This window comes from Fusarium falciforme, chromosome 5 (assembly GCF_026873545.1).
Source record: "Fusarium falciforme chromosome 5, complete sequence".
Taxonomy (NCBI): domain Eukaryota; kingdom Fungi; phylum Ascomycota; class Sordariomycetes; order Hypocreales; family Nectriaceae; genus Fusarium; species Fusarium falciforme.
The window spans coordinates 1770336-1876891 of NC_070548.1; the positions used below are offsets into that span (position 1 = coordinate 1770336).

Below are 106556 nucleotides of genomic sequence, written 5' to 3' on the forward strand. Positions count from 1 at the left end.
TGGTCAGCCACTGAAGCAACCTTCAGCAAACGCCACCGTGTCAATGATGCCGCAACCCGCCCAAGGCATGAATCTGAGAATAGAACACAGAAGGGCTGGAGAACTGAAACCCCATTGCATCCTTCTTTCTGCTCTGTTTGTGTTGGCTGTTCCACCGCATTGAGAAGCACAACGGTCCTGCCCCGTCCTCTGGGCACACGGCAGGATGACGGGAGGGGCCTCCATTTCAGCGACTACCCGACGGGCCAGGCTGAGTTGGGTTTCAAGATGGACAGTTCCTCCGTGGACCTCCTCGTGTGTGGTTACCTGTGAGGATAGTGAATTCGCCATGCAAAAGAGCGCTTCCGTATCACACATACAGGCTTGTTCGATCAACGACTATGGCAACCCTCATGCACGAAAGTCGAGCCGAAATGGTCTCACGTGGGGTTTCACTGGGAGAAGCTCGAGTCCTTTTGTACTGGGCAAATCATCTTTCGCCGTGGGCAAGATTCCAATGTTTGTTTTCCGCCTGTTGAAGCAGGAAGCCGTCTCGGATGTTACCATTGTAATGGGAATCTTGGGCCTATCGACCCGTCGATATCGTCCCTTTGCACATGGGACAGAATCGGAAGACTCTTGCCAAACAACGTGGGCAACATGCTAAGCGATAGACATCTTCATGCCGCCGTTGGCACAGATAACGCTGCCCGTAGTCCACCCACTCTCTGCAGAGCACAGCATATCGATGGTGCCTGCAATCTCACTTGTGAATCCTGGCCGTCGGCCACCCATCGATTCGCGTACGATATGGTCGAAGCGCTCGGCGTCCGGCCCTGCCATGGCAAGGACATCAGCCTCACCGTCATATTGCGCCAGAGGCGCTGCGTCGACATAGGGCTGGTTGATATCCCAAAACGTCTTTCCGGCGGCCGCATACATGTCTCCCCATGCAGGCCCAGGGTTGACAGCATTGACTGTGGCGCGAGAGCCCAGCTCACGGCTCCAGGTCCGTGTCATGGCTTCGAGGGCCGCTTTGCTCCCCGCGTAGACGGACTGTCCCTGATAGCCGATGGACGACGATACGCTCGAAACATTCACGATGCGGCCAGCTCGGTTTGCGGGGAGATGCGGGGCGACGGCTTGTGTGAGGAGAAGCGGAGCCAGGACATTGACAGAGTATACACGTTGAAACTCGGTTTCTTGAATAGGACCCTGCTTAGGGTCATTCATGTGCTGGTTCGAAGCAACGCCGGCATTGTTGATGAGTATATCAATTTGGAACGGCTTGTTCGGGCTGTATGAGCCAAAGAAAGATCGTGCTGCCTCAACAATCTTTGCTGCAGCCTCAGCCGGGCTGCTCAAGTCGGCCTGCACAGCAGAGCATTGAACCTTGTGGGAAGACGACAGCTCACTGCAGAACTTCTTGGTAGGTTCAGTCGATGAATCGGACGTGTATACGAGGAGTAGATTGCACCCTTTGGCGGCCAATCTGGCAGCAACAGCAGCACCAATTCCTTTGTGACGAGTCAACTCAAAAAGGACGCGAGACGGTGACAAGATGGGGTGCTTGACAGACCTCGTGAGCCTCCAGTCACGATCCCTAGCTTCGAGTCGTATGGTCGAGCAGTCCCTGGAGAGGACGCAATCTCTGCCTTGGCCTCTGACATGTTGGATGGTGATGGATTGCTTTCGCGGGCGGCTGTGACGACCCCTGCTCGTGTGGTCTGTCTCTTAACCTGGTAACAAACCTTGACCGTGATTAAGACGGTGATTGACAAGCGTAAGACTATCAACGGCGTCACAAATTATGGCATGATTCATGCAAGAGATTTTGCACGTGGGGAGTTAGCCGCCGGATCCCGTGGCAAGAAAATATCTGCGTCCCGCGTCTGCTCCTTGCGTCTGGGGATGGGAAGGAGTGTCGGTGTCCAATATCCGGGACCTCGATGGTTCCTACCCTAGCATTAGCATTTACAGAAGGTGAGGACGGCACGGGAGGAAGGAGGAACCCCCACTATCTACAAGTACCATGTACTTCCCAAGGTCCCAAGGTGCCTCGAGCTATGGTGGGGTAACCCCACCAGTGACGTCGGGTTCTTTTTGGTCTTGGATCCATGAGATGATGGAACTGATTGCTTGCCTCTTCCTTGTCGATATGCTCACTTCTCACTCGCGCGGGGCAAGGCTCAAAAACCCAGCTGACGGAATGGAAGGCGTTTCCAAGCGCCATTGCATTGCAGAGCGTTGCAGCGGCCCTTATAGCCAGCGACGGTCAGGGATCTAGGTCCCCTATGAACCCAACACAGCAAGCAAGGGACGCCTCTCTCGACGCACGATTACACCTCCAAGGTGAGGCCCTCAAGGTCCAGGGGGGCAGTTCCGGAAGCAGGGGTGCCGACCAATCGGCGACCCTCAGATCAGGGCTCCAAACGTCGGTCTCCAGCCGACCGGCGTCGTACATGCTCTAGCAGATGTTCACCTCTGTCGACCGCTCATCCGCCGCGTTTCCCCGGTGCTTTCTGGCGCACCACTCGACGTCCGACACATGCCAGTTCGCGCCAGGTATCAGCCAAACCGCTGTACTCCGGAAGCCTAGAAGCGGGGCGCCCCCTCGCCAAGATGCGGTGATGTCTAGGGCCGTTGCGTCAGGCTCTGCTCCCGGGACTTCCTATCTGGGACGCCGCATCACCCATTGTTGGATCGTAGTGCCATGCGTGGACCGTTGCTTCAGGGATTTGTAAACGACTAGTCCGATGCCATTGTCCGAAATACGGGGGAGAAGTCGGGAGAATGGCAAGGAGATACGGGGGCGGATCCGATCCAACGAGTGTTGAATTAATGAGGGTCCGTTTCTTGGTGTAGGAGCTCATGATCTGAGCTAGGAGCACTCCGGTCTGCCGTTATTCATAACCTCCGCGTCCTCCTCCTCCTTCTCTCCCCTCTATCCATCCTTCTTCCACAACACCCTTGACAACTCCACACAACTATCACCATGTCTGATCTTCACCCACTCAACGGAGGCAACTTTGTCCACAACGACAAGCGTTGGATCGATGGCGGCTCCATCATGAAGCGCTTCTCCCTCGAGGGAAAGACTGCCATCATCACCGGTGCTGCCGCCGGTATCGGCTGGGCCGTTGCTCAGGCCTACGCCGAGATGGGTGCCAACATTGCTCTCTGGTACTTTAGCAACACCAAGGGACCTGAGCGTGCCGAGGAGCTCGCTAAGCAGTACAACATTCAGTGTAAGCTCACATTGGTTGACGGCCATGAGGTTATCTCCAAAGCTATGACCTTCCGCTGACCCGATGACAGGCAAAGCCTACCAGGTTGATGTTAGGGATGCCGAGGCAGTTGAGAAGGCTGTCGACCAGTCTGTCCAGGACCTCAATGGCCGTCTGGACATCTTTGTCGCCAACGCCGGTATCCCCTGGACCAAGGGCGCCATGGTTGACGGCCCTGTCGACCACTACCGTGATGTCGTCCAGACTGATCTTGACGGCACTTACTACTCGGCCAGAGCCGCTGCTAAGCACTGGCGTCGCCAGAAGAACGAGGGTACCACCCTTACTGGTGAGCCCTTGACTAACTACACCTCGGGCAGCTTCGTTGCCACTGCTTCCATGAGCGGCGGCATCGTCAACATCCCCCAGCTTCAGGCTGCCTACAACGCTGCCAAGGCTGGTGTCATTCACCTTGTCAAGAGTTTGGCTGTTGAATGGGCTCAGTATGCTCGCGCCAACGCCATTTCTCCCGGCTACATCATGACCGAGATCTCCAACTTTGTGCCCCAGGAGACCAAACAGATGTGGCACGACAAGATTCCCCAGGGGTAAGTTTATCTTGATGACATGGAGATACTCAGATGCTAACTAGAAACAGACGCGAGGGTGAGCCTCATGAGCTTCAGGGCGCGTATCTTTACCTTGCGTCTGACGCTTCCACCTACGCCACCGGTGCCAACTTTGTCATCGATGGCGGTTACAGCGCCCCTTGAAGAGAGTTATGAATCACGACATTAAAAGGACACGCTTCGTTATTACAAGCGGATTTGGAACGGTATGGAAAGGCAGCATCACGTGTTTGGGCTTATTAGAATACCGTAGACGACATGGGTTATGACATTGGAAAGGACTGAGATCCTATGAGACATGTTTGGTACGACATAAAGAAAGAAAGAAAGAAAGATATACATGCAAAATTTGCAAAGACTCCAGCTCCGTTAAACATTGAATGACAGAAAACGCCCCTGAACTCATTTACCGTATTCTGAACCTCGTCCTCGGGACACGGCTTCATCGTCGCCGAGATCTTCCTCGAGACAAACATCATCATCCCACCTCTCTGGGGTCAAGGGAGAATGAAGGCCGGTACGACGCAAAACACTGGCCTTCAGGTTTGGATCATTTCTCAATCCACTCTGAAGCTTGGCCCGTCTCCTAACGACAAACTCCATGTTCTTCCTCCAAGACACCTTGTCAGCCTGCAGACCTCGACGCATCTCGGGATTGCCATGCGAGATGTTGAGTCTATCCAGCCATTCGACCAAGCTGCCCGCGAGATCAATGAGTTGGCCAAATGTGGCCCGGTCAGCGTCTTCCCTGGTGAGTAGCTTCTGCCCGTACTTGAACTCCCGTGCCCCCTTGTTGATCTCGTTCATGTCCTTGGCGACCATGACCCTCTTGAGCCCATTGAGGACGTACATGGATGCTCGGACCTGGTTGTTGACACTGGGGTTCATTTTGGAGAGATCCTCTCTACACTGCTCGGCCCATTTGTTTGCGTCGTGGATGAGCATGTTTGCCAGCCTGTTGCACCCTTCGCGGAGGGCGAGCTCGACGTAGTTGCGTGTCCGCAGGAAGACGGACAGGTTGAGGTAATTGATCCGGTCCATGAGCGACATCTCGCCTCCTCCCAGGGTAGGAGTTTGGTCGTCGTCGGGCCTGCCGGCCGTTCTAACTGCCCTGGCGGCGGCCCTAATGAGCGCGTCGGCGGACAGCCAGTTGGACTCCCCTTGCTGGCGGAGCTCTTCCACTTCCTGTTCCTTGGCGTCATGGCTTTTTTGTAGGTTGTCAATATTCCTCTGGAGTCGCTGCTTTTGCTCCTTGCAGTCGACCTGCATCTGCTTCTTCTCCTGCCAAAGACACTTTGCCTCCTCAAGTTTCTTTTCAAGACTCTGCTTGAGATCGTCCCTCTCCTTGGTCAGACCTCTGTTATCGGCTCTGGCCTTCTCCAAATTGCCTTGATCGGTTGCATGCTGCGATTCCAGCTGTGCCACTTCCTTTCGAAGGTCGTCAAGCTTCTTGGCGTCGACTTGGAGGTTCCCCGTCTTCTTCTGTTCTGCTTCTATACACTCATTGAGTCTCTGGGGGTCGTCTTGTCGGAGCTTCTCCAGCTTATCCTTTTCGTTTTGGAGCCTCTTAAGCTCAGTTTGGTTAGTCGCCCGTTCCGACTCGAGTTGCTTCTTCTCCTTCTCCAGCTCCTCCTTCTCGCCCCCGACCTTCTTGATGTCGGCTCTGAGGTCATCCCGCTCCCTCCTTAACCCAGTATTTTCTTCTATAAGGTGTATTCTCTCAGTCTGGAGCTTCTTGATCTCGTTCTGGTTCTCCTTGTGTTGTTTTTCCAGTTCCTCCTTTCTCCTCTCAAGCTCCTTCACCTGGCCCGTCAGCGCCTCATTTGCATTCTGGAGGAGAATATTTTCATCATGGCTCTCCACCAGCCAGTCCTTGTGGTTGTTTAGGTCTTCCCTTAGTTTCTTCAAATCTTCTGGCGGGGATGACGCAGGGCGGCCCGCGTTTGCCTTGGCCCTAAGGCTTTGAAGTTGCTCTTCTGCCTCCTCAAGTTTTTTGATCGACTTGTTGAGTTCTTGGGTTTTCTCCTCTTTTTCTTTTATCAGCCGATTAACATCCTCGAGCCTCTCCATCAATTCAGTTTCCTGTCGTGCTAGTTTTCGAATATCTTGTTGGTTCTCTTCATACTCTGAAATCTATATTAGCGGCACGTTGGAAAAGTCTTGTTTCTGGTTGTCAACTTACTCTCTTTCAGTCCTTTGCTGGATCTTTCCAGGGCATCTTTGGTGACGCTGTCTTGTTGTATCTGACCACTGTTGAATGCTTCGTAAGCCGGTGGCCAGCCTTTCTGAAACTCGAGAACCATCCCATCCAAATCGCGGGCCACCTCGTGAAGAAGTCGCACTGCGTCACTCGACATTGCCCCATATTGATTCGATTCGTCGTCAGCGGTGGTAGCCTTGGCTTCCCAGGACTTCACTTTCTCCTTCATGACCTCGTAGAACTCTTGGTGAAAGTGGTTGCCGGCTTGACGATCCCGGTCTGCTGTTTTAGCACGGTCTTCGGCCGCAATCAGGTCGGCCGTGTGCTCGTCAGACACCCTGAATTCATCTAAAGCAAAGATCACCCAAGTCAGCAAAGCAACCAAACAGTTTCGGGCTCTTCTTACCTCCAGCAACGCTCTCCACCTCCTTACGGGTTTTGCCAGCCTCGTACATGACAATCTTGGATTGGAGCATAGCCTTTTCCTTGAGGAGACGGGCTACCTTGTCCTCTGACTGAGAATGTCCGTTGGCCTGCTTTGTAGAATCCATGCCGCCTTGCTGTTGAATCTTGTCCAATTCACTCTGTTTGGACTCCAGCTTGTCTTTGGCTTCGGCGAGCTTAGTCTCTGACTCACTGAACTTCTCTTCAAGCATCTCCACCTGCTCTCCTTTGGACTTTTTGTAATTGTCAAAGTTGTCGCTCAGATCCTGGAGCTGTCTGCTTGATTTGGCCATCTCCTCAGCGAAGAGGGCTTTTAGGCGGTCCACCATCTTGAGCAGCTCGTTGGCGTGGGCGTTGGGGACATCATCTCCGTTCCTGCAGTACTCCTGCAGAGCAGCAATGAGGCCGCTGTCCCGAGTGAGTTTCTCGTAAATCTCATCTCTCAGTGCCGCAGTGACCTCGCAGCCTTGCTCAACTAGGCCCTCCACCTGCTTCTTGGCCCGCTCCATGGGAGGGGTAGTCGGCCTCATGGAGACGCCAAGGGTGTTGAATTCCTCTGTGCCTTGGTTCGTAGCGACTTTGTTGTATGCTGTAACGGCATCATCAACCTCTTCATCAGAGATGGGAACGTTCCGTGCATAGATAAACTCTCGATCGGGATCTCCAATATCTGGGTACGGGTGCCTTGTCCCCCACCAGTCGGGGTTGTGCCTCTGGCGATTCTCCTGGTTTGCGCGGTACTCCGCAATGTCCTGATCAAGTTGATCCCCGTCAGTGTCAGTGGCCTGTTGAAACGAGTCCTCATTGTCGTCGTCAGACTGTTGCCAGTTGTTGCCGTTCATTGCGAATTCGCAATGTTTCGTGTTTTGAGGTGAAAATGCGTTGCCAAAGTGATGTTCTGAGTTTGTTCAAGGAGAACAACAACGAGGGAGCTCGAGGTTATAAATTTGTCTGGGTGAATGGGACCTGGGGAAGGCTCAAAGGTCATGAACAACAAAGAGCACTTGCTTCTCAAAGATATCGGGCTGAATGACACTCAGATCTCATAGGCGAAGGCGTTTTATGGCACAACCCTTGCCTCGTTTCTTGTGGTTGCACACAGAAGACGCTGCTAGAACTACAATGGACGCTCATACTGGGGGGTTTACTTCTTGGATACTTTCAGCTACCATGATGCCTGCATAATGCCTAGGAATATCTTCACTCATGGCAGAAACATGAGCCACCTTCTAGATCAATTGTGATTGTAACCTTTCTCGGGTCTGCTCCAACTGAAGGGTGTTGGTCTGTGAGTTGATCACGACTGGACTTGACCTGTCACGTCCTTTGTTCATGTCTCCCTGGGCCAACCAAATGACAACACCCAAAAACAAAACTGATCTGTGTGCCACACCCCGTTTAGCTTCTTATCAAATGAGTTGACAATAGCTTACTGTATGGCCCCAATCCCAGCTTTCCAAATCCAGTGTGCCACGACTTGCATTCTTTGTTCTGCTAGATAAAGACATGGGTCGGTTAGGCGTTGCCAACGTGGTGTCTACAAGACCACGCTGCCTGGTCAGCCGTCCAATGAATGGCATAGCCTCTCGGTGATGCCGACAGCTTAACCATAGTTAACTCATCTAGACTCGGCCTTTCTTTATCCTGGGCACCGCCATGGCTCATCTTGGAAAGGGGCTCTGTAAGACAGCCTTTTGGACGCACAAATCTCAATACGGAGCTCAGAATTAAACAAGGTTGAGAAAGATGGTCTTTATCTATGGTCATGGTGAGGAACTGTAACATTCCTGGGTATCGTGGCGCCGAATATCGAGATGAATCGCCAACATCGACGCATACAGAGAGTAAAAAGAAACGCCATAAACCAAACCCCCAAAACTCGCTCGCCATAAGCAAAAATGTCTAATGCTGTTTCAAACCGCATTCCATGCCCTTGTTCTCATCTCAACCCGATCCCTTGGATAACCCCTATCTTCAACTTTCACCAACACATCTGTCGTCAACCTAATGCCCTTGTTGGGCTCTCTAAGCCCCACCATGCCCGTCGTCGAGCCAGCATCAGATGCCGCTCCTCTCGTTCCTCGGCTGTAATTCCCCAAGTGAGGATTGCCGAAGCTGGCGTCGTTATGCCAGTCGCCATCAAGAGTGCTGGAGCCGCTGCCACGGGAGAACTTGAGAAACCCGCTCTCGAAGCGGCTTCGGAGCTTGAGCTTGGTAGACATGAGGCGAAGAAGAGGCTGTAGCGCAGGGAAGCAGCCACACCAGAGACCAATGTGAATCTCCAGTGCCGTCCATGGGCACACCCTGGCCATGTTGTAGGTTCTACAAGTTCAGTGTTAGCACGGCCTCTATGAGCAAACCAAAGGTATACCAACGGATCCGAGGCAAAGTCTGTCGTGATAAGCATGCCAGTCTTAATAAATGCCGTGACGGCGGTGAAGAAGCCAACGGAAAAGATGAGGGTCAGTTTGATGATTTTGGGACGAGTCATCATGTTGCTAAAGACCACCCAGAGGGGAAGCGCAAGGAGCACAACGTCGAGGCATGAGCCGACGATGGAGTGTGCCCACAAAACATGGGCCTCCTTTTCTCTGCTGACACATTTCCTATCGGGTTTTCCGGTGTTGAAAAGATCTCTGTCACTCACTGTTAGAGCGGGAAATGACAATCGGCACATACTATACTCACATGATAGGGTTGCACTCGAAAAGGAAGAAGAAGAAGCCGACCAGAGAAATGGCGATGTTGATGAAGGCGGTTATCCAGACGCATACCATGAAATGTGCTGAGATTCAGTCAGTTATCAACTCCCAGAAGGAATATCAAGACACGCTTACGCTCTCTATTCAGACGAGGGAAGAAGGCCAGGATGGATAGTCGAACAAATCCGATTGCCCAGAAGAATATCAGTTGATTAATTGGCAGTAACTATCAAGATATCCGTGTCAGTAATGGTGAACCTTCAGCCCAGACTTGCTCAGACATACCGAGAAGAAGGCATTCAACTGTTCTGGAGTGAGCGAACTTATGTGAGATCCAGCTCCATATCCAACAGCGACGATTTCTCGAGAAGAGTAGGTGACCGCGAGGACCTATATTCACTTCATTAGCAGCCAGCTCGAGCAACAGAAGCAACTAAACACCAACCCACCCAGGCGATAAAGGCCAACAGATCGTCCCACCAAAGAGCTTGTATCATGACACCCCTCACATACAACCTCAAGCTCATAATGACCGACGTGATGACGATGAGGGCAATATTCAGATTCAGCATGACGTATCCATGCGAGTCTTCCGCCTGCGGCTCGACTCTTGGTCCGACCGCCATCTCTTCTCGTTGGTGACGGTGATTGTCGTCGTGATGGAGATGGCCCGCGGGTTCTCCCAGGTGCTCGCCGGGCTCAGGAGTCGTCGGTCTCGGCCGAGTTTTCGAAACAGAATGTCTGATAACCGCGAGAACAAGTGGCAAGACATTGAGTAATGAATCCAAAGTTCAAGGGCGAGCTCGCTCGTTGCTGGAAAAGTCGAGCCCAAGGGGGCGAACTCAAGCCTATTATGGGGGATATATCCCGACTACGCCATACTTGGACGAGGATCTCAAGCCACGGTTCAAGCTTACAGACGACCTAGGCCAAGCGTCGTGCGGAGGATGCAGGGGTATGTAGACATATAGTTCAGCCAAGGTAAGATAGCAGCGCCACCGAGACCCAGAAACAGAGACTCGAGGGGAGGATCCGAACGGATGGAGATTTTGGGCTGGGGCGCGCCTCAATGGGCTCTTGATCGCCGGAGTGGGCAAGGTGTGATTTGTAACCGAGGGCGTCTTCAGTGAAAGGCTGTGGTCGGGGACAGCTGATGAAGGTAAGGAGGCCATATCTGAGACAAGCCCGAGACCTCATGAAAGGAGAAGTGCCAGGCTGAAGCCATAATTGACTTGGGATGTCACTTCGAGGCTTACAGGCTGGATGACATACAATCTGCTGGCATAATTACAGGTCGTGGCGACACATAAGTAAGCCCATCGCAATGATCGAAGAGTCTCGCCAAGGAGACCCCTACGCCGCACAAATCCGAGCTACAGGAGCTTGATCTAGAAAGTTGGGCTCCAAGCATCTACACATCGCAGGACTAAATCACAGAAGTTCCCATTTCAAGACTCTGTTTGTGCTGAGAAACATCATCAACGGGCCGCTTCCCCAGTCATCAATAGGCCGAGGAGGCTTTCCCCCTGTTTCACAGCCAGAGTTTGTTTCGTCTCTTCAACAAAAGACAGCCTGTCGAAGCTCAACTTCCCCCAGATGGCAGTTTGACCAAGGCACAGCTTGCCGCCATGACAATGTCTCGGTGTCAAAAGACGATGGCGTTCGTTGGCGTCCAAGCTAGGCCGATAGCTCTCATCGGCGGGCGGCGGGACACCCGATTCGGTTGCCCTGCGGTTCGGCGCGCCGGGACTTCAGTCCCGTTCCTGGCTAGAAAGAGGCTCGAGCGTGACGGGCGCAATGGACGAGACCCTGTCTCTCTCCTGACAAGTTGGCTCGTTGATTTTTTTTGAGTTGTTGCAGAGCCCACGACGGTTGAGATTTGGGGGACGAGGCCATGTGTCTTTTGCCTTTCGCCAAGCGTCTAGAAGAGTCTGTAAGCGCCTTGCTTCCATGACTGGAATGCTCAACTCGGCTTTTGTGGAATAGTCAACAGGTGTCCGCGATGAGCTAGAACAGACTCTAATGGAGAAACAATCGCTGGCCCAACAAGCTTGACCATCATTATGCCCGAGGCCGTTGTTAGTGCAAGCCAAATGGAGCTGCAAGGGGAAGCAGAGAACATCCAACAGTGAGTACGCTTCAAGGGTTTCTACTGTTTAAACTACAGGCTAGCCTCTAGTCCTGTTTGCTCTGCCGGGTCAAGAACCATCGCAAGTAAATACTTAACCGCCAGCAACCCTCGACTCCGACAGATATTGCACGATAAACCTCTACCTCTATGGTCTGATCAATGCCTCGAGTTGATCACATGGTGCTTCGATAATCAATTCACCGCCGGAGCCGAGGAGATGACTCAAGGCGAGAGCGGTTTTTTTCTCATGTGCCAACCAACGAGCCAGTCATTCTCCCAGACTGAGAGGTTGTTGGTGCGCCTTGTTTCATCTTGATCACAGTGTGGCAATCTCGGATGTAACCTCTTGTTGTGGAGCTGTGTTGGGGGAGAGGGGGAGCTGCAAGTGATTAATCACAGCTCTTTTGGTTAGGATGAGACATCCATGATGGTAACCTCTCCCTTTGTCAAATCACATATCGCTGCGCCTCACAAACATACGAGGTTTTATTGGATCCTAGTACTTCTTGATATGAAACTCGGGCATTACCATCTTCAGGAAAGGAAGCGCTTGTTTCTATCTCATCAATCGCCAACACCAGGCGGGTGATCATGAACAATGCCTCCCTCAGCTCCTTCAAAAACTCTCATAAATATTGACAAAACTAAAATGGTAATGTTAGAGAGGAGAAAGTCTTTCAAAGTAAATAGAGTTCCTAAAGTCCCTTTAAACTCGCTATCTTGTGGGTAAAATATGCGCCAAATATCTACCCCTGAGATCAATCGCTCGCTGAATCAATGCCTCCAACACACATTTCAATCCTATCTATGAGGACCACACTACTCCAAGCACTACCTGGTATCCACAGTCAAGCCTTGAAATTGTACGGTATCCAGTACCCTCCAAGCCCCAATACACAGTACTCCATCCGACCAACAGTGAAGCATCCCAGTCAATGTGATTCCACTGTATGCGAAACGTGAGCCAGCCAGCCAGCGGCAGTTCGCAAGCCCGTCCAAAGCATCACGGGTGCTCCTAAGCCGTATCCTCGTCCATCTGATCCTTTGCCGCCCCGGATCATTACCACAGCTCCTCACTGTGCACCATGTCCTTCGCCACCCGGCCTCCAGAATCTTGTCGGTAGCTTTGTCGCGAAGCAGCAACGTTGGCAAGGTTCAACGGTTCAGGCGGCCCCTTGCGTGATGTCACATCATTCTTCGGGCTCGATGGGTGTAAAGTAGCCTTGGGATGCGAAGGGAGGCCGAGGGAGCCTGGTGGCAACTCGGGAGAGCCCACAGAATCTCTTGCGAGTTTCGAAGAAGTGGGAGAGAGCTGCTTTCGAATATCGGGTTCGTATAGATGGTGGACGGGATGACCGCTTGGAGTCGGAGACTGGATCGGATCTGGTCGTCTGTGACGCTTAGTTCCTCGGGGTGATGTCGAGTCCCAGGCACCAAGGAACGCAGTTCCGGGATGGAACGAGGTCAGGAGGCCGCCAGCAAAGAATGGCAATACTCCTCCAAGCACCATAAAAGCAGACTCATTCTGGAAGAGGCTCCCCGACACTTCATCCGCAAACTCAACGAGGCGATAGATCGAGTAGACGATAAGGAGAGTCGACGCTATTTCCATTGCTAAGCCCTAGAGTTAGCGAGGGCCACAGTCGTTACAGAGTAGGACCAATTACCCATGAGGAACTTCTTGAAATGGGAGGACGAGTAGATCTGGACATGTCTAGCATCAAGGCTTCCTCGTTTGGTGCTGAGGCCCAGGGTAAACCAGAAATGCAGTCCAGTGCATGCCACCAATGCGGCGGCTTGGATGGCCAAGCCAGCGGCTGTGACAATTGCGCCTTGCTTTCGCTACTCCAATGTCAGCTTATCACAGCCTTGTTATCACCATGCTCAGGAGTACATACAGTAACTCCGCTAGACTCGTATGCTGTAAAGATGATGCCGATTAGCTGCAATAGCATACTGCCAGCGCTGAGTCCCCAAAAGCCGAGACCAGCCAGGAGTGGCTTGAACGGGCAGATGGGCTCCCCATAGATGCCTAGGATATGAGGGAGGATGATAAAGATGGCGAGGCTGAGAAACGACGGGCCGAGAACTGTCCCAAACAAGAAGAGGAAGAAGTGGCCTTGGTGGTCTCGGTTTGAGTGTAACAGGAGCCGGCCGATGAATCCCAACACTTCGAAAAAGAGACCAGTTGTGAGCACCGCAGAGAATAGATATGTTCGCGATCGAAAGCCGAGATAGGGGGCCGCCAGAGCGAGAAGGAGAAAGGCGACCAGTAGGACAGCATTGCCGCCTACGCTTGGGTTGTACGCGTAGAAGCCACCAAAGGCTGGACAGGTTGAACCACAGTCTCCTGCCATCGTCGATTGTCGACCAGCGATGGCTGGCAAGTTATCATGACAGGCTTGGCAACCGAGGCAAAAACAGAAAGGAACCAAGAGCAAGACACAAGAGGCTTGGCCCACTACATATACACATACTGCCTACGGGGTGCCAGGCCAGGCCATCACAGTTACGTGCCGGTCTGAGCAGAGACATGCATGTGAGGCTCTGCAGCTACGGGGCGCTGTAGAAGAATGGTCACAATTGGAGGGGCCATGGCTGCAGTGCAACAATCCGGACCGTGACCCATGGAGGCAGTTGGACGCCTTCCAGAGATGTCCTTCTCAGTGGCCAATGAAGTGTAGGGCTGAGAGCGGGAACTTGCGAGACGTAAAGCCCGATGGGCGGAGAGAGCCAACCAGCTTTGGGCACGATCGACATGGAAGAGCACAAGGGTGCACGTATCGTGCAAAGTGCAAGTACCTCGCCATGGCAACCAGTCATCGGCTGAGGAGGCAATGCGCGGGAATTCGAGGTGAGCCACGAAAGACGAGCTGACGATTTGACCCGATACCCTTGTATGCCACCGGGGTGAAGAGTGCTTGCGAGAACAAGAGCGTTACGCAGGCAGCGTGTATGTGACGACTTGACATGGCCATGCCAACTGCAGAACCTTTTGCGACTGAAATCATGGCAATGGGAGAGTATATCCCGGGCCAAGCCAGGATCGATTTTACCAGGGCGGAAGGTCAATCTCTTGCCTGCAGGACACAATCTCTGGTCAAGGTGTTGGCGGAGTTGGGGGCCAAGCCTGCCAATCACAGCCAGATCAAGCGGGGAACAGCGGCAGCCTGCACCGCGCGGAGAGCGATGCAGGGCCACGAAGTCGGTGAGATATCACTCTGGTTGGTGGACGAGCGCCAGAGGAGGCATCCATCTTTGGCGGCAAGCGGGCCGCATCGTTCCATTCCGCGAGCTGGGGGCGCTGAAGACGACTGCGACTGGTCGTCGGGAGTTTTGTTTGCAAGCATGTTCCGGCTGTGACAGATGGATCATGGCATGATTTAAGATTCGTGTTGGTGCGGAAGCGCGCAGTAGGCCTGGGACTGGGCTCGTACTATGCATGAGAGTGCTTCGGGAACAGGGCTATTGCTTGAAAGGAAGTTTAGTCGACCTCGGAGCATTTCGATCGACTCAAAGTGGACAATTTGGGGGCTGGTCCTGGGGTCCTGGGGGACCCTTGATATGCAGTTGGTTCGACGTGCAGTGCCAAGTGGGCGACGAAACGGCTCGGAGGCGGGCCCGGGAGCTGTCGATCTCGGCCCTGGTGCCCTGACAGACACTTACTGCCGATATGGTGTGGTCGTGTTTGTTGGCTCAGGCCTGTGGCCTGTATCCACTCTGCCGGCATGATGAAGCCATCCAGTCCATGGAATGTGATGGCATTTCCACTCAATGCTGTTGGTTGATCTCCCATCGGCCGGCAAGTGGAGGCGAAGACCTGTTTGACTGCTGGATCGAGCAGGTGCCTATCATGAACTGGCTGTCACCAACATCTCGAGTCTGCATCTGCAACGTTCGCGGTGGCAACGCGGCACGCGGCACCTCGAGACCCGCTGATGAAGGCCGCCTGTCTGAGACCTCTTCCGGGGAGTCCTAGAGACTTCTCCACAGGAACTTTGGGCTTGGTTGGGAGTCATCGCGGCACAGTCGGGAGGGGATATTTTATCAAGAGTTGGTCGCGTGAATTCCGGTGATGGAACAAGTCCCGCTGAGGAGAACTATCCCTGCCCGGAGGGACTTTTGCGATGTTGAAAGATTGAGGATGAATGGAGCGGTTGCTTTTAAAAGGACCTCCCATGGACCTGGCAGTTTGGCGCGGCAGTGTCTTGTCGGTCACAAGTGACTCCGGCCGCCGTGAAAACCAGATGAAAGGCACCAGCCACGAGGAACTTAGCCACATGACATAATGCCTGAGCCACTCCCAGCTAAGGTGCTGACCGCCCGCCACATGGGGGCTTGGCTGGGAGGCTGAGCATTGGTGACGAAGCTCCATCCGAAGCTTCCCCAGACCAACGCTTTATGAACCGCTTCTCATGCAAACATCGGTATCCATGAGAAATTGCCAACTCCTGGCGCCTTTCAGAAGGATAATCCAGGTCTGAATTGCTGCATACTACACATACGGCCACCCTTTTTGGTCATCAAAGGGCACATCACTCTCCGCTCACCCCATTTGCTATCACACCTCATTGGGCCATTAGGCCCAAATCGTCTCATTCCTCCATCACCTCACGTCGCACATCAGCCTCTGTTTCGTGTCCAGCTCGGAGCTTCTATTCGCCCATCATGTCCATCCGCATAGCTTTGGACCAGCAGCCTGAGTTCTACACCAATCTTGACTTCATCCGCGGCCGCATCATCTTGGGTCTCAACCGCCCAGAACAAATTGGCAGTATCGTTGTCAAGCTTGAAGGCGAGTCGGGTACGGCTCTACAAGCTCCCAACGCCTTTGACGCAGATTACGCTCCTAGGCCACCAGGAGCTCCCCAGCGTCCCCCTGGTAGCCTTGCAACTGAGAACCACAAGATCCTCTACAAGCTCCAGCAGGTCTTTCCAGATGACTACTACGCCAGCTCTTCAAGTCCATATGGCTCTTATCCGCTCCAGGCAGGCGAGCATGAGTTCCCATTCAATTTCAAGCTTCCCATCAACAATGCCTGCAGCGACCCTGAGGCCATGTCAAAGATTGGTGGCGTGGCAAATGTAGGCGGCTTTGGGGGTGGTGGCCTTTTTGGTATTGGAGGTGTGAGAGTCATGGACGGAAGCAAGCAACTCTACCTTCGCCATGTCACCCGCACACTGCCACCCTCACTGACTGGATATCCTATGGAGGCCGAGATCCGTTACTACATCAAGGTCACAATCCAGCGTCCAGGGCTGCTCAAAGAGAACTGGCGCTATCAGATTGGTCTCAAGTTCCTACCAATCGAGCCACCACGGCCCAAGCACACGGCCCAGGAGGCCTTTGCTCGTAGGCCGTTTACGTTCCGGCCAAGGTCCCCGGCGCCGGACAAGAAGCGCAGTACACTCTTCAGCTTCAAGGGTAGTGAAGACTCCAAGGCCGCCTCCACCCCGGAGCCGTCCCCCGACACCGCTCCGGCTCCGGCTATCGAGATTTCGGCCCGTCTGCCCCACCCCAGTATACTGACTTGCAATAAGCCCATTCCGCTAAGGCTTATTGCAAAGAAGTTGAACAACAACCCGGAACAGGTCTTCCTGGTTTCGTTTCAGATGGATCTGATTGGCCGTACAGATGTTCGGGCTCAAGAGCTTCACAACCAGAAACTTAACCGATGGGTTGTCGCCGCCAACTCCAACCTCAACATCCCCTTGACTTCCTCACCGGAGGATGAGGTTGGAAAGGAGCTAGTGATCCCCGACGATGTGTGGAAGAATATGCCTCTTCCCAACACCGTCGCACCATCATTTGTCACCTGCAACCTCTCCCGAAGGTATGAGCTTGAGGTCAAGCTTGGGTTGTCTTGGGGCAAACCCAAAAAGGGCATTGCATCCAGAGACCCATCCAAGAACCCCCAGGTCATCCATCTACCATTGCACTTTGCTCAGTTGGAGGTATTCTCTGGTATCACTCCACCACCCGAGCTGGTCGAGGCGGCGAGGTCTAGTCGGCCGGGACGAGCGACCTTTACTGGGAATCCACCCGCCAACGGCTTACCTCCTCGTCTGCCGCCCCGAACAAACACGGCGAGTGCCTCGATGGCACCACCTCAACAGCAGCAACATCGACCACCTCAGGCTGCTCACCAAGTACCTCCTCAACCAGCTCATGATCCGCTATACCCGCCGCAGCTGGCACCAGGTCAGGATGTACCACCATATGACGATGCGCCGCCTAGCTACGATGAGGCTATGGCAGAGAACCTATCAGGCCCCTTTGATGGAATGCAGTCACGACCGGCTTACAGTGGCGTCACCAACGAAAACGCACCAAGCCAGCTGCCCCCTGAAAAGAACTAAAGTGTTGCAAAGCACGGGTTGAATGTTTAAATTCTAATGCACTTAACTGTAATGACGACAGCGGGCGTTGTGGATGGATGGGTAGGATGGGATGGAATGGGGGGCTTGGGGAGTTGGGAGAGCAATGCAGTTAGATGCCCGTTGGATCATACCCAGTAGCATGCGCTTTGCCCATGATCGGTCAGGAGTTTCGGAGACGAGCTTTATTGAGAGGGATTAATAACATACTCGCATGAGGGATCCATGCATCAAGCCTTGTTGCCAAATCTGAGCATCTATGATTCAGCTTGACCGTTTGCCCACCTGACTCTTACATAAACCGAAAGCATTAGGTGCCTGAGTTGCTTGCTTGCCTCCATCATTTGAGCTTCCTCTCACCCCACCCTGTACCCAAGATGAGATATAAAAGGATGCAGAAAGGGATCATCCAAACGTGTCATTCATTGATAATCTGAGGCTCAACTCCGCACTTCCAACATGGTGTGCTACACTGAGACTTGATGACGTTCAAGGAGTGCGAGCCTAGATATAAGATGCTATGTCGACGAAGGAGGCGCTGAGTTTTTCCATATACGATACAGTTTTGCTACCGATCCTAACCCGCTCGATTCTCCCGGTAAAAACATTCCAGTCTCATCGTAAACCCGCCTTAGTACTCCAAACAACAGGTCCATAGCGATGCCTTTCCAAGCATGGCCTTATCCATCCACCCAGCCATCTCGTAGCAGACAAACAAAAGCGGGACAAGGATGCCATGCTTGACCTGTCTCTGCATGAACTAGCATCTCGCTCTGGCATCCATTGAGCTGAGTGTTTAACCCCGGCGGTTTAATTTAAATGCAGCGCGGCGCCAACACAATAGAACCACACAACAGACAACATGTGTTTCTCAAATAAATTAGACACAGACCATAGTAAGAGGAAATTGATGGCCTGATACGTTCAAATCGTCCCCAAACTGCTCAAAGTTAGTCGGTCGAATGGCTTGTTTGTTCTGAGTCTACAATCCGTGTAGGGTGAGGACGAGCCGAACATCTAATATGTCAGTGAGAACACAGGACCACTGATCATTATAAATGTTGTTATACGCCTTTCTTGACTGGTTAGTTATAAATTCTTGGAGTCTTTGGTCCAAGTGTTACTGAGACAACAGTTTGTAGTTCGTACTTCCAAGCCAATGATCGAGTCCCTTCAGTTGAGACCAAACTCCAAAGCTTCTCGACCAGTAAAATCACCAGCGCAAAAATTCCATCCGTGACGTCACCTCCACCTGCCCCCAACGCCGAGCCGTCCGAGGCACTTTGCAGACGATTACATCCCCAAGCTCATGCGACTCCAGATCCATGAGCAGATCAGCACTCTTGCGCAGGGCGCTCATTTTGGCATCGCCAAGACCATCACCAAGCATACAATGGCTTCCAATTATTAGCCGAGGCTTCTCGTCCGGCCGGTATCTGTGGCGTTCTGAGGACCCTCGGATAAAGGCTTTGGGAAGGGAGATATCAGATGACTATGCCACGATCCGAGAAAAGTACAGTATGTTGATACTCCTCTGGAAGAGCTAAGAGGGTGAGTAGAGACGTCAAGACTTCTGCTAACATTTTGGTAGAGACTCCAAAATACCCCATCGTCCTTGCTCATGGCCTCTTCGGCTTTGCTGAGCTTCGCCTCGCATCCTACCTCCCAGCCGTCGAGTACTGGCATGGCATCCGAGATGCCCTCACCGCACAGGGGGCGACAGTCCTGACACCTACCGTGCCTCCGTCCTCCTCCATCGCCGATCGCGCCGCCGCCCTTCGCTCTGCCCTCGAAGCCCATGCGCCTGCCCCCGAGGCCGTCACCATCATCGCACATAGCATGGGTGGCCTCGACGCTCGATACATGCTCGCCCACCTCAAGCCCCTCCCCGTCCGAGTCGCTGCCCTCGTAACCGTCGCCACGCCGCATCGCGGAAGTGCCTTTGCCGACTACCTCCTCGACGAGCAGATCTCGCCGTTACACCTCCCCCGGCTATACTGGATGCTCGAACGGGCGGGCCTCGGCACTGCGGCCTTTGCGCAACTGACAAGGCGATACATGGCTGAGGAGTTCAACCCGAGCACCCCCGACTGCCCCGATGTACACTACTTCTCATACGGAGCAGCCGTCGAGCGACCGGCGCTGCTGAGCCCGTTCCGGCACCCACATGCCGTGATGACCAAGGCCGAGGGACCCAACGATGGGCTCGTCAGCGTCGAGAGTAGCCACTGGGGCACATACAAGGGGACTCTCCTCGGGGTGAGCCACTTGGATCTGATCAACTGGTCGAACCGGGTGGGATGGACGGTGCGCGAGTGGATGGGCATAAGACGAACCTTTAACGCGATTGCGTTTTATCTGGACATTGCCGACATGTTGGCAAAGGAAGGATACTGAGTTCTCTCTCACCTCTGCGATTGAAAGCAGGGCTGTGTACTTGTATGCATGAGTGGTTAGACTTAGACTTTTTGTAAGATACAGGCGGGTTTGCAGCGCGGTGTCGTTTTTCGCAGCCGGAACATGCACCCCAGATCAATGGTCTGCAGTCTGTGGGGGCCTCATAGAGGCGATGAAGCTTAAAGGGGAGTATGCAGACTGATGCGAGAGCATTGGTGAGTGTTGAAGGAATGAAGGGCGTCTTTGTAGAATTCTGAGATCAGCAAGGCTGTTATCATGGTTGCGTCTTTTGTTGATCTGTCAAGCGGGTGAGAAGAAGCGTTGCCTAGAGTCATGTCCATATGTGCAAACGATTGTGTCGTGATCAATTCGCTATTAACTTGGCTCGGGCCGAAAACTCACGATACTGTCAACTCATTCATCATCACCCATGCTTAAACATGGTCATCATCGGTAAGGAGAAACAATCAATTGCATTGCTTCAAACAGGTAGGTATCAGTAGCATTAGAATATAGAATACAGCCACCTTGCCGCGAACACTCGACAAGAACCCGTCCTCCAGCACATTTGTCCCACTCGATCCGGTGGTATGAGGGTATGTACAGAGTGTCGCACACCGCTCTCGTCGGCCGATAGCGTAGCGTAGCGACCGGGCCGACCAGGGCGGCGGGCGAGGAATTGATGGGGGACGTAACCGATATTTGACTGGGATACGGGGTCACAGTCGGTCACCCGGTGTGTCGCAGAAAGGCACCTTGTCGTAACACCACTTGAGGGCCCCCGAGGCATATAATCCAAAAGACGCTCATGACTACGCCTCGGGCCACCCTCCTCTCCCCTCGACCCCTGGCATCTTAACGTCGTCTAGACCACAACGGCCTTGTTGGCCTTGCGAGCGGCCAGCTTCTTGTGGATGAAGAGGCCGAGGAGACCGATGGCGACTGTGCTATTTAGAATTTGCGCTCTTGCTAGAATGAGAAAGTGAAGCAACTTACCGACACCGACAATGCAGAAGACGACCATGACACCAGGCTCCCGGGCAGCCCAGTTCTTCTCGCGCTTGACGAGCTGGTTGACGACCTCGTCGCGGGTGATGAGAGACTTGATGGCGGCCATTGTGTCGAGAGTGGAGATTGCTACTCAATGTTAGTTATCATGTTTTGATCCAGACTGAGTGACAGGATTAAAAAAATGATAATGCTGAGGTTTCCAGATGCCCTGAGCCGAGATCATTGACCGTCCAATCTACACCAATTTCAAAATCATGACCAAGCCGTCCATCAATTGAGCCACGAGCGAGCGAGTTGAGGGCGAGCAAAACCGTATCGGCGCATTTGCTTGGCAAGCGTCATTGGCAGCCATCATCCCAGGCGCAGAGGCCGGCAGAGGAGCCGGGATCTTGAGAGCACAGAGGCGGCGTCGGCGTCGGGCGACATGGAGGGCAGATGATGGTTGGTCATGGACTTGGTCTTGACTTGGAATTGGTGATGATCGGGTCGAACAATGGGCTTGAGTCGGGGGTAGGAAAACGCGCAGCAACGGCAGCAAAAGGACAAGATGTGTGGCATACCTTTTGAAGCTTGGAGGGTGATGAAGAAGCAGCAAGTGAATCTGGTCGCGAAGGCGGGCTTTGCTGTGGTTTTGTTGATCAGCTCTCGGCACCAAGAGACACCAAAGGTCGCAAAAAGTGGAGACGACAGCGTCACGCCCCGAAAAAAAGCTTGGGCCAGACAAAGTGGATTCGACTGGACGAGAAAGTACAGGACAGGACAGGCCAAGGGCGAGCCAAGTCAAGCAGAACAAAAAGCTTGCAAGGCGACGCCGAGCAGAGCCAGAGCCAGGGTCCCGTCCGTCTCTCTTCTCGCTGTTAGTGTTAGTGGTAAGGGGGGGAGGGGCGTGGGCGTCTAGGGTGGTAGGCAGAGGGTGGCGGGATAAACAGGCATTTGGGGATTGTGGTGCGCTCTTTTCACGGCACGCACTGTGCGGCGAACCTGACGCGGAAAAAGGGCCCTGGGATGAGTGGATTTCTGGGTGATGATGATGTTCCAGCTGCGTAGCGGATCTCCATATGGCACGGATGAGACGGGGGGAGTGACGGTAGAAGCTAGCAAGTGGGACTTACAAGATGGCGCTGGGTCTGCGAACCTGCAAAACAAAAACACGCTGGTTGTCACTTGGGATGGTCAATTGGAATCTGCTTGGCGTGTCTGAGTCTCCAAGGGAGGTTTTTAAGCAAGAGTCAGGACTCAATGGGACGGTTAGGACGGGTTCGAAGAGAGTGCAAGGCGAGTCGAGAGAAAAGGAAAAGGCTGGAGGAAAGCTCCGCCAAAAGGTAACAGGATCAGCAATTTGGCGAGGCATATTCCACTCAGCCCGGGCCAGACCAAACAACAACAATGGATTGACCGAGGATGATGGACGACAATTCCCAACAACCAAACCATCCGTCCATCCATCCATTCATGAGGCGACGCCGAGAGGCACCCGAGATTCGCGAGAATTATGCCTGCCTACCTCTAACGAACGAATTGGAGGCCCTGGAAAGAAGAGAGGTCGAGTCCCGACTCGCCAGTGTCCTGTAATCATCGCTCACTCCCCCGTCGTTAGGGACTCCCGTCTCTTGATGATGGCGAAACCCATCCCATCAGCATACCTCGACGAGAGGTAGCTCCCATGTCACCAGCTACCTCGACTCTGCAGGCCCATACCGCTTCCAGCCTCCAGACCAGGCCAGCGTTTCGCCAATTGCTCCCTCCACGAACGGGCCGCTTGTACAGCAGCGCGAGCCCCGGTCCCTGGTACTAGCTTCGATACGCTCAGGTCCCGTACTGGCGCTAGACCCTGGGTAGCAAGGCAAGCAGAGCGGCCTACCCAGCCATCAATATCCGACGTGAGAGAGAAAAAAAAAAAAGGACAGGACTCAGAGGGTCATCTCTGGTGCAACTCGGAACACGGCAGTCAAGGGCGGTGCGGTGAGATGACCCATGTGGGGAAGCCTTGCCGATTTCAAGCTCCATCCCACTCGTGGTCCCACGGCCCACGAGGGCCATGAAATGCATGCGTGCAGTGCAGTCCATGCAGCGAAGCAAGCAGATTGCAGCGTGCAGAAGCTCTGCATCAAGTACAGTGCTAGTACAGTGCAATCTCAGCGAGCGCCTCTACTCTGCCTGCCCTGCGACAAGGTGAGCTGCGCGAATTTCTGGTCATCAACATCCATTCAACGATAGAGGGCGGTCCTGTCCTGTCCTGTCGGTCATGATAACCCGTCGCTAGAACGATGCGAGAGAGATTGCGAAAGGGGTCCAAGATGAGGGCGACTCCATTCTCGTGCCGTTTCGCCAGAACCGGATCGAGGGTTCTAGCCTCACCTATCCCACGTCTCTCTGCTCCAGCTCCATTGCGGTCATTGTTGTTGTTGTTTTTGTTGTTTGATTACATTCGTGATGGGAGATGAGACTGGACCTCGACTGGCATTGTCCGTTGATGAGCCAATTGACGGCCTACCCCGTCCCTCGGCACATTGCTCTGCTCTACCAGGCTCAATGGATTGTCAATGGACTCGTACTCCCGAAAAGCCCTGCTCCTTCAGCTGTTTCATCACTGGAAAGCATCGCATCAAAGCCATCTGAGCTGTATCAGAGAGCGACGGCCTCTCCAAGTTCCTCGGGCGAGCCCCATCTCAAAAGCCACGTCCCCACCGGCTTCTCCACAGTCACACACGACACTGTGCAGGCTAGAAGGACCTGACACCAGTATCAACAGACACACCAACGCCAGAGGCCGGCACCAAAGCAAGCCCCAGTGCCGGGAAGAAGCGCGCATCCTCTGTTTCCGGAGGTTGCATCTGCGCTGCGGGACCAATTTCTGTCTATCAATGGCCAATTGCCCGCTCCGGCCTGCCCGAGGCAACCGAGCAGAAAGAGACTCACTCCTGTTTGATACGGTAGCTCTTCCGGACGAGGGAGGGCTTTTGCGATTTCGCGAGTCAAACAAGCGAGGGCCGAGAGCGACTGTGTCGTCATGATCCGGACAAAGGCCTCATCTTGACACTTGCGTTGTGCATGGCATGGGGGCTCCCATGGTACGACATGGATCTTGTCTGTCACTCACTATCTCGCTGCTGGCCCTGGGACTGGAACTGGGTGCATGATGCGCGCAGAAGGCTTCACAAGTGGAGAGGACGATATTCGTGGCTGACCACTGAAAGCACCTGCATTGGCTCATCCACAAGTCTCCTCTCCTCCACTCGAACACTATCAAGTAGTGTACGGAGTACAGTGCCTAGCATAAATATCAAGACGACATCAGTGCAGGTCCCCGAATAAGATCACCCACTCAGAGTTTGTCCGACGGACTCGCTCGCTGTTCGGCGGCTGTTACTTACAGGCCATGCCCGCCCCCGGTGTCATCGCGGTCCAAAGTCTGGACCGGGGGCCAGCAGCTGGAACAAGCCAGGAGCCCTGCCCGGGCCATCCATCCTTCGTGCAAATCCCGCCTGGAAGTCCCGGGAGACGAGGGATAAACGACGACGCCTGCAAGGGTTTTCTCACCCCAGATGCCGACTTGTCCCCGGGAGGCGCCCGCCTCGCTACCGTCGCCCACGCCTCTCTGCCACCGGCGCTGGGCCCCGGCTACCAGCCTCCTCCGCGACAACCGCCGCCGATGACCTCATAGCCTTGCCCCGAGGAGATTTGAGAGACATCCAGAGTCTCATCTTTTACGAAATAGCATTCTGGGTTAGGTGTTGTGTCTAGACCACTGCCGGGAACATGCGCCGGCTATTGCCACGGGAGAGACCCTAGGTGTCACTTTTCCTCACTTGCTCATGATGTGCGCGATAAGAACTGTACTGTACGGGTGCAGATGTCAAGTCGAAACACCGTAACACGTCAAACTGCACTCTCCAGCGGCCGGCGCCGCGGCTGGATGCTTGCTTGCTTTGTGGCTGACCCAAGGAAAGACACGCGCTTCGACAAGGACCTCGGATTATCCTAGGCGTCAACCGCTCTACAATCTGTACCTAGGGATCCCATCCCGCCGCCATTGGCTTCCAGAACCGATCCCAGCCAGTGTCACCAAAGCCCGGGATAGGGCCAAGACAGGAACGAAGCCGCGAAAGTATGGGGTACGTGGTTAGTGGTATCGGCCGTCGCCAATGAGGTCAAGGTCTCTGTAAGACCTCAAGCCTAGAAGCGGCCCAAGGATACCTCCACGTTGCTGCTGGATGTGTGCATGCGCAGCATAGTTACCGTCTCCCCTCCAGACGGATCTCGAGCGGTTTCCCCATTGACGCGGGTTCCAATAACTCTGAATGGAAGCATGAATGTCACGAGTCCAATGACCTGCCTAAGTCACTCCAGCCGGGCGCCCCACGTATCCATGGATCTCCAGGTCCTGCATGGCATCTCCGCTGCCTGGATGCTGTTTGCCAGCAAGCCGCAGCTGATCAAAGATCCAGTTGTTTCTTGGGGTTCGGCTTGGCCCTTGGCGACAAGCCTGAATCGGCGAACGTGCCTCTTGGTTTTCTAGGCGGCACTTGGCTTGGGACAGTGGCAACTGCAGTCACCGTCTTTCAACCTTGTGCCAAGAGGCATTTTCGCCTGTCAGCCAGCAGCCTGGATGAGGCTGGCGGATGACCTTGAACCCTGGGCGGATATATGCTCGACTTATACACGTGAATGCACAGGACAGATGAGACATGGGCACGAAGCGAATCAAGGACCGATCCCGTGGCCCTGGTTGGGATGGGCATATAGCACCGTGCATTGAGGCTTTTTCTTGCATCTCGAATTCCGCTCCATGATACAGTAGCCGCGGCGAACTTCTTGCTTCTGTAGGCATCGTCACCGACGTTCCCAGCGGATGCACCTGCTTGAGTCGCGTCATTTGTCATACAGGCCTTCTCGTTGGAGTTCCCACCCAACGTAACGCCTCTTCTCTCCTCCAAGGCCGCCAACCTTACCCTTTCTGTCTGCGCCCAAAACCGCGCACTTCTGCCGAGGTTCCGGAACTCGATGCCCTTGCTGATACTGTTCTTGTCTCTGAGTTGAGCGCCAACAGCATACGCAACACCGGGCGGATCGACAGGGATAGCACCGACGCCGCTGTCAACAGCTGCGACGTCGCCGTTGGTGGCTGCAGCGGTTATACAGGTTGTGAGAGTCTAGCTTGTCCCGTGCTGGGCCGGCCTCTCACATACTTGACGTCTTCAATAATCAACACATCCTAGCAAGCCGCTCGCAGCCTTTGCCCCCTTCCAAGCCATGGCGCCCTCATGGCTCAGTGACTTGCGCCGCCTGAACCGCAACAACCTCGCAACTGTTCGCGCGGCGCCATGGGCCGAGATCTCGGGGTCTCTTGGCGATCTGGGCACTCTGCTGCCGCTCATGATCGCCCTCGCCGCCCAAGGGTCCATCCATCTCGGTACCACCCTCGTGTTTACGGGGTTGTTTAACATCCTCACCGGTGTCTTTTATGGCATCCCACTCCCAGTTCAGCCGATGAAGGTCAGTAGTATTTGTAGCCTACGAGCATCTCTCCCGGATCACCCGGACTCTTGAGGTTAAGCAGGCTGACTTATATTGATCCCTTTCTAGGCTATTGCCTCGGCAGCCATCTCGAATGGCTCTGCCATGAGTACAGTAACCGCTGCTGGACGGTGGGTTGGCGCAGCCGTCTTCATCATGAGCGTCACCGGCCTCTTGCGATGGGTCGTGCGTGTCGTTCCTATCCCTGTGGTCAAGGGCATCCAGCTGGGAGCTGGTCTCTCGTTGATTCTCGGTGCTGGTTCGTCGCTGCTTCAACCTCTTCACTGGGTTCATCCGGCTCTTGACAACCGCATCTGGGCCTTGGTTGCTTTTCTTGCTCTCGTCGGTACCCAGAAGCTATCTCGCTTCCCCTATGCGTTGCTGTTCTTCGTTATCGCCCTGCTGTTGGCCTTTGTCCAGGTTTTCATGTCTCAACAGAGTCTGCCGTGGTTCCATGTATGGCATCCTGAGTTTGTCATGCCTGGGAAGGATGATTCACCTGCATTGTGGATGGCCATCGGTCAGCTACCCCTGACGACGCTTAACTCTATCATCGCTGTCAGCGCACTATCCCAGGATCTTCTACCCGATATCCCTACGCCTTCGGTGGGCTCTATCGGAATCAGCGTGGCCTTGATGAATCTCACAAGCACATGGTTCGGAGGCATGCCCGTCTGTCATGGTGCCGGGGGCTTGGCCGCGCAGTACCGATTTGGGGCTCGAAGCGGAGCCAGTATCATCATCCTCGGCCTTTTCAAGCTGATCATGGGCCTTGTTTTTGGTGAAACTCTGGTCGATCTCTTGCGGTACTATCCCAAGAGCCTCCTCGGCGTCATGGTTATAGCGGCCGGCCTCGAACTGGCCAAGGTTGGCCAGAGCCTCAATCAAGGGGCTTCCGATTTGTGGCAGACTGCTGCGCAACAAGATGTTCGCCGACACCGTGACCTTTCAGACGAGGAGCGCACCGAGAGATGGAACGTCATGCTCATGACGACTGCTGGAATCCTGGCCTTCCGGAACGATGGTGTCGGGTTCCTGGCGGGCATGCTCTGTCATGGGGCGTACCGGCTCTCTGAACGATTGGCAAAGTGGCACTCACGTCGAGGAATCTTTCCAACTGAGCGCGACCCCCTTCTTCATTGATCTTGACATGGGTTGTTTGTCAAGGCACAAGGCACAAGGCACAAGGCATTGGCTGATGACTGTTCGCATTCTTACGGCGTTTGACTTTTTGGTTGTTTCTTTCCCTCGTAGACATTTGGCATTGGTATTGACATTAACACGTGTTATGGTCAACAGGTTCTTTGCGCGACACTCATTATCGTTGACTCAGAATAAGAGCACGAGGCTTGGAGCTTATCTTACCACGTTGGCGTTGGGCTCTAGGTTGCATTTCGTTGAGCATGAGAAGGCGTGAATACATCATGAGATAGAACCTTCAGATATACGAAATTTCTCTGCGGCTAGTAGGTAGGAGTACCAAGTTGATGTTCAAGCCTAAGGCTTCATCGAAGTTGAACATGCTCTAGCAAGGATCCCATCGTCATCCATCAAATCGTGAATAAAGGGGTTTATGTACCAAGTCTACCGCATCAAGCCACGATGCAGACTGAAATACAGGGTTTGGGTACCTGGAGGAATGTTTATTTGTTTGGTTGAGGGTGTCTCTGGAGACGGCCTCATCTGAGCTACTGACGCACGGGTATCCCTGGCTATCAGGAAGATGTCATGAGTGAAGTGACGAACGGTCACATTCAACAGCATTTACAAAACGAACAGAAATATGAGGGTAGATCGAATGAAAGTGAGTCTGTGCTTGCATTACCATTGATCTTTATCATCTGATACAATAATGAGAGCACGTTTGGGTAGTTCTTGCCATTGTGAATCATCGAAGCTGGAACTGGCAGGGGAGGCAAGTAGCACCCGTTTCCTTAGGCCCCCGGATTGTTTTCTTTCCTTAATAACAAGGAATGAACGGCCAATGGCGCGCCGTGAAACCAAGACGCAAGCCAAATCACCACCTGCACTCCAAGAGACAATTGTGTCGCCCATCATCGACGTCTTGTCAGCAAAGCTCTCCAACATTCTCTCTGATTGAAGTGTAAAATAGGCTCCCATCTACGCTCCAATATCTCATTCCAACGAATCCATAGGGAAGGAGGCTTTCAACGGTCCAGTGCCCATCGTCACGGTCGTCCCTTCCTTGTCCCCCTATGGGTACTAGCGGCAGGAGCCATCACCAGTCAGGCTAGCAAGTGAGAGGAGACTCGGAGCCCGTGAGGGAAGGAGCCCCCCATCAGACCAATCACGGCGCGCAGCCTTCCCCCCTCTGACCCTCCCAGACATCGCGGCTCAAAGGACCCAGGCGAAAGCCTCGTTCCCTTGTCTCGAACCTTTTATTTTCCCCGTCCCTTGTCCCCAAAACGGTCATTCTCGACAAAATCACGGCCCCGGCGCCCAAGTCGAGTCCCGTCGTCGTCAGTCACAACCCCCGTGAGGGCGAAGCGACGAAGGAGCTGCTCCTGCGAACAGCGATGACTTCGTCCATGACCGGCCGCAATGGCCTGCCCGACGCCCTGGGGAACCGCCCGGAACCCCAGGTCGCGGTCGCGACGACTCCGGCACCGATATCGACAGCGACGGCGACACTGGCCGCCACCGCCCATGCCAGCGACGCCGACAGTCGCGACTCCAAGGGGGCCACTTCGGCGCCCCCTTCTGCTTCACTTTCGGCAAATGCACCTTCCTCAACGGCCGCAGGGCCTGTCGCCGAGTCCTCATCAGCAACATCCGCCGCGCCTCCACCTCCTCCGCCAACTGCCGCTGCTCCATCGGCACCCACACCCACTCCAGCTCCAGCTCCAGCAGTCCCGTCAACAACATCGCCAACAGCACCCTCGACCGCTCCTGTACCGAGACCCTCGACTCCGAATCGAGAAACTTCAACTTCTGCTTCGGCGACAGCGCCGGCGTCGCAGCCTCCACCTTCGACGCCGCCGCCTCGATCCGCTCTAAACACTCTCGCAACCTCTGCTCTCAACGCCGACGCCGCGCTCGGAACACGACCACAAGCGGCGGCTTCTAGTGCACAGGCTTCGGCTCCTGTCGATGCAAACTCCAACGACCACCCGATGCCCGATGCTCCTGCCCCCGTTGACGCGAGTGCGCCATCAAACAGTGCTGTCGAGCTCCAACAAACTACTCCGATGCAGCTGGATCTCCCCGCAAACAACATGAATGAGACATTCGCGCCTTCAACGCCGTATAACTCGGTGTCCTTACCCACGCTTAACCAGCATGCGTACATGATGATGGCACTGGCTTCAATGGCGGCACCGCCGACTACAATCACCCCCTCACAGGTCACATTACCTAACCCCATGGACGAAGCTTTTAATGGTCTTGCTCCAGCAAACTCGATCCGCCAGGCGAACGCTGATAAGACCCTCGAATCGTTTGCCCGCATCGAGTTTGCCGACAGTGTCTTCCAGATGACTACGTACGCCGTCATTATTGGGCGAGATCAGCGCGCACTGGAGCAGGCACGTCGCGACGAGAAGCGTGACGAAGCTTACCGTCGCCGTGTTGAACAGCATGCAGAGAATGGCCTTCCACCCCCATCTCCTCCAAGGGGACCTGACCGCAGCAAATTTAGTAAATCCTACGTGAGCGAGGAGGGAGGAATGTTGGGTCCCGAATCGGACAACGGAGAGAATGGCCGGCCAGCAAAGCGACGAAAGACTAGCACTCAAGGTTCATCGCAGCACGACAACGATGAGGCGGCGGCGCAGGCGCAAGAAAACATGATCTCTAATCGACAATATGTTTCTCATACCCCTGGCGCTGCGGCAGTAGACTTGACATCATTACGACCATCACCCTGGCACGTCCCCTTTATCGGTATCCACTCACCAGGTCCCAACATCGCGTCCAAGACCAAGGCCATCTCGCGAGAGCATCTCAAGATTGCGTATAATGAGAAGGAGGGCGTCTTTGAGGCCATCCCGCTTCATAAGAATGGCTTCTTTTGCGAAGATGTTCACTACAAGAGTGAAAAGGTGGTACTGAAATGTGGTGATCGTCTCCAGATCAAGGACATCGACTTTCGATTCCTAATCAACGGAGTTGAGCGAGGCCGGACAGGTGCTGAAGAGGACGTGGAAGAGGAAACTGCGGTTCAGAAACGACATGCCCATGGCGGCAAGGAGATGAGTTTCGACTTTGAATCCTCACACGTCAATGGGCAAGTCCAGGACACGAGCGATGAGCTCTCCGAGGTGGCAAGCCCGCCTGAGTTGTCAGACTTTGGAGAAGAAGATGAGGCTGAAGCTGAAGCTGAAGCCGAAGAAGCTGAAGAAGCTGAACCGATGGAGACAGTGGAGGCTGAACCAGAGCCAGAGCCAAAGCAAGAGCCAGAACCGGAGAGGCCGGCTCCGGTACAGGAGCCCTTTGTCAAACCTGAATCGGTGCCCGAGCCTGAACTACAACCGCACGCTCTGATGCCTCAGATCCCCAAGAAGCGAGGCCCGGGCAGACCACCAAAGAACGGCATCATGTCGAAACGGGAACAGCGATTGCTAAAGAAGCAGCAGCAAGAGATGGCCAAGAAGACTTTGCCACAAGCTCCCCCGGTTGAACCACCCATCAAACGCAAGGTGGGAAGGCCTAGGAAACATCCTCTGCCTGATGATGCTAGTGAGCGACCTGAGAAGCGCAAATACAAGCCTCGCAAGCCCAAGGAAGATGGCGCTGAAGGTTCCGACGCTGAGAGGCGTGCCCGAGAAAAGAAGGAGAAGAAGGCCCGCCCCAAGTCACCACCTCTTAACCTCAATGTCAATGACTACACTAAAGAAGAGCTTCAGAAGCCCAACAAGAACTATGGCGTGCTCATCGACGAGACGCTCACGGCAGCAGGACCGGACGGCCTCACTCTTAAGCAGATCTACAAGCGAATCTGCGAACGATACCCATACTTCTTCTTCCGCACTGAGACCAAGGGGTGGGAGAGCAGTGTGCGGCACAATCTCATTGGGAACGAGGCTTTCAGAAAGGATGAGACTACCAATCTCTGGTCTCGTGTCCCTGGCGTTGAACTTGACGCAGGGAAGAAGAGAAAGGCATCTTCTCCCGACCGCAATAACCTGGCAGCCAGTCAAGCCTACAACCAGCAGTACTCGTATCAATACAATGCTGCACAGCACGTGGCACCCGGGGCTCCTGGATACCCCCCTGGTCAAGCACCTCCGGCATATCAAATGCCGGCCTACAACGCACAGCAGGGTCAAGCAGCGCGGCCAGTGCAGCCTTACGCAGCGTCGGCTTCTCCTCCTGCCCCCGGCCAGCCAGCTTCCGGCCAGCCAGCCGCGGGCCAGCCGGCCCAGACAGCGCCGACACAACCGCCGGCGCCCGCACAGCTGCCGGCAGGCTATGGACCTCCGCCAGCTCCAGCTCGGCCTCAGCTCGGCGGTCCTCAACCAGGCGCCTACAGCTCACCGTATGCGCCGAGGCCGCCGCCGCCAGCAAACCCTCCGGTCAAGAGCGAAGATGGGCATGCAGCACCCGCAGCACCCGCAGCAGCAGCGTCTGCTCAACCACCTCCGCCACTGGCAGCAGCCAAGACGGTCCCTGGACCTGCGCCAGCTTCCCAGCCTGTTGCTGCTGCTACTGCTGCTACTCCGGCAACTCGTCCACCTGCTACGGCACCTGCAGCTGCTACCCCAGCCCGCCCAGTTATCGATCCCCGTCTTCTTGCGGCTGTCGTCAACCTCAAGAACGGCCTGGTGTTGAACCTGAACAGGGCTCGTAACCCGAGATCAGAAGGCATAGTAATGTCGGCTCTCAATCGATGCCTTGGTCTCAAAAAGCAGGCAACAGAGAATGACAAGATGGAAAGCATCTGTATGAAGGGCATCCGTCAGGTTATGGAAGGCTTCACCAAGAATAGCCCTACCCCTGGGCCAGCAGCTTCCGCTTCTCCGCCTGCCAGTGACCTACCACCCGTTCTCGAACCCAGGGTTCTTGCATCTCTCACGGGCTTCAAGGACGTCTCGGTCAAGGCGCTGAGGGCGAAGCTGGGTGAGGCCAAGGCGGAGGCGGTCACGCTGTCTGCCATTGACCGCGTCCTGGGCTTCGCAGACGCCAGCATCGTGCCCCCGCCTGGGGAGGGTGAAACAGTCGGCAACTTTGAGGGCGTCGAGCAGCATTTAATGAAATCTATCAGACAGTTGTTGGAAGGCATGAACCAAACAGTGCAAGGTTCATGACCCTAGAATACTGGCTCTGGATTAGGACGTGTGTTTTCTCTTGTTGTACCACTACGGCGGACGGCGCAAGAGAGGGCAGGGAAAGGAAGGGGTGAAATCGGGTATACGTGCATTCGAGGCGTTTTGGACGGTCTAATGACGAATACGAAGGAAGAAAGGGCGTGCTGGATATGTTATGTCGACGTTGTTACGTACGAGAGCAAGAGGGCCAGGCAAGGTGTTGTGTTGGTTGGCTGGCCTCTGCCATTCCGACGGACGACAGGACAACCTCGGGCTTGAAGCTTTGCTCGACACAAGGACGTGGAGTTTTTCATGGGGGGGTTCCCATTTGCTGATATCCCCCGATATACCTCTAGAGCAAGCGACTGACTAACTGACTATGCTATTAAATTAAATCAAGATGCAATATGAAATGAATCAAGCCTTGAACTCGTCTCGTGTGATATCACTTGTGCTTGCTAACTATCTGTCTGTCTGCCTTCGCAACACTTCCACTCCCCCCTGAGATTCTGGTCAACAGAGATCTCTCAAACCCGCACATATAATAGCAAAGCTCCATCTCGTCACCAAGAAAATGGTTCTTCTCAGATTACAAACAAAGAGGAAGAAAAAGAGGTTAAAGTCGCTAATATGTACCCATCCACAGAACCCCTTCCCAAATCCGGCAAATCATCCATCCCATCCATCGCTCCATATCTTTTTTTGAAAGGACTGACAAGAAGCCGTCTTCGTCATTGTCATCTCTTACGTGTCATTCTGCTCGTTCGTGTTTCTGCGTCCGTAGCACCCGCGTGTGCGTAGATTAACATGTAAACAGCTCCCTCCTCCTCCCTCCCTCCCTCCATCTGCTTCTGGCTCACCCATTCTTGATAGACTTTTGGTGTCCTCTCCTGACTGAGCCCAAGGTATCAACAAAGACAAACTTCTATATGAGAAGAGGAGATAAGTTGCGAAAGAAAGGGGAATATTCTCAAGGAAAGAACCGAAACGCCTCACACCATTCCAAAGCAAAGACTCCCTCCGTTGACGCCGGTGGCCCGGCACGTCGCCTCAAATATTCATCGTCCTATGCGTGTCTGCACCTACACGACAGAGGAAATCTCGTGGACCTCAAGAGGCATGTGGCGCGTCCTTCTCTTCTGCCTCGACACTGGTCTTGGCATCCTCAGCCTTTTGCCCAGCCAATTTATCCACGCCAGAAACGCCACTGTCAGCTTCATCGTATGAGATGCCCAGGCCATTGGCATCCTTCTTATCCGCCGCCGCCGCTGCCGCAGCAGCAGCAGCGGCAGCACTCTCCTCAGTGCCCTCATCGAGATTCATCAACGCCGGCGGGCGGTGCCGCATCTGCCTGGCCTTGGCAAGGGAAATCGTCTTCTGTTGATAGCTCGTTGTGATGGGCTTGGTGTCGTCACGGTCGATCGTTGCCTTCATCAGGGCTGCCATCCACAATCGCCCCTGCTTCAAGTTGGGGAGAGCAAAGTAGTGAACGGTTGGCTTGGTGAAGTTCACTGCTCTCGAAAGGCCCGCGCGAGGAGGGACAAGCTTGAAGATGAAAATGGAATCGTCACCCTTCTCCAGTTGCGCGTCAGCAGGGTCCGCAGGAATTGCCTGACCTCCGACAACGCTTGTAAGAGTGGCGTGGAGGCCTGTTAGCTTTTCGTTATCGGCAGGGAGAACTCGATGGAACGAAATGTCGATAAGGCCCTTCTCTTGTTCATCATCCTCCGAGTAGTAGTATGCCAGCCGACGCCCCTTGAGAACAAACAAACGCGGCTTCCAGGTTGTCATGAGGTTTGAGCTCTTCTTCCTCATCCAGCCACTATAATCGGCATCCTTCATCGCCTCCTTGGGCGAAATCTTGAGCAAGCCGCGCGTGTAGGCGCTCGTTTCCTTTTTGCCCTTCTTTCCGCCCTTCTTGTTCGATTGCGTTGTTGTCGTGCTGGGGCTCTTTGCGGTATCAGGAGACTCAAGATCAAAGCTGGCTCCGCCCGAGGGTGTCGTCGACCCGGTTCGTGACGGTGATTCCACCATAATTTCCTTAGTTGTTGAGTCTGTGGGTGTTGCAGCCTTGGATCGGTCAAGGCCAAGGTTGTCGGATATCGCGCGCATACCCTTGCCTCCAGCCAAAGCAATAGGCTTGTTGACCACCGAAGCGAGCCAATCCGAGTTGAATCCTTGATGCTTAGCCGTGCTGGGCGACGCCGTTGAACGAGCTGATCCAACTGAAGTGTCCAGTTTGGTGACAGTAGGCGATGGAGCTTCACCAGCTGGAGGCAAATTCCTAATCGAGTCCGAAGTTGTTGACGCAGTTCGCCGGTGAGGGCCTGACTGGATACCGTAATACTTCTGAGCCGCTGAAGACATGCCGCCCTCTGCCATGGATCCTACACTTCCGAACCTTGACTGCCTTGAGATGGCCGTGGCGCTTCGAACTCTTTGCTCTTCTGCATAACTTGACTTTCTCGACTCTGCCCCACTGTCGCGTTTTCGTAGTAGGTTCCGGCGTCTGCTACCTTCAACGTCTGTGCCAGAGAAATAACCCCGATCCATCTCTACCGAAGAAGTGTCGTGCGCGTCCGGTCCAGGGGGACTCAGAAGATCCTGGAGGCCGGTTGACGATAGTGGTCGTGGCGAGGTCTGAGAATAAGCGCTCCCCAAAGTCCAGTTCCGATCGAACGATGGCTGTTTCTTGTGCGTGACATCCACTCCTGGATAGGTGCCAGTGTTGGTAATCTTAGGAGTAGGAGTCAGTCCGGGGGCGACAGGTGTTCCAGCATTGCGGAAGTCGGTCGATGAAGAATGGCGACGTGAGTGATGCAATTCCCTAACTGATGCCGCGGATGGTCTCTTGATGTGGCTGGCGCGATTTGTGCTGTCTTGCGCGTGATGTGTGGCAAGCGTCGGTGAGGCCTTGGGGGTTTGCGAAAGAGAAAGCCGTCTCGTCTGAATAGATGTTGGCCGGTTGGTGATAGTGTTTGTTCGACTCCTTGTGCGTCTCACTTCCTCGACGCCGTCGTTTCCATACGTCTGTGTCGACCGCCGCGTCTCTAGGCCGTGAGTATTCACCTCATCTTGCAGTGCCTTAATCTTGTGCCAAGTTTTCAACCGCCGGCCAACCGAGCCGAGATCAAACGCCTTGATAAATAGCGAGCTTTGGTCCATGCCTAGAAGCACCTCACCCGAAATCTCCTGGTCTCTGAAGACCTCGCAGTGGTGCTTCTCAACACCTGAAGTGAAGAGATATTCAGCCACATCATCGGGAGACCAAGCTTCAACTTCGGCGCGCGAGTGAAGGTCCTCCTCTTCCTCGTCAGTCTCCTCGCCATGGATATAAGACGCTCGGTGGTCGAGAGGTGTGCTGCTATACTCGCTTCCGGAATCGGTCGCTGTTGCTCGGAGTCCACCGTTGCTCGCCGGCGATCGCAAATCCGTGATATGCTCGTTGATAACGTTGAGGGTTTCGTGCAGAACAGGGCTATCCTGGCTTGGTGAGGTGAGATGGTTCAAGGTCGGCAGAAGGGGGGGTTCGCTCGAAGCCAGGACGGGTTCGGATTTCATATTGTTCAAAGGGAGAGTCACCGGCTGTTGGGGAATCGCCACGGATTGCCGGTTTGGAATCGGCTCCTCCCTTGAGATAGCATCCGCACTGCCTACAACCCTCGAGTCTTGCGCTGCATCATGGTGAGAAGTTGGGGCTTTTGCGGCGCTAAAGGCGCTCGTAGGAACGATCTTGGGGGCTGGTCTAGTGTAGACTATGGATGGTCAATTATTTCTCGCGCAGGAGTGGTGATAGCGTCGGGATGCAGACCTTCGGGGAAAAGTCCATTGTTGTTGTTTACCATGTGGCGGCCGAGAAACCAGCCGTCGCCGAACTCGTCATCTCGTTCTATGAGTTCGACTCGGTCGCCTTTCGCAAGACTCAATTCATCGGAGCTTCGAGCTTGGAAATCGTCTGCATGTCGAAGATATTCGTCAGCATCACCAGTTTGGCGAAGAAAGAACGAGGGGCTAGGAGGCAAGCTTACGTATCACGATCAGGGTGTCGCCAACCTCAGGCCGTAGAGGGCCTTCGTTAGGGCCCCTCGAGGCCATGATGTGACGGAGCGATGCGCTGGTGATGGTTGAGTCAAGATTGTTGATGGTGAACTGGTCGAGGCCGGAGAGACCGAGAAACGGAGTGGTGGTTCAAGGGCGGCTTAAACTCTGCCCGAACGGTGGCGCGGTTCCGAGGGGGAGGCCTAAGGAGTCTATCCTTGGGTGGAGGGAGAAACAAGTTGGTAAAGACGCTCAACAGACGCCATCCGTCGAGCCTGTATTGCCAGGACGGGTTGTCTGCCTGGTTGACGCTCTACGGCGGGATGGCTGGAGATGATAGAGTTGCGCTGTCGGGTTCTGGAGGTGCTCTGAGCTTCGCTGTGGCTGTGGTGGTGCGCTGTGGTGGTGCTCTCGAATGGTACGCTAAGGTATGCTTTGCTGTAGGTAGTGGAGCGGCGGTTGAGGAGGCGGGAGAGGACCGTGGTCCCTGGACAGGGTGAGAGAGGGCCTAGCGTGGAGGGCTGCGATTGGTGCGACCCGAGTTGTTCATGACTTTTTACCAAGGTGGGCTGGACGTGGTCAAGCAAGCAGATGGGATATTGAAAAGGGCGTGAAGGGTGAAGACGAGGGAGGAGACAACTGTGATAGTTAGGATCCTGTCTGGATTCGAAAATGTTTGTCAGAAGCGTGAAATTATTGAAAGGCCAGAATTCCTCGGCAATTGCAAGGTTCTGGAAGAGGTTTTGTTGCTTCAGAGGTGCATTGGGCTCCTCCACTCCAGGGGGGTATCCGGGATTGGGTGATGCGGCCAACCTTTGCAAATTCTATTTTGGGGTGTAATGCCAACACAGTGGGCTTGTGGTGAAATCAGGACAGAGTAAAGCGTTGTCGATGAGCCGAGCCGTGGTTCTCTGTGATTTGGCAGAGCTGAGATGGACGCGCACGGGACGAGATAGGTTGATTCGAGAACGAGAGACACGAATGGCGACGAGGGGTTGTTGAACGGGAGATTGGGAAAGGAGACGTGGTACAGTTAGCGAATGAGGGTGACGCAACGAGCCGCTGATGATGGCAAAGGCCACCGCGCAGTGTTGTACAGAAGACGGGCCGGGACTGAAGCTGAAAAGCTCGTATTGTGAATGTGCACTTCTAGAGGAGGAGGAGGATGTCTAGGTAGGTAGAAGTAGGCGGCAAGAAGGTAGATAGAGAGGAAGTGAAGAGTTTTCAGGTTTAGTATCGATCGTGGGGATTCAATAAAGAATTTTTACGGGACAGCAAATCTTGAATGGAAAGAGGGACATGCCCGGTGTGTTCGGACCTTCGTAGTGGATGGATGGATGGATGGACGAGCGACCGACTGCAACATCGTGGTGCCTGCCTATCACTTTGCCCGTTCCTGCCGCATCTAGGTACAGTACCTACTCGGAACAGACAGCCTACAGGCAGGCACAAGGGGGCTTGATGGACGAGAAGGTGCCCGCTGTGCATTTGCACTTTGCACCCTCAGTGAGGCCCCCAACAACTCAACTCAACTTACCTGACTCTGGTGCTCGCAACTTCAGGTAGCGTCTGGGCACCCGCAGGTGGTCTTGTTTCGCCGGGGTCATGGAAGCGAAGCGTCCGGCATAACTCTATTATGCCTGGAGTTGGGTTGTTTGATCGACTTCAAACACTGTCAGATCATGGCAGGGGCAATTGCGTCTTTTCGCTCGGTCTTTTCAGGTGCGAGGTCTTTTTGCGTTTCAGTGGATGGGCGAGTCAGACGCCATTGACAGCAGCGTTCCTGATAACGCCAGATATCGACAGGCACAAGACAAGTTGGAGCAGTTGTTGGGAAAACCTAGATCTTCATCGAAACACGGAAATAGACGAATCATGGACTTTACATCCGTGTCCACACTACCCGATCCAAGTGGATACCATCACCAGTCCTGCATCTACAACTCGACGCATGCCAGAATCAAGCAAGACATAGCAGCCAAGCACGCTCAAGTGGGTTCGAGTGCGTCGACGCAATTATCCGAAGGCCTCCTATTTGAGAGGGGTTCTTCAAATTTTCTTCTCGTCATCTGGAGTATCATATTAATTATGTAATTCTGTGTGTGATGAACTTGAAATTTGATGCATTCATATTCATGTGTGTAAGTGGATTTGTCTACATTCAATATGTACACATTGCCCAGGTAGACCCGGACCAGTTAGGGGACAGATGGCTTTTGAGACAAAGAAGTCGTTGGCTCAACACTATATATATACCGTCAAAGATGGGAGGAAGATGAGACGCCATGTGTACCACCATTCAAGTAAGTATTTCAAGACGAAAGAAATCAGTCTGCCTTACTTGCAGCACCTACCCACCTTGCAAGTGTCGTGAGGCACTGGTGATCTTGGCCGACCCCATCTCCCCGCTACATCCCCCTCCCAAAGAAAATATCTCCACCCACAGTGTGCGTGTCAGCCCAATCGCAGGACGGCCTCGGCGAGCATACAGACGGGCTGCTGCTCCGACACTGCAGCACCAAGACCAAGCCAGGCGAATAGGGTCCCAACGGGCAACAGCCGTCTTCCGGCTGACGGCTTATGGGTTGGCTGATGGCTTAAGAGAACATCACGTTTGCCCAAGCCCATCTTCTTCTTTGTTTGCTCCATCACCCTTGCCTGACTGTAGGTTCCCCGTCCCCGTCCGTTTGGTTCCTTCCAGCTTTCTCCCCTTGCCCGGGGTCTGCGACTGCACTGCGCTGCAACTGCGTTGCACTGCACCCTTTGACTGGACTTGCCGTGTTCGTCTCCCACGGTTTCTCCGCCTGCCGTCTGCCGCTTGCAGCTTCAACCACCTTCCTTCGCAACGCACCGCACTGGTTTTCTTCCTCTTCCAATCCTCGCTCGCAGACGACTTGATCCTCGATACGTTTGCCTCGATTTGCTCGCCTCGGCTTCGCGATCGCCAGCACGTCGCCGCTGACACTCTCGCCCTCCGCGCAACCATCCGGCGAATCATGATTAACCTGTCGGCTCTGGACTTTAGAAAGCGGCGACGTTGAGCATGATCCCCAGATAACATCCAGATGGTATTCACGATCTCGTCTCTACTACGACCTTCTCCAGGGCTAATACGCGATCGCCTCTCCAGAACCTCCCCAGATATCACCAACCTGTGAAATGCCACAAACATCCAGGTCAATCCAGCCAAGGGCCGTCCCTCCCTCCGAATCCCATCAGATCGCGACGTCAAATGAAACCCTCAACTTGCTCCTCGGCGGTCGCAATCATTCTTGGATGACCACCGGCTCATCTACAGACTTCGCTCCCAGGCAGGAACCCAGACCCTCCCAGATCAAACCTCGAAAGCGAGGACGCCCAACAGCAGAGCCCGCTACCGAACCGGTCACCACCGCTCCCCTGCCTACCCCGAATGAGACTGCTCCACAGCATGAGAACATTTCCATCGGTCACGTTGTTGATCAGCCGACAGCTTCTGTTGAAACAATTAGGTACAGGAAGAGTCCTCTCTCCTATCTATCGCAGTTTCATCCAGGCCTTGTGTCACGCTTGGTCTGGGGAAAATAACCTAGTGTCGCTTGGCAGCCTTAACTTGTCTAGCTCACAATACATGGCACAAGCGCTCTTGGACTTGTCGTTCCTGCTAACTCACTCTCTAGAGCTTCAACCGTCCTCCCTTCCCCAGCACTGACTGACGCACCGAGCCCGAATGTTGCAAACCAGCACGACTGTGCCAACACTTTGCCAACCGCCCACCCCGAGGGCACAGCATCGAGGCACCCTCTCCCTAACGGCGTGGACCGAGACGGCGCAGTACCCTTTTCAAATATTGCTCCGGCTCTCCAGGAGCAAACCTCGAATTCTACGCCTCCTCATCCACCCCCAACCGAACCGCCGAGCCGTAACATGACCGTTGACTCTACCCCGTCCGTCTCAGTCAATCAAGCAGGGGCATTGCCGATACCCTTCCCAGTTAGCGCGCAGGTTCCAGCTGCCTTGGTCAACCAAGCAGCGGTGCTACCAGCATCCCTCCCAGCAAACGCGCAGATCGACGTTGTTGCGCCTTCAGAACTCAGGGCAAGGACCAATAGACCGAACTCTGATGTACATCTACATCGGGCGAAGCGCGCCCGTGTTCAAGGCCCGGCCACACCCAACGAGTTGAGAAACCAGGCCCTGTCTATGCAATGGAAAGAAACCATTACTAGCCGCGTGAAAGGATGCGATAGCGCGGGACTTCTGAATGACAATGTCGAGAAACCTCGTTACAGGATCTTGATTGAAGCATGTGCAAATACCGATCACTTCTACATCGCACTTCATCAAATCCTTTGTGCCTGGTCCTTGGATAAAGCACCAGTCCACAAGATATTCCAGGGTCTAGTCGACCCTAGCCAAGTTGATGGTTCCTTTGAAACATTACAGACCGTCCTCAGAAATAACCAAGCCATGTCGGTTTCTCATCTGGAATGGTTTGCCAACTTTCCTGTTCCTCTGGCGGAAGTCTTGAGAGTATTTCATCCATCCTCCCTGGCTAAGGACATTGGCACATTTCTGATCCAGCTCTCATTGAATTGGTATAATCTCATTCAATCCGTTGGGAGCCGGATGCATCCGCTCCTTGCCTGCGAGCTGATCGAGGTACTCCGATGCCCTTCTCAGGGGCTGCAGGCCATGTTCTTTACCATGAGTCGCAGATGGCTCGGCATTAAAGACGGCCCTGTAGCAAATGCGATAAACGACATCTTTGAGAAGGATCGAACTAATGAGGCTGCTGCGGCCGATCGCGGCGACACTCCTGAGAAGATCAGCAAAGCTCGGTCTCAGATCATAGCCCAGTACTCAAGTCTTGTAGTGCAAGAACATCAACGTCACCAGATTCAAATGCAGCATCAACAATTACGACAGCAGCAACAACTCCCAGCTAGTACGTTGCCTATATCCCCTTTTACAGTTGCGTTGGATACTAACCTCTCCTCCAACGCATAGATGCAATGCTCTCTCCTACAATCACTCACACTGCCCCGATCGCTGAACGACGTGGACAACGTTCAGTGCCTCAATCGCCTGTAGTCCCATCTCACACGGTGGTATCATCACCAGCGTTGGCACAATCTCCCTCAGTGCCTCAGTTCGACGCATTGGCCCCGCGTCCCTCGATTAGCGATCGCAGAGTGTCAAGTCCAGCAATCACCAACCAACATCCCCCACCGGGCAGTCCGGCCCTCCAGGAGCATCGAAGGTCTGGTCCTAACTATGTGCCAGCCGATCCTCGGATAGCTCCGCCTCCATCTACTACCAACTATTACTCCCCACGGATTCAGCCACCATCCTTACCCGGGGCGGCCAGTGCTGGGCCCTCACCATCACATTCAAGGAATGGATCTCAGAGTACACCGCAAACCCCTATCTTGCCCTCCCAGGGCCAACTCCAGGCTCCTGTTCTCTTATCAAATGGACCATCGGTCCATCCGCAAAGGAGAGCAGCCTCTATTGCATACCCGTCGCAGTCAGTTCCCAATGCCCAGGGGGGTTACCTGCAACATCCTCCGACGATCCAGCCTCACTATATTGAACAAGCTCCGCAATCTGGGCCTCGTCAAGTCATGAATCCGGCCCCAATGGCACATCCTCACACCCAGATGATGCATCCCCATCAAGCAGTTCAACCTCTTCCCCACATGCAGCACGCCGTGTTGACACCCACTTCGCCAAACTACCCTCACCCAGTACAAGCATTGATCCCGCAGCATCAAGCATACCAAACACCTGGTGTCCACCGACCAGTTCCGCCGAGACGGGCTTTCGCACCAATCCCTGAGACAGAGTACCCAATGAGCCCGTACGGCCGAGTGTCGCTCCAGGTTGGTCTGCACAAGGTTGGCCTGCGCAGCCCTCGACGCGTCCCTGCACAACCGGCGAACACTCGTTATTACCAATACATCAAACAGTTTGCGCTTCAGCCCATGTTGATTGCGCCACAAACAGGTCTACGAATATTCAACTTCAACGTGCCCAAAGATCATATGCGGAGGCTTGCCAGGAAGACTCAAGGAGAAGGTCTCCCATACTGCTATTACTCTGAAGGTTCTTGTCGATACAGACTTCGTACCTGCGCGCGGTCTGCCAAGGAGACAGCGATTCAAGAGGCAGATTGGGTGCTCGCAGCAGCACAGTGGCCTCCTTACGTCTTTTTCGATCTCAACCGTACCTGCATGGAGTTGCGTCGAAAGCAGCACTTCCATAAGGATCAGCCAATGGAGCTGACCGACTTCTTGGTTGAGGGCGAGAACAGTTTAAGATTGAGTTTTCCTCAAAATCCACAAAATCAAAGACTGAGCGTCAAGTATTTCTTGGCAGTTGAGATTGTGGAGACCATTAGCCACGATTCTGCCATGAAGATGATCGAGACAGGACGAAGAATTCCAATCGAGGATACGAAGCGGAAGATACAAGGACGATTACGCGGCTCGGACTCTGACGATGTCATCATCGAGGATGAGACTCTGTCGGTCTCGTTGGCAGACCCTTTCAGTGCAACCAGATTCAACATTCCTGTTCGAGGGGCTCATTGCCAACACCTTGAGTGCTTCGACTTGGAGACGTGGCTTCAGACGCGGCCCCAGAAACCGGCACAACAAGGGGGCGGGGCGTCGCAAGTAGGGGACGAGCCCTCGCTGGTAGATGTATGGAAATGCCCAATTTGCGGGCAGGATGCCCGCCCCAGCAGTCTCTGGGTTGACGACTACCTTGTCAGTGTTAGACAGGCTTTGGTGGCCAATGGTGACACGCGGACAAAGGCCATCACGATAGATGCCACGGGAGCGTGGTATGCTGTCGAGGAGCCAGATGACTCTGATGATGACGAGTCACCTGGGCCGAGACCCCTAACAGTGGCCCAAAGGGATACGCGGCAGTCTGAATCCACCATGCCGGCACGAGCGACCGTGATTGAAATCCTAGACGACGATTAACAAGGTGCAAAAAGCGGACATGTGCGAGTAGAGAAGAAGCAAGAGCAGCCCAATGGAGATTTGGGCCATGGGTGCGGCGTTTGGAGATATAGGGCATCTGTGTCAGGTCAGGAAGAATATGTTTTGCAAACAGATACCACTACAGTTTGATTCAGGGTTGGCGTTGGCGTTTTCAAGGCGGGAGGAAAGGAAGGGAAGGGAGTCGAGGCCTGGACCAATCTCGGGGCATTGTTCCTCGTTACATATCATGGCTCACAGGACATGTTTGATATTGTGTTTTCTTTTTCTCGTGGTTGAGAGTTCCGCGCTCATTAGTTATGTGGGCAGTGAGATATAGAGGTTCTAGCCTCGTATATACTTGAGGCTAGGAAAGTCGAATAAAAGCACGAAGCGAGAGCGAGACAACAAGCGAGATGCAAGCGGCCGGACTGGAAAACGTTGATATTGGTGTTGGGGTGGTAGGATATTGGGCAGTTAGTGCGCGATAGAAGATACCTGAATACTCAGTCTCGATGTGGAACGCAGAGTATGTTTTATCCCTGAGGGTCACGCCGGGTTAAGCTTGGTCCGAATCTAGGCTGGATAGTCTAACTACCACACTTGCTGACTGACCTCATCACCATCCAGGAACAATCCTCGAAAACCCTCGCCGACCATGGCGGAAAGACCCTCTAGTCCGCCACGCCGGCTCAGATCCTGCGTCTCTTGTGTAAAGGCGAAGGCGAAATGTCGTTTTCAGCAAGAGAATGTTGCGCGCCATTTGTGTGATAGGTGAGTATTCACCCTTATGCTTCTTTCTTGTTGAGAACAGATGGGTGACGTAGTAAAGGTGCCAAGGCTTGGATATCGAATGCACGCCTCAGTCTACGAGAAGCTTGAGAAAGCCCAGGAGGATAAAGATCAGTGACAGGTATGGTTAAATTACGATAGATTTATGAGATTAGGTATCTGATGTTGCTTCAAGCTCGACTACCCTAGAGCAAACCACCATCCCAGGGGGTCATGAGAACAACGGTATGTAAGGCCATTTTTCTACCCAAAAAAGCAGGGTCCCGTAATTAATAGCTTCAACTGATTGATTGCAGATATTGGAGGTCATGAAAGAGGTGCTGGAGGTCTGGTCAAGAATAATCAGCAGGCCGATTCTCCGTTGGACTCCCAGACTCTGCAACCTCCGTTTGGGCTCTCATGGCTCCAAGCAACTCTTGCTTTGACTACTTTCCGCCAGAATCACACATCACACTTTCCCTTTATAATCGTGAAGGAAGACTTAACAGCCGAAGTCTTATACAAGGAGAAGCCCTTCTTGTTCCGAGCCATCATGCTCGTTGCTTCGCCATTGCCTAGATCAAGAGTTGTAAAGATGAAACGCAACACGCTTGCGTACCTAGGCTACAGAATGCTGGTAGAGGAAGAAAAGACTCTGGATCTACTCCAGGGTCTGCTAGTTGTCGCCGCCTGGTAAGATGCTCATTCATTTTGCAGTACGTTGCTTATATCTAACACAGCTAAACAGGGCGCATACTTGCTACATCGATGAAGGCCAAGTTACGAACCTGGCTTTCCTTGGCCTTGGATATGCACACAAGCTAGGAACTACTCAAATATCCTCATCATTGCCTGAGCAGGTCAATAGTAATAGTCGGTCAGGGACCTCGGGTCTGACAGAAAAGATGCGACAAGAAGTAAAAACACATTCTCTGGATGAGCAACGTTGTCTTCTTGGACTCTACTGCGTTCTTTCTGTGTAAGTGTAAAATATGAGTATCTTGTAGCAAACCACTGACGTATTCAAGTATCTCGACCAAACAGTCTCGAAGCAACCCCCTTGACTCAACACATATTGATATCTGCTGCAACAACATATCAGCCTCCCAAAACACGACATCCAGCCCCGCCCTAGAACATCTCGTACGATTTATCGAGATGAGCGAAAGATTGTCAAAAGGCTTCGGTGAACCACATGAGCGGACCCTCTCTAGGCCCTATGCTTTTCTCCTCGAAGGTAATGGGCGTCGTTTTCGAGCCGATTTGGAACGCCTTGCCGAAGTAGCTACTCGAAATGATGCTGCAAATCATCATCGGATTTTCCAGCTTTATCATCAGTACACTCTAGTACGTCTTTACGAGCCTGCCGTTATGGTGGCAGATCATCCAGACGAAGGCGTTGCACCGTTCGTTTATCTCTTGATCTGCCTCCGTAACTGTCTTGATGCCATACGGTCCTTCTTTGACCTTCTACTATCCTCTCCACCAGAGGAAATACTAAAACGTTCAATTATAACCACTGATCAAGCTGCGTTTGTCATGGTTCTAGCGGCACGTCTACTGCTCGTCGACGCCCCTGGTTGGGACCCCATGGCCGCCCGGCAGACACTCGACCTGAGCGTCGTGCTGGGGGAGATACAGGCACACATTGAGAAGGCAGAGGCACAGCACATGAAGGCGATGCAAGAATTTGCTGCCGTGGCAGGAGATACGCTCTCTGAAGAGGAAAAGGCCGAGGATAGCACATTGGGGGAGCTAGCCATGAAGACGCGGTTGCTGAAGGAGTGGTATGAGACAAGACTCAAAGGTGAACATGCTGACAAGATGCCCTCTATGCATTGCTTCTCGATGGAGGCAAGAGATGGCGAGACTGAAGAGGGCATGACGCGGCTTGGAGGGCTTTTGAATGACATGGCATGGAACTTTCGGCCATTTGGATGGTAATTTGATGTGTGACCTGTCGGATCGCATGGCATATGTGAAAATGCAAATCAATAACTCTATGGGTATCATAACGGAAGAAATCTATAGTAAAACAATGCCAACTCAGCCAAAACTCCAGCCATTGCGGCGTAAATCGTACAATCGTCATCTCAAGCATCGTTTCACATCCACCATCATTCCTCTTCATCATCCGACCCGCTCTTGTCATCATATTCGTCCTCACTGTCATAAATCTCGTACTCCTCTGCAGAGTGGTGAGACTCGTCGTCAGTAGACCACTGGAACTCATCCTCTTCAGAGAGATCATCCTCGTCGTCAACGTAGATGGCATTCACCAACTCTTCCCAACAGGCAGCATCACTCATGTCAAGACCCTCGATGCGAGCCTTCCACTTGCCCTTCAGCTGCCTCTCTTCATCATAGGGCATCTGCCTCATCCAGGATGCCCACAGGCTCACAGCCCTAGATGCGTCAAGCGAGCTGGCGCTGAACCACTCGTTGTGACGGATGCCACACTCCGGGCAGCCCGTCGCCTCGACCTTGCGCTGGTTGATCAGCTGTGCGTGGACGAGCCTCTCAATCTTGGCGTAGTGGTCGGCGCTCTGCTGGACGAGGACCTTGGGACGGTACCCGCACTGGGCCTCCCAGCAAGCCATCCGCGCCTGTACGTCTCTTGCGAAGCCTATCTTGAGGTAGGGCGCCGCGTCGTGGTAGCTTTCGGGAAAGGTGTAGGTGTAGATGTATCCATCAACATAAGTCTCGGTTTTCAGAAGTGGGCGGAGCAAGAGCTTTCTGATCTTCTTATTGATGAATGTTGTTGATCGAACAATGCTGTAGCGTTCAAACTTGTGAACGTTCTTGGCTTGTTTGGTGGTCTTGGGGGAGTTTGCTGTGGATGGAGGTGTTTGGGAGGCCAAGTCTGGGGTGTCCTCTTGTGTGGAAGTCTCCTCGTCAGTCTCGGCATCTGAATGCCAGGCTGATGAGGGAGGTGTTGGCGAGTAATCCTCAGCTTCATCCTCTGATGAGGTATCCTCTTGTTCCTCGTCCTCGACTGAAGGAATCGGAATTGACTCAAGCTTGACTCTCCAGTCTGAGATCTGGATGGGACCAAACTTGTCCCCATGGCCCACCCTCTTGTTCTTGCACATGATTAGATATGCGAGCTCAGAGAGGATTGATTGAGCAGCCTTGAAACTGCCAAGCTCGACAATCTGGTCGAGCAGCTCGGCCGCTTTATTACAGTCGTTCTTGTTGATATTGTTGGTGCACCGCGGATTGTCCTTCTTCTGGGTCTTGCCATGGCATTTCATGCTGTGGCAGGCATCCATGTCGAGCAGCTCCCGCAGAGCGGAGGCCGTGGCAGGCCATGTTGTAACAGAAGGAGAAGCGGCCATTGTGCAAGGAACGCCCACGGTATAAGAGGATTGGATAAGAGGAGGTTGGTGATGGTTTCTATGCCAACATTCCCGCAGATACTCGACGATATATAGCACCTACCCCGAGATGGGGGTTAAGCGCCCATCGAGGCGAAGCCGGCTTGGAGGGCCTCCAAACTGTCGCGACTTGGGTCATGATGCTGGCCAGAAGGGGGAGGTGGGATCAGCTGGGTGGAGCCCCTCGTGATGGCTGCATGAAGACTCGTAACAGAGAGGGAGCTGCCAACAGGTGTTGGTTGGTAGCTCAGGCATCCATCGCTTCTCGTGGGAGACGGATAGCTTTTGTCGACGATGAGGCTTCATTTCGTCCCGAGTATGAGCATCGTATATTCTCTTGAAAACGGCATTAAAACATCAACAGTACTCTGAATATTCAGTACAGTCTGTATCCATTCTCGTGTGTTAGTTGTGAGTGTGTAGGAAATGAGTCTTGGCTAGTGATTCAGCCCCAGAGTGACACCCCGGTCTCAGGCCTTGCACCCGCATCGAGGCGAGGCACATTTCTGCACATTCGCCCTGACTGCGCCTTGCGTTACGACATTGTTAGCCCATCCGCTGAAACTCGACCCGGATCTAGATCCCATCTCCTTGTAGCTGATGACGTTTATGAAGGCATCGCAGGCATCGTCAGCGCGGGGGAGCGGGCCGTTACGGGAAGGGCGGAAAGTGGAGAAGATGGCGCAAGAATAGAAGCCATGAGTTCTTCCACTTTCATCTTGTTATCTTATCCAACAATAGATCTGTGCTAGGCAGCATACCTCCTGTGTAAGATGCATGCCGATGGGGATGGAATTCCCTCAGTCCAGAGTGGCCTGTAGATGACTCAACCACCACTAGAGACAATGTCGTGATCAGAAACCAACCAACTACATCAACCAGCCTCAATAGTGTGCCGACCTCGGGTTTGGCGACTCACCATCAGTCATGACCAACATTGATTACTGTAGCCGCGTTCAAGTACGCTTCGAACTACAAATATAGAGTTTGTCGCTGCAAGACCATCAACCCCTCAATCCGATCAACCAAGCGCATACACTCCAGAACCATACTCGAGAAACACGATGACTTCCTTTGAGAGCCAGGTTGATTCGGCTCAGCGCATGTATACCCCGCGGGCAACCGACTATGAGAACTCCTGGCACCCGGAATACAGCCAACGCTTCGCAGATGTAGTGCCCATCAAGCCCGGCGATCGCATCCTTGACCTGGCGTGCGGAACTGGCCTGGACGCCATAATTGCAGCTGAGCGAGTTGGCGATCAGGGCTTTGTCGTTGGCGTCGATGCCACAGCTGCCATGCTCGACAAGGCGCGGGAGAAGCTCAAAGACAACCCAACTCTGGCTCGTCGCTTAACGCTGGTTCAGCACGATGTTACCAGCTTGACCGGATGTCCACACGTGCAAAAGGGTAGCTTCGATCTCGTTCTCTGCTCAAACGCCTTTGTCTTGTTCGAGCACCCAGAGCAGGTCGTTGCCCATTGGCGCGACTATCTCAAGGCGGGTGGCAGAGTCGTAATTGACATCACCCACGAGCGAAACCTTCCCTCTGGCCTCTTGGTAGAAAAGGTTGCTAGAAGCTTGGGTCTCCCTTTCCCTTCGAATCGAACCTGGATCAAGTCCAAAGACACCTTCAGCGAGATACTAGAGCGACAAGGCTTTGTGGTTGAAAAGGTAGAGATTGTGGAAAAGGCTTTGGGTCTCGGCAACACGTACCTCGACCTCGACCAAGCCGATGCGCAGTTTGATCAGATCTTGAACGGTCCTCTTGCTGGTACGGGTACCGCGGACACGCTGAGAGCCAGTGGCCGAGACAAGTTCAAGCAGGAGTGGGAGAATGCTGCAGTCGACGGCAAGATTGAAGTGTCTGACATTCTCTATGTTTATGTTGCCCGAAAAGTTTGAGATACGACGCATCTCGCTCAGTTTCTAATTTCTAATTCCAAACCCATTATGATATCGCCTTACATCTTCGCCTTCACCTGATGGTATTTGGGCTCAACGGGTATCTTTGGATGGTCGCCAGCGAGCTTCAGGCCAGTCACTCGCTCGAGCTCATCCACAGCCTCAAACGCCCTCCCCAATTTCACCTTGATTGTTCGAAATCCTTGTTTCCGCGCCTCCTTCAGATTTTCACCAATATCGTCCAGAAACACCACATCTCCCGCCTCAATGCCCTCATCCCAGCCAAGCCCCTGACCCCGAGGCAACCATTTGAAGGTCTCTGCGTGTTCGCGAATTTGCGTGAGAGCGAATTGATACATTTTGGGATCCGGCTTGCGGATTCCAACGTGAGCCGAAGAAACAAACACGTCGAACAGTGCTCGGACCGGTTCGTCAAAGAAGTTGTCGATATGGAGCTTGTGACCTGGGGGGAAAATGACCGTGTTGCTTAGGGCAGCTAGGATATACTGGCCACTCTCCTTGAGATTCTTCAGCGCTGGATACATCCAAGGATCAGGACTGCTTGAGACTGTCATCATTTCGTTAAATAGCCATCTCGCATCGACATCGGGAACAGGAGGTGTCTCTTTCGAAAGCTTGGGATTTTTGCCCTGTTCTCTCTTGTAGAACGCCTCCCATCTGGTTTGATCATGAAGGTCCTGGGTAAATCCACTGAAGAATGAGTCGTCCATGGGTATTTCTCCCCTCTCTAGCCGATGCCAATATCCATTGGGCGCGGTGCTGGAGATGGAGTAGTTGACCCATCCAGGGGGGATGCCCAGGCTCAACTCATAGTCCAAAATAGCTTGGAATGGCGACACGACCTGGAGAATGTTAGCATTGAAGGAACTGCTATGCGAATTCGCGGTTTCGTATGGGGAAGGAAAGCTCTGAACAGCCGGAAGAGACGGAAAGGGGTGATGGTCAAGAGTGTTGATGTTACTTACACATACACCCCCAATGTCAAAGAGGAGAACCTTGGGCTTTTCTTCTGGCATCTTTGCTGGACGGAACTTGAGATTATACACTGAAAATGATGATGATAGTTCAGAAAATCAGCGGTCAAGTCTTGGAGTCAAGTCTGTGCTACTCTTCGACGATGACACCCAAGTGTAAGCCGGAGCTTGGGACATTCAACTCCGAGGAACCCCACCCATGAGCCTCGGCATGGGTTCCCCAGCATTCCGCGGGGAAAATTGTTAAGATAAGACCTTCTTATCGGTCATCGGCCCCAAGTCCTGGATCACGTGCCTCGTCCCCAACCCAGGTCCACAGGCACGAGCTAAGCGATTTTGGCGATTCATTAGGGCACAGAAAAGTATTATCCCCCACCAGCCCGATTTTGAATCCCTCCATCAACTTTCCAACCTCAGCATCACACGTCGTCGTTGGCAAATACCGTCAAGATGGTAAGTTGAGGCCTATCTCGGGGGAGTCGCTCAGCAGAGGACTCCTCTAGATGTTTTTATTCTCGGCAGAAATGCCAATTGCTCGACGAGAGTCACCGCAAGTTGCTTCGGAAGGAGGATGAGCAAATCTGAAGCGCAAATTGCTGACTCGGGGATGTGCGATAGGTTTTCCACAAGTTGGTCAAGAACAGCGCGTACTACAGGTGAGTTGTTCTGCTTCACCCTACTTTGGAGACGAAATCATACTGACCAAATCACAGCCGCTACCAAACCAAGTACAAGCGCCGCCAGCAGGGCAAGACCGACTACTACGCCCGCAAGCGCCTCATCACCCAGGCCAAGAACAAGTACAATGCGCCCAAGTACCGCCTCGTCGTCCGCTTCACCAACAAGGACATCATCTGCCAGATCGTCACCTCTGAGATCTCTGGCGACAAGGTCTTCGTCTCTGCCTACTCGCACGAGCTCAAGGCCTACGGTATCGAGCACGGTCTGACCAACTGGGCCGCTGCCTACGCCACCGGTCTCCTCATCGCCCGCCGCGCCCTCAAGAAGCTCGGCCTCGACGAGGACTTCACCGGTGTCGAGGAGGCCGATGGTGAGTTCACCCTCACCGAGGCCGCCGAGACCGACGATGGCGAGCGCCGCCCCTTCAAGGTCTTCCTCGACGTTGGCCTGAAGCGCACCTCCACCGGTGCCCGTGTCTTTGGTGCCATGAAGGGTGCCTCTGACGGTGGTATCCTCGTCCCCCACTCCGAGAAGCGATTCCCCGGTTACGACATCGAGACCAAGGAGCTCGACGCTGACGTTCTCCGCAACTACATCTACGGTGGCCACGTCGCCGAGTACATGGAGACGCTTGCCGACGACGATGAGGAGCGCTACCGCAGCCAGTTCCAGAAGTACATCGACGACGATGTCGAGGCTGAGGGTCTTGAGGACCTTTACACTGAGGCCCACGCCGCCATCCGTGAGGACCCCTTCAAGAAGGTCGAGGGCGAGGGTGAGAAGAAGACCAAGGAGGAGTGGAAGGCCATCTCCAAGAAGTACCGAACCCCCAAGCAGACCAAGGAGCAGAAGGAGAAGCGGGTGCAGGAGCGCATCGCCGAGCTCCTGGAGGAGGAATAAAAAGTTTTCAACCGTGTGGGCATTTGACGATTGTTAACCTTGGCATTGGGTTTGGAGTTTCGAGGAAAGGAAAGGTCCGTACACTGGGTCACATGAATGAATTATCAAAAAGATACCTTCCCGCCAAATTCCATAGCTGTGGTGAACGGGTGTCTGATTGTACTCGATCCAAGTTTTGTGCTTGTCGTGTCGTGTGAGTGTGTGTACTGTACTGCATGTGTGTGCGTGTGCCCTTGCCCGTTGTGGGCCTAGTCTGAGAGGTGCATGCAACTCAAACGAGCGCTGGCAGGGCTGACGTTGAACTTTCTCAAGTCATTGAGTTTAGGGCACGGCACCATCGCCAAGTCTCGGAACTGCTGCTGACATGAGGCTTAAGGGTGGTGGGCTCATTGGTAAGACAACGGCTGAGAGAGTTTCCAACCAAGTCTTGCATCTCGTGGACGTTCGCGACCTGGAAGAAACGGCCCGGAGCTAATCTCTCTTAAAGTTATACCAGACCGATGGAGCATGAGCATGAGGATGCATGAGTAATCTGGCACCGTCGCTGGGGTTAGGGTTCCCTCCGGGTATGTCGGACTCGGACAGTGACGGGGGTTGCTTAGAGGCGGCTGACGGAAGCGATTGACAAATATCCCTCTTCTGCAGTCCAGTCCCGAGCGGCGGCATTGTATTGGAGGTTGCATGTATCCATCACGGGAGAATAGAAGTGAGTGACGAAGGCGGGGGACCCATCAATTCAAGGGGGGGAATAATGGCTCTCGCTCTCCACGGAACGGAACCTGACGCCGGGAGTGGATACTGACGGAGCAGGACCCTTGGATAATGATGAAATCAAGGTCGTCTCGAGCAGGAAAACATGATGGGATCGCGGGCCGAGGTCGGCACTCTGTTGACGATGAACAAGCGACCGCCACGGGAAGCAAGCTCGGCAGGGGGAGCTAGAGACTTGTTTGCTGGGGCTCGGGCGTTATTTCGTTATTTTTTCAGCGGAAAACGTCGTGGCGATTCCCGATTCTGTCTTTCTCTCTCGGAGCGGGCGCATGTTCCGGCCCCGACGTGATGCGGGCGGGCACCCGCGCGGGTATCCCCATCCATCCATCCCATCGCATCAGACAATCTGTGGGTTTGGTGACGATTTCTGTTTGGGGTGGCGCGTGCAAGGGAGGGGCAGCCGAAAGTAACGCCAAAACATCCCATCATCAGCCATGTCCAGAGGTTGGGATCGGAGACCAGATGGAAAAGTCAGGCAGTTTGGTCGTGATAGAAAAGGAATCGTTCAGTATCTGTCAAAAAAGTCGAAGGATGCGCGCTATGCGTGTAAAGGGATTCTTCCATGTCTCGGCACGTAGTGGACGAAGCTCGGCATCTCTGGGCACCTTTTTTGCTTTTTTTTTATGCCTTCCTCACCCCTTTGATGTCATGTTCCTTACCTTCAATACCAGTCTGATTGGCTCCCCGGACTTGCCTCCTAAACAAGACACAAGGTGAAGGCTGAAGGTGAGAGAGAAATGGATCCCATAGATGTTGTGTGACGGGGAACAACAGCAGCGAACCCTGATGACATCCATCGCTTTTCGCCAAGATTTCCCTACAAGACACGTGCGCCTCGAGGGTTCTGCAACCTGTCAGTTACCAGGTATCACGAGTGATGGATTGTGTGACGATTTTTTCCTCCTCTGTCGATTTCTGCTCTGTGCCCATCATGGGCTGAGGGGAGATGCATCAGCAGACGTTGCAGCACAGGAAACCCACGAGGGGGGGACATTGTTTTGATTCTCCCCAGCTCACAATGGCGGTTTACCCCTTTTCCCCCATGTTTGCATCTCGATGGCTGAAAACCACGACAAGTTGGATTGGGTTTTTCAAGGCTGGCTGGACGGAATAGAATTACAAAGCAAAATCTCTCTCCCGTGCCCAGTCTCCGAGGATTGGATATCCGGGATCCAGGATCTCACCGACCCATGATGGGTGGTGGTCGCTAGAATCGGCCGCGGCGCTCGCACTGACGCCGATAAAGCCGGGGTACCTACCGACACTCTTTGCCCGCCCGAAGCCTCCTCTACCCGTTTGCCGTTTGATCATGGGGATTTGCTTGTGTTGGTTGGAGCTGGGAACAAGGCCTTTTTGAAATTGTCATGGTCTTACACTCGCTCAGTCAGTCTCCTTTTTGCGAGCTTGTTCGTCAATGGTATCAATCAGATCCCCCCCCTCTCATCCCGCGTACAGAAAAGTGACCATGCATCTTTATCCGTCAGTCAAGGACTCCACAAACCCCGTCATGCTTGATGATCCAGCCCTAGCTAGTAGGGTACAAGTACAGAGTTTAGTTTGCTTTTATGCCTTGGTCAGCACAAGCAAAGCAAGCACCCGAGCTGGAGATGGCGATGAATGGATGGCCATGATACATGGATGTAATCCACTCGTTTCCCTCGCCTCAAGTCGACAGTACTTGTACGCCCGCACATTTGCCCCCCGCCTGCGCATAACTTTGTCAGTCAATGAATAAGAACAACAAGAAGAAGAGACTGAAGCCTCATTGTTTATCTCCCCCCGTCATCATTGTCCCGCTCCAGGCCGAGACCGCGAGCCATGCCAGCGTCCGACTCGCGCTAGGCGACTAATGCCGGTAGAAAGTAAATGTACCTGTACTCGACGGATAGAGCACAAGCGCAAGCGCACCACCGTTCCCGGTACTCCAACCTAGTTACTGGGTACCTGCTACTACTGGACCTTGAGCAGGGCAATCCAATCTAGCTTCCCTCCACTCAACCAAACCATTCTTAACCAAATCCAGCCCACCCTCAACCATCTCCAGCATTCGCCCGCCGTCCACCACCACCACCTCGACACACCTTCTCTCCTCTTTCCTTTACAAATCCCTCCCTTGATCCGATATCTGAGATATTCCTTCACCCCAATATATCCACAGCATCCCATCTATTACTTTCCTATCCACATTCCTCAGCCTCGTCGCTGCCGCCATCCCAGCATGGAGCAGGTCCACGGCGTTGATGTGAGCTGGATGACCCATGGCGCTCCCAAAGGCATGTTTCCAAGTCGCCACCCGTCCTCGTCTCATCGCATCGCCTCCCGCGATAAACACGACGACGACTCCGAGCTAACCCCAAGATTAGAAAAAGCGTCAAGGAACTCACCTCCTTCCAAGGGTCCCTCGCCAGCCCTGCCGCGACAGATTCCTGGCGCAACTTCGAGACCAAAATCGCCGGCTTCGGCCCCGACAGACAGCCCGTCGCCCGATACCAACGGTACAAATAATGGCCAAGCCGTACCTTCCAACGGCTCCGCTACTCAAAGAAGACCCTCGCGCTCGAATTCTGTAGATAAACCAACTCCCGTTGGAACTCCGCCGCACCGTCGCAATTCATGGTTCTCCAATATTTCCGCAAAGTTCTCCTCCAGCTCGCCGCCCGCCAACCCGCCCACACCGGCTTCAATACCAGAGACACCCAGTCCAGCCTCCGATCCCGCTCCTCCCAAGCTCTCGCATACAAAGAATGCTGTCCTGCAACATGCCTCCAAACCCGAAGGTGACGGTCCTTATATACCAGCCCCGCCAAAGAGTGGTCAAGCCGGTTTCCTGGGTGTGTTTAGACGTCTATCCTCGTCCTCCAGCGGTGCACTCTCGCCTGGTGGTAGGTTAGGACACGGCTTGGTCGACAGGGTGGTTTTGAATGTGGACCAGAACCGAGAGCGATGTCCTATATCCGAACTCCATTGCGCCAAATTGCGAAGGGTGGCTTTCTGCGTCGACGTCGAAATTGCGCCAATGCCTCGGTACGCCGAAGGTGAAGCTGCGCAGCCTAACAATGTCGACAAGGTGCAAAAGAAAAAGATCACGGAAAAGGGTGAGGGGGAGGCCCTCAAAAACCCAAAGGCTGTAGAGGAACAGAAGGAGACCAATGGGGCAGTGAAGAGCACTGGGGAACCTCTGCCCAAAGAGCCCGAGAAGGAGGGAACTGAAGCTCCTCCTCCTCCTCCTCCTCCTCCTGCTGCTGCTGCTGCTCCGGCCGCCAAGAACGAGTCCACCAACGACAACACGACCCCGGCATCTGAGAAGAAGGAAGAGAACACTAAGAAAAAGGAGAAGAAAAAGAAGAGCGAGGAGGAGCGCAAGGCCAGGAAGGAAAAGAAGCGCAAGCTCGCAGAGGCCAATGGATCAATCCCCATGGAAATTCGTTATGACAGTAGCGACTCTTCCACCAACACCAAGACGCCCCCGGTTGTCAAGGCTCCTAAGACGACGTCTTACCCAACTACTAACCCTGTTCGCATCTACCGAAGATGCTGTCAGTTACGCGAGACGCCGATCCTTAAGAAGATCACTGAGCAGCTCAACGACTCGTCCAATTACTCGTCCTCGACTGGCATGGTGAACAAGCTCGATCTAACCAACTACTGGCTCCAACTACCAGATCTTATCACCCTTGGAGATTATCTGGCTGTCGTACCTGTTCGGGAAGTGTTGTTGGAGAACAGTGGGCTGAGCGACGAGGGTCTACGAGTCATCTTGGCCGGCCTCCTTGCAGCAAAGCGCACTGTCCCGAAACGAGGGAAACCCAAGCACGACCTCGAGGAGCAAGGTGGTGTTGTGGAACGACTCGTATTGAGAAACAACAAGATCGGTCCTGACGGTTGGAAACATCTGTCTCTCTTCACTTACCTCTGTCGATCCCTCAAATTCCTTGACCTCTCCCAGATTCAATTCCCTCGCCAACCTCAGATGCCGCAGAATGGTTCACTGCCCAATGGCGTTCAAATCCCCCGAGGTATATCAGACATTTTTGCCAAGGCTCTTGGGGAACGTCTTGGCGGCTCAGTTCTCGAATTGGTCAACCTGAGCGAGACTGGCCTGAGCATGGAGCAACTGGGCACAATTATTGACGGGCTAGTAAAGTGTGGTGTTCGCCGGCTGGGTGTATCACACAATCAGATCGATGAGGAAGGCGTGCGGCATATCATCAAGTTCCTCGCTGCCGGTAACTGTGAGGGCCTAGATCTTGGCGGAAACGATCTCAGCGAGCACACCGAGGCCCTAGCGGCGGCCATCAACAACGATCAATCGACATTGTGGGCGATGAGTCTGGCTGGCTGCAACCTGTCGCCATCATCTCTCTGCAAGATTCTTCCCACCATGGCCAAGTTGACTGAGCTTCGCTTCATCGATCTGTCGCAGAATCCGGCGTTGTTCCAGTCAACCCCCAGCGCCGTCGGTCTGCTCAGAAGGTGAGTTTTCATAATTGTTTACCATATGCATATATCGGTTGACTAACTTGATCCAGATATCTGCCCAAGATGAAAGCCCTGAAGCGCATTCATCTCGAGGATGTTCAGATGACACCAGAGCAGGCGATTGCACTGGTTGAAGTCCTGCCCGAGGTCAAGGCCCTCGCACACATTAATATTACCAACAACACCGAGATAATGAAGCTGGCCGACGCGAGGACTGAGGAGGCCCAAGAGGAGGCCTGCGCTCTATATGCCTCCCTACTCGCAGCTGCTCGTGTGTCCAAGAGCCTCATCTGTGTGGACATTGAGGTTCCCAGCGAACGGTCTGGAGAAATCGTCAAAGCAATGGCCAAGCAGGTCGTTGCCTACTGCCTGCGGAACATGGAACGAATCCCTGATGCCGATGTCAATGCGGCTCTTGCTTCAACTTTGGCTGAGAATGGTCTCGAGGGGCATGATCACAAGCACCATACTTATCCCGATGTCCTTGCGCATCTTGTCGGACACGACGTGCTGGATCAGGACGAGGATATCGACCTCGATGGTTCGGCACCCGACGAGGACTATGTTATTGGAGGCACCGGCGTGGTCAAGGCGCTAACCTGTTGCTTGAAGAACCGGGGCGATGAGTCCCGGCGACAGTCGGGCGAGTTCATCCGTGAGGTCGAGAACGGTGAATCGAGGCCCGCGCCAACATTATCAACGGGAGGAAAGGCCAAGGATATGTCGAAGCATTTGTTGATGGGAGCTCGCAAGATCCGGCTTCGTCTCCAGCCAGCACTGACCAAAGCCAGGGCCAACCCTGGTGATCAGGACAATCTGCGTAGGTTGACTTTCTTGGACGATACCTTGCAGGGTATCATCAAGCGTTTCGAGGACGAGTATCCGGATACACGCGAGGAGCCTGCCAAGCCAACCCGACCACGGGCCGAAACCAAGGGAGCAGTGGAGCCTCCAATCGTACTCCCACCAGAGGATCCCTCTTTGGCTCTTTCGGATAACGAGGATGATTCTGAGCTCAATGCGGCCGGAGCATTGTCGAGGTCGAACTCGATGGCCAAGACATTGGCAGAGGAAGAGGGCCGGATCCTCCGGGCCGGCCATCGGTTCCGCGTTGGCTTCTTCAAGCAGGAGCAGATGGACCTATTCAGCACCATCGACGATATCAGCTCAGACCCGAAGCACGTACGCATGCTCTCGGAACTTGCGGAGGATATTGGCGGAGAGCTTCTTGAAATTGTGAAGGAGAAGGGCCCTGCGAGGGCATTCAAGGAGCATCGTGATATTGCGCTCAAGAGCATGGAGGAGAGTGATCCGGAGCACTGGGAGCACTTTGCCGAGGCACAGCACAAGGCTCGTGCTAATATCACTGTTCCCAAGAATACGGAAGCTCTCAACAAAGCTGACGAGAGCGCAATCGATGAGAGCGCGATCGCCGACTGAAATAGGCACCGAGTGTCCGGAAGACTCGGGATAAGAGAAGAGAGTGGGGAAGTTATCGAGCGGGTTTGCCCAACAAGAGCACTGTAAAGGAATGATCACGACATTGTTGTCGTCATGAGTAGACGCGAGGACTTGTTGGTCTAATCAAGGAACGGGAGGGGCGGTTGAGGGGGAGGATACGTTTTGTGCTGAAAAGTGCATCAAGATTCGCATAGCCACGGCGCTCGTTTACGATTTTCTGGTTCTATTTTGCTTTTAAGCGGGGAGTTGCTGTTGCTGTTGCGTGCTCTTTGAAGAGGATAGTGGGCTTTGTAAGATGGGATGGGCTGGGGGCTCGTTGACTATCCTCTATTGGAGACTCGAGGGAACAATGTTATCACGAATAGATGTTGTTTCAATCTGCGAAAGCTAGGTTTTGGGAGGAAGAAACAAGGGATAGGCGTTTGTGAAGGAGGGTGATGCTATTTTTGTGCTTCAGCTGCTCCCCTGGAAGGTTTCCTTTCCCGGCTGGTCTGGGGATGACGTCCAGGGCTGATATATCGATGGTCCGTAATATGAACTGCGCATACTTATCGAGAATGATGTGCCTATTTGCCAGGGTTGATATATTCCTGATGCGCGTGAGCGGGAGTGCCGGGGGCTGGACGGGAGGACAAGAGTGTGCATAAGAAGTGGATATAATTAGACATGGTGATTTGAGATAATCAAGGTGATGGTGATCCACTACACAGCTGAGTGAGTGAAAGAGTAAGACGGTTTTATCACGGCCAAGCAAAATGAAGCGTTCGTCTCTTTAGACGTTTGCAGTGGCATGCTGTTGGCCCGTGATGCCACGTCCCTTAATTAAACTTGAAGACCCAGACCCAGAACGTCCTGCAACGTGCGCTATTCTGTTCTAGGCAAGATGAAACACGGGCCATTCCTTGTCTGGGTTAAGGCTGTGCCGGGGTGTGAGACGACAAGGAATCCACAGGGTCTTTCTTTCCCTCTCGTGCCTGCCTGCCTTCTCGAACGTCAAGAGCCTTCACCAGTTGGACTCATCTCCCACCTTTCATCCATCTTTATTTCCGTCCGTGTGTTTCTTTTTTGACATTTCTTTTCTTGTGTGTTTCAACCCAGGATCTAGGGCGCTATGGGACGGCCCTCTTTTTTCTAGCGCGTGTATCCCCTGCCCTGCACCGCCCCCCCAGACCTTCCTTCGTCGATGCTACTCTGGACAGCAGAGAATCTGACGAGAGAGGGTCGATGATGCGCCCAGGCGACCGAGTTTTAAGCCCAGCCTCGACGTGTTGAGTCACTGGCTGTCGGGCGGCGAAAAAAGAAGGGCAGAGCTGGCAGTCTTAACGTGGGAGTTATATGTGGCATGCTGCTGAGCTGGCAAGGCTGGATGGCTGGCCGACTTTTTTCACCGCCCGAGATGCAGCTTCGACAGCGAATCGCGACCTTTGTGATGCAAGATGGGGTTGCTTGCTTGGTACCCAACTACCGGCGTCAAACGAGATGGCTTCGTTGCCTGTTGAGCTCGCGTCTATTCTTCGTCTTCCTCTGTGGTTTGGCCCGTGCTGGATCCATGACCTGAAGTTCGCACAAGCACAGAGGGGATTGGACCAAAACTCGATCCATTCTTGCTCCTGATTTAAAAAGAACTGTCCACCTCGACTCCGACCTTGGCTATGCCCCCAAAGCCTTGTGCTGATCCCGAAACAGGAGCACGCCCCCCTGGCGGGATATCCGTTGGCGTCGAGCCGCGTTGATTGGCCGGCGGGGCCCTCGAATTCATGCAAATGCTTACAAGGACCCCTTGAGGGGCATCCTTGCGAGAGCTAGGATCCCTCGCCTTGGAGTTGAATGACGAGCATGCACTCTCCAGTCGTGTTCCTCTCGCGTCTGGTCTTGGTTCCCGGGTTTCCCTCGTCTCGTCCCGTCTCTTCTCCTCCTTCAACACGTCCTGTCCTGTTGCTTGACTTGACTGTTGATGCCTTCCTTTCTATTCACTCATTTTTTCTTCTCTTCCGCTCTTTTCGCTTCTATCTCGTCCTCTTTTCGTCTTGGTATCTGTCTTTGAGGCTAGCCGTGCTCCTCATCGTAGCCTTTCATCTCCCCCCTCCCACATTGTCTGTTCTTGATTTGTGCCTCGTTCGTAGTGACCGAGTCTATTTTGTCCCCTTTGGAGAAGCAGTGCTACCACCATTTGATCTTGTTCTCTGGCTCACAATCTGGCATTACATCCTTCATCTTGATCTGAACTTGTTTGCATATTCTTCCCCAACATATCCATCTTCTCATAGACCATCACTTCAATGGAGGGCCCCCCTTCTGCCCGGGGATTTCGACCATGGGTTTGGGAGAAGCCGGGTTCGGTTATGAACTTTGAGAGGTAAAGAATGATATTTGCTACTCATCAGAAACGGATGTCGACTTACACGGCAACAGCATCTCGGAGGAACCTGGATCATCTTCTACAACACGTCCCCCAACGAGCCGGACTCGAGGCTTCACCTCTTCTTCAGGCCGGCAAACTGTCCGATGGCCCTTTCACAGCTTCACCAACTCACGATCTTCCATCCCCACCTATGGACGACGACAATCCAACTCACGATCTATCCCGCATAGCTCGGGTTCTTTCCCTCGCCGTGCTGCCGGCAGCATCAGCCGTTCCGTCTCGACTGTGCTGGGCAGCGACATCATCCCCGACTATGTCGTCCACTTTATCCGCGGAGAGACACCCGAGTCTCTAGCCCGGAAGCACCGCATCCCAGAGAGCCCAGAGCCGGGTCAGTTCCCTCGCGCTCGTGACTCACGAACTGATGGAGACTTTATCGCTTCGGCTTCGGCTTCACCAAACAACTCGAGACCAAGTACGCCCACGGCTGAGCGGGAAAAGATGCTCCAGGAGGAACGACCACAGGCTCCGCGATCACTGATGGCTGGATGGAGGGGAGGTGTCGCTGCAAATGTTCTTCTGGCCCTTCTCATTCTCGTTGCTTCCATTATCTGTCTCGCCCTTGCAGCTGCCAAGGGACATATCTCGATCAACGTTTCGTCTCTGATGGAGGGAAAGTCGAACCAGGTGGAGGGTATCAGTCGAGGGGTTCTCGCAGTTGTGAACATCTTTGGCATTATCCTCATCGCCGGGGCCAACTACGTCTTCCAGATTCTCAGCAGCCCAACTCGCGCCGAGGTGGACAACGCTCACGAACAGCGCAAGTGGCTCGATATCGGCATCCCATCTGTGCGAAACCTGTCTCTGATCTCACCCACACGAGCTACACTCTCCGCAGTCATTCTCGTGCTCGCCGTTATCTCTCAAGTAATGTAGGTCACTAACTTGTTTTTGTTTTACTCACCAGCAGCAGAGATACTGACAGTTTCACAGCTATAATGGCCTAATCATCACATCTCATACGGCACCCGTTACCGATCTTCGCCTCGTTTCGAAATCGTTTATCGCCAACCAGGACGCCAAGACTCTTTCGCTTCTCACTCGAGTTGAGACGGATGAGTGCATTTCGGTGTTCGACAACGCGTTCCAGACTGACTACCGCTCTGGCCTTGTCGTGACAAAGTCCGACTCTTCCAAAATTAACACCGCTAAGGGAGACCTACTTTCGGACTTGCTCGACGAAAACAACAGCTCCAAGGATTCGATCGATTACTGCCTCGCTGAACCTTACCAGGGAGAATCCGAAGCTTCGCTCAATGTCAACGGACCCCTCCTCGGAGCCATCACCCTCGTCAACCTTGTTATCGTCCTCGCTCTGGTTATCTCTCTCGCCTTGGCTCTCACTCAACGATCGTTCAACCCTCTTGTCACACTTGGCGACGCCCTTGCTTCGTTCCTCGCCGACCCGGATCCCACCACGCAGGATTCATGCCTCATCACCAAGGCTGAGATCAAGAAGGGCATTTGGGGTGAGCGTGAGGCCAAGTACTGGTTCACGGAGTCGAGCCGGTGGTATCATGTGCCCTCGTTCTCGCGATGGGCGGTCTGGGCCTCGGCCTGGTTCGTTCCCTTTGCTCTGGCTGTGGCGGCACTGGTGCTGGGTGCTCTTGCAGGGCCCAAGAACCCCTTCTCGTCATTCGGCAATGCCACGGTGGTATACAAGTTGCCTGAGGGATCATCACGAGCTGGCCTGGCAATTATTGCTGCGCTGCCTCAGCTTCTCCTGGGTGTCCTGTACGTCTCGACCAACGCGCTGGTGACGCTCCTGTTCCTCTCGCACGAGTTCTCTCAGTACTCGCTCGGCTCTCTCCTCCCGTTCCGTGTGTCTTCGGGTCAGCCCATCGGAGCACAGACGACCTCACTATACCTTACCCTACCCCGACCCGTGTCATGGCTACTCTTCTTCATGGTGACAGCTATGGCGTTTCTCCTGAGCCAAGGTGTGTTCCTCGTGTCACTCGACCACAGCGAGGGTTCTATGTCGGGCATTGGCTTCAGCCCATTGCCTCTACTTATGCTTGTTGCCCTTATGTTGGTGCTCGGCCTCGGAGTCGCGGGGCTGTCGCTCCGAAAAGTGGATCCCCGGGGTGCTGTTGAAGGCGGCCAGCCGGCAGGAAACCCGCTCACTCTCCGGGGCGGAACCTGTTCGGCGGTGCTCAGCGCGCGGTGCCATCGTGTACCGCGAGAGAGCGGCGTGGAGGCGCTCGAGGTGCGATGGGGGGTGGTGCGAGAAGGCGTGGGGATGAATGCCGGACACGCGACATTCTCGGGACGGCCTGTGGGGGATATCATGGTGGGGAGAGCGTACGCCTAAGCTGGAGGTGCATGAGATGAGGTGGAGGTGGAGTACATTAACACGATGTTGACTGCAGGCCCATGCCATGGATGTTTCTGGTGATGTGGTGATTTTGGTGAATGTCTGGCATTATGCATTATATGGGAGCTTGTATTGGTATTGGTATTTGTGCACTGGTTCGGGACGTCATGGTGTTTCTTGGATTTTGGTCAAGAGTTTGAATGTCTCTTTTTTTTGATGTGGTAGTTAGTTAGATATACCCGGTGAGAGAAGAGGCTATTGAGGGAGAAAAGTTCAGTTGGGCATATAATGAATAAAGATTTTCTTTGTCATTGGCGTGATTGGATCCGTGAGATGAAGATGAGGACCTTGATGCCTCTGAGATGTTTCAAGCCGTGTCATGGATGATTGACGCCATCCAGGTTCTTGGGAGTTGAACACCTTGAGGGGTACAATCTCAAATGCCGAGATGGAGATGGTGGCTGGGTTCAGGGTAAGTAGACGTCATGACTGACAAGGACAGCAATGGGTCTTTGATGAAGAGATGGACTCTAGTCTCTTTGACAAAGTGTAGCTAGAATAATCTGGAAGGTGGTTAGATGTTGAAGGGACTTGAAGAATTAGGCTAGCGCCGGCGTCAACTGCCACGATGGTGTTGTCCTGATGCACCACTTCAGCCCAGAAGTCGACAGGGCTGAGCTGATCGAGTTGCGGGGCCAGCCGGGATATTTTGGGAAGATGGTGGTGTCACGTGTGGTCACTGTCTCAGCCACAAGAGTCTGAACTGTCGATTCCCCAGCGAAAAGGCAGGCGATCCCGCAGATGCAACCTACGATGAGAGATAATCAAAGATGGGTCCTCTCACGATTGAAGGGGAAATCGTGCATAGGAAGCCTCAGACCCCCACGTTGGGAACGGCTCGAGGGAGTGGTTCCATCTGAGGGTGAGACGCTGCTTGCAGTTTTGAGCTTTGGAGAGCTGAGCATACATAGATTGGCTTAGTCTGTGCTCCCTGCAGATGATGTTGCTGATGGGCTTAGTTCTCTCGACCACTTACTTTGCAAGTACACGCCAGCTGGAACATTGCTGACTTGAGTCGAGACTTTCAGGGGAGTTTTTACGGTTGCCTTTCACAGCCACAGATAAAAGGTCATGCGATTTCGCACCGCCACACGGCTGATTATTACAATGTCATCAACATGATTGGTCAAAAAACACACTGGGAGGAGCTCCTCCGGGTTCTCCTGCCCCCAGTTGGAAGGTTGAAAGGGTCTCGGTTCGCGGATGGGCCGTGACATTCGACTCGGGCCAAAAGACAGCCCAGAACAAGACTTTGAAGCGGGTACCTACAACGCCCAAGTGGCAGTCCCCGTCGGTACCTGGAGTGGAACCTCTCTCTCTCTCTGCCTGCAGTTAGAGTCAGACTGCAGACCAGGGGGGGCTTGATTGATCCCACGCGTCTGTTCTGGCGTCCCCCATCTTTTGACGGCGGGTGTGTGTGTGTGTGTGTCAGTCAGTGGAACTCTTTGAGCCTCGTGGAATCTAATAAATAAGGACCAGCTTTCCCTTCTTGATCTTTTCCTCTTACCATCCCACACATTGATTCATTCATCCAGCTTAGTCACTCGACTGCATACTCATCCACCTCACTTACACACACACTACAACCACTCAAGTGTTCAACAACACATCAACAACCACCATCATGACCTACACAATGACCGCCCACCTCTGCAAGCAAATCTACGCCTCCTGGCGTCAGACCCGACAGCCCTCGCCAGAGCCCAACTGCTCTCAGCCCTCGCCGTCCTTCATCCGCCCCTTCTCGCGCTCTCCTTCTCCTCCCGCCCAGATCCGCTCCGAGCGACGTCCCTCCAACGCGTCGGAATCAGAATGGAACCGCAACGGTCGTCACTAGACTTGTCACCATTCTGTTTCAACTCGCTAGACGAGTTTTCCTCTTTTTTTCATGGGATTAGCAACTGGCGCACTGCTTTCATCTCCTTTTTTTTTTTTTCGGCATTCTCCTCTACATACTGGGGGCCCAACATGCATCCCCTGGCACACGACCACAACTCCCAACAACAAATATCCACCATGAAAACAGCCCAGAAAACCTGTGGGGGAAAAAGGCCAGCTCCGAGAGAGCATCACGGCATCCCGCGTCGGAGTGACATAACGACACTTGTTACTCCAAACGTGGAGACCCGCCGAGAGAAAAAGGGCGTTAACATGACACGCAAGCGTCGATGGCATCATTTTCTTTCCTCCGATCAACAGGTACATGAATGGCGCTAGGGACGGGGACAAAGTGGGAAATAAAACACCTACCTAATCAACAACAACAACAACAACAACTTGCGACGGCCTCTTTGTTTATTATTCGAGTTCTTTTGTTAAGCACCAGCAAGCACCCTGTTTAGCTGCTGATAGATACCCAAAACCAATACATATTGAATCTTCAAACACTTCAAACAAGACTTGTCCGTCTACCTGTGAAATCTGTCAAAGATCCCTCCCAAATCTCATCTCACATCCATCTGAAGACTAATGGACCCTCGGATAGCGGTGCCTCGCTCCTGCCCGCCGCAGTGGCCTGACCATCTGCTCATTCCCATTCCTGGAAGATCGGGGCCCGCCGATCCCTGGTCCTGATCCTGCTGGTCGGTGCTCCCTTTATCCCCTTTGGGAAGGCCAATCCCCACATCACGTGCTCATTTTCATGGTATTGTGAATAGCCTCGTCCGGCTTATCTCGACGGCAGTTGAACAACAATAACGGGGGAATCTGTGCCATACTCAATCTAGATCAATAATGAATTTAGCCAGAATAAAAAACAAGGCAGATACAAGTTTCCCCATGTCTTTCAACACAAACCCCACGTCCACCAACAATGCGTTCATGCCCACCTCACATGGACATCCACCATGTTTGCTTCGCTCGGTTCGGGAACTCGACCCGATCTGACACCGCAGCCTCTCCCTCCCCTTTCCGAACCGAGCCCTCTGACTCCTTCTAGAAACCGATGGGGCTGGAATCTTACGTTCACAGTACTCTGCGTGGCCCAACAATCGACAATCAATACTACAGTACAATTCACTTCATGCCCCTGTACCCAAACCTTGCATGTACGTATATCGATACTACCTGCTTCACCCAATGACACGTATTTACAAAGACATGGCTGCTTTGCTTGTTCTTTTTTTTTTTTTTCGTTTCCTTTCGTTTCCGCTTTCGCTTTCTTTCCAGCTCTGCTCCGCTGCTGGTGCTTGCTTGCTCCTCGTTCTCGTTCTCGTCATTTCTCATCACAATGAATATATCCCAACCTCGCCCAACCGAATGGCCGTCCTGTTGATGCCCCAAACGGCCCATAATAGCCTTCTACATGCCCTAGCCAATGTTGAATGTATCTTTCGTCTTTTCCGTCTCCACCGCCGGCTCCTCCGCTTACATCGTTCCCTTCTGCCTTGTCGTCGCCGCCTCTACATCGCCGACGCGGCCATGGTGTTGATGGTGGGCGCCGTCGTCGGTCGGTGAGGCGGCTTATCATCCCCGCTGCCCTCGGGCGAGTCTTGCAACGCCACGTTGCCCTGGATTCGTCGCTTGGCATCTCTCTTCTCTGCTTCTGTGATGTTCTCCTCATCCTTGCGCATGTCAGGAGTCCACTGCGGCTCTGCTGGCGAGTGTCCAATCGACATGCCCACGCGAACCTGTTTAACCACGTTAGCTACCTATCTTTCTTTTTCCCTTTGTCCGAAATCAACTTACCAGAGTTTCGAGCGCTCCGCTAGAATTGTCTGCAAGGTCATCATCGAACAGCATCCGGCCAGGCTCAAACAGCAGAAGCACTGTGCTGCCACCAAACTTGAAGTAGCCAAGCTCCTCTGCTCGATGGACTTGGTCGCCCTCATTGCGAGTGATGACAGTGCTGCCCACCATCATGGCACCGACACAGATCACCATGACTCTTCCGTGCCTCTCGCTGTCGATGGGCACCAGAACTCTCACGTTCTCGCCGTACACGTCGAGTGCTGATCGGATAGCCATAGGGTTGACCGTGTAGTACTCTCCCTCGATCGTCTTGGGCTTGCCCATGACACCGTCCACAGGAATGTGGAAGCGGTGATAGTCCTGCGGCGCCAGTCGGAAGATACCCAACGCACCACCCTCGTACCGGGCTGCGTCCTCGGGATAGGCATCGCCCAAGAGCCTCTTGAGGTTAAACTCGCGGCCCTTGACCCAGATCTTGGTCGCCTGCGTGATGCTGTTGAAGACAACGCTACGGCAGTCTGCGGGCGACACAATAATGTTCGGGTTATCGGGCGCCGAGCAAGGGCGAGCTCCGGGTTTGAGCGCACGATAGAAGAATTCGTTGAAGTTCTTGAACTCATCCAGGGGCAGAAGAACCTCAGACATGTCAAGGCCGTGGAACTCGATGAACTTTTCAATTTCCTCCTTGGAAGCTGGATCGTCAAACTTCTTGCCCTGCTTGATGCTCAGGCTCTTGAGTAGTTTCCGGACTATTCTCATGTTAGCACATTCCTCGTAGTTATCAAACTGTAGACTTACTTCGCTTATTCTCCATATCCCGAGACTTGAGACCCTTGTACAGCAGACGAATGCCGAGCCTCACGTAGACGCTCATCTTCTCCTCGTTGATCTGACCCGTGATTCGATCCTGCACCAGAATGTTGGCCGAGTTGGCGCCCAGCTTGTATCCACCGTACGAGATCTTGGTGATGACCTTGGAGTACCACTTGCGCTGCGCCTGGCTCGCCGTCACGAAGCCGCCAACCAGGACGCTGTTGACTTGTCTCCAATCCTGGCTCGCGCAAGTCGCAATGTGAGTGATGATGTCGGCATCCTTGCGCTTGTTGAGTCGCGGCTGGTGGCAGATGGGACATTCTCGGATTTCAACAACATGCTCTTCACTACGATCGTCACTGTCCGACTTGTCTAGAGGATCACCATCCTCATCCGCAGGGGTCCTGAGCGCAGGAACGTTGGTGACCGACGAGGGCGTCTGCGTGCCCGAGGGCGGCTCCAATTCCAAGACGCTGGAGCTCTCAGAGCCGCCGCTGTTGCCGTGGCCTGGTACGTGGAGGAGGTTCTTCATCTCAGGAACCAGACCCTTGAGCTTGTCGCCCACGGTGCCCGATGATCTCCTCTTGGGCTCCAGCTGATCTTCCAGGCAGATGACCACCTCGTCCATGGTGAGTTCCCAGTTTTCGTCATTGTCGGCGTCTCTGTGAGGGAAGCGCTGGTAGAAGCTGTCGATGGTAGCCTCACTCAGCGTGGAGCCCAGAGACTCGAGCATCGTCGTCAGCTCGATTCTGCTAATCTGACCACTCTCGTCTGCGTCGTATTGCCGGAGCATGGCTCTCCAGAACTGCTGTCGGAGCGCATCATATGGCATGTACTTGGCGCGTAGGTAGAGCACGGGGTTGTGCTTGCTCTCCCACTTGTCCAGGTTCTTCATCTTGAGGGGCACGGTGTAGTCGTTGAAGTCGGGATCACCGTTCTCTTGGCTCGAGTCGCTGTCAACTCCCGTGTTGGCAATGGCATCGCCTGGTGCCAGTAAGTTGCGGCTGGTGGCCGAGGGTGTTGAAGCCGGGTCAATCGATGTAGTACTAGTGCTCGATGTGTTCTTGCTGATTGGGGGTCGGATCATCTTGCTCAGACTCTGCGATGACGACGACCGTGACACGGCAAGCTTCTTGAAGCGTGATCGCGAAGCGGGCGCCACAGCCTGGTCGGGTACTCGGAGATCGTAGAGGCCGGTCTCTGGGTTTGCTTTGGGAGCCTTCTCAATCAGCTCCTGGACGGGCAGATTACACGAGGCGATAAAGTCGTTGCCCGAGTACTTGTCATGGTCAATGACGGTAAAGGCGAACGAGTACTGCTGCTCGTGGCCCTGGATGTGGAAGAGCATCTTCTCGTTAAATACAGGGTTGAGGTTGTGGCGGACTCGTCGAGTGCGGTACGTCTTCTTTCCCAGAGACGTCACAACGAAAGGATCCATGTCGAAGCTAGTGCGGGTCAGGTTGGACTCCGGGGGCAGATCTGTGATCTTGACAACCTCGAGGTAGATGATTCCCACAACGTCGGAGCCATTGCTGGTGAACGCGTAGGGATTGTTGCGCCGCTTCTTCTTGAGTCCTCGGATACGGAGTCTCCGCTTGCGCTTGGTGGGATCTTGGTCGTCGCCCTCCTCATCCTCGTCCTCCTCATCTTCGTCCTCATCTTCATCGTCGTCGTCGCTGGGGCTGTCCTGTGCGGCAGGCGTAGATCGGGGAATGGTCGTCGGGGCGAGTTTGGGGGTCATGGAGGGAGTGATGTTGCGAGAGCCGGCACCCACAAGGGCGTTGAACTTTTCGAGAATCTGCTGCGGTGTCGCGGCGGGATTGGTCGCGTCGAAGAGGGAGAACTGCAGCTGGACCTCACCAGAGACGACGCTAGTCTTCTTGCCGGGTCGTTTGCTCTTGAGAGGGTACCAGCGAGGCTCCGTTTCCACGTTTTCATTGTTGAAGATCTCTTCGAGGGCGAGGGCAAACTCGCCCATGTAATCCTTGCCGAAGCGGTCCTTGTCCCAGCAGATGAAGTCCAGGACGAGGTTCTGGCTCGAGGTGAGGGGAATCTCTTCGGTAACGTTCCATTCTGGGTTGAGCGTCTTGGGCACGTCGTGGGTTACGATGCGAGCTTCGCCTAGGGAGACGACAATGTACTGAGGAGGGGGAAATTCATGTTAGAATCGAGAAAATATCCATGTTGGGATGGAGGGGGAGGGGTAGCTCACGGGATCTGAGGTGCCATTGCGATCCTTGGCCGCGAGATCTTTAGCCTAATGAATCTATGTTAGCACTCTTGTTAGTGTTATCTCGGGGGCAATATATTCAGTCGCGCCGCCGTTAGGAGCGGCGAAATACAGCCAACTCGATGAAGAGGCGGTGATGCGTCGTCAGGGCTGGGGGGCCCCCTGGGTTGAATTCTGGCCAGTGTGTGCGTCGGGGTTTGGGGCACCGCTTACCTTGATGATGGAGACCTTGAGAGCCAGACCGTTTCCTGCATCCCTGGAAGGGCTGGTGTTGTCCATCTTTGATCGCATAGGGGGGCTGTTTGCTCTGCTGCTGCTGTTGTTGTTGCTGACAGAGATGGTTGTGGAGGAGGAGGAAGAGGATCGAGACGAAGGCTTGAGTCGAGTTGGGATGATGCGCACCATGACGACGAACTGGGCCAGCCAAGCTGCTGGGCAAGCTCTACCTACTGTACGGGCAGTGATCGATCGACGGCGGGGACCGCCTGAGTGACGGGTGCCAACGGGCCCCCGTGGCAGTCCAGTGGACCGAGGGGCTCTCTCAGCTCCAGGCGATGACGCCCTCGACAAAGCCCTGGAAGATCACTGTAGGGCCAAGGTTTTCCAGCGCTTCAGGTCCGGGGCTGGAAGAGGGGGGGACGCGCCAGGAGGGCGGGAGGGGATCTCGGCGCTGGGATTGGATCGCGGGAGGGCGGGGAAGAGCGGCCGGGCGAGACGGCACCGTATGGGATGGGGTGACGTAGCGGCAGAAAAAGGTACCTTTTTTTTCTTAGCTCTGGTGGGTGTGAGCTGGAGAGCTCAATAACAAAACGTCACTAAGAAGCTCCAGAACCAGCCAAGAAGCAGAAAAAAAGGTTCAAGATGTGGTCAACTTCCTAGGGATGGATGTTGCCGTTGCCGTTGTCGTCGTCGTCGTCTTCTCTTCCTTCCTCTTGGTACAGTACTGGTCTCGTGCGTGTCTCGTCTCGTACTGTAGTTTTTCCAGCTCCCAGTTGGATTGGGCCGTGAATGGATGTTTCGTCGTGTAGCTGTGACTTGTCGATACCCGCCTCCTGAATCCTTTTCTTTTTCAGCCCCAGCTTCAGCTTCAGCTTCAGCTCTTTCTTGTGTTGCCCCCCTTTTTTATTTTCGTTGCAATTCAGTTCCTCGCTCTTTCAAACACACCCGAGCCTCTGGCTCTTATTCGCAGTACATACCCCCGGTATTTGTACTGCTTCGTCGTCGTGTATTCTTTTTCGTATAACCAAAAGCCCCCCCTTTTCTTCTCTTGTCAGCAGTTGGACTTTGGCTTCGTAGCTGCGTGACGCAACAAGGCGACAAGAGGCCAAGCCACGGCCAAGCCTCCGTGTCAGCGCCGTGGTGGGACGGGGTGCAGTCGACGGTCAGGCCTTTTGAGTGGATCAAAAGGCGAGGGCGTTTGTAGACGTTGATATTCAAGGTAGGGATGGATGGTAAGAGCGATTCAAGAGGGAGCTTGAGAAGTGACTGAGGGGCAGGCAGGAGGTTATGAGGACAACAAGAGAGGGAATGGAGGTGAAGAAGAAGAACAAGAAGCTAAACAAATCGAAACGAGCAAGAATGTAAGCTCCGTTTACTTACGGTACGGGTACGCGGAGGCTGAATTAAGGATACAGGGCTCAAGGGACTCAGGAGTGCCGTGATCTAAATCGAGTAACAGCGAACAGCGATTTCCCCTGGTCTTTAATCTCGTCTTTTTCCAAATTCTCGCAAAAAGAAAGGGAAACCCTGGCTTTTATTACTCGAAGCCTAGAAATAAGAAAGAAAAAAAGGGCACCAACCGTTCAATTTTAGTCCCACGTCCGTCCCCCCAGTCCTTCGTCCTGCCTTTATGTCTTAGGAGTGCCAATGACGCCGCCTCCGCCCACACACCAGGGGCGTCGTTGTTGTTGTTGGGGCGGCGCGCTTTTCCCGTGCCGATTTGGCCGGGGGAGGAGAGCCCAGACGACGGGGACACGTAGGCGGTCACCTCACTTTCACTTGGACTACATACGAAAATGAACTTGTCCGGTCTCTCTCGTAGCGTGGAAAAAAAATGCGCGAGAAAAAAAAAGGGGACTACGGCGCATTGCAACAGTGACAGTTGCGGCGGGAGAGGGAACCTGACCCCCTGAGGTTGTTACTCTGAGTAGCCTCTGCTAGCGAGTCGTAGGGTTGCTACATTTCCTCGCCTGCATTCCCTGGGCTTCTGCACTAGCTATTTTGTCGTCTGCTTGCCTGCTTAGCATGGCCCAGATCCTTCCATTCTGTAGGTCGCTTCCCTCAGCCCAGCCGCACAGAATAATCCCTCCGATCCAAAGTGCCTAATGTGGGTGCCCAAAAGAATGGGACACTTTTACTATGCAACCGCAAATACCTAGTCACCCCTGACCTTATGTACCCCATAAATGATGTATTGTTTTTGTCAGGGTCTCTTCCATGCTTGCATCTTTTTGACATACGACATATCCCTCCCCCGAATAGGCAACTGGTGCTACCCCCCATCATCCCCCTCTGATCTTCCCGGCCCCTCGGGAAAAGGCCCTTTTAGATTCTTGGCCTTGCGGTGCCGATTCTCCGGTAGACCTGCCAGATCAGAGCTCTTGGCCCTCATCATGGTCCGACTTGAGTGCATATTGCAATTGTCCCGGGAGGCATCCAACGAAGACAAGACTCGAAATGCGGGTGAGTGAGTGAGACAGAGACAGAGAGGGAAGAAAAAAAGACAAATTCCCATCCGCTTGGGTGCAGACAAGCTAGTCCTACAAGGGAATCATCCATGAATTCGCATCCGCTACAATCCATCCACCATCATTTCCAACTCGGACAGGACGCTCTGACATTCCGGCCCCTTCTCTTCTCGTCACCGCTTCTTTATTTCGACTAGGTTATTTTACTTCATTTCTCTTCTAGCCCGTTCTTTATTACGCTCTCTCGCATGTGATTGAGCACGTCGTATTAGTCCTTTCTGCCGAGCCTCAAATCATCAAGGTGCCTTGTTGCCGTCCCGTTTCGTATAAACGATACCATGTGCATACACGCTGCACCGCCAAACCACCATCTCTTCCCCTTCAGCTCGCAAGATAACGACAAAAACTCTACAAAAACATCAGCCAAATCTCACTCGACGTTTCACCGCTGACACCTTCTCCCAAGTCATGCCGACGTCACTGGAATCCCGACCAGAGATCCTTTCCATTCTACCTCGAGAGGCTGAGACAGCGCTCCAAGCCACCAGATCCAGCCCCTCATCAAAGCTCCCCTCCCATCAGCACAGCACAATCACAGAGGAACGTCCCCTTTCCCATCTACAACCACGTTACTTCTTAATATGACGTTGTTCTTCTTACTTGTAACCACTAATCGCAGCCCAGTCTGAAATTACACTCTGTCAGCTACATACCTTAATCTCACCCTTCGGCATCCTTCCGAGGCTTCCGATTACTTCCAACACCAACAAAATGTGGTGCATCCTGCGGTATCAGTGTCCAACGCCTACCCGCCCAATGGCATTTACATCATGTCTCAACTCGACAATCAAGAGGGGCTCAACCACTTTACCGCCAAGTCAAACATCCACTCAGACATGTGAACTCGCCAAGTGATAAAATTGAGTGCCTGTTGCAACTCTGCTCTGCTCTGCCCTGCTCTATGCCGAGGTATACTGAATCCCCAAGTTGGGGGTCAAAGCCCATCCATAAACACCCTTCTCTATCGTTATGTGTGCAACCCAATGTCCCTTCTCTTTTGACCGCCAAACGCCAATCTCTGTGCACCGTCTTCATGAAAGCCTCATGATAGCATGTGAACCCAAACGAAAAAGGAAAAGAAACAAGAAAATGCAATCCTATCTTTACAACGCCAGGCCTCTCACAGACGCCCTCTAAACTACCCCACCGACTTCCCCTCCAACTGCTTCAAAACCCCTACGGCATCTTCAAACATGATGTTCCTTCCTCCGAGACAGTCGGCCGCCAACGCCTCCCGCGCAAGCTTGACGGCTCCTCGAGCCTCGTAGCGTTGGACCTGGCTTTGTACATCAGCTGGCTCCATATCCGAAGCCGCCAATATCCACTGTGCCGCTGTCTCTCGTGATACCGGTGTGTTGGATCTGTCCCTATCACCCGTGCAGCTGAAGGCCCAGCAGATCAGAGCGCAAACGTACACACCCCAGTAGTCCGAGATGTCTGTCCATGGTACAGTCTTTCGGCGTGTCTCTTCTGCCTTGTTTTCCTCTGCCTGATTCGACCGAGCTCCCAGGCTGAGGAAAGCTTTCAGTGCCCGAGCAGCAAAGACTACTGCGACGGCTGATATATCGGATCTGCGCCATTGTTCAACCACCTTCTGATGCTCCGCATAGGCGCTCACTTCAGGCACCTTCTTGTTAAATACCCAGCTCTCCCCAGCCACCGACAAAAGGCAGTAAAGGGGCGTGTATTGTAGGGCCAGGTAGGTGTTGGCAACGGCAGAACCGGGGAAGAGCTTTGAGATGGGAGCCGTTTCGGTTTGGATGCCCTTCAGATTGTCCATGGGGCTGGCTTGTGTCGGAGACTGAAGAGGGGAGAGGAATAGCGAATACGCCGCAAGCAAGATCGATGCGTCAAAGGGTGGTGCCGTGACAATGTTGGAAGCGGCGAGTGTCCCCAGGTTCGTGTTGCAAAGAGTTTTTGGACTCTTTTTCGTTCGTGTCTTGGCCCAACTTTGGGCGTCCTTTGCCTCCCAGAGCTGCGTTGTGTCGCCTGTGAGAGGTATGGGGAGGGTGCTTGGGGAAGAATAATCCAGGCCGGCTGCAGAAACGTGTTGGCCTTCGTGATAACGCGAGCTGTGCACATCCAGCAAGAAACAAGCAGCCACCAGCCTCCGGTGGGCTTCTGTTTCGATCCACGTCTTCCATGCGCGCTGGGTATCACGGGTAGACAAAAAGGGAGCAGATTTATTCTGGCCACCGACAACCTATCGTGGAGTTGAGCATGGCATCCGGAGAGAAGTTAAGTTGTTCATCGAAAGAGAGAAATGAATAGAAAATGTCAGGAAATTAAAGAAGAAGAATATCGACAAGATCATCTTGTCGTTGGGGAGTAAGGTGGTGATGGAAATGAAAAAAGATCAAGCTGAACTAACCCTGTGATAGAGTGAAGTGAACCGGGGAGAGGGTTTGTAAGACTGGCTCTTTCTACCGCGGAAGCGTGCATAATATTCACAAAGCAGAACGGTTTGCTTGACGGGCAACGGCCATTCGTCTGCCTGAGTAAACTATCATCCATCAGTTAGCTAACTGTCATGACGGTGGGCTGGCCGTTTTGTCACTTACCAGCTTGGACTTTTGCCAAGCATAAGCATGCAGCTGAGCCCCTTTCATGCGGTCGTCCTTATCAGCAAGATATTGTGTTGCCACCGCCGCCATGGCATACCGAAGCACTTCAATATGCTCCGCAGCGGCCACAGTTGCTTTCCCGAATGTATGTTTGTGGATTATAGGATAGTTGGGGTGCACCTTGTCCCAGTAGACCTTGAGATATTCCGGAACCGCCTCGCTGGCCGCTGCGTTCAACGACACTGGCAGTTCTGTATTTAATAGGCTGCCCCCATCTGGAGGCTGAGAGCCGCACCCGGAAAGGCCGAAAATCCGACCTGATGGTATCGATGGGATGGCGACTAAAGTCTCAGATTGAGCCACAGCCAGTGAAGGGGACATGCTACGAACTGTAGAGGTTGGGATCTGGTCCGCGCTGCTGAACGTATCCCCTTCGGCGTAGCCGGGGAGAGGAAGGCCCATGTCACCAAATACGGGCTGGTAGATTTGTGGGGGTGAGCTGGTATATGTAAAAGGAACAGAGAATGCTCCATTCTCTATGCTCGTGCTTCGCAAGTCGTTTGAGGTGGTTTGGAAAGATGGAACAGAGTTGATCCAGTCCTCGCTCGAGGTACGGATGGGGAACTGTGGGTGCCGTGTGTTGTCCGAGGGGGTCGAGTAGGTGCTCTCTGAAGCTGAAGAAGCCATCCCTGAGTCTCGCCAACGCACCTCTGATGTTCCGTTATCAGGTATGGCCAACATTGTAAGTTCCGGCATAGCTCTGGGCGCTGAATCATATTGACCAAATGTATCGTTTGTCGTCGGCAAAGTTGTCGGCCCAATAACATATTCTGTTCCTCCCATAGGATAGTTGTCTGTGGTATTCGTCATGTTGGACGGCGTCGTGTAGCTCTGGCTTACACTTGGAGCAGCGGGCATAGATGTCCACGATCCGGAGACCATTGTAGAGTTGTTGGTTGAGCCAGCCATGGCACCCATCCGGGGGCCATTGAGGTTGTCAGGCATTTTCAAGCCCGTCTCCTGAGTCATGTTTGAGCATGTTTGTGTAGATGTCTTTGAGTTGCGTCGAGAAGCGGGCGGTTTCGGGTCCTTGGCACCTTTCTCTTGCTCGCTACAACAGGTTAGCCTTCGGATAGCCTAGTCCTGCGTGGCCTTGTCCACGTACTGTCTCTGGATATGTCGGTCAAGGAGATCTTTTCTGTAGAATGTCTTGTTGCAACCTGGAACCTGGCAGCACAAATCAGGAGGTGAGTGACTAAGTTGATGCCGTCTATAGCAGAATGGTTAGGATATGGTTCAAGCCATGAAGAGAAGAACAAACCTCAAGTGCTCGGCTCTAGAGAAGGTCTGAGCTGGTTAGTTGGAACTGCCCGGAGTTAAGATAAGGACATAGGTATCGCACCTTGGGACATCGATCACAGGTATGAACTGGAACACCCTTCTTTGCCTTGCTAATCTTTCGAGTGATGGGGGTCAGTTTGACATGGGGCTCATTGCCCACTCCCGCTGTGAAGGGCCTCATGGGAGCGTTTGACGATGGGCCTGGCTGGTTGGACAGTTCGAGAGAGTCAAGACTCGTGTTGCTACGACGGCGGCTGGTCATGTTGCGGTTGGTGCTAGAAGATGACAGGTGATCGATGACAGAAGATGTCGTCGAAGAAGTAGGTGGATCGGGCCTGCTGTTATGGGAAGACGATGAGGTTGAGCCGGAGGCCGATGGATTGGGGCGCAGGGACGGCCTTGAAGCCAAATCTATGGGCCGGCTTCCGGATCGCGGATCGACGTGTTCGTCGTCGGTGTTCATGATATTCTTGAGACTAGCCATGGCCAGTTGTGACAACCGGGCCACGGGTTAAAGAGGCAGTGGGTTCGGAGAGTTCGAGAAGGCCACGGACAAAGTTAGTAAGACACAGCCCCCGAGGAGGCTGAAGATCAAGTCCAGGCGGGTGAAACGATTTTGGGTCATGTAACGGAGGAGGGTATAGAGCAGGAGGCGGGAGGAATAGTGGGGGGAGTTGGCGTAGAATCAAGATCCCAGATTAACGTCGACGTCGATGATGGGATGGGTGCGAGACGAAACAGAGACAGACGGTAAAGGCTGGAACTTGGGGGGGACAAAGCGTGGGCGAAGCTAGCCTCAGACCAAGCCAAGTGCAAGTGTGAGCAGGGATGTAGGGGTGAGAGTGAGAGTGAGAAGCTGTCCGAGTGCGATATCGACCTGATTTGCAAAGATTACAAAGATGCAAACCGAGAGAGGCATTGCTGTCAGGAACTCGGAGGAAGCGTCATCAAAAGAAAGGATCGGAGAGGATCTGGGCAACAAAGTGCGAGTGAAGTGAGCAACAGGCGTCGACCCAAGGTTGAAGACAACCCTGCGAGCTGAGCATGGGGCGCAGGGCCCTTGAGCCAGGGTTGGAGGGTACAAGATTAGATGGATGGATGCTGCACCCCCGAGCACCATGGATGGCAGCATGGATGCCAACTACATACACTAGCAGTGATGGATGGATGGAGGGCACCTGATGCAAGGCACTGGACTCGCCTGTTGGTTGCCCGTTCCGTGATCGACTCCATCATGCCAACAGTGAGTGGTGAGGACGCCATTGTGCTGAAAAAGTGCCTCTTTTCTCACATCACCCCCTGCCGGTTGCTCAAGCTTCCGCCCATCCCCTGTTTGTCCATCCATGACCAGCCAGGAGGAGTGGCGGGACGGGGCCGCAAGCGCCATCTAAGCCTTGGAAGAACGGTACCTGATCAAGCGGCTAGCGTCTGCGCGCGCACGCAAGATTCATGGAAGGCTACTGTACCAGCAACAATGGTCCAACTCTATCCCGAAAGATCCGAACTCCTACGGATGATAAAGTAGAAAGCCGCTCTTAGATGGCGTCGTCGACCATCCAATGCGGCGAGGCGAGAGACAGGCCAGCGGGCAAAGAACGACGACGGCTCAGCACGCCAACCCATAATTAGCAGGACCGTTGGTGATGCAGAAAAACTCGGCTGCCACAGACGCAGGAGATGGTTGGAGCTCCAGCAGGCGGGGAAGCTAAGCAACCAGGGTGGCGGCCGCTGTGAGAGGAGCAGTCCAGACCGGGCAGCCCAGTGAGAGCTCCAGCAGAGCGGACAGGACGGGACGGAGGAACTGGGAGCTAGGGCCAGCAGCAGGAGGGCGCCAGCGGGTATGGCGTCAAGGCGTCTGTTGGTGGCTGCTCTAGAGTCGATCTGGGATCGATGTCGCCAACGTGACAAAGGAGCATCATGGGGCGAATGGCTGACAGGATCGGCAACAGTGGAAAGAGTGAAATATGCAAAGTGGCTGTGCGAGCATGGGTTTCTGGTGTTGTGGCGAGTTCCATATTTGCAGTGTTAAGGATTAGAAGGCATGAATGGAAGAAACGGAACGCTGGAGATATTGGTAAGCACCTGGCCTCACCTCAAGCAACTGCAACTGAAGGCAAGTTGGCTTACGGATGGCCATCAGCGCCTTCCTTCTACAAGCAATGTCTTTGCTGATGAATAACTGGGAAGAAACCCCGACACTGCCGAAGGGATCTACGTTGCTGATATCATCCAACAAACATACATTCATTTCACTTGCATTCTGACATTGATTAACTTGGTTTGTTAATATCAAGAACCCCCGCAAATGCAGCCTCATAGGGCGAGCGCGCCGTTGCACCGTGCTCCAGGCATGGTCCGTGTCCGTGTCCGTGTCTCTCTGTCTGTCTCGCTCTCTGAACAATGCAACTGAGTCGATCAATCTCCCAATGGATCCAACCTCTTTCACCGACAATGGCAAAACAAGAGAAGGCTCCTCAAAAACGCCTCCTCATGATCAAATCACCAGACGTTGGATGCTGAACCCTGTATCCCTCCCTCAGCGCGCGCAACAGCCGCTCGGCAGCGTCAATTCTCGCCCCCCCTGTACCCGTTGTGAGGGTGGCATTGGATGCCCCCTCCCCCTGCTAGACGCTAGGGCGGCCGGGCACCCAGCCCAAGTTGATGGTGGAGGATTCGGGCTCAGCCACTGACCGGCCCATTGGCTGTGTCTCACCTCTTGATGTGCTATTTTTACACCCTGCGTGTGTTGGGTCCTTTCACTCACTGCTCTTCGCTTGCCTGCTTGTCGGCCAAGCGCCGGCCAACTCGGTGTCGCGACTCAAGTCGACGGGAGACCGGCCCAGCATCAGGACGGGCCCGATCCATGCCTGTGCTGCAATGTGACGAGAAGCTTATCCATGGCAAGGCATTCACCGTGTCACCGGATTTAGGAGCTTAAATTCTCCACGATTATGCCTTGCCAGTTCGAGCTTGGATATCTACAGCGTCAAAAACTCTTGTTGGCCCCGTCCCGACAAGAAGGATGCGGGGCGCTCCGGACCGTTCCATGTTCCACGCTCTGCAGAACCTGTCCCCGCCTCTTGGCCAGAAATGGAAACCCGCCCGTTGAGATTGGATGCCACCCACTCACTCACCTCCCAGCTCTCAGCTCGTTCACCGGCCTGTGATGTGATGTACAAGAGAGAGAGCCAAGAGCCATCTTCTATTTGATTGAGCTGGCCTCACAGAGATGCACAACCAGAAGGACGAGGCTGCACAAATTCCGTAGCATTCGGCCCGTCATGCGGCGCACACTGTCAACGTCCACTGCCTGTCCGGAACTGCAACCCATGGCAAGCCTCCGGCGCTTAACAGCTGGCCTATTTTTGGTGCCGGTATCCTATTCTGTCTTCCGACAACCATATGCGTCCTTTTCTGTCTTGATTTGTCAATGACTCTTCGGGAAAGCAGTTGTTGGTTCTGTTATCTCTTAGCCAAGCTCTCGCTAACACGCTCTGACCCCTTGACGCTCATCTACCCAGTCACATCCCGTGAACTCGTTCACTGCAGGCTTGCCGCGCCATTGATTTCGTTGCTAGACGTGGGCAATGTGTCATCCCAACTTCAGTCTTGATGCACTCCTGGCCTGATACCACCTCGCGTGAGTGGATGGGAAAGGCAGAAATCTTCGCCAAGGGCACGCAGGAACCCAATCAAGCAGTTGTGAGGCATGATTCCATCACTCACAACTGAGCGGCAACCGATAAACCCCCACACACTTGCCCGGAGGCTTTTCTCTGAATAGAGAAACTCACCGTCTTTCTCTCACACGGCATCTGCGTGAGACCGAGTCCCGCCTCGGTAGTCTGTTGTGCCACCACAACGACCTCTCGTATCCCTGCTCCAATGACCCCGACAGTCTGGTCCCTCCCAGCCGGGGCGTCGGCGGCAGAGACGGCTACTTGCAGATCCAAAACGGTTTCCCGCAAGGCGTTGGTTTGATCAGAGTTTACCTAACAAGCTTTTTATAGCCACCAACGATTTGTGTCGGCTGTGAGAATCAAAAATGCCGATCGACTTTGTTGCAGTCGCTTACATGGTTCCCTGATCGACATACCACTGACAGCTACCACCACAACCTTCAAGTTCAGACTCTGCAACTTGTCTTCAGCTCCATGCAACATTACATTCTCGTAGCACGACATTCCAGCGATGTTGTCTAGCCGCCTAGCCGCCTAGACGCGCCAGCCCCCAACGTGTGGCTCTCCATGCGCCAGCCCTGCTGCGCCATCCCCTCCCCATGCACTTGAGAAATGGATTACCCTGGAGCTGTGCAGAGATCGGAACTGAAGATATCCGACAACTCAGCCTCGCGGGAGGATCTCTCAGGTACTTCAGCTGTGCCTTGGGTGTCGCTGTAAATATGACCGAGATCGGGGAATGCAGTGCGAGTTTTCAGCTCCTTGATCAGCTGAAGGAAGGGTATGCTCAGTAATCATTAACCAAAGTTCCTATCAACACCGACGGATTAGGAGTGCACGAAAATGCGTGACAAAACATCAAGTACGCAACAATGCAACACATGCCAACTCATATATTGCCCAAACGCGAAACATGAAAACTCATCGAGCCAATTCGTAATCCTCACACGTGGCCAAGAATACTCCTGCCGCCCAGGGCTGAGCATCTCTCCAGACCTCTTCCACCAACCAACCCACCACCGTGAACAATGCAAGCAAAATCATACATAGACAAGCCGGAACGCCTTGTATGCCGGCCTTGTATTAAACGTGCACGACTGAAAGACTGATTAAAATAGTAATCCAAGACCCATTGCGAGTTTCGAAACAATTCTTTGCCCATTTTGTAGCGGCCCCGACCCCGGTCCTTTTTTTGCTCTCTACTAGGCATCGTTTTTTCTTCCCCATTTTCCCACTCTTGAGCTATCTCATATTCCAGCTATAGCTTGGAGGTGGTCGTCGGGGTGTTGATCGCGGGGTCTGTTGACGTCTTGGCGTTGGCATCGCTCTCTTCCGACTCGTCGTCGCTGGCGGGTCGGCTGCCGTCTGCCACGTCTCTTCGGCTCTTGGTCATCTGTATGTCTGTTAGTCGAGTCTAGCTGTAGAAGATCAGAATGTAGCTTACCCATGATCGCACACCACCGACAAGACCCAGGGCGTAACCGGTAATGAACTCCTTGGGAGTACCGGAGCCGCCGCCTGGGGTGGTAGGCGATCGCAGCTGCTCGGCGCTGCCGGCGCTGTTAAACCGGGCAGGGCTCTGAGGTCGGCTGGTGGGCCAGAACTGCTTGAGCTCGCGGCCGAGCTCCTGACCGGTGGTGGTCCAGTTGTTGGTGATGTTCTCGCGCAGGTCCTGGACGTGGCGCTTGAGGTCCATCTCGTTCTTCTTGAGCCAGCTCACGTTGAGCTCCTGGCGGGAGGTGCCGCGCTTGAACTGTCGGGCAATGTACTTTTCGTAATCGCGGACGATTCTGTATCGTGGGTTAGAGGGGTAAAACATGGCGGGGAACGGGTTGCTGTGCTCACCTTGTAATGAGACCAGTGGTGCTCACACCCTCTGTTCGCTGGGTGACGAGGAACTTGCCAGCAGCCTTGATGGGCTGGTAAATGTCGTCGCCCTCGTCGGCACCGTATGGGAGATCGTCGTGGGCAACGTAGTCGAGCTTGTGCTCCTCGAGGAACTCGGGGGTGACGATCCAAGGGCAGTCCTCAATGACCTCATCAACCCATTTGCAGTGACGGAGGGTCTCGGAGCGCTCAGCGGCGGACATGACGGTCAAACCCTTTCGCTTATGCGTCTCGTGGTCGCCAGTGACGCCGACGACCAGAGTGGTGTTGGGGAAGGCCTTCTTGGCCTGCTCGAGCTGGCGCATGTGGCTGCAGGCGGTTAGCGATTGCATGGGCGAGAGGGGAATGTGCTGGCTCACCCAAGATGGAACAGATCAAAGACTCCATCGGCGTAGACACGGACAGCTCGACCAACGGGAGGAGGGTTGGTCTTGTAACCACCGGCAGGGTCGGTCAACTTGCCAATGGGAGGAGGGGGCATGGCCTCTGTGGCCTGAATATCGTCCTCGTCCTCGTCATTGTCATTGTCATTGTCATTGTCATTGTCGAGATCCCTCAGGGAGGGCTTGCGGGCCTTTCGACCAACACGCTCGGCGATGTCGGCGCTGGCCTCGGTGGTGTCGCTGGGCTCGCCGGGGTCGAGGGTATGATCGTTGTTTTCGATGATGCGGTCCGAGTTGGAGCGCTGCCTCTTAGGAATAGGCCCGCTAACGGCGGCGGCGCGGTGGTGAGGGCGACCATCTTCAGCGGCAGTGGTGTCGCCCTCCTCGGCCGAGGCATCACGAGAAGATGTCTGAATGCCGTTGTCGAGGAGGTCGGCAGACGAGTCGGGGCGGCTGAGGGAGACCCTCTTGCGCTTGCCTCCTTGGGAGGAACCAGACGGCGAAGACATGGCTGGCTGGACTGAGGGACTGATAGATGAGGGCACGGGAGTGATGACGCGGCTTCGACTGGGCTGCTGGTCTCGTCTCGATAACAGGCGTACGTACGTGTCTCTGTACGTGCGGCGTTGGATTGCGTGTGCTGCGTCTCTCGTGTGTAGAGGCACCTGGACGATGGAACGGTTATGGCTCCCGAAGCAGTCCAGTTCCACGTTGACGCGAAAAAAACCGGGTCTCGACGGGGGCTTGGCTTGGCCTGATTGGGGCCGAAGAGCCAGGATCCTTGCAAAAAATCTGGGGTCAAAAGTTGGCCTGGAAAGGAGGAAGCTTGGAAGTCTGACGTGATGGACGATAAGGAGGCGAGATAACGAGAGCAAGAATTGGAAGGATGGAAGAAGAAAGGAAGGAAGATAATCTATCGCGAGTTTGTTCGCTTCAAGGGGACGACTATGGCGCAAGGAGGCAGCCCAGCTTGATTTCTCGCCCTCTTTGCCCGTTGGCTACGTCGTAATGACAGATCAATTTAAAAAAGTGGCCCAGCTTTTCTCGTGTGAGAAAGGGGAGCAATCTCCAAGTCCCGGTAGTGTGAGTGATGGTCACCGCTTGTAACATCGATCCATCGATGAGATGGGCAATTGCTCTCGTGACAAGGCCTGCTAGCTTCAATTCTCTGGCCGTGTGGTATTCCACACACAGAAGCCAAGCACAGCTCGTTATTTATCCTCTCCCACCGTGAAGCTTATCAATATCGGTATCCCGTCGGTCTGGGCCAGTGGCGTCACGATTGCAACCTCTCCCCCAACCAAATCCTGTAAAAGGGGGTGAAAAGGGTGGGCGAAGCTTTGTTGGAGAAATGCTCACGTGACTTTCACGTGCTGTCAATTAACTTTTGGGGAATAAGCTGGGGATACCTTGGATCTGCTTGTCAGTTCTGTCAGTCCACCACTCGAATTCGTATCAACAGTCTATCTGCAGATAAACTTTTTGTTTCAACCTCTAGGGCGATGATATGCCCTCGGGAGCTATGCAGGTAGTGCACTGCCAATGTCTATTTTCAGCCTTGCTCTCCTTGAATCACAAATGGTGCTGTTTCAAGGGGCACCTAAAGCGGCTCAAGCCTGTCACACTCCCTACACTTCCTACCTTTATTGCAGAAACAAGGTAGAAACAACTTGATGAGGAGCAAGTTTGGGCGAGCGGGAACGAACATGGATACTTTATCATTACTTCCTGGTCTCTGTGTGTGGCAGTCACTGAACCGTTCCTTGGGGCATCACATGACCAAGCACGTGGAACCTCCAACACTCTGCCTCTCCTTTAATCAAACCTCACCCCTGAACAAGCACCCCAGCGATGCTAAGCATTCTTTTCCGCATTATGGCCCAGTTTGGCGAGATAGCCTTCTCCGGACCGTCGCGCTCGCCTCGGAGCTACCTGCAGTCTTGGGCCTGCATTTCCGCTGCCTCTCCAGGTGCACACCAAACACTCTGCGTCTCAGGTCTTGGTCCCTGCCCATCTCATTCCCACATGGGGATTGGGAGGGGATCCATCTTGGAAACGATGCTTACCGGCGCCACGGGGCTGACTGGCGGGTCTGGAAACATCCTGGCTGATTGTCCCCAGGGTGTCTGTGACTGAGTGAACCAACAACAAGAACCAACAGCGGGTCTCAACGTGTGTTGCTGGTGTTGTTATTCTCCGCTGGTAACTCTCATTTGCCCGCCAAGACTCTGTTATTTCAACTTCATGCTTATATATTCCAAACTCGATGATAAACGTTATGCCTTCTTCAGCTCGTTTCAAGTGAAACCAAAGCAAACACTCGGACATCTTATCACATCGCTAGCCGAACTGTTGGCTCTTTTTGCCTCCACCGGTTTCATGCTTAACCAGGATGCATAGTTGCCCCTTACCCACCCTCGACAACAAGCATGACGGTTTCTAGAAAGTCCGCCAATCCCAACTGTCCGACTTCACACAAGCTGAGAGCCAAGCTTAAATAACGTCTGGAGAAGGGCTGTTTAAGCTTGGCCTCGACTGACAGCCAAGGCCAGGGAGACATCTTTGCAGTGTCTCATTGGAGGCTTTGCTCACGGCCACCCGGCCATCACAGTCACCCCAGCGGTGGCATCGTCGCTTACCGTCTCGGGATTTTCGGTTGGTGTTTATGCTCAAATTCATTCAGGGACTGGGGGTATATGTGGTGATGGTTATTGTTATATATAAGGCGCGCCTTGTCCCAGGTTGAGAGGAGATCTTTCCGAGTGACAAACCAGGACTTTCTTTGCAGCTTTCTTTCATTACTTGTTTGGTAGCTTCGGGCAGGCCCGCTGATCACATTCTTTTACAACAACTTTATCTATAACCTTGTTTCAGCCTTACAGACGCCCGATAATACCTATCCATTCACTACCTACCTATTTCAAGATGCGAACCGCTACCCTTCTTGCAGTTGCCAACCTTGGCACGGCCTTTGCTGCCGTTCAGATCTACGGCCAGTGCGGTGGAGGTGCCTTTACCGGAGAGACTGACTGTGCTGATGGCTCTACCTGTGTCGAGATGAATGAGTGGTACAGCCAGTGTATCCCTGGTGCTCAGGGTGGAAACTCTGGCTCCAACCCTCCCGCTCAGGAGGTCGAGGTTCCCGAGTCCACTGAGGCCCCCGCCACTGAGGTCTCCTCTGTTGAGGAGGAGGAGGAGAACAACGACGATGAGACCGCTCCCGTAGAGACTTCCGCTCCCGTTGTTTCTTCGCAGCCTGCCGAGGAGGAAGGTGATGACGAGGAGTCTGCTCCTGTCGAGACCTCTGCTCCTGCTGTTCCCTCTCAGCCCGCTGAGGAGGAGTCCACCCCCGTCGTCGAGCCTACCAGCGCTGCTGCTGCTCCCACCTCTGGCTCCGGTAGCGGATCTGGCTCCGGCTCCGGCTCTGGTGGCATCACCCGAACCATTCCCGCCTCCAGCGGCTCTACCAACGCCGCTACTGCCATCCCCGTCTCCGGCGAGCTCGACGGTGGCATGATGTACTACGACCGATCTCGTAAGTCTCCTCATCCACCAGCCATACATACCTAGCTAACACATCTCCAGCCGCTGTCTGCAAGGACCAGACCGAGACCGGTGAGGCTGACGCTATGTTCATCCTCGAGGACGGCGCCACCCTCCGCAACGTCATCATCGGCCCCGGCCAGGCCGAGGGCGTCCACTGCAAGGGCACCTGCACCCTCGAGAACGTCTGGTTCGAGGATGTCTGCGAGGACGCCATCACCCTCAAGCAAAAGTCTGGCACCTCCATCATCCGCGGTGGCGGTGCTTTCCACGCCTCCGACAAGGTCGTCCAGTTCAACGGCCGCGGCACCGTCGAGATCTCTGACTTTTACGTCGAGGACTACGGCAAGCTTGTCCGAGCTTGCGGTAACTGCAAGGACAACGGTGGCCCCCGCAACGTTGTCATTGAAAACATTGCCGCTGTTGACGGTGGTGTTCTCTGCGGCAGTAAGTTTACCCCTTTCTTCCCGTGAAAAGGCTTAGCAGCTGACATATCTCTAGTCAACACCAACTACGGCGACACCTGCACCATCAGCAACTCTTGCCAGGACTCTGGCAAGACCTGCGATCTCTTCGAGGGTAACTCTGACGGGTCTGAGCCCACCAAGCTCAGCAGCGGCCCCGACGGCACCTCCTGCAAGGCCGATTCCTTCTCCGAGACCTGCTAGATGGCTTCTCGAGAGTAGTGAGATGATGGGTTTTGAGAGCGTTTTGATTCCGAGTGTATATAATATCCAAGCGTTGAGCGGTGTAAAACAATAATAAGTAACCAAAGTACAAGCACTAGTGCTTTACCAAGCTGGCCTTTTCAAGGAGTCTTTATGTGAACAATGAAGCACCAAGTACGTAAATAGCGTTGCCAACAGTGACTCTCACATGTATCTTGATGCCTTGACTATCTTCATGTGCCAATTTCACTCCATCCTCTCGTAGTCCTAGTATATAACCTCAACGCTCAGGACCTCTACGTTCAGGAAACTTGATCACTTGCTTCATAGTCGGATGATATGTTGGTAGTTTGATGTTAAAATTACTGCAGACTATCCCGCGCAAATTCATTCACCTCCCTGGTTACCCCTGTGATTTAGCCTAACCTGGCTTTACTGAAAGAAAACCACCCATTGTGAAAGCCAGAAAACAAAAGGGGAAAAAAAAAGATAAGATGCAGAGTCCCTGAAAAAACATCAAGAAACAACAAAGGGTTCCGTGGTATTGTACACCTGTTGCCTTGTCCATCCCGATAGACTTCTCCGCAGGCCCGGTTGCCAACCGACTCCTGCGTGACAAACGCCAACTCTGATGTACCGTCCGTCTTTATCGCGAGTATGGGTGGTATCCACGGCTGCCGCCTCGTCCGCCTCCGCGGTAGTTGGCACCTGGCTTGCCGGCATTCTTGGGTCCCGTAGGAGCGTTGGCTGGGGGTGCATGCTGGGGATCAGGGTTTCCACCGGCACTTCCACTGCGATGGAAGCCACCGCCGCCTTGGTTGGGGTTCGGCTGAGGGACATCGTCATACATGCCCTCCCATGAAGTCGGAGCTCCGCCGCCGCCGCCGCCTCCTCCCATGTTGTAGCCTCCGTGTCCGCCGCCGCCACCGTAACCACCACCACGGCCGCCGCGACGACCTCCCTGAGGCTGTTGCTGGTATTGGTTAAAGTTGTCGAATCCTCGACCACCACCTCCTCCGCTGGCGCCTCCTGCGGCAGCCGAGTTATCCTGACCACCCTGCTGGCCCTGTTGTTGCATCATCTGCTGTTGCATCTGCTGCATCATCTGAGGCGTCATGTTGTTCATCATGTTCTGCCCATTGGCTCCGCCGCCACGGCCCATCATCTGCTGCTGCATTTGCTGCATCTGCATCATGTTCTGCCACATGCCTGGGTTCATGGGCATTCCTCGGCTCATGGCCATCTGCGACTGCATCATGGCAAAGTACTGCTGCATGCGCTGGAAGTACTGGGCCATGGCCTGGGGCGTCATGCCATTGTTGCCCATCTGCTGGCCCATGGATCCCTGGTTGGACTGATCGCCATCCTTTCTGAACTTGTTGCGTCGGGAAGCCTCCTCTTCCTCTCGGAGGTTGCCTCGGGGTTGGGCCTTCTTGACCTCGATGGGCTTTCCATGGATCTCCAAGGGCACATTGATGCAGGCATCGACACCGGCTTCACTCTCAAACGTGACAAAGCCGAATCCTCGTGGTCGACCTGTGTCCTTGTCCATCATGAGGGTTGCATCCACAACGCGACCGAATTGGGCAAAGTACTCCTTAAACTCCTGGTCGGTCGTCTCCTGACTGACACCTCCTACAAAGATCTTGCTCGTCTTTTCCTGTTCATCACGGGGAATAGCACGCTTGGGATCGATCTGCTGCGGTATTAGCCTGTTGTAAGTTCTTCAAGGGACAGAAACAACTGACAATCTTCCCATCCAGGAAATGCTCTTTGACCATGACAATGTTAACCGTCTTGGCGTCCTTAAAGGTGAGGAAACCAAAACCTCGTGACCGTCCTGTGCTGCTATCTCTCATGACGGTGCACTCAACAACCTCGCCAAACTGCGAAAAGTAGTCTCGTAGGGATTCTATCAAGGGTCAGGATACACCGTACTCTGAGGTGATTCTGGGCCACTTACGATCCGTTGTCTCCCAGTTGAGACCGCCAATGAACATCTTACTATTTAAACATGTCAGTACGCGAACAATTAACTCTTGTACCCCAATTTGGTGATATGGTGAGTAAAGGCGGTTGCAAGACATGGGTCGTATTGGCTGCAGCAAGCTTGTTGGTTCCCTGGCTGTGGCATGGTGGCTTGCATCAGACAGGGTCATGATGTAGAGTTCTTCCTTGGGCCTTCTCCTTCCACGTGGGCTGAGCACGAACAGCTTGATTTTGGCATCTGATATCGTGACAACAGGTGCTTTAGGCCGTAGTTTGGCAGGGCGGTCAACATGAATGGTGTCAAGTCTGTTGCTCTTCAGGAGGCTCCACATCCGCGAGGCAGGCTATGAGAGCTTGCTTGACAATAATGGCGTAGACAGGCAGTTCAGGACCAGGAAAGACTTGTTCCTCATGGAGTATCCCTCGGCTCTTGGCGTTTTGTGTTGAAGTTTGGCGATATGAAACTCCCTCGACCCCGTGGTCAGGGGTCCAGTTGATTGATGGTTGGCGAATGTTGTTCATGAATCGCCATGGTGGTCGCAAGATGTCGCAGACAACGCAGCGAGAGATGCCAGATCAGCTTGGTCGAATATTTGTTCGTCTTGTGCTATCGTCTTGACTCTTCTCTCTGTCTTGCTAGGTACTGGCCTCGAGCGCTATTCGCTGCAAAATCTCGCTATAGCAAGGAGAACGTCTGACCGTTCTGACTGGCTCATAAGATCTCTGCGACTGATGGCTATGAAAGACGGAAGCAGGGTCTTTCGTCTTGACTAGGGCCGGCTGACTTTATCGGGAGTATCCACAGGGCGAGTTCCCAAGTTTGACACTGAAATCCTCCTCTTGGTCTCAAGCATCTTGGTCCTGACCAGACCTCTTGGAATTGCTGGATGCCTCGTCTCATTTGATCATAGTCTTGATCCCAAGTCCTCTCGACTCGGCTGACGATAGTTCCTCCGTTTTGAGTCTTGCCGGGTTGATGTCTCTGAATGCCACGCCTCTTCTCTTCATTTGACCGCGAACCTTTCCAGCCAAGCCAACTTCCGAGATGTCCGAGTAGCACCCAACAGAACAGCCACTGCTACGTGGCCAAATGGCAGCTGCCATTACAATCCAGGCTGCAAGCACGCGACCAAAGGCAAACCGCAATACTTGCTCTAGGGCAGATGGGGGATACAAATCACAGGGAATGGGACAGAAGAAACTTACCCGTCTTCCTTGGCACTTGCCTTGTGTACAGTTCCGTACGGCGGAGGCGTTGGGACATCGTCATGAGCAGCAACTTGGCTTGTGTGACCAGCTCCTGTAGAGCCTCCTCCACCAAGGTTGAAATCGACGTCATCGTCATCATCATCCTGATCCTGCATCATGTGTTCATCACCTCCCGCGTCTTGATGCTGATACGACCCGTCTTGATCATTGTTATTGGTGTTGGTTGGTTGGACTTCCGGGGCTGGCGGAGCTGCGGCTACGGGGGGAGGTGCCGCCTTGGAAGCGTCGTTATCGTCGTAACTTGGAGAGTATCAGCTTGAATGTTGCTTTGGGATACAAAAGCGACGGCTCATGTGCGAGTTGATAGTGGCTTACAGGTCGGCGAAGAGATCATCCTCGAAGTTCTCGGGCTCGGTCATGGTGACGGCTGGGGTCTGGCGCAAAGGCCCAAGTCGTGATAAGAGAGTCCGAACGGATAGAAGTCACGCGCAACTTTGCCGAGGGCTCAAAGCCCACGCGTAGAGTCAAGGAAGGGTGTGTGAAGACCAAGGTGCAGGATTGAAAGAGTCGAGGGGATAGAATTGGAGTACAAAGAGTGTGTTGAGAAGGTGTTGGATCTGTCGTGGTCGTTCTGATGCGGAGCTCAAAGGCTAAGTTGTTGTGATGACTAAGCTCCGGGTTGCCCAATAGGACAGCGGCGCGAGTCAAAAACAGGCGGGGCTCCTCAGCCTGATGAATGCAAGCCACAGTGAAGGCATAGGTACCTACCTGCCTACGGAGTACCTACAAGCAAAAGGCTGCAGGGGACACCATTGTTCTTGCTTTGCCCTGATCATCTTCAATCCTTTCTCTCAACACCAGCCCTTTCTGTCCGATTTACTGCTCGGACGTTTGTCGCCTTGCATTCTACAGCGTTGCGCAAGGTGCTTTTTGGAGTGGTACGTATTCTTCTGGTCTTGTGTCTTCTGATCCTTTCTGCAGCTTGCGACGTCCATGACGACAAGGGCGCGTCTGCATCTCCGATGGACGCCTTTTGCTCCTTTGCGACCAGTCAACATCCGCTAACGCCTACTCACGCAGAATCCCTCCTCGACTCGATACCTATTGTTAGACCGAATCTCGTTGTTGCAAACATGTCAGACTCGGGCAAACCGGAGGAGAAGCCCACGGCCGAGCACGAGCATGAGCATGAGCACGAGCACGAGCACGAGCCGGAAACCGAGATGAATGCGAACGAGGAGGTGCGTGAGGCGCGCAAAGAGGTGGATTGAAGAAGGAACTGACGAGGCGCCCTAGGAAGAGATCACTGCCATGAAGCGCCGGGTAGCGGAAATGGAGGAGGAGGCCAAGAAGCTCCGAGAGATGCAGGCTACTCTAGAACAGCAGTCCGCCGATCTGGCAGATGACAAGGAGTCGATCGATGCGCGCAGCATCTTTGTGGGCAACGTCGACTACTCTGCCTCGCCCGAGGAGATCCAGGCTCACTTCCAGAGCTGCGGCTCCATCAACCGAGTCACCATCTTGCTTGACAAGTTTACTGGACAACCGAAGGGGTACGTTGGCAGGTCGCCCTTTAACGGTCTATCGATCGCTGACACATGAGGTTTCAGGTACGCTTATGTCGAGTTCACCGAGCCCAGCCTGGTCGCCCAGGCCCTCGTCCTTAACGAGAGCGTGTTCAAAGGGCGCAACATCAAGGTGACACCCAAGCGCACCAACATCCCAGGCATGAGCCGGGGCCGCGGTCGTGGAGGCTTCCGTGGAGGTCGAGGATTCCACGGCAGAGGCAGCTTTCCTCGAGGAGGCTACCGCGGTGGTTATCGGGGCCGTGGTCGAGGCTTTGCTCCCTATTAGGAGCAGGGAAGTGCATCCACCATGGGACCGTCTCGGCGCTCTGAGCAGCCCAAGCATTTCGAGATTGAGGTCGAGGAGACTCATGGGGTCGATGGCAACTCTCGTGGCTACGTTGGGTTTTGATACTGATGCTCTGCTTTCTCTTTTTTTTTTTCTTTCCATGTTCAGGGCCCCGGCTGTGATAAGGAGAAGGGCGCGCGTTTCTTGCCAAGGCAGAACGATGTATAATAGTATATTGGAAGGGAGGGGATAAAATAGCCAACACGCCAGAGGACGGATAGGAGTTTTCAATCTTGATTTCTTTTGACCGACATGACCAGCCGTAAACATAGGTGGAAGTAAGGTTTGACTGTAGTTCGGGAATATATATGTCCCTGAGCATCCGTAAGAAATAGGCTTGCAACTGTTTCTTGTTAAATCCTCCATCTGATCATCCTTTTAACATAATATTTTAGGTTAATAAGGCTAAAATCATAAAGCAAGCATATTTGCAGTCCTCGTCAGTGTCATGTGAGGCCTTGCAAGCGTAGCCACTCTGTGCACTAATTACATGGTAGAGCTGGCAAACGCGGCACCTTAATACGCAGGTACGAAGCCTCCAAACCCAATCTGCAACACCAACCAAGCCGGATTCGAAGACGGCATTTGTGGGGAGTTTCCCTGTTCTCCAATGGCCACTTGAGCACTACGCCCGACATCCCGAGAGACAAGAAAGAGGCTTCCATCTCAGACACATGGCATTCTGTTGGCCGAGACTGACGCCGCCAAGCCAATCACTTCTCAGGGCACGGCTCTGGCCACCGCCATATTTTTGCCGTTCTGAGACTTGGGGTTCCCCTATTCTGGCTGGAGACTTGCTCCTGAGGGCTTCAATTTCTTTATGCAGGTGATGGGTACGGCGCAGAGTAGTATGCGGCGAAAGGGGGGGCCTTGTTGGTCATGTTGCACTTTGCGGCAAGCCACTGCGGACCAGAGAGAGAGAGAGAGGAAGCTTTGGCGTTGGGTTTGATGAAACACACACAGCGCAGCGTTCGTTTACTTCGTTCAATCAAATATCTACCTACCCAGGTTGGCAACTGTTCGGCGCATGCTCGCAATTAGAACCAACAAGAGGTCCTCGGCTCTCTCGACACCCTGGGTCCCCCCTCAGCCACTGCAGAATGCCTGGGAGGATTCACCCCATCAGCACATGCACCCAGACTGGGATCCATCTGGTGGTGGATGCGACTGAGAGCGTGTTCCTCTTATTAGATCCATGCCCGCCCATGGCCGGGGCACGCAGCGTCTACTGTACCGGGCTACCTGGGCCAGTTAGCGGTCTCTACCGCAATGAACGAACCCTGGAAGCCTGCCCGCAGCGCAGCGGTCCCTGCTCCAGGTCCTCATGAACATGGATGCTCCCCCTGTTCCCCTTGATTGTCAAGCTTCATGTGGCTCCGCAAAAACTGCAGCGGGCCTTCTGACCTTCTCCACGCTCTAGCGCACCATCCTTCCAACTATCAAAGCCTCCCAGCGCCTCCCATCCACTAAGCTTCGACTTGCAACCTCGCGGCGATTTCCTGGGCAGTCCAACCTTGGAAGTTTCCACCAGGACCTCGACTCGACAGGGCAGGGACTTGGCTTGACTTGACTTGTCCGGGACTCCTTCCCGTTCCACCTGACCACTCAACACCACAATCTCAACTCACCTCACCTCACTCTTCCTTGCTCTGTCAACCAAGGCAATCAGATCGTTTCTCCTTCTTTCTTGCTTTCCTCCCCTTTTCTTCGATTCCTCGGCTTCTTGTACTCCTGCGAAGAGCATCCGGAGCCTTCTACGATACTCCCGATACTTCCACTACACGTACATCTCCGGCCGGCGCAAAAGTCTAAGCGAACCGAATCCTTCCTCTCACCCACGCCTCCGACAATGCCCTCTTGCTGCGCTCGCTGAGCTCCCGTCCATCGATGCTTCGATATCTTGCTCCTCCGTGGCGCGCATAGACCCTCCGACTTCCCCGCCTCGCCTCCTAATTCCTCCCCCATGCTCGTCATGTGGCCGCGACTCAAGCAATGGCTATCGGCCTGGCCTTCTCGCCTGGTCTTCCGTTACCTCAGCACCGCCTTCATCGTATGCTTCGCGATCACAAACTACCTACTATGGACCAGCAGCCAGGGCTGGGACGTTACCGAACCAAAGGGGCCCGTCACCATAGGCCCCAAGCACCCGATTAAGAAGCTCATGGCCGACGCTCGCGCACGCCATGAGACCCTTCTTACAAAGCGCAGTTACAACCTCCATGACGCCGCCGAACGGTATCGCATCCGTCGCGGCCGTCACCCACCTCCGGGCTTCGACAAGTGGATCGAAGCCGCCATGGCCTCGGATGCCGTCATTGTCGAGGACTACTTTGATCGCATATACAAGGACTTGACTCCATACTGGGCGCTCGACCCTCAAACCCTCGCTCGACGCGCATCTGCCTGGCACTGGGTTGTCAAGGTTCGCAACGGCGAGGCCACCGGCGTAGGCGATACCAAAGACCGCGTTCCATGGCTCCAGCTATGGACCGACCTGGTCAAGGACTTTGCCAAGGAATTGCCCGACGTTGACATGCCAATTAATTACATGGACGAACCTCGCCTTCTCGTCCCGTTTGAAGAGCTCTCCAAGCTTGTGGATCAGGAGGGTAGCAACCGGCGTATGCCTCCGGTTAAGGAGGTCATGACCGAGTTCAAGAGCCTTGCCAAACTAGATGCCGAGAAGCCTCAGCCGTACGACCCAACGTGGTACAATAGCTCAACCAACTACTGGGAGCTTGCCCGTGTGACGTGTGACCCCAACACTCCGTCGCGCAATGCTCAGCAAGTCTCCGATCTCAAAGGTCCCGTCGACTACCCCACAGACTGGAACGCCCCTTACGCCTACAAGGGCTATATCAAGAACTGGACTGCAGCTCAGGACCCTTGCCTGCAACCGCATCTTCGCCAGATGCATGGTAGCTTCGTCCAGCCTCTTAGTCTGTCCACCTCTAAAGAGCTGATTCCCATGTTTGGCGGATCCAAGCTTCCCATGAACAACGAGATGCTTATCCCTGGAGCCATGTATCTTACCGACAATGAGTTCTACTCTGGAGGTGAAAAGATGGGACCTGCATGGCATGCCAAGAAGACGGGCATTGTCTGGCGAGGCGATGCTTCTGGCGGTCGAGCCACGGCCGATAAATGGCATCGCTTCCACCGCCATCGGCTCATGCAGATGCTCAACGGCACCTATGTCGACAGCGTCGAGAATGGCGGTGTGAAGCCAAAGACTTTCCAGTTGCCATCACACGATCAGTACAACAGCACTCATCGCTCTTCTAAATCGATTGGCAAGTGGCTCCAAAAATTCGCGAACTGCGGCTTTGCTCGCATGCTCTGCGATGATCGTTGCGGCCATCTTACCCCCTACTTCCATGAAGTCAAGTACATGCCCATGAAGGAGCAGTATAAATACAAGTTCCTCCCCGACACTGACGGCAACTCGTTCAGCGCTCGATTCCGTGGTTTCTTGCGCTCCTCGAGTATGCCACTCAAGGCCACCGTCTATGCTGAGTGGCACGATGACCGTCTTACCCCGTGGGTTCACTTTGTGCCATTCGACAACACGTTCCAGGACCTATACGCCATTCTCGAGTTCTTCACCGATGACGCGGCTGGTGGCGACACGGCTGCCCGTTACATCGCTGAGAAGGGCAAGGAGTGGGCTGGACAGGTTCTGCGGCGCGAAGATATGGCACTCTACACCTGGCGTCTACTACTCGAGTGGGCGCGAGTCTGCGACGAAGATCGCGAAAGATTAGGGTTCATCAAGGACCTGGTGGAATCTCATCGATGAGCTGAAAGCGGAATCGATTCTTTGGCACCTATACGGCACTCCCCTGGGCAGGATGACCCCAGGTTGAGGATTCTGGCTGCAGGGTGCTCACGTATATACTAATTATCACGGCCTGGCGTTCGGAGTTGGATGATGCGCTCACAAGAGGCGGGATATCTCGAGGATAATGTGGATGGCATTCGATACGCGAGGCGAGGGTGGGCGTTTATCATCATCATCCGGGGTGCGCCCATATACACACATGCATACATGAAGGAGGCATACCCATGTACCCGAAGCAAACCGCCTGTACAATACCAAATAACGTTGGATGAATAGGATCAAGCAAGCAAGCAAGCGAGCAGGAAAGAAAGAGATGGATGGGATGAGAAGGGAGTCCCTCGCTCTTAATACTCTAACTGTAGAAAAAGTTGGTATAGCCTTTGTACCCAAATAGTAAACATGATACCAAAATCCCCATCACCGATAGAGGAGAAAAACAAAACCTCTTTTGAAGCAGAATCAACTCCGACGTATGCATTTGACTCGTTTTGGGTCTTGCTTTGTCCTGGGTCATGATGCTGTTGTTTGACCGTCATGCTCATCCTCATCCTCATTGCCATCCTCATTAATGTGCCGATATATACAGGCCTTCTGACCTCACAGACTCTCGCTTTCGCTACGAGACAAAATCCCCCATCCAATCCATCATCACTAATCAGAAACCAACGCCATAGCAGCTGCAGAATTACTAGGAAGACGATGGTGATTTTCTTTTTCAGGAGCCTAGAGTTGCAGGTTCGTAACGGGCTCACGGGCTGGCTGACCCTTGAGATGAGCGGCCGAGCCCTTGAAGAGGCTCTGCCAGATAAAGGCTTCGCTGAGGAGCAGCTCAATGTCCTTCTCGGTCCAGTCCTTTGTGGGGAGGCACTGAAGGAACATCATGATCTCCTGAAAGTCCATGCGGACGAGCTTGTCGGACCACTTGACGAGGAAGGCGGCGCAGACGTAGAGGTGAAACTCGGAGAAGCCCTGTTCCTCGGCCTAGACAGATGGTTAGGTTTGAAATGAGTGTGAATAGGATAGGTACGAACCAGATAAGTGTCCCACATGCGGATAGTGTTTTTGACACTAATTTCTCTCATCAGGAGACAGTTCATCCAGCGGAAACTGAACTGAATAAACTCTACACCCTCTTGTTCCAAGTGCTTGGACAAATTGCCGTCGATACGCGCTGTGAGATCACGGAGGGCAGCAACCTGGCGCTGAATACCAGGCTGAGCCACAATATAATGATCCTGGATGCCATCAAGCAGCTTGGTCAAGCACCAGAAGGAGTCAGCCTCGACCGCGTCAAGAACCGACTTGGGGAGCTGTCCTGGGTCCATGCCAGACTCAATATTGGGGTCCCCGATGTAGATACCAAGGAAGACCTGCCAGAATGGCGTCACCAGGTCATTGATGCCCTGAACATAACCGCTGGCCGGGTGTCGCACCGCCCACAGGTAGAGGATGCGCTCCAGCGACCGCTGAGTGGCCTCGTAGCTGTAGAGCTCGATGTGCGGGTTTGTTCGGGGAATATCGATGCTGATCTGATGCCAGATTGCCTCATCCAAGCCCCGCGTCCTGCCTGTAGGGGCTGTGCTAGTCGTACCGGTCGCAGCATTTCCACCGCCCCTTTCAAAGGCCTGACGTACGCCATCGAGATACTCCTTGCGCTTCCTCTCCAATGTGGCGAGCCGGCGCTCGCTGTTTGCAGGTAGGTAGCTGAGAAGGAGCTGCCAGGTCATGGCGCGGACCTCCTGGGGCACGCCAGACCAGGCCAGCGACCTCAGGTCGGGCAGTGAGATAGTAGAGGCTTGGAGGAGCTTCTTGAACTTGTTGATACGGGTGATCCGAGAATTAATAGCATCGGCTTCCTTTGGTGTAGCGTTCGCGGGGACGGTTGGGTAGTTGATGAGGTGCAGGGCGTTGGCAGGGTCTATTCATGATCAGCCATGTCCATCTTGATCCATCTGCATGACACACCTCTGAGGATCTCCTTATACTGAGGTCGGAGGATCTTGCCCTCGCTCTTTTTGGGCATGGGATATGTAGGCGCGGGACGCTCGACAGCGATATCGGCGCTATTTGAATACCGTCTCGAGTGAAGGGCATCGGGAGGTTCCTCTGTAGTCGGCGATAACGTACTTGACTCGGCCCTGTTCTGCGTAGCGATGCGCCGCGACCTCCTCTTCATGCTCGAAAGACTGGGCAGTCCAAAGTCATCACCGTCGTCGTCCTCGTAGTCCATCATATCGTCTTCGTCCGCCTTCCAGTCATCGTTGGTGTTGGAGAGGAAGTTGATGTAACTCTTGTAGGGCGGCGACGATGCCTTGCTCGGGGTTGTACGTGGCGGGGGAGAAGCTTCGTGGACTCGAATCTTGGTTGAGGAGGAAGAAGGGGGGGTCTTTGGTCGAGAGGAGCTGGATGGGTTTCTTGGCGGTTGGCATCAGCGGGCAGAGAACATGATGTTTCACGGCCAGGTCGACGACTTACAGGGAGTCAAACTTGAGAATATCGGCATGTGAATAGGCGGCGCCGACCACGAGGCCAGAGCCATGGCCTCCAGGCGACGTGATACTCCTCTTAGGGGTAGAACTGTGGCTGTCTCTTGGAGGCGGTCTCCAGAATGGCGATACGGACCTGGTCGAGATGCTTCAGCGCGCGAGCACAGACAACAGCCAGGACAGGACAAGACATACTCTGAGCGATCTGTCAAGCAGCAATTGATCTATCGTCAGCACATTCGGCCTTGTTACGAGCAATCTGCACCTCAAAACACCTCGACCCCGTGGGGAGAGGGAATCGCAAGCACATACCGAGTTGGACCATCTCCTGCGGCGGTGGGGCTGTTAGCAAGGAGGGCACCGATTACGTCGAGTCTCGTGAGCATCATCAAGCTCGAGGACAGGACAAAGAGGGCGGGCAAAACTCACCGACTGAGCGGGCTTCTTGCTGCTCCCAGAGGAGGACCACATGGCTAAGAGTGTTGGCCTTGCAAAAACAAGGCCAGAGATGGTCTGTTTTATTTGCAACTGTGATGGATGCGACGCGATGGTTGGGAGTTGCAGGTTGTCGAGGACCGACAGGCGCCTGACTGGGTACTGTATGAGACTGGGGGTGCGGCGGGCGAGGACTGGCTGAGCTCCAAGGTTTTAGATTGCCTTAGCTTGGCTGGGCAGCCTAGGCTAATTTTTAGTCATAAAATATCTTTATAATATAGAAAACCTTCCAAGGTAGTAATGGATTTAATTTTATATATCATAATAATTATAACGGTTATTTTAAAAGGATGTTTTGTTATAACTATTTACAATATGTAATTCGGACCCATGTTGTTAACTTTTCAAATATTTGCTCTACACCCCTCAGCAATGGGTCCCGTCGATGTGCTCATGGAAGTATCTAAGTTGCACCTCAAAACGTAAATTTAATTAGAAACAAAAAGGTTCAACCGTTCGTATTTGCTGCTGGGCTCCTGTTGCACTTTATCCAGGTGGTGCTTGATGGATGTGTTACCGTTATGATGTTGCTGCAAGCCACCTGGAATGTTTTAGCCGGTGGGTGTGCAACATCAACCTTTTGGACAATTGCATTGTGCCGCCCAACTATTGTAGCCTTGCATTCGACTTGCGAAAACTGCCCGAATACATGGGAAGTGCTGGCACAGATACAGGCGTGGCCTTCCATGGGAAGATCATGAATAGAGTGACATGTAGTAACTTGATTGATGCTGATGGCGGTAACCGTTGAGGTATGTACTTGGGAACAAGGAACATGAAATGCTGTGCACAGTACTTTTACGATAGATGAACAGGGAAGAAAGCATGCTAGTGAGGATAGCTTTTCTAAGAGAATTCTTATTAGGTCTCTTCATTTTACATACGATAACCCAGAGTAGAAGGAAATTATTCGGGACAGGACGGTCTCTTCTACTGATTCTCTTCGATCGTCATGTCAAGAGCCAAAGAAGGTTCCTTTCAACTGCTTCGCTACCTGTTTGTTTGTCCTCACGTTGAGATGTTAGAACGAATGCACAAAATATCTGCTCCCTCAAATACTTGTCAAGATTGTTTCAGAGACGTCAATCGAATCGTCCATGTCATCGACTCCTAATTCCCACTTGTTAACGACTTGCACTAACACCCCACAACCAATCGCCGCCGAGGTTATCCATCACCAGACCGAACCGGCTAATCCCCGGACTCTCCAGCTCACCTCGGACCAATCAGAGCCGTCTTATTCCTGGTCCGCAAGCAAAGAGAGGCGAATCCCATCCTCCTCGAGCACCGAAAGCTTCCCTTTGCCAACGCCCTTCTCGATCCTCGCACCCAATCTCCCCTCCTCTTGAACCCGAGTGATCGAGGCCGCCTCGTCCGCCGACTCGTCCACTCTCGCAAGATGCTTCCCGCCTCGCGATCCGCGGCCGCAATGGCCCTCCGAGGTGCGTGTTTTCCAGCAGAGAGCGACATACAATCCCTCCCCGGCCCGGCGGGTTTTTTGTGACGCTGGCTCGGAGATGGGACCCGTCGCGATGTCGACATTCGTTAACCGCCTCGCAGTCAAGCCCTCGATGGCCATTGCCCCCTTCAGAACCACCGCCGCCGCCTTCTCGACCAATTCTCGTCGCGATGCCAGTGCCCTGCAGACCCATTCGGCCTCGTCGGGTCTTGCCAAGGTCCGCAAGGAGGTCCCTCTTCCCAGTGAGGAGGGTACCAAGAGCGTCATCCAATACGCCCTGTACGTGGCCCGTCCCTTTACGATACTCGAACCTCTCGATATTTGTCTTTTCCGAACCCAATTGCGTCGTCCTCATCCATGACCTCGAGCTAATTGAACCCCCCGCAGTACCACCCTCGATGTGATAGCCAACTGGGCTCGTCAGTCCTCACTCTGGCCCATGACCTTCGGTCTTGCCTGCTGCGCCGTCGAGATGATGCACCTTTCCACCCCACGATACGATCAGGATCGTCTCGGTATCATTTTCCGAGCTTCTCCCCGACAGTCCGACGTCATGATCGTTGCCGGCACCCTCACCAACAAGATGGCTCCCGCCCTCCGACAGGTCTACGATCAGATGCCCGACCCCCGCTGGGTCGTCTCCATGGGTTCTTGTGCCAACGGTGGAGGTTACTACCACTACAGCTACAGCGTCGTCCGCGGCTGCGACCGTATCGTCCCCGTCGACGTCTACGTCCCCGGATGCCCCCCCACCAGCGAGGCCCTCATGTACGGCATCTTCCAGCTCCAGCGCAAGATGCGCAACACCAAGATCACCCGCATGTGGTACCGACGATGAAGAGATGGAGTGAGCATGGTTGAGGAGTTGCCTGCCCCCTTGGTTTTGGACGACAGGCCACGAGGCAAAAGGAAGGATTGGACAGCAGGGCTGGGGCAGAAGACGCACCGAGACGCTGGTGTCAGCCATTCTGTCGGGATTTGGATGATTTTGGAGTGCATTGGTCCAGGAGAGGAATCAAAGAGGCCGTGTAAAGAGGATGGCGGCACCAAAGACGTCTTTCTTTTGTTGTTACCGGGTGTACATACTGGGGTTCCCGCCGGTAGAATGGTAGAAGGAAATGCAATTTTGTACAACACCACTCTGTCACCACGCCGGGCCAGGTATGCGGAGGCGATATGCCTGGGTTGTGATTCGTAGTTGAGGGGCTGACTTGGGAATTGCCAATTCACCAATGTTGAAGATGACAACAATATTTGAAATCAATCAGCCAGCTAATACCGTCCCTACTTGACATGGGCTCTTTGCAGCAATCACCTTGGTCCGGGATATCTCAAGACGCAATAGGCATCTGGTGATGATGTCACACTCCTCCATCCGAGTTAGAGATGCGTATCTATCTCAACAGTCACAACTCTATCTATCAAGGTGCTTTGATACCTCAAACGGTGGGACAGTCGACAACCAACAACACACTCAAAAGACACAGCATCTACGTAGTGAACGTTCTTGTATAGTATATGATGAATGTTAAAAAAGGAGGCGCTGTGAACCCTATCTTTCCCTCCGCCTAAATTCGCTGTCTCCATCCGTCTCGTCCGCCGACATCGTACGTAATACACAGAGGTACAGACTCTCTTTTCCACTTGTCAAAACAGCATCGATCACCATCCATCCATGCTTGGGCCCCCGTCGATTCTGGTGTCCACCTCGATCCAGCCGTAGAGTAAGAATTCCACAATGCCCACGAGGGCGTCCCACCACAGAGCAGACCCAACGAGGCATGCCCATCTCGTCCGCTCGGGCGACGAGGCTTGGATGCCGTCCCTGGTCTATACGCTACGCTGCCGAGCTGGCGCAGAGAGGGAAACAGGGGTTGCATCAATCGCATGTTGAACGTCAATTAATCCACCAGCGCCAAACGACCCAGGTCTGTCCACTCTTTGAACCAAAGCAAATACCCAAAACAGTTTGTGTGCGTGTGAGCGAGAGGAAGGGGCAGAGAGAAGAGGTCGCTGTCTTGAAGGGCAACGCCACAGCAGTCGCCTATAGGTAGTGTAAATGTTGCAAGTTCAATATCTCCACCAAACAGTGGCGCCTTTGTCGTCTCGTCTACTCCTGGCCAAAGCCCATTGTCTCTTCAACAGCAATCGTGAGCTTCTGTTGAAGCATTTCTAGACTCTTATAAGCGGGCAAGTCGAGTCGGTTGAAACTATTTGCCGTTAGTCTTGCCTCACTCAGAAATATCAAACTGGACTTACCAAGTATGTGCCTTGGGTAGGTTGGTAATCTCTCCTGCTTTTTCAATCGTGAATCGTCGGGGGCCATCACTGCCCTGAAGATCCTTGAATCCGTTGACAGGGATTCGAGAAGTACCCGTCGTGAACTGTAGTAGTCGCGACTTCTGCTCTCCATCCCACGAGCGCACCGTCGCCCAGAAGTTCTGAACAACCTCATCCGACTCAGTGTATCCTCTATAATCGGTGTGCTTCTTCCAGTCATCGACATCGATCTCAGCAATACCACCAATCAGAAGCTCAAGCTCACGCTCATCAAAGACGTTGATGAGATCTTGAGGGATGAGCTCTTGGAAGCCCTCCTTGAAAGCCTGGAACTGCTCTGCAATGCGCTTCTCGATTCGCCACTTGACCATGAGATCAACATACTCCTTCTTGTTCTCGTTGGTGACCTCAATGTTTCGTCCGTTGGGAATGAGGTCCTCCGTTGTCATGACTCCAAAGCGCTCGTCCTCAGTCGAAAACGTCTGCTCCAAAATTCCACCCGAAATGTCGTTGTCCAGCATCCACTGCAAAGATCGGTGGAAGTCGGCATCAACACCCTCCATGTCCGCAAGAGCGACTGCCTTTCCAAGCATCATCTTGTAAAGGGCGCCAATGAAGAAGGCGTCCAGGAATCGGCGGTGGAAAATAGCCAAACCAACGACACGGCCAATAAACTTGAAGTAATTCAGATGTTCCGGGTTGATTCCAGAGTGAGGGTTGATCTGGAGGGTGTAGTTGTCGTGGGCCGAGTACTCGAACAGACAATAGAAGGGGTTGAACATTTCGTGTGAAAGGAGGAAGAAGAACTCTCGTGAGAGACCACCGTAATCCAAACCGTCCTCGCCATCGAACTTGATCATCAACCGCTTCTTCAGATCCGTAGCCGATTGGCGAGTAATTTCCGCAAACGAATCCTCAAAGATATGAGACCGTCTCACCTTGATGTGGCACTGTCCACTAAGAATGCGCATCGCCGGCTGGGAACGGAAGTAGATGAGCTTTCTTCGGAAGTCTCGCTTGTATTGAGGAACGTTCTGGTCGAGTGATGACGGAAGTCGTGGGTCGTCCCAGGTTGTGGTCTTAGTGTTGTGGTCGACGAAGTAGACACGAGCTGTGTTCGTCAAGCGCATCTCCCAGCCGCTTGGAAGGGGGCCGAGTTGTGATACTGGCTGCTGCTGGATCTGTCCGTTGGCGTTGTTCTGGCCACCGTACATGCGGATATACTGCTGTCGGCGCGGATCAACCCAAGTGGTTGTTCTGGTGTTATGATCAACAAAGTAGGGTCGACCCTCGGGGGTCCATCTCTGTTCCCATCCTGGTGGTAGCTCGCCTGAACCTGGGCTCGTAGCCCCAGTGTGCATCACCGCGCCGGCGTTAGCGGTCGGGGATGATGATTGCTGAGGCTGCTGTGCTTGAAGAGTAGGCGAGTTGGAGCCAGTTCGGTCCTCGGGTAGGGTACGGTTCTGGTGTCTCTGCCGCTCCACCTGAGTGGCCGCCTCTCTGTCGCTTCGCTGTTCCTGGGTGCCATTCGAAGTTGGACGGTTCCAGCTCGTCGTTCGAGTGTTGTGATCAACGTAGTATGTACGTCCCAGGTTGTCTTCACGGCGTTCCCAACCAGCAGGCAGACGCCCCTGCGCATCCTCGAATGGACTCAGCTGGTTTGACTGGCGAGGCTGCCCACTGGCATTTGGCCCAGGAGCGCTGGCGCCACCAACAGAGTTGATGCTAGAGGGGCGGTGCGGCAGGTTGACCTGCGAGCTGGCAGCTCCATTTGGTCCGGACATGGAGGATCCTGGGCGGTTCTCTGAGGGGGGTGCGGAGAGGGAGGAGAGGTTCGAAGGGCCGGCGCCGAGTGAAGGTCGAGTTGACGATGCTTGGCCACCGCGGGCTGGGGCGCTGAGGTTGCAAGAAAGGTTAATGATTAGCTTGCCATGGACAACAAGGTTATCGGTTGATTTCTTCAGGTCTCGTGTAAGCATCTGGTCTGAAAGGCGCATGTCTATGTCAGCAGGGTGTTCCAAGTGTCGAGGAGGTGGCACAGGTCAACTGACCGTCAGCGTCCGCACTGAGTTCGGGCATGACATCTCCAACTCGGATATTGATGACGCCCAGGAAACCTTGGTCCTTCTTCTTAAACTTTTTTTGGTCAAAGACCTGAACTGCCAAAATGCTATCTTCGTTGGAACGGCTGCAGGATGTGAGTCTGATAAGTCCTAGGTTTGGGGTGGCGGGGCACGTTACAAGTCAAAGCTCTCATTCCAGTACGGGTTAAGGGTCCTCTTGCTGACGGTCGTCGTCTTCGTCTGCTCTCCGTTGATGGTTGCGACGGCGAAGGGGTCGGGGAAGCCTGGTGCGTGTTAACGAGGAGCTCGAGTCTTTGTTTACTCTGGAACGACGTACGGAAAACATCCCTCTTATAAAGACCGTCGGCGGCGATAACTACGATGATGTCAACAGAGGAACTCGGGCGGAGGGGTATAAGGACGAGAGCGACTCACTCGTAACCCGAAGGTTGGGCCTGCTGCAGAACCGTTAGCACATGTATCGTGAAGGGGCCGAATGGACAGAATGCCCCTTCGCAGGCGCAGAACGCGATGCGATGGATGGGCGGCTGGGAATGAACTTACTTGGGCAGCCCGGAATCGGTGCGACTGGTCATGGTGTCACCTCTTGCGCAGCGCAGCGAGGGACTAGGTCACGGCAAGGACAACAACGTTGATGGATATCCTTCCTGATGGCAGGAGCAGGACGCGCAGTCGAAGCCTTATCAGGGAGAGGCGTTCAAAGGACGGGATCGACTAGGAGGATTCGGCTGGAGAAAGTTGACGACGCTGGAGTTGGGGCAATGGGGGGAGGTTGAGGCTGTGCACGGGCGGCGGGCCTAAAGACCAGACACGGACTCCCCGCTTCCAAAGCGAGGAGGCGGCGGCCGGAACGGGAAGAGAATAGACACGCGAGAAGGGCGTTTTGAAGCCAAAGAGACGAGGACAGCGCGACAGCGAGAGAAGAAATTTTGTTTTTGGAGAGGAGTAGAGACGGAAGTAGGTCGGCCGATAGCTAGGTAGTTCCCACGTCGCCACGAGTGGGCTGGTGAAAGAGTATCTGCGTCGTGGTTGGTGTTGATGATGATGGGAGGACGTGAGGGCGGCGGAGGATGGGGCCTTGGACGAGACGGGGATAGTTCTCAGCGGTGCAGGTGGTGGTGGGAGGGGGGAAGGTACCTCCATGGATGCCACCAGGATGATACATTGGGCTCACAGCAGGGGCAGATGGCAAATCTACAGGCAACTCAGCGGGCAGAAACTGCCT

General features: G+C 53.8%; 29 protein-coding genes and 1 pseudogene across 30 annotated transcripts, besides 1 other annotated feature; 16 read left to right on the forward strand and 14 right to left on the reverse strand.

The window, feature by feature from the left end:
• Positions 1-642: 642 nt before the first annotated feature.
• On the reverse strand, positions 643-1649 carry NCS54_00677500 (Hypothetical protein; the record flags this gene model as incomplete). Its single annotated transcript, XM_053152221.1, has 2 exons — positions 643-1496; positions 1559-1649. 2 exons carry the CDS (start codon positions 1647-1649, stop codon positions 643-645), a joined length of 945 nt encoding a protein of 314 aa, XP_053008196.1.
• A 1325-nt stretch (positions 1650-2974) lies between these two features.
• NCS54_00677600 (Hypothetical protein) lies at positions 2975-3979 on the forward strand (the record flags this gene model as incomplete). The annotated part of the gene is made up of 3 exons (XM_053152222.1): positions 2975-3227; positions 3298-3814; positions 3865-3979. The coding sequence occupies 3 exons, from the start codon at positions 2975-2977 to the stop codon at positions 3977-3979; spliced, it is 885 nt and encodes a 294-aa protein (XP_053008197.1).
• A 258-nt stretch (positions 3980-4237) lies between these two features.
• NCS54_00677700 (Hypothetical protein) lies at positions 4238-7321 on the reverse strand (the record flags this gene model as incomplete). Its single annotated transcript, XM_053152223.1, has 3 exons — positions 4238-5961; positions 6018-6383; positions 6442-7321. 3 exons carry the CDS (start codon positions 7319-7321, stop codon positions 4238-4240), a joined length of 2970 nt encoding a protein of 989 aa, XP_053008198.1.
• A 1071-nt stretch (positions 7322-8392) lies between these two features.
• On the reverse strand, positions 8393-9921 carry NCS54_00677800 (annotated as a pseudogene). Its single transcript has 6 exons — positions 9631-9921; positions 9467-9571; positions 9317-9407; positions 9168-9264; positions 8855-9115; positions 8393-8801 (listed from the first exon to the last, which is right to left on the reverse strand).
• Positions 8393-9921: a sequence feature.
• A 2451-nt stretch (positions 9922-12372) lies between these two features.
• NCS54_00677900 (Hypothetical protein) lies at positions 12373-13717 on the reverse strand (the record flags this gene model as incomplete). The annotated part of the gene is made up of 3 exons (XM_053152224.1): positions 13211-13717; positions 12980-13154; positions 12373-12926 (listed from the first exon to the last, which is right to left on the reverse strand). Exons 1-3 carry the CDS (start codon positions 13667-13669, stop codon positions 12373-12375), a joined length of 1188 nt encoding a protein of 395 aa, XP_053008199.1. The 5' UTR covers positions 13670-13717.
• A 2263-nt stretch (positions 13718-15980) lies between these two features.
• NCS54_00678000 (Arrestin-N domain-containing protein) lies at positions 15981-17672 on the forward strand (the record flags this gene model as incomplete). Its single annotated transcript, XM_053152225.1, has 1 exon — positions 15981-17672. One exon carries the CDS (start codon positions 15981-15983, stop codon positions 17670-17672), a length of 1692 nt encoding a protein of 563 aa, XP_053008200.1.
• A 1304-nt stretch (positions 17673-18976) lies between these two features.
• On the forward strand, positions 18977-20087 carry NCS54_00678100 (GPI inositol-deacylase; the record flags this gene model as incomplete). Its single annotated transcript, XM_053152226.1, has 2 exons — positions 18977-19208; positions 19282-20087. The coding sequence occupies exons 1-2, from the start codon at positions 19016-19018 to the stop codon at positions 20085-20087; spliced, it is 999 nt and encodes a 332-aa protein (XP_053008201.1). The 5' UTR covers positions 18977-19015.
• An 865-nt stretch (positions 20088-20952) lies between these two features.
• NCS54_00678200 (Hypothetical protein) lies at positions 20953-22763 on the reverse strand (the record flags this gene model as incomplete). Its single annotated transcript, XM_053152227.1, has 5 exons — positions 20953-21029; positions 21084-21224; positions 21659-21721; positions 22211-22261; positions 22742-22763. 5 exons carry the CDS (start codon positions 22761-22763, stop codon positions 20953-20955), a joined length of 354 nt encoding a protein of 117 aa, XP_053008202.1.
• Positions 22764-26351: 3588 nt separating this feature from the next.
• On the forward strand, positions 26352-27758 carry NCS54_00678300 (Hypothetical protein; the record flags this gene model as incomplete). Its single annotated transcript, XM_053152228.1, has 2 exons — positions 26352-26594; positions 26685-27758. 2 exons carry the CDS (start codon positions 26352-26354, stop codon positions 27756-27758), a joined length of 1317 nt encoding a protein of 438 aa, XP_053008203.1.
• Positions 27759-29152: 1394 nt separating this feature from the next.
• Positions 29153-32881, forward strand: NCS54_00678400 (Hypothetical protein; the record flags this gene model as incomplete). Its single annotated transcript, XM_053152229.1, has 1 exon — positions 29153-32881. The coding sequence occupies one exon, from the start codon at positions 29153-29155 to the stop codon at positions 32879-32881; it is 3729 nt and encodes a 1242-aa protein (XP_053008204.1).
• Positions 32882-33991: 1110 nt separating this feature from the next.
• On the reverse strand, positions 33992-36976 carry NCS54_00678500 (Hypothetical protein; the record flags this gene model as incomplete). The annotated part of the gene is made up of 3 exons (XM_053152230.1): positions 33992-36636; positions 36693-36836; positions 36910-36976. The coding sequence occupies 3 exons, from the start codon at positions 36974-36976 to the stop codon at positions 33992-33994; spliced, it is 2856 nt and encodes a 951-aa protein (XP_053008205.1).
• A 3102-nt stretch (positions 36977-40078) lies between these two features.
• NCS54_00678600 (SP-RING-type domain-containing protein) lies at positions 40079-43893 on the forward strand (the record flags this gene model as incomplete). Its single annotated transcript, XM_053152231.1, has 3 exons — positions 40079-40410; positions 40579-41846; positions 41909-43893. 3 exons carry the CDS (start codon positions 40079-40081, stop codon positions 43891-43893), a joined length of 3585 nt encoding a protein of 1194 aa, XP_053008206.1.
• Positions 43894-44548: 655 nt separating this feature from the next.
• NCS54_00678700 (Hypothetical protein) lies at positions 44549-46605 on the forward strand (the record flags this gene model as incomplete). Its single annotated transcript, XM_053152232.1, has 6 exons — positions 44549-44664; positions 44723-44803; positions 44858-44907; positions 44979-45354; positions 45410-45640; positions 45690-46605. The coding sequence occupies 6 exons, from the start codon at positions 44549-44551 to the stop codon at positions 46603-46605; spliced, it is 1770 nt and encodes a 589-aa protein (XP_053008207.1).
• Positions 46606-46778: 173 nt separating this feature from the next.
• On the reverse strand, positions 46779-47999 carry NCS54_00678800 (Hypothetical protein; the record flags this gene model as incomplete). Its single annotated transcript, XM_053152233.1, has 1 exon — positions 46779-47999. One exon carries the CDS (start codon positions 47997-47999, stop codon positions 46779-46781), a length of 1221 nt encoding a protein of 406 aa, XP_053008208.1.
• A 1103-nt stretch (positions 48000-49102) lies between these two features.
• On the forward strand, positions 49103-49942 carry NCS54_00678900 (Methyltranfer-dom domain-containing protein; the record flags this gene model as incomplete). Its single annotated transcript, XM_053152234.1, has 1 exon — positions 49103-49942. One exon carries the CDS (start codon positions 49103-49105, stop codon positions 49940-49942), a length of 840 nt encoding a protein of 279 aa, XP_053008209.1.
• Positions 49943-50001: 59 nt separating this feature from the next.
• Positions 50002-50979, reverse strand: NCS54_00679000 (Hypothetical protein; the record flags this gene model as incomplete). Its single annotated transcript, XM_053152235.1, has 2 exons — positions 50002-50805; positions 50929-50979. 2 exons carry the CDS (start codon positions 50977-50979, stop codon positions 50002-50004), a joined length of 855 nt encoding a protein of 284 aa, XP_053008210.1.
• A 408-nt stretch (positions 50980-51387) lies between these two features.
• Positions 51388-52518, forward strand: NCS54_00679100 (60S ribosomal protein L5; the record flags this gene model as incomplete). Its single annotated transcript, XM_053152236.1, has 3 exons — positions 51388-51390; positions 51556-51593; positions 51651-52518. The coding sequence occupies 3 exons, from the start codon at positions 51388-51390 to the stop codon at positions 52516-52518; spliced, it is 909 nt and encodes a 302-aa protein (XP_053008211.1).
• A 2989-nt stretch (positions 52519-55507) lies between these two features.
• On the forward strand, positions 55508-59208 carry NCS54_00679200 (Hypothetical protein; the record flags this gene model as incomplete). Its single annotated transcript, XM_053152237.1, has 2 exons — positions 55508-57762; positions 57819-59208. 2 exons carry the CDS (start codon positions 55508-55510, stop codon positions 59206-59208), a joined length of 3645 nt encoding a protein of 1214 aa, XP_053008212.1.
• A 2300-nt stretch (positions 59209-61508) lies between these two features.
• Positions 61509-63965, forward strand: NCS54_00679300 (Hypothetical protein; the record flags this gene model as incomplete). Its single annotated transcript, XM_053152238.1, has 3 exons — positions 61509-61585; positions 61642-62523; positions 62585-63965. The coding sequence occupies 3 exons, from the start codon at positions 61509-61511 to the stop codon at positions 63963-63965; spliced, it is 2340 nt and encodes a 779-aa protein (XP_053008213.1).
• Positions 63966-65652: 1687 nt separating this feature from the next.
• NCS54_00679400 (Hypothetical protein) lies at positions 65653-65865 on the forward strand (the record flags this gene model as incomplete). Its single annotated transcript, XM_053152239.1, has 1 exon — positions 65653-65865. The coding sequence occupies one exon, from the start codon at positions 65653-65655 to the stop codon at positions 65863-65865; it is 213 nt and encodes a 70-aa protein (XP_053008214.1).
• Positions 65866-67429: 1564 nt separating this feature from the next.
• Positions 67430-71166, reverse strand: NCS54_00679500 (Phosphatidylserine decarboxylase proenzyme 2; the record flags this gene model as incomplete). The annotated part of the gene is made up of 5 exons (XM_053152240.1): positions 67430-67657; positions 67716-68467; positions 68517-70671; positions 70744-70788; positions 70975-71166. 5 exons carry the CDS (start codon positions 71164-71166, stop codon positions 67430-67432), a joined length of 3372 nt encoding a protein of 1123 aa, XP_053008215.1.
• Positions 71167-74646: 3480 nt separating this feature from the next.
• NCS54_00679600 (Hypothetical protein) lies at positions 74647-77897 on the reverse strand (the record flags this gene model as incomplete). The annotated part of the gene is made up of 6 exons (XM_053152241.1): positions 74647-75711; positions 75880-76011; positions 76070-77183; positions 77238-77342; positions 77394-77419; positions 77475-77897. 6 exons carry the CDS (start codon positions 77895-77897, stop codon positions 74647-74649), a joined length of 2865 nt encoding a protein of 954 aa, XP_053008216.1.
• A 4454-nt stretch (positions 77898-82351) lies between these two features.
• NCS54_00679700 (Choline-phosphate cytidylyltransferase) lies at positions 82352-84226 on the reverse strand (the record flags this gene model as incomplete). The annotated part of the gene is made up of 4 exons (XM_053152242.1): positions 83340-84226; positions 82939-83289; positions 82538-82883; positions 82352-82486 (listed from the first exon to the last, which is right to left on the reverse strand). The coding sequence occupies exons 1-4, from the start codon at positions 83870-83872 to the stop codon at positions 82352-82354; spliced, it is 1365 nt and encodes a 454-aa protein (XP_053008217.1). The 5' UTR covers positions 83873-84226.
• Positions 84227-86288: 2062 nt separating this feature from the next.
• Positions 86289-87574, forward strand: NCS54_00679800 (Pectate lyase; the record flags this gene model as incomplete). Its single annotated transcript, XM_053152243.1, has 3 exons — positions 86289-86898; positions 86949-87353; positions 87408-87574. The coding sequence occupies 3 exons, from the start codon at positions 86289-86291 to the stop codon at positions 87572-87574; spliced, it is 1182 nt and encodes a 393-aa protein (XP_053008218.1).
• Positions 87575-88220: 646 nt separating this feature from the next.
• NCS54_00679900 (Hypothetical protein) lies at positions 88221-91191 on the reverse strand (the record flags this gene model as incomplete). Its single annotated transcript, XM_053152244.1, has 5 exons — positions 88221-89270; positions 89323-89486; positions 89538-89578; positions 90770-91072; positions 91148-91191. The coding sequence occupies 5 exons, from the start codon at positions 91189-91191 to the stop codon at positions 88221-88223; spliced, it is 1602 nt and encodes a 533-aa protein (XP_053008219.1).
• A 714-nt stretch (positions 91192-91905) lies between these two features.
• On the forward strand, positions 91906-92626 carry NCS54_00680000 (Polyadenylate-binding protein 2; the record flags this gene model as incomplete). The annotated part of the gene is made up of 3 exons (XM_053152245.1): positions 91906-92013; positions 92069-92325; positions 92383-92626. 3 exons carry the CDS (start codon positions 91906-91908, stop codon positions 92624-92626), a joined length of 609 nt encoding a protein of 202 aa, XP_053008220.1.
• Positions 92627-94649: 2023 nt separating this feature from the next.
• Positions 94650-96485, forward strand: NCS54_00680100 (Hypothetical protein; the record flags this gene model as incomplete). Its single annotated transcript, XM_053152246.1, has 1 exon — positions 94650-96485. The coding sequence occupies one exon, from the start codon at positions 94650-94652 to the stop codon at positions 96483-96485; it is 1836 nt and encodes a 611-aa protein (XP_053008221.1).
• Positions 96486-97250: 765 nt separating this feature from the next.
• Positions 97251-99484, reverse strand: NCS54_00680200 (Rab-GAP TBC domain-containing protein; the record flags this gene model as incomplete). The annotated part of the gene is made up of 7 exons (XM_053152247.1): positions 97251-97508; positions 97559-98445; positions 98493-98941; positions 99003-99149; positions 99209-99237; positions 99326-99355; positions 99443-99484. The coding sequence occupies 7 exons, from the start codon at positions 99482-99484 to the stop codon at positions 97251-97253; spliced, it is 1842 nt and encodes a 613-aa protein (XP_053008222.1).
• A 1318-nt stretch (positions 99485-100802) lies between these two features.
• On the forward strand, positions 100803-101805 carry NCS54_00680300 (NADH-ubiquinone oxidoreductase 19.3 kDa subunit, mitochondrial; the record flags this gene model as incomplete). Its single annotated transcript, XM_053152248.1, has 3 exons — positions 100803-100950; positions 101069-101246; positions 101355-101805. Exons 1-3 carry the CDS (start codon positions 100908-100910, stop codon positions 101803-101805), a joined length of 672 nt encoding a protein of 223 aa, XP_053008223.1. The 5' UTR covers positions 100803-100907.
• A 1272-nt stretch (positions 101806-103077) lies between these two features.
• On the reverse strand, positions 103078-105906 carry NCS54_00680400 (E3 ubiquitin-protein ligase; the record flags this gene model as incomplete). Its single annotated transcript, XM_053152249.1, has 7 exons — positions 103078-103177; positions 103227-105246; positions 105299-105435; positions 105489-105594; positions 105648-105686; positions 105746-105765; positions 105875-105906. The coding sequence occupies 7 exons, from the start codon at positions 105904-105906 to the stop codon at positions 103078-103080; spliced, it is 2454 nt and encodes an 817-aa protein (XP_053008224.1).
• Between the last annotated feature and the right edge of the window lie 650 nt (positions 105907-106556).